The sequence below is a fragment of the Acartia tonsa genome, chromosome 7 (assembly GCF_053477335.1).
Source record: "Acartia tonsa isolate MP-2025a chromosome 7, ASM5347733v1, whole genome shotgun sequence".
NCBI classification, from domain to species: Eukaryota; Metazoa; Arthropoda; class Copepoda; order Calanoida; family Acartiidae; genus Acartia; species Acartia tonsa.
The window spans coordinates 35281567-35425745 of NC_137266.1; the positions used below are offsets into that span (position 1 = coordinate 35281567).

The window sequence follows — 144179 nt, forward strand, 5'->3', positions numbered from 1 at the left end:
GAACCTTACCTGAAATAAGCTTTAAGTTTGTTTTGGGTAACATATAATAATTTCACTTCTGGTATGAAGAAATATATTAAACCTTATCTTTCTATTATGAATTATTGATAATTCATTTTACGTATTAAAAAAAAAGATAGTAGACTTATTGTATTAGAAGAACCATTTGTATTTTTTGTTAAAGATAATCTAAAATTTATGAATGGCGAAAATTCATCTACAAAGCTAATTTGGTATTTTTAGTCGCTCAAATATAGCAAACTAGCGGCTATGCCTCAGGCATCTAGGGGCTCCATCAAAGATATATGGAAGGGTAGAAAAATAGTCTAAAACCAAACCCATTCTTATTTATAAAAATGAAATAGACTAATTATCTCAGGATCTAAAGGAAGCTTCACTGTAATAGAGAACTTCATTGGTTCAGCAGCGAGATCCTTCGGTACAGACAAAAAACTTACTACCTTATAATAAGATAAACTATGTAGTTGACTGATGAAAATAAAGAAACCAAAGTAAAATAGCTTAATATCAATTGAAAAATTATAGTTTTTGTGATTATATTTTGATTTTTCATCGTATAATACTTTAACTTTTGGACCTAATTGTCCGATCACTCCAAATTTTCTCTATCAGTCAAATTAAGTATTAAAACGCATGTAGCTACTTGTACTAACTAGTATAAGAATTAAAATACTCAAGCGAACAACATGATGAAAATTACTTTGGCTTTAGCTGTACTCTGCTGCCTGGTTGTACTCTCACAGGTAGTATATGTACTTTTACAAAGAAAACTTTTAATACTGCTTATACAAAAAGACCTACAATAAAAATAATCAATAATAGGCCAATCAATACACAGACTAAATTACCAATGGTAGGCCAGTATGACGTAATTTTTATAGACACTATAAAAATTACGTCAAAAAAAGTTTTATTTGAAATATGACTTTAAAATTTTATTTTTAAATAAGCATTGTGTGCAAAAGTGCAATTTTCATGAATAATTGTTGTTTGGCCGTTTTTCCCTTCGTTGCTGCGCTCCTTATAAACATATTATATAATTGTCCTTGTTAAAACAAAGTACTTTGACAATGAAAACTTAATTGAATGGATGGGAAATAAACATTTGTTCAATTCATTTGAAACATTTCAAATATTTGGATTTCGGATTTTAACATTTGTTATTGTTTCAATATTTTCTTAGCTTTTATTTTAGTAGCAAAGCTACTCTAAAATTACATACCCATATTGGACGATGCTTCTGGTTTGCTAAGTTTGTGATTAGCTAGGTTGTTTGTTTGTCTGTAAATAATACTACAGAGGTATAATATGATTACATAATACTAACAACATATATCTTACTATCCATTCGTTTAGAAGCTTAAAATGTATACTGGCCTGCCATTAGTAATTTGTAATCTGTCAATGTAGTGGCATATCATTGGTCATTTTTATAGGGACTATAATCAGCTTCATCTATCTATATCCCTTTAAAACCAAAAAAAATATTGCTATCTATTTATTGCTAGGCGACAGTGCTGCCCTCAGTAAGAGGTGATCAAGATATCTGTCTAACCTGTGTAGATGTAAGTATTTCTATATTATTACAATATTACCTACTTACTGTATGTTACTGTTTTTTTTTTCATTTAAACTGGTGTTAACTGATCATATCTTTATTGCTTTTAGACACAAATGTTCCTTACTAAACAGTAAACACGCATAACCGGTTCTATTAGGCTTATATCATCTAGTGTTTAAGAAATTGAAATGATATTTTTGATTAATAACCATTCATTGAATCTTTTAATGTATTATATCAAGCTTTAAGTGCACAACGGGTGAATACTGTATTTAGAATTAGCTGTTTCGTCCCTAGCATCTAGGGGTTCTATCTTAAATCTATGAAGTAAAATAGACTAAAACCGTAATAGGACCATGTTAATTTTACCTAAAGTAGGGAACCCAATCTGCCCAGGAGTTATTGAGATGCAGACAAAAAAAAACTCTACTACTTTATATAATAGGAAGAAGACTAAAAGATTTACATTTGTACGGTGTTTTTGTTAAGGATATCGTTAAAGCGGCAGAGGATTGTAAAAATACTGAAATAGATTTCCTGCAGTGTGTTTCTGAAGCTCTAGGTAACATTTTTATAACCATTGGTGATGTACATAAATTTATTGGCGATTGTTTTAAATTTAGTTCCCTGAAAAAAAAGAAAATATATTATATTTGAAAGCCCTGTCTGTAAGGATGCAGGGATCCAAAAGGATAAGACAATGGCCGATAAATGGATGTACATCCCCAATGATAATTCACAAATTTACCCCTTTTGTAGATTATAATTAGAGGTTAAATCGTTTGGACACTCAACTAAATCAACCAACTAATTAAAATTCAATAAAAGCTCCAATGTTGTTAAGCTAACGAATAAGAAAACGTTATAATATATAAGACTTTGGGGACTAATGTAATAAACAGCCCAATGTCCCCTCCCTCCCTGGCAAGGAGGTGTAAGTTTTTACACTATGCACTCTTGTAAAGTAAAGTATACAAGATGCGCAAAATAAAGAATCAAATAAAACATAACATAAAACCTTTCAACATGATTAAATAACAAACATACATCTTATATTTTCAAAGGCTTCATTTTATTTTTAAAAATATTCTTCGAAACTTGATGTAATTTAATGGAGTTCTTTTTGTCTGTACAGCTTTGTTGTATATGTTTTTATAATAATCTTTACTTCATGTTCTTATTTCTTTTATGATTGCTTGCAGCTCTAGGGGGTGTTGGGGGGTTGAATTCGAACCCCCCTTTTTTATTTTAGTTTTAAAAAGAAAAAGTTTTTTTGTAATTGGTGAGAAGAACTTTTTGGGGGAGCTTCAGTGATATGCTCTCTTATAATAGCTATAAAACTTACATGGATCTATTATTAAAACTACACTGTATAGGAGAACCGTATCGGTTTACTGGTTAAGGAGATTCTTCAGTACACACACACACAGATCCTGTTACTTTATATGAGCATGATTATAGATAATAATTATTATTTTTTATATTGAATGTTTTTCTTTAGTCAAACTGTTATAAGATTTAAATATACAACCTGTAGTTTTAATGGAGTAAAATACTAAAAATTAAGGCCTAGAATTTATTTTTCTATCCTTACTGGGTTAATAGGCAATTTGACAGATTGACAATGCATTTTATACTTAAGTTTCACTTTCATGGATGATGTCATCCTGTACGTTATTGCATTGATTAAAGCCCAAATTGAGATTCTTTGGCCTAAATATTTGTCCTACATAGTTTATGTGATATATAGTTCTTGGAGCAAAAGTACTATTTAATTAACCCTACCTTTCGTAATCTTATTTTCATGAATCTAGTAATAAAACTTTCTTTTAGAGGGATTATCGAGCACAGAAAACCAATACTTCTTATTTTGAAATAAATTGCAAATAGGAGAGTGGTTATCTAACCCTGCGGGGCTAAACAAATACCACCCTCTCTAAAAATTTTCAAAATAAGGGGGCTAGGAGTTCTTTTCTCAAAATGTCAGGATACGCCAAAAAATAAATGTTTTACTTGTACAAAATAGTTCATTTATTTATTAAGTTTAGTTTACAGTTTTCTTATTATCCTTATTATAGCATAATAACATCTAATCTGCAATTTATTTTCACTTTTTAGCTCAGCTATTAAACACATTTTTATTCTTGTGTAAGTTATATATGTGATAAGATGTGTTGGAATGGCATACAAAGGCCATAACAAAAGTTGCAACACCTTTCTCTTCCACTTAACTTATTTTACTTTTCCAAATACAGTGGAAAAATAGTAGAAGTATAAGTATATTTGTAAAAGCAAAAGGTTACTTAATTACTGTAAAGTCTGTATTGTGTATTCTGTATACAAATTATTGAATACGCGTATCGGGTTCCAGGACAAACGCAGGGTTGACAAACGTCGGAGTGGCCAAATGCAGGAGTGTCTAAAATATTAAGTATTTAAATAAGCCCCCCGCAGGGTTTAGGCATTTAGGAAACCCATAAGATGATTTAAAATAGGTTAGGTTAGTGTCCACTCCGAAATTTGTCCTAAGACCAATATGTAATTACAGTGGATTCCTGGATTTTTTATGACATTTCCCTGGGAACAACAAGTCATGGTTTGATGTACTAACAAACCTTTTTTTTATAAAGTAGCCACTTTTTCAAAGATATGCTCTATTACTGTTAGATGATATGTTATTAGTACGTGGTTGCCGTGTACTTATTACTAATTCTATCCATACCAAATATTGCACCAAAATGTTTTTACTTTAATGAAATCTTGTTTTTAGTAGCGAAGCTATTCTATAGAATTTTTGTTTTTCATTCATTACATTTCTATTTTTCTTGTATTTAAAAAAGATAACTCATTTTTGTAAACATTCCTCCAGACTGAAGGTCATCTAGTATATCAATCTTGATCCACTTACAATGGACTTTTTGTCTATGATCTATGGATCTACAGATGATATGATATTCATTAAAATTTGTATTGGGGAAGTTTGATTTACTCAGCTTCTGTTTGAGATAGAAACTTAAAATTTCTTGTGAATAAACCTCCCACAACTGAGAATTTGCTATGTAACACAATGTCTACTCCATCTTAGTTAAGTTTGGCTGTTAATAGTTTTTCAATTATATTTGTTTTTAATTTGTTCTTTGCAACTTATGATTCTTGTTTCATATGTTTGCGTCAAACCTTTTACACAAACAAAGCTGGTTGCTAACATGAGGTAAATACAGATACCAAATGCATTTCTATCTTGCTATCCTATATGAAATCTTTCCATCTATGTATTGAACAAGGACGCTATCGTCCATTTCTAGTGAAGCAAACAAGTGCTACTATTATTTTTAATAGGAATAGATTATTAAAGTTTTTTCATGAAATGACAATAAAAAATAATGGTGAAGCTGAGAGTGCCAATAAGAGAAATTACGGCATACAATACAATGACCTCTGATAGGCCAGTATACATTTGAATTGACTAATGGTAAAATAATAGTAAAACTGGTCTATCATTGGTCATTTGTATTGTAATTGACGCAATTTTGTTATAGGCACTATAAGTTGCTTCTTAATGGTGTACCGACAAAATGATAAAAAGGGATACAAGAGCTAAAAACTACTGAATCTTTGCTTCACATGTGTAAATGACTTGATGTTAAGACAGACAGATGGACATATCAAACAACAGAGTAGTTTCGCTACTAAAAGCAGTGCACATATGTAGATAGAATGGTGTCATTTCATTGTCTTTTCTTTATTTCTAGCAATCAAGGATAAAGCTTTTGCCTATATGCTCACATTCTCTTTTACGATATTTCCATCTGACGTTTTATTGGATCCTGTAAAACTTGGTGACTATTAGTATGTCGATATCATTAGTGTCATTTTCATTAAATGTCGACAAGCTTGCAGCATTAGAGTAAATGGAGCGTGACTTCGTCTTGCCGGGGAGGTGTTGGGTTCGAAGCTGGACCACACCACGCCGAAATATAGACATTAAAAACAGAATCTACTGCTGCTATGTCTTGCACGCGACACATAAAGTGAGGGGGAATGCATTGGCGCAACTTATCATCATGCGCAGTTAGAAATTGACAAAGGTTCTGCAATCAAAGGGTTGGTTGTCTGTTGGATGTTACTCAACCTAGTATCTTGAGGGTGTTAGCTTATGTTTTGGGTTCTCTAGACATTGTTTTTAATCATAAATTAATTTATTTATGTATGTTTAGGAGCTATTAGTGACTGCGCCCATTGCATCTGTGAAGTTTTGATCATCATTGGTGGATTTGATGACGTATGCCCTGTGAAAGCTTAAGTGAAATGAAGTTCAACATGCAATTTATATTAAAGTATTGAGCCTTAACATTTCCATTAATAAAACTTTCAAATTTACCATATAATTGTTTTTAGTAGCGAATCTACTCTAAAAATAGCCTTTTTTGTCAGTTCGATAGGCAGCCAAATCTTCCGTGATATTTGATCTTTCTTTTTTATGACAACCAAACATCTATAACTTACTTTAGCCGTTTGTCCGTCCATGATTTCTTATATATTGTACGTCGCATATCAGATAACAATAGATTTTAAGTTACTCTTTAAAGATTACGTTATTGGTCAGTTGGATCCACAAAGTTTCTATAATACGATATTATAAATGATTTTCTAGTGTGGCAATAAACCGGTTCTAATCCTGCAGATAATAATCGGTTTCGTAGCCACACTGAAAATTATTTTTTTTACATATGTAAATAAAAACATATTGAAAACGAAATTACAGAAACGCAAAAATGCCAAACATTTATCATTAAAGTTTTACCATGTCTTCAAACAAACGCAAATGAAAAAAGTTCGACCTACATATGTTGGAGAGTAGCATAAAAAATGCAGTAAAAGTTTTGGTGTAAAAACAATTGGATAGAAATGTATCATAGAATAACAAAGACAATTGTGTTCAGTTGCAACTGAACTCTTTTAAATGTTTACCTAAACAATTTAGCCCTAAGTAAAAAACAGAGAGAATAAAAATAGATTCTTTATGTAGTATACATGTATATACCTTAGTAGGAGGTTGGTGCGCCTCAATAAAAAAACCTACATGGATATTACAGTAGGTCTATTAAATCATGGATAGTTGATTTACTCCCTCAAACCTGTTCTGGATAACGTAAAGCCATCCCAACAATTTTGCCACTTTGGAAATCTCAATTAAAACAAAAATTCAACAAATAATACCCCAATCCCCTCCCCAGCCCGTATTTTCTAAAAAAACAAAACATTTTTCACTTTGAAAAATTAATAATCCAACTTTCATTTCCCTATCCCTTACCTAGGGAAGAAAGTTGTAATTAATGTATGAAATGTGTTACAATGAGAAACTTACTTCTTTTAACAAGGACATAGGTGAGTATGTCGAAACGGAAGGTAGATTCATAAATTCATTGCTCCTACCCCCATCCCCCCTCTCTAACTCACCATTTTTAAAATGTATTTGAGTCTACTCCTCCAAATCTTTTAAGCTTAAAGTCCTTCTACTGTTGTGTAGGGCATAAAAAGGCACTTTGAAATTTTTTTATGATAAGTTTTCAGAAGGCTTCACTACTAATGAACATACTCGTTTTTGTTTATTGTTGTTTTGTTTAGAGATTTTTGAAGTTGTTCCACTTAAGTTTAATGTTAATCAAACCTGGGTTTAGGGTTTAAATAAGACCGGATTAAGAAAACAAACTATTTTATTTATAGGTCAATTTGTTTCTTAAAAGATTTTATTTGTCTTTGTAAAATTTGGTTATGGACACCATTTTAAAGCTCTTTATAGTGCCTATAAAAAATGACGTCATACAACACAAATGACCAACGATAGGAAAATACAGAGACTAAATAACTAATGGCAGTTCAGTATACATTTTATTTGACCAATGGGTGGCCAGTATGATGTCATTTTTATAGGCAATATAAAAACCTTCCAATATTTTGGCACAGAACACTTAACCTTACTTAGGAATAGGCTGCTTAGAGAGATTCCCATACAATAGTTTGCTTTGATAATTAGGATTTGTTGTATGCTAGATGTTATTCTATCGAATACCCAGGATGATACTGGCTCAAATTTCTAGGGGAAAAAAAGAACTAAAATTCGTCCTAACACTGCTGAGTAACTTGAAGATCATTTAAGTTTGTAAACAAAACATTCACAACAAAACTTGAACAAAATAAATTTATTTAGAGCAGGCACAGACACACACATACACACACGCACACTACCAAATACACACACACACACACACACAAACAAGGAACTTTTGTATGAACTTGAACTACATATTAACAGACTTTCACACAATGCATGGTAGACCTAAATTAATTTCAACACTTTTACACAACTTTAACAAAGGGGGGGCATTTTAAGTCAAACTGTTCTTATTGTGACCATTTCATATAAATACATTTGGTCATAATTCAGAACAGTTTGACTTAATAAGATCATTTAACTAAAGGGTTGCATCCAACTTTACAGAAAATTCTTGAATAAATAACTCCCTTTTTCAAATATAAAAAAATCTTTCTAGTTATTACTTTTTAAAAACAATAAATAATAAAATATATTGATATAAAAATCAATTTGATTTTTTTATTTAAACTTTTTAGAACATTATAAAGGTTTTTCTAGTATATTTTCGAAACAGATTAATACCTAGTGGATTAGAACCAGTTCTCAGCCATACTGATAAATTATGTCTAGCATCGTATTATAAACAGGTTTCCGCAGATATAAAATGTACAATTATAAGATTAAAACCGGTTTTTAGCCCCGAGATGACGAATCTAGAGAAAAAGTGATATTTAGAAAAGCTCAGAGTCTTAAACATCCTGTACACAGTTTAATTCTTTTTTTGCTTGATTTGCCCCAGAGTGCAGTGGATTTAAGATTTAAAGTATCTAAGTAAAAAACGATCTCAAAAGGCATTAAAAGATTGCTGGAGACCTGAAGAAACAGGACCTGGTGGATCATACCTCTAGCCTAAAGTTGTATGGGACATTTACATTTATGTTTTTTACCTTTATTGGATATTTAAGATTGAATGTTTTGTTATTGCCATAAAAAAGCAATACACATATTTTTATTTTGTACATGCACTATACAGTAAGGTTAGATGGTATTCTATGCCCGTCAGGATGATGATATGATATTCAAAAAATATTTTATTCTACTTGTGTAAAGTCAATTGAATATGGTTTTTATCCTTTACAAACAGAAACTAAGAGGAGAATTGAGTAGCTTGGCTACAAAATAACACTAAATTTAGACGACTAGGTACTTATAATGTAAGATAATCTGTATGAAAGTGTATAATGCATTTACTTAAGTCTAAGAAGCGTAATTTTACTAAATCCTCTTTATCTTTTATGTTCTTTTGTTTACTTTTATTAACAAAGCTACTCTGTAACTATTCTGTGAGACATGATTTTTTGGGGGGAGGTGGCACTTTTTCTCTTGGGCGCTTTGTGGTACCTTCCCCAAAATAAAACTTTGAGAAGCTACCTTATAAAGAGAACCATATCGCTTCAGCGGTTAACGAGATCCTTTAGTTTAAAGATAGACAGACACACATTAGGAGACTCAAAAACATTCTGTTTCTTTTTTATAATGATTAGCAATTTATATCAACTGACAGTTTTAATTTAATAGTTAAGGATAGGTTAGGTTTACAAGGGTCTTCACATGTACAAGACTTCATTTCAGCAGGCTTGTTTTAAAACCTTAGTTTGTATTGGACGTTATAGTTCTTGTTTTTATGTAACCTAAATTTAAGCCCCAATATAAAATAATGGCTTCTGTTTATAATGCGGATTTTAAAAATGCTATTATGTCCTAACTCTGGTAATTTTGAGACAGAAAAAGTTTTTCATTTTTTGTTTATTACTTTAGATAATGTCAGGTCATATTGGGTACCACAGTGTTTAGGCCCCGCTAGGCTAAGACACTCTGCAGGGTTTCGGGATGTGTAAAAAAACTCCCTCTTCCCTCATTTTTAATTTGTATGAAAAATATTTGGGTGTTTTGTGAGTTTGCGGCTTGATTTCAATTAAGATATTGAAAACGGCGCATCCGAAATTTTGAACTCTTAAAGGCTAAAAATATGTTTAGCATATGTCATTTAGCATATGGTAGAATTATTACAGAACGTCATAACGACAGTATAGATTAAAATAGAGAAGGTTCGCATTCATTGAAATTAAATAAAAATATTACAAAATTGTATTTTAATCAACAGAGTAAATATGCATAAAATTTTAAAATAATGACATAAGATATAAATTCTTTATAAATACACATCAAACACACTCATTTTCAAATTCTAGAAATTTTACAAATATCATTATAAATTTATACACATCAAAAGAACTAAAAATGCAAAAGAAGGTGTATCAACTTTTTTTTTATAGCTAGCCGGTTCTTTTAGTAAGTAGTAGATGTAAAATTTTTCATAGAATTCAGATATGCAATCGGTTTTTTTGTAGACCTCTTATTTTTTAAGTAATTTAAGTTTTTTTAAAAAATAATTAAGTCGGTTTTAAGGTACTAAAACGCAACAAAATAAAAGAAGAAAATGGCCAGTAAGAACAAAAATAGTAAGATCTTTAATTTGACACCTTACTTTTAAAATTCTGTTGAGTAATTATTGAAAAAATCTATTTTTTTAACCTCGGTTTAATAAAAACTTTAGACCTAAATATTTTCTCAAACAGACATAAAAAACATGGGTTCATATATACCTTTAGAATCAGAAAAATATTACGAATCCATTGTAAGCAAAATTGAAAAAAAGTAAAAAAAATAAAAATTAAACAAATGGCCAATTGTATTTTTTGTTCAGGCAACACTATCGTCTTCCCTTTTTTACCCCCTCTTTACCCCCTCTTTACCCCCTTCCCATTTTTATACTCAATTCAAAAATTAAGACGTTGCCTGTACAATATAATATGATATTTTCATATAATTCCTTTTATTGTAGTTTATATACTATATTGTAAACTTTTTTTTTCAATTTTGCTTACAATGAATTCGTAATATTTTTCTGATTCTAAAGATATATATATTATATGAACCCATATTTTTTTACCTGTGAAATAATAAAATTAATGTCAAAGTTTTTATTCTCGTGGGTTTAAAAAAATCGATTTTTTCAATAATTACCTGACAGAATTGAAAAAGTAAGGTGTCAAATTAAAGATCTTACTATTTTTGTTCATAATGGCCATTTTTTTCTTTTTTTTGTTGCATTTTAGTACCTTAAAATCGACTTAATTTTTTTTTTTTTTTAAACTTAAATTACTTAAAAAATAAGAGGTCTACAAAAAAACCGATTGCATATCTGAATTCTATGAGAAATTTTACATCTACTACTTACTAAAAGAACCGGCTAGCTATAAAAAAAAAGTTGATACACCTTCTTTAGAGAAAATTTAATTTTAAATCCACCTGACTTCATATGCATTAATGACTACAAATGAATAATTTTGCATATCTAAAATTTTTACAGAAGTTATGTGCTTCAGATCAGAGAAAAAGTAAAAAGAAATGCCTTGACAGACAAAAAGATGTAAAAAAAACCGCCATAAACGATCAAAGTTCCCAGACACAGTTTGTGCAGTTAAAAAGTTGGTTGTTCTTGGGGAATTGGATGGTAAGATTGAACAAGAAAAAATATGAACCTTTTTATTACTCCTGCGTTGAGTCCTTAATCCTGCTAAGCTATCCCGTAACCAATGTAACTAAACCTAATCTGACTAAAACACAAACACAGGATGAACCAAACAGTTATACCCTAATTAGTTATATTTTAAATGTAAGAGGAAGGGAGGCTACGAGCTGGACATGCACTTTCAGGGTAACAGCCACTAAATTATATGATAAGAATATACAGATATTGATATTTGTAAATGCCTGATCATGTGATGTGAACATTTTAAGTTGTTGTGTATTTTTCATCCTTGAACACCAGATCCTTTTTCCAAGTCACCAACGCATGTCTTGCAGTCAGAATGGGTTGCTGAAATTTTATTGGAATTTTATTGGAAATGCATAGTTTCTTTAAAGATCTTGATTTATTAGATGTTAAATTTCCCCTTACTCCCCCCTCTTCTAAAGGTGATATCTTAAAAAGGAATAAATCACTTTTAATAAATATTGATTATTGTAAAAGGGGGGAGAGGACTCAATAATATAATAGATCTAAACTCTAAAGAGATAAGGCAATGGCCGATAAATTTATATTTATCCCTAATAATAATACACAAAATTAACCAACTCTGTAGATTAAAATTAGTGGTTGAAACGTTCGAACACTCAACTTAATTAACCGAACAATCAAAAGTCCCCAAGGTTGTTAAGCATAAGAAAACATTATTATAAAACTTTGGGGAAAGGTGTATTATCAGCCCATTGTCCTCTCTCTCTCTCTCTCTCTCTCTCTCTCTCTCTCTCCCTCTCTCTCTCTCTCTCTCTCTCTCTCTCTCTCTCTCTCTCTCTCTCCTCTCTCTCTCTCTCTCTCTATATCTCTCTCTCTCTCCCTCTCTCTCTCTCCCTCCCTCTCTCTCTCTCTCTCTCTCTCTCTCTCGCTCTCTCTCTCTCTTTTTTTGCTTACCCATTTTCTCTCCGAGACAGTTGAAGTAATCATCTTTGACAGTTTCACATTTGTTCATAGAATCGCCAAGATGCTAAAAAAATTTGTCATCTAGTTTAATATTTTTTTGTCGCAATTTACTGTAAAAATATTAATATAAGGGGAACATATCAAACAAAAAGTACACTTTGTATACAGGTGGAGTTCTAAATGTTTGCTAATAAACTTTTTATTATTAATTTTCAATAATGATTTACAGAGTATATAAAAAAAGTTAAGGAGAAATATTTTCTTTGAAAAAACTTACCCCAAGACATTTGAGACACTCTATAGACAGTCATGATAAATCAACAAATTTACAGTGTGAGTTTTTTAATTGAAAGAATTTGAATGCATCTTTATATAAACTATGTAGTTTAACTGACTTACAGCCTTAACGATTTTACAAGGAAAATTTTCCAAACTTGTCAATGAGTTACAGATTCCTTAAAGATTAAAAAGATTAAGGCTAAGTAAACCCAAACTCTTTGACTTGCCTAATTAATATCATGTAATTTAGACCTTTATTATTAATATATATTCTTACTAGAGGCTACGCCCCTAGATTCTATAATCTTGAAACCTTAAAACCTTTTTTAGTAGCGAAGCTACTCTATAATTCACTATGTCCGTCCGTCAGTCCGTCAGTCCGTCCGTAACGCTATGGGGGAAATGGGATTTACTCAGCTCCTATAAAAGATAGAATTCTGAAATTTTTTGACAACATTCCCATCATTAAGGAGCACAATTGACTATAAAACATTATTGGCGGTCGGACCGCTTTTTAGCAGGTTTTAGGCTATTTTTATATTTTTCCCATTTTTCTCCATATCTTAAGTGTTTATGGTCCGATTTTCAAAATTTTTTCAGTTATTGATATCAAAATTAAATTTCCTGTCGTTTAAAGAAAACAACCATGAAGGCCAGAGTGTCTTTTTAGCAGGTTTTAGGCTATTTTTATGTTTTTCACATTTTTCTCCATATTTTCAGTGTTTATGGTCCGATTTTCAAATTTTTTTCAATTATTGATATCAAAATTAAATTTCCCGTCTTTTAAAGAAAACAACCATGACGGCCAGACTGCCTTTTTAACAGGTTTTAGGCTATTTTTATATTTTTCACATTTTTCTCCATATCTTCAGTGTATATGGTCCGATTTTCCACATTTTTTAAGTTAAGGATATAAAAATTTAATTTTCTGTCGTTTTAAGAAAACAACCATAGCGGCCAGACTGCCTTTTATCAGGTTTTTGGCTATTTTTATATGTTTTACATATTTCCTCATATTTTTGTTTTTTTTATCCAACTTATTTGGGATATCAGTATCAAAATAATTTTCCCCATTGTTATGTGCATCTTTAATGTAATTTACTTTGACCATCGTCATCATACAAAATAAAACAAGGTTTCGTGTTTATTTTATCCAATAAATCTATTCTTGATTTTAATAAATACCCTTTAAATCTACTTGTACATATTCCCATCTACGATATTTTGTGCTTCGCTACTTATGGATGTTGTCATCCTTGTTTTTACATATATAATAATGTTCATATTTTAGAAAATCATAATTCACCTTATCAAAATTAAACTTTTTGATTTGTACTTTTTGTTTTTCAAAAATTATATTGAAAATCACACAAGATGGAGTTAAATAGATTTGCCATTTCATGGTCTAAAACTTTAAGTTAGTTTGATAGAATTTATAATGTGACAAATTTGCCAACTTTAAATGTTAACTTTTAAATGTTAATATACTAATAAATAATTTAGAAGTTGAGATACAAAAAACTTAAAGCTTATTGGTATTACGTAAACTTTTCGTCTCCAAATAAATGATCTAAAATGTATAGACTTATCATGACGTCACCCTGGTAATTTGAAAAAGTTGAGGAAATAAATTCTAAAATTTGATCACTTGTTGAATTTATCATGGCCCTACCCTGAAAATCTGAAAATATAAGATGATCATAGTCCAGTAGATGAAAATAAATGGTTTATTTAAAAAGTAATTTGATTTTTAACAAGGATGACAACATCCATAAAAGCGAAGCACTGAAACGGTAGGACAAACGGACATTAACACTTGTATAGTGTCTAAACTGAATTATCAGAATATAAAAGTATAAGAGTCGAAGCAAAATTGTAAGTAAATTTGTTGAAAAACTTCTTGATACAGGATAATGTTTATTGAGTTTATGGACATACTTACATTTTTAGGATTTGATTATAGAGTTGCTTCGCTTAAAATATTGTTCTTTGTTGTCCCAGGAATCAATATATCAAAAATCAGATCAAACGGATAATTAGATCACATAAAAATTAGCTGTTAAAAAATTAGAAAAATCAACATGTTTAAAATGGACGTACGGACATTCTGGTAATGATTATAGAGTTGCTACGCTTTCTAACTCGTACTTAACTACTACAGGAATGATCATGCAAAGTTTGAAATCGATAGAACAATTCTAACATGCCTAAATTAACGAATAAAAGCTATCTATCTCGGACGGACGTACGGACGGACGAACGTATGGACGGACGGACGTACGGAAAAGCTTCGCTTTTAAAAAGGAAAAAGAGAAAAATCTAGTGTAAAATCTTTTAATATATTGTGCATAATCTATGAAATTTGCTTACTTTTTATAGATGGAAGACCTTCAAGCATTCCCTGAAAATACGTTTGATAAATAAGTCATATCTGTAAGAAATTAAACAAATTGTTATGCTTTTTAAAAGCGAAGCTTTTCTATAATTAGGGTCGGTCCGTCCGTCCGTCCGTACGTCCGTCCGTCCGTCCGTACGTTAGTCCGAGATAGATAGCTTTTATTCGTTAATTTAGGCATGTTAGAATTGTCCTATCGATTTCAAACTTTGCATGATGATTCCTGTAGTAGTTGGGTACGATTTAGAAAGCGTAGCAACTCTATAATCATTACCAGAATGTCCGTACGTCCATTTTAAACATGTTGATTTTTCTACTTTTTTAACAACAAATTTTCAAGTGTTTTGATTATCCGTTTGATCTGATTTTTGGTATATTGATTCCTGGGACAACAAAGAACAATATTTTAAGCGAAGCAACTCTATAATCAAGTCCAAAAATGTAAGTATGTCCATAAACATTATCCTGTTTTTAAACAGTTTTTCAACAAATTTACCTACAATTTTGATTCTACATTTATGTTCTGATTTTTCAGTTCAGATACTATACAAGTGTTAATGTCCGTTTGTCCTACAGTTTCAGTGCTTCGCTTTTATGGATGTTTGTATCCTTGTTTATAGTGATATTACCTCTGTAGAGGGAATGGATGATATAAAAAGGCAAAAGATAGCTGATAGAACCAAAACTCTCATTTTTATCTTCAATAAATAAGCGTTTGATTGAAACTTATTTTTATTTTGGCATTATAGCAAAAAAACACATTTAAATCTATTAATCTAAACATGCAACTTTTTAACGGTAAAGTTTCTTAACATTAATGAATTTACAGCAAAACTGACTAAAATATGACAGTTTCTAACACTCATATAACTTTTTATTCTGTAACATTTGATTTTTTTATAAAACGGAGATGATTCACCAAGAATAGAAAAAATGTACACTGAATCATATGTTTTCATTTTTTATAAACTGATGGCATATTATTAGATAATTAGTTTCATATTTCACAACAAATGTAAAAGAGTAAGTGATAAATCTTTGTAATAAAGACATAATTGTACATTAATAATATTGTATTGTGAAGTAAGAGTACAAAAAATACACAACGTTGCAAATTAATTGCGTACTCTATAACATTTAAAACTTAATTGCTATGGTAATCCAAATTTTAAAATTTCAAATAGATGAAATAATTTGCTAAATGATTTTGTAAAAACCAATAAAAGATTAAATATATTTTTTAAAAATATTTCAGAAAATAATGTTATTGAATTTATCCTAGAATTGAAGAAATGGCATTATCAAATAAAGTCATTACAATATGTGACAGTTTTAAAATTGATTTAATTTCAAAGATAAAATTAATTTAATATAATATCTTATCTGACTTTGATTTTTTTTCAAATGGGATTTTTTGTGTAACACCCTGTAGTATATCTACAAACTTATTACTTTTCTTTCTCAAAAATTAAGAGAAGTTTAAATAGTAGAAATCAATGACGAATAAGAAAAAATATTAAGTATTAGGTTCTAAATGTATATTTTCCGAATATAAAATGTTTTAGCAATACCCTGTACTATCTCCAAGCCTGTGTCTTCGCTATTGAACCTTTTACCAAAATGTTGTGTAAAAAGTTATCTTTTTCTGTCCAATATTTTTCTTTTGCGCAAAATTGTTAAGATGTGGCACTGACCCTGTTAAACCATAAAAAATCGATTACATCGACATAAGAATATTTAAGTTTTAAAAGTTTTTTTTATGATAATTTTGTAAAAAGAAATGTTTGTTTAAATTGAAAAAAAAAACAGTATAAAAATCTTTTTTGGTAATGGCAAATGTTGCAAACACTTTTGAAGTAAATATCAGGCACATCTGTTTATTATGATAATTCCTCCAAATGCTCTTTATTTGATATGAAAAGTTGAAATAAATGTCAACAAGAAACCTTCACAATCAACAGGGTGTGGCACAGTTGTAGAAGATGTCAAGTTTAATATGTAGTTAGTGTCAGAGGTGCGTGTGTATCTGCCCCATAAATGTCCTGTATTTCATTTCATTTTCTCAAATATCAGCTATTGTATTCACCTGTTCATATCATACAAAGAAATTTGGGGGGGGGGGGGGAGAGAAAGGGGGTTAAGGCAGTGGACAGTAATGTAATCTTTTCCCTTAGCTGAACAAAATCGGATGAAAGATTTGATTAGGAAATCCTTATATAAAAGTAACAGGTTGTCTATATGTGTGTATTAAGCGAAGGATCTTGCTACCGCATAACCGATGTGGTTCTCCTTTACAGTTAGGCGCGCTTCATAGGTTCAGGGAAAGTTTATAACTATTTAGGAGGGTAAACAATCTATTAAGTGCCCCTAGAGGCCTCTTATAGACCGCTTATAGAACTGAAAGAGACATTTTCAAATCTTTTCTTCAAACAATTTTTATTTTCCAAATAGGAATTATTTTGTTTATTATAACTGGGGTAAAGATAATTTATTATCTGTATAAAATTTACTATTGGTCAAATACAATGTAAATTGGCCTATCATTGGTCATTAATTTAATCATCACAGGTGTCTTCATTGTAGTGTACATTATTAATGAAACAGCGTAAAGTGTCCTATAAAAGTGACGTCATACAATACAAATGACCAATGATAGGCAGTATAAAATTTTGGTCAAATACAATGTAAACTGGCCTATAATTGGTCATTTGTATTGTATGACGTCATTTTTCATAGGGCACTTTACGCTGTTTCATTGATAATTACACTACAATTACACTTAAAGAGGATTTTTTTTTATCTCTCGAGATTTTTTTATAACTTTTTAAATTTGAATGTATTCATATAAAAATCTAAATTCTACAGAATAAAATTTTCTAAATATAGCTTTAGTGTATAAAAATTTCTACATATACGACGCATAATGTTATAAACTTTGTTAGGATGTTAAAAGCGAAGCTTTTCTATAATTAGGGTCGGTCCGTCCGTAACGGATAGCTTTTTCGTTAATTTAGGCATGTTAGAATTGTCCTATCGATTTCAAATTCTGCATGGTGATTCCTTTAATAGTTAGGTACGATTTAGAAAGCGTAGCAACTCTATAATCATTATCAAAACGTTCGTACGTCCGTTTTAAACTTGTTGATTTTTTTACTTTTTTAACAACAAATTTTTATATGATCTAATCATCCGATTGATATGATTTTTGGTATATAGATTCCTGGGAGAACAAAGTATAATGTTATAAGTGAAGTAACTCTATAATCAAGTCCTTAAAATGTAAGTACGTCCATATACATTATCCTGTATAAAGGAGTTTTTCAACAATACAATTTTGCTTCGACTCCAATACATTTATATTCTGATTATTCAGTTCTAACGCTACTTAAGTGTTAATGTCCGTTTGTCCTACTGTTTCAGTGCTTCGCTTTTATGGAAGTTGTCATCCTTGTTTGTCTACGTCTATTAAGACCATACTAGATTCTGCAAAGATTTGAAAATAATTTTAGGTCATTGTCTAGCGTGACAATCCCGAGCGGTGAAACACGACGGACGGACGGACGGTACTCAGTTTAATTGTAGAGAAGCTTCATTTTAATCCCAATTAAAACATAATTCTATATATTTACAAGATTACTTAATTCAATATCTACAAAATTAAGATGGGTTTAATAGAATAATAATAGATTCGTTCCCTTGGTATATTTTACATTCACAAATACAAGATAATAAAAGGTAATTTTTATGATTCACCTAAAAAGATTTAATACAAGGACATTATTATTATAGGGCGCACAGGAAAAAATAAAGGAAAAATAAGACTTGCTAAAACTAAACTTTAAATCTTATCCTAAAATATATTTTGAAATAAAATGTGAATAATGTTTATTTTTCGTTGTTTTCTTTTATATATGAGCAGTCTTTTTGTCCAGAGTTATGTTTTTATTTTAGAGATTTATGTTCACGTTGTCTCTGAATTTAATTAAGACCTTTTAACATGTTATTTAGTATTATAGTAAAACAAGTGGGAAGGGATTTAATAACTTTATGTCCCCACCACTAGGACCCTGTATTGACTTCTAATTGGGTCTAAATCAAACATTAACATTGAGAAAATTAACTCTGCCAAGTCGCTACAAAAAAGATAAAAATTAAGTAATTTGCTAGCAGTTGAAAAGGGTCCCCAAAAGAGGGACCCAGATAGTTGTCTGGTTATATATATTTATAGGTTATATAGTAAGCTATATAAGTTGAAGAATTTTAATCTATATAATAGATTTGAAATCTGCATAAAATTTTAAGGATTTTTTTATAAATTATTTTCTTGATTAATTCTTTATCTTAAAGCGCAAATACAATTTAAGTTAATTAATTTTGACATCTGTGATTGGTGGGTTTAAAACAATCTGCGCTCTGATCGGAGAAGCTTAAGTTTGGGCAAAATTAATTAACTTAAATTGTATTTGCGCTTTTAAATAAAGTATTATATAAAAAACGAATTTTATAAAAAAAAATCCTTAAAATTTTATGCAGATTTCAAATTTATTATATACATTAAAATTTTTTCAAATTATATAGCTTATTATATAGGTTATATTGTATTTATAGATTTTTAAAGTCAAAATGCGCGAATGAAGAATAGAATAAGATAAGTCTTATTCCTTTTTGTTTTTGTTTTTTGACATGTTGAAATATCTTGGTTAGTTTAAGGAACTGCGTGGTATGTAAAAGGTTTTGCTAAGTGGACAAAAGAAGTTATAAATCATAAATAATGTACATATGTTTGTACAGCAAATTTACTCTATATTGTGTCTGTCTGTAAGTCTGTATGGTTCTGGAATACCTCATACGGACTTCTATAGGTAGATTTTGATATTGTCTTGTAAAATTTCTGTATTGTATTAATAACCATAGCAGTCAATAATGGCAATACTTGATTTTCTCATCTTCTAAAAGTGCCTTTATTTTACAATTCATTGAAATAAAAAAAGCTTTTACTTTGCAGTAACCAATTAATAACGGGCTCTCACAACTGCTCGTGGACTATACTAATCTATTGTTATCTAAATTCTTAAATAAATCGCTATATGGTAGTTAAAACATCCTTGTTTTTTTTATCAGAATAGAAAAAAAATACATTTCACTGCCATAAACCAAAATTTATTTGTGTATTGTAGAAAGAGTTATATTTCAAATTCCATTTTATTGTTGGAAATCTTATAATTTTCATACCAGATAAGTTTGATAGTCTCTTCTTTACAATGTTAAGTTTAAAAAGTGCCATTACTCTTTAAGATATTATGTACCACCTTCAGACTAAACAACAAAAAATTATACTATAGAATAGCTTTGCTAAGTATAGGAAATAGGAAAGAATTTAATAATCAAATATATATTGTACCTTTTTGTTCCTTTGATGTTTAGAATATAGGCAATATCTTTCCAAGCACCCCACGTAGAGAATACAACCCCGCCCCTTAACCCTTACAGATCGTGGGGGGGGGGTCATATTGACCCCCCCCCCTCTATTTTTTCAATGTCATTTTTTTGGTAGGTAAGATAGAGACTTGTGACTTCATGACTTTTTAAGTTAAGTAATTATACGTCAGCAAGAGTTGATTTTATTAGGATATCTGGTCTGTGTCGGTCGTGGTGTCCGGTCAAAGTCGGTTGGGTAGCACCAAAATTTAAAAAAATTCTAAATAAATCTTAATTTCTACAGTATGACTTTGTATATAAGGTAGGAACCTAAAATTTTTTTGGTGAATACTGAGATATCAATGACCTTATGAGAAAAGTGGTGTTATGACCGTTTGATCGCACCCTGACCGACTTTATGACCGATTTTTGTCCGGCTTTTACTACAGACATATATCATGAATATCGTGGCTTCTATTACAGCTTGAGACCTATAAATTTTTTTGGTAAATCCTTGAGCAATAATAAACAGATAAAAGTATTAATTGGCGCCGCCAACCGCCGTTTTACCGCCGTAACCGCCAAAAATGGCGGTTTCCGTTATTTGCCGTTTTTTTGCGATGATCAGAAAAAGTAATTTTTTTGTTCTGAAAAATAAAAGTTCGTCCTAAAATTTGGTGATCCTAGCTGCAAAATTGGCCGCTCTACAGCTGTTTTAAAATTTAGCGGATGGCCGCTAAAAAGCGGCTAAGGAGCGGCCTGACTGCTATGACTAGAAAAAGTAATTTTCTCTAAAAATACACATGAACCACCAGAAAAATTTTTTACGGCTTTATCTGTAACAGAAGCCGAGATAGAGGGGGGGGTCAATATGACCCCCCCCCCCCCGATCTATTAAGGTGGGATTAGGGGCCCGATCTGTGAGGGTTAACAAGGCTTAAGCATTAAGAAAAGCCAAATTTAATTGTAAGATATTTTTAGAATAACGTTTTCTCCATAGATGGCTTTAAGGCTTTAAAGGCTTCGTGATTTTACGCTATTTTCTCCCTTTTTATTACCGCTAAATATCTGTAACTTTATTTTTCCATTTGTACAACAATGATTTCTTTGTGCTTCGCTACTTATGGATGTTGTCATCCTTGTTTTCATGTGGGAGGGTGCTTGTGTTCCGATGTTGATTGGAAAGAAAGCACCAAAATGTAGAATGGTAGGAAATATCGGAAATCTGTTGGGGACAGAAACACGGACTTCAAACAGTTTGAATTCAATAATTATTTGTCAAAGAGTTTCTCAACAACAAAGAAAAAATAATATAACAAGGACGATAACTTCTGTTGTAGTAAAGTCATTTTTAATGCTAACATTTTGTTCTTTGTTCAAATATATAATTCATAAATATTTATTTGTTACTATTTCATTGGGTAAGGGACGATAAAGATTCCCTCTAGAGGTTTTTTGCCTTTTATTTTAATCGTTTCAAAGATACTTTTTTTTAAAAGACATTTCAAATGGCACACATATGCAATCTTTTGGGAATTGTTTTTTTATCTATCAATCCTGGCGATAACAAGAACCATCCAAAATTCATATGTTTAAAAATACTAAAATCATATTCCGCATCCCTGGCACCAGAAGAACCTGGTACCTCAAGTATCCTACTTACTTTAAATGTCCTTAAATTTTTTTTTATAAATCATAAATAATTTATAAATATTTACCACTTATCTTTTTTTAGTTACTTTTGGAAAATTTTGTAAAGCGGAAGTGGGTCAAAATGGCAAATAAGTTTCAAGAAAATACGATGAATTAATACCAGAACGAACATATAAAATATTTCAAAGAAAACTCTTATAGATTTATTTAGAAAAGTTTATTGAAAATTGCAGTTCTTAAATATCCATACATTGTTGCTCAAAATGTCCAATAAGATTAAGGACAATACAGATGCATTCCAAACAATCAGACCCAGCACCTAAAATTTAAAAAAGAAAGTTTGTCAATTTGATGTTCCAAAATTAAAGAAAAGACAGAAATGATAACACCTCCAAACTTTAGGTATGTCACAGGACATGGCGTCGTATAAACGACATCGAAAAAAAGTTTTCAATAATAACGCCACAGATAATCATTTGGAAGAAATTAGCATATCGTATTATAGACAGCTTTCCGCCGATGGTAAAATGAAAAATCATAAGATTATTCTTAGTTTTGTTAGCCTTGAGGGTCCGCGGGCCAGGTTTAACAAAACTGGTATTAATTTCATGTTTTATTTTTATTTTATTTGTGTAGAAAATTATGGATAATACGATATGATACATGATTAACAGTATGGCCTTAAACGGTTTGTAATAAAGCGGATATTAATCAGTTTTGAAGCTTTGCTTGAAAGAAATATATATAAAATGGCAATCTTTAAATCAGTATCCAAGTTTTTTTATGGACTAAAGTACATGTAGATTAATAATAATGAATTATAGAGTAACTTCTCAACTGAAAATGTTTTTTTTTTTTTTAATATCTCATAAATCATGTACTTAAAAGATAAAAGCATGTTTACAATTTGCGTCATACCAATGCATAAATAATAAGTTATCAAAACATAATAAGAAAAATACACTCAAAAACTAAACAAAAAGATAAAAAAAATCATTGATATCTAGCTACCGTACCCAAATAGACATTAAGAGAGGAATACATTTCATCAAAAGAAAATAGTAAAAAAGTTACAAATAAAAAATCTTCCAAGGATGAAAAGACTGTATGGGATTAAAATTGTTGGTTGAAATGTTTAAACATTTCATCAAAGTACCCACACTTTTCAGCTAACAAATATGTAAAGTGGTTATTAGACTTTTAATACCAGTGTAATATACAGTCAAATGTCTTTTTTTCTGTAATGAAATTAATAATTTAATTTCAGATATTTATGTCTTTTAACTGTTGAAAAGCTACGCTACTAATGGAAGTTATCATCCCCGCTTCTATTCTACAATTTACCCAGAATGTCAGTGATACACTTGAGAACGTCGACGTTGTCACCAGAACAATCAGCCAAAGCAGTTGAAATGTCCTAAATAGTTATAAACACATTATGCTTGGTTAAACATCTTTTCATTATTTGAGGCAATTACAGGAGTATGCTACTCTATAAATATATTATTTTTTTGTCTAATAAAAAATATTTGTCTTTATAACTTTTAACTTGGCCTTCTTTTCTTAGCTCGCATGATAACTTAAATGCATTTCCAGATTTTTTTTCTCAGTAGTTTTAAATGATAAATTGAAATATGGTTTTCTTTTCCAATATATCCACGTATTCTACATACATTTTAATTAAACAGTCTAGCATCGGAGCAACTCTAAAAAAATTACTTAAACAGGTATAAATAAACTTTTTATTTGCTGTTTTTTCTTATCAATAATTTGTTGTTTTGTAAACATGTCCTTGTCATTAAGTTCTAAGTTTAACAAGGAACTTACATGTATAACAAGGATGACATCATTAATAAGAGGCGAGGCTAGAATAATGGATGAAAATAATGGTTACGAGACTTTTTTAATTGTTTATCCAACTTTAACATTTTATTAAATCATAGTCTGTCCTTTATACCCGACCCAACTTCTTCTCAAAACTTTTTCTTTTATTTCTACTTATGTTCCCTAGAATTGTTAGGAATCTAAAGGGATAAGATAATGACCGATAAATTAATGTACATCCACAATGATGATTCACAAAATTAACCCTTCTGTAGATTAAAATTAGTGATTGAAACGTTTAGACCCTTTACTAAAAGAACCAACCAATCAAAGTCAAATAAAAGTCCCCAAAGTTGTTAAGCCAACAAAAAGGAAGACATTATGATACAACTTTGGGGACTATGGTAACAAAAAAAAAATATCCCCTCCCTCCCTGGAAATACTAATCTGTAAAGTGATGACAGAGGAAAAATTTTGATTACCTATTCGTCAGGACACAGATTTATTTTTTAAAGATTAGAGGTGCCTCACAAGCATCTAGAGACTCGAAATTCAAAGAGTTGGTTTGAGCATAAATAGCCAAAAACCAATAAAAAACTTGCAATTAATCAAAGTATAGCCTTAAACACAAAAGCTAAGCGGTATTTTCTTTCTCAGTAATATCAAAATTTTATGAGTCTAACTAAATATTGGGAGCTAACAAGAAAAGAATAGCTAAAATAAATGATTAAATGTTTTGTTAAAGTCAAAAATACTCTTATTACAAATAGAAAACAGACTCAGTTGCAACTTCGTTCTTTTACATAAATCAAAAAAATACGGTGTTGCAAGTAATTCAATAATCCAGAGTCATAGAACTTTGTAAGACCACAGCCGCAGTTAATAGAAGGTCAACAATCCATAGGCTTGATTTTAACGCGTTTTTTTCAACATTTACAAATTGTCAAATTTTGTCAGGCCCCTTTATATTCATTTTTCATTATATTAAAGTAAAACATTATATAAGAGGATGAAGGGTTTAGATAATTGCATGTCCCCATCCCGTGGACCCTGTGCCAACTTTCAATTGGGTCTTTGAATATCAGCCAATAGCATCAAAAATATTGACACAGCAAGGTCGCTTAAAAAGAGCAGAAAGCAATTTGCTAGCAGACGAAAAAGGTTCCCAACACTGGTTCTAGGTAGTTGTCTGGGTTAAACACTCTACTTATTACATTTATTTTCATAATACGCATCCTTCTCTACGAATTCTAAAAACTAGAGTAAGAAACTTTGTCGACTCAAACTATTTTTGCTAACTTGTAGTTTTATAATGTTATCCATTATTTTCATTTTATTTTAGGTTATTGATAAATGTCTTTAAGATTCTGTTTAAAATGTTTTGTCATCTTCTTTTATGATTTTGCTTTTAATAATGGCAAATAGCCTTGAACTAACCCAAGACACATATGAAGGTTTTTGTAAAGAACAATAACCTCAGACAGGCCATTTAACCCTTAACGGTCGGGGGGGGGGGGGCGTTGAACGCCCCCCCATGCGGTTTTTTCTATCTCATTTTCTGTGTGTGAAAGATAAAGAGCCCAAACTGCTTGACTTTTTAAGTATGGGTATGACACATAACTGAGAGTTGGAATTTTTTGAATATCTCCATCCTGGCAGGCACAGGATGCCAGCAAACCTGGCAGGGTCGTCCAGGTAAAGAGCAAAAATATTTTTTTGACTATAACAAAGCATTTTATCATACCAAAATACTAAAAAATCCTCTAGTAGTACATCTTTATATGAAATACAGGTGTTCAAGTCACTTTCAGGTTCCAGGTATGATCCTGCAGGTCCTGATCCTCCAGGTCTCCAGAAATCTTTAAAAGTCTCCTGTGGCCGCTTAAGCTTTTCTGACATGTCTACATAACGTATTAAAATTTCATGAAGATCCGCCGCCGTTTTCCCGCCGACCGCCGACTGCGGCGGCTGGCAGCTGCCAAGTACAGCTGCGGCCGCTGAAATTTATATTTTGATATTTCAAATGTAAAATTTACATAAAGTTAAACATTTTCTGGAAAAAAAATTTTCTTCTAGCTTCAAAAATAAAAAATTACAGCCGTTTGAAATTTATAAGTAAAAAAAGACCTAAAAACAAAGGTTGTTAAATAAAAGGGTGAAGGAAGCGAAAATTGACTTAGACTTATAAAAGGTCGGAAATTTATTATCCAACAAGGGACTTGCACAAAAAAATTTAGCCCTCTAGCTATAATAGGAACTGAGATAATAAGGGAGGGCGTTGAACGCCCCCCCCCCCCCGACCGATTAAGGTGCGGCTAGGGGCCCGACTGTAAAGGGTTAAGAGGTAAACAAGGATGACAACTTCTATAATTAGCGTAGCATAAAAAATAATGAAATAAACAAACGAACAAATTAAGTTATTGAGTAGATAAGAATATTCATAATCTCAAAGTAAATCACATAGCCCTTTAGAAGCAATTTTTATGTCTTTTGAAGTAGACAGACATATAAATTGGTTCCATAGTTTTGCCTATTTTATCATAACCTAAGTTATGGTTATTTCATATCTTCATTTATTTTCATTTTGCAAAAATAAATCCTTAAAACCTTTAAATTAGCATTCTGTATGGAAGCAATAATTCGGTTTCTGTATTGTTTTAATAGATAGCTCCCATTAACTAGAAACATTAGAGGAATTTTTATTAGCAAAAGAGATAAAGTATTGTTTTGGAGAATCCTGTTTTCCCCCATTGACTCCATGATTTCCTCCTTCCTTTTAGACAAACTGAAGCTTTTGGAGAGAGTGTCATCTCTTTACTAGGTGCCTTATTCTTTTCAAATCATTCTAGATTATTAGCGTGATGTAAAAGGGGTTTCAAACCCCCTCTCTGTTGTATTGCTGTGCTTGCTACTGTCCCAGAACAATACTTAACCTAACCTAATCACCATTGGGTCAGTAATTGGTATATTAAATTGAATTCGATCACATATTTATCTTTCGATCACCAAGGACCCTAATTAGAGGAAATCTTAACTTTTAATAATGTATGGGAGTTATATATTAACCAATATTGAATTATAGGCCATTGCCAAATATATTTTTCTATTAATGGCAAAGAACATCTTCTTTAGAATTTATTTTATCTTATTTATCCGACCATTTACACAGAAATACAATTACACTCTTACAACAATAAAATATCTTTAGCTCTAAAATTAGCTATCATTTCACTTTTTGTTGTACATTCCATGAAAGCAAGGATGATAATATGAGTTGTAGATTAAAGCGAAGCATAACAAATCTAATATAGTAATAATAGTGTAGCAAGGATTATTTCAATTAAATGTTTAAAATAAATAAAAAATATAAGCTTCGTGTTAAAGATTATACTTTTTATAAGAGCAATAATCATAAAACGGACATACAGACGTTTTTACACACACTCTATTTTTCAAAAGCTTAACTCTAAAATTTGAAGAAGAAAAAATAAAGAAAACTTACCCCAACACAGTTCAGGCATCCTTTAACATTACCATCATCTGTAGGCTGCCCCTAAAACAGAAATTAAACTTAGTATCTTTTTTGTTAGTTTTAGTGACCAATCAACTCTTTTTTATCGGTTCATCTTTATATCTGTATTGCTAATATAATCTCTCTTCCGCCGTTCCTGGTGGCATCACATTTTTTTTTATCCACATTGAAATTATTTCTCCCTCAACCATACCGTGAAGAGCTGGAAAGTGTCATGTGTGTCGTCATTAAAATTACGCTTAAATCCATTCTTATTTAGGGTTTTCCTTTCACACTTTTTAGACATATTTTTATGACTTCGTGCATGACACTTTCCAGCGCTTCTCACACCATAGTTCTATGAACAGAAGCTGAGGAAAGCACAATCGCACAAAAAGAACTTACTTTGGAGTATCTTCGCTACTTAATATTAATTTTAAAATACTGAGTTATTGAACTATACAGACCATACTAATACTTTAAAACTTTGGAGGGATAGTAAATTAATTTACTCAAATAATCAATTTATGTTCAGTGAACTTTTTCCAAGGATAAACATATTGGTACAATAATACATATAAATAATGTGCAATTTCAGGTAGACAACAATATTTTGTTTAAAAACTAATACCTTAAATAAATATGTAGTTGCAATGGCATAAGAAAAGTCGTTAATGTGTCACCTATAGTCTTTTTCATTTAATTCTAAGAAAGGATGTCTGCTGTCTTTCTATATTTATTAGTTTTTTTAAGCTGTTTACATTAAATTATGTTAATATAATAACAAGAAAGTATTTGAAGCTTTTATAGTGCCTATATAAAAATGAGATCATTCTGGCATACCATTGTTCAATTAAAATTTTTACCTGCTATTGGTAATTTAGTCTGTGTATTGGCCTATCATTGGTCATTTGTATTGTATGACGTCTTTCTTTTATAGGCACTGTAAAGAGCTTCAAAGTATTTCCTATAATTCCTGACTTTAGCGGAACTTTTAATTTAATTTTAATACTGTTTAAGTTAACTAGAAAAAAGGAAAAACTAATTTAATTCTTCTCATCTTATACTAGGATTGGCAGATGGATTAAAAGCTAAATTTTACACATTTTATAACGAAGGTAATTTAAGTGTCTTAGAGAGTGGATTAGATAGCAGTGTTCCTATTTAGCAGCTGTTTGTCAGATCTTAAGTTTTCTTTTGGAGGGGTTAGAAAAGAAACAGTTTAGGAGAACCAAAAAGCGTTTTCCAAATCATTAATGTTATATATTGTTAAGTCAATATTATGTTAACTTTTATGTAATGCAGGAAAGCATAAAGCTTGCATATTGACAAAAGACAATGGTTTGTAGCTTTAAAAAAAAAGATCCAAATGGAAAAAGAAAAATCTGGAAATTAATGAAATAAAATGTAAAATGCCATTCCCTTCTACTTCCTACCTCATGTCGTTTCCAACCTTCCTGGAGCAACGAATTAAAGGGACATCAAATTAGTTGAAAATTTTTATTTTAAAAAGTAGAAAAATATTGAAAATATCTTATCGTCCGTATAAAACTTTTTGTAAAGAATCTAAAGAAGAGTTTTCCTCTCTAAATAGCAATTTTGCACTGGCCTATGAGTTTAGATAAATAATGTCCAAGTACATTTTGAAACAATATAATTTTTAGAAAATAATATTGGAATAATTTGTTAGATTTTGTTTATATTTTGTACATTTAAAGGTATCCTACATTTAAGCTAAGGTATTATGAAGTAGATTCCAATACTTAACTTTAACGAAAAACTTATGGATCTGAAAATCGAATTAGCAAAGTATTTGTAATTAAAAAGTAAACCTTTGCCTACTGAAAAGAAAGAAGTTTCTTTTTAATCTGGAATGAAATTCAAATTTAAAGTTAATGAGATTAGTTTTGGTCGAAATATATTCATTTCCTTTTAGAATATTTATATCCTGAAACAGTTTTAGTGGCTTTTCAGTAGATAATACACAGACAGAGGTAAACTTATGTTAAACATATTAAATTATGTAACTACTAGAGACTATGCTCCTAGAGGCTTTAAATGTCATTTTTTTAAGCCGGTGATGTCAACTGCGGCACTTTTAATTATTTTTGTTAAAATGTTTTCTACGCCAATGGCAGCCTTTAACAGAACTGTAAAATATTTTTATAGGGGCAACTTCTCTTAGGAGGTTGGTGATACCCCCCCCCCCAAAAAAAAAAAAAAGTTATAATCCTTCCCAGAACCTATGAGAAGCTACATTGTAAAGAAGAACCATATCGGCCTTGTAGTTAGGGATATCATTTGGTACAGTACACATATTTAAATAAGAATGATTATTCCCAAAAATGCCTTTAAAGGATAGATTGTTGATTTAAATTTTTAGATCAGCTTTTCTAAACTAATATTACAAACCTGTGCAAAAACAAGAGCAACAGACAAACACAGAAAGATACCAAGAAGAAGCTTCATTTTGACTAGCCACAAACAAAATTATGTTTGTTTACAAAAAATGTTATCTTTCTATTGTTTTTGTTTATTTAATATTTCCTACGCAGATTATATGTACTTATTGAATTTGTATGCAACAAAAAATTATTATTTCCTGTTTTAACTGGATAATATACAGAAAAAAAATAAAAAGATCATATTTTTTAATAATCAAATATCTCTTGTAAAAGTAATGATTTAAGTTATTATGTTTAAATTCTGTCAAAATGAAAGAAAATATTTTTTTTATTTTTCAAACTCCATTTATTATTTCATGGCCATTATTAAGCTATTGAACATTAGAGGTTGTATTTAATAAGGGACAATGAAAATATCTTAAAATATACTTTTGACAACAAACTAGAATCTGCACCTCAAGCAAACAATCGTAGGATCTATATTAAGCTTCTTTAAAAATCAGTTCAGTAGTTATTGAAATCTTAAGATTCTTAAAATATTATTAATTCTTAGTCATCTATTAGCATATAACCTCTATTATTGTATATGTAATCCTAAGATAAAAAATATCTTATCTTTAGGTATAAAGAGTGAATAATAATTAAACTGACCAGTTGAGTGTACAAGTCACACTAAGCACCATGAAGGTTGTCCTTGTTCTTGCCTGCCTGCTTGCAGTTGCCGTCGCTGAGGTAAATTGAATTGTCCTACTATTATCAATTTTATAAATACCAAAAACTGGATATAGTATTACTTGGATCTTAAGTCAGATTTTCATGTTCTCAAAAAGTGAAACATGCAGCGGGCTAAAATGACAATTTCTCCTTCCACCCCCTTTACGCAATTCCCTCCCCACCTACTGGACAAAATAACTGACTAATGAACGAGTTCCATATTAGCAAGCTAAATTGACGATATTTTTTTCCACTGTCATAATATCCACGTATATTTCATAGCCATTATCAAAAATATTATTTTTTAACTGTCCTTATATGTTTTTTTTTATCATTTTTTCCTTGAGAAAAAAATTAATGCATTTTATGAAAAATGATGTAAAATTCGATTTCTCATAAAAGAAATTAGCATTTGCAATTTTTCCAATTTGTCAAACTTATATCAGTTGCAAACTTTAGATTGGATAAAAATTTTATTGTAAATATTTGATTTTATTAACTTTTGGATAAAATTTAGTTTTTGAATAGAAACTTGTTTAATTTAGTTGATTTAATTCTTATCTTTGATTTTCGATGAAAAAAGTGTAATAAAATAAGTTTAACTAAGAAATTATCTTTATGAAAATGATTTTGAAAATATGCTAACTTTTGTTGCAGGTCTCCAAGGCCCAGGTCTCCAAGGCTCTGATCCAGAATGGACAAGATGGCTGTCTGACCTGTGTTGATGTAAGTATAGAGTAGTGTTGCTTCACTCGACAAATTTGCATTGTTTTAATAAAAAAAAACAATATAAGTTTGTAAAAATTTAATTGTAATAAAAAGGACATGATTAAAGATATCTATTATTGATATTGAATTTAATTAGTTTTAACATGTAAAGTTCTTTTCTTTATTAAATCAGAAGCTGATATTTAGGATATGTTTGTTGATTTTTGATATTTTAAATTTTCTTTATAATTATTGCATATCAATCTTAAATCCACTTAAATCAACTGCAATTCAAAGTTTAAAGTTAATTCTGTCACTGAATGACTGACTGACTGACTGTTTCAGGATATTATGCTTGCTGTTGCTGACTGTGGTGGGGCTGCTGATCTTCTACAGTGTGTTACTGAGATCATTGGTCAGTTACATGAGAATAATCTATCCTATTATATAAAGTAGTAGGTTTTTTTGTCTGAAGCTTGAGATCTCAATAACTACTGAACTAAATGACTTTAGAATTGTTTTAGGCTGTTTAGGTTTTAGATTTCATTATTTGGATGTTTTAGAATACAGATCCCCTTGGTACTAGGGGAGCAGTCTCTAGTCTTTATACAATCTCTGAGTTCAATCTTTTAATTTTGTTTAGCTATTAATATATTACTCGAATTTATATAACCAACAATATATTATCTATTTTCCAAATCATTCAATTTATCCATTCAGAAATTTCTCCAATAAATTCCCAATTCAAACTATCAATCATTTAGTTTATCAATTACAACCTATTGACCAACCAATTCATTAATATTTCATTATTTATCAGAGGTATTTTTTTAAAATTATCTGACAATTGATTTATTGAACAATCTTTTCATCAACCAAATTATTAATCCTTCTGATTACTGTAGGAGCTGCTAGTGACTGTATCCACTGCATCTGTGAAATCTTGGCCATCATTGGAGGCTTTGATGATGTCTGCCCTTAATTCTTCAAATATGCACAAACTTTTAAACAATAAATATTTTAGAAAATTTTAATGTGTATTGATTTTTAAATTTGATTTAAAATTAATAGAGTATGTAACTTGGTAACAAAAAATATCTGACAACTTTATGAAACATAAAAAAAAAATTAAATTTCAGATATATTTACTTAAATATTTTGTCCTGCTTTCTGTATATACTAGTGACTACGCCCATAGCAACTAGGGGCTCTGTATAATTAGAGGAACAGAGTGCCTAGAAAAATAGTCTAAAACCATCTCAAGCTTTAAATCAGAATACATAATAGCCTAAAACCATCCTAAGATTTTTGTGAAGCTTACCTATAATAAATAATCCTATCAGATCAGTCTTTGAGATCTTAAGCTTCAGACAAAAAACTCTTACTACTGTATATAAAAGAATATAGTTTAACTATAAATATCTACTATATTTATATTTTTATTTGAAGAAACCAATTTGAAGACAATCAATACTAAACTATTTTCCCTGAAAAGATTGAAACTATTCTTCATATCTTCTGAGTTTCATTTTTCATGAGAAATAATAATTTGTGTGAAGGATCTGCTCCCAGGAATCTAAAGGAATAAGATAATGGCTAATCAATTGATATATCCCTAATGATGATACACAAAATTACCCCTTCTGTAGATTTTTACTAGTGGTTTAAACGATTGGGCACTCAACTCGATCAACCAACCAATCAAAATTCAATAAAAGTTCCCATATTTGTTAAATCTACAAATAAAAATCATTATAATGTAAAATTATGAGGACTAGTATAATAAACACTCCAATGTCCTCACCCTCCCTGATCTGCTCCACTGTTTATTGGAAGTGTACCCTCACTTCTGAGAATATATCACAACAGCAACTCATCAGAACTGCAGAAATTTGGGATCATGGAAAGAAAACGAAGTAGTGGGTTTTGTAGTATATTCACAGTAGCTTTTGATAGGTTAGTTTAGATAAATGTAAATGTCAATGATTGCCCCGAAGGGGCAGAGCCCACAGCAGGGGCTGTGAAAATATGGCTTAACCCACAACTTGTTTTTTTTATTTCAATGATCCAAAATTTCATTTTGTATGTGTCGTCATTACCATTCCCATTTAAATTTTTCTAATGTCATCATCAAATTTGTTTTCTATTTTGTCTTATTAGCAAAACATTAAGCAGTTGTGATAATACGCAGAAGTGTACGCTTACTTTTATAGGAAAGAATTTCTACAGGTTGTCTAACAATTAAACGTTCAGCTATGATTTTTTTATTTCTTGAGTGACTACCTAGCATAATATGTTGGCATTGTTCAGATCAAACTGCAAATTTTGATAAAAAAAAATAAAAGATAGGTGAGTAGAGCTTTCCTGACTTATTAAAGCCATTTAATAATACAAAAGTTAAATTCATCTTGTATAAAAGGTGCTTCAGTCAATACGACAGTAAATAATAATGCTTTTCGACCATTAATTATCCCTTATCTATGAAAATTATGTTAAAGATGGTTAGATTTATACTTTAAACAACATTAAATGAACACCATATTGGTTTATTGAGAAAGAAATTCTTCTTTTCACAACTAATATAGGAGTCGTGAGGTGCAGTGATTTTTTTAAAATTTGCTTTTAGGGTTTAGATTTACAATGCTTATTTGAGATTATCTTCCAGTTATTGCTGAGATAGGTTGAATATTTTCAAATTCCTTTGTAGTTCAAGATACATTTCAATATACAGAATAAACGTATTTCAAACTTATAATATCCCCGAAAATTACAATATTTCAGATTATGGGTCTTGAGTAACCAACAGACAGACAAACTACTAATAAAATATATTACTATAGCTTGTAACCTGTAGCGTCTTTGCCCAAAGTGTAGTTGATTTAACCCCCCATAAAATTGATATATTTTTTAAATTTGCATGCTCTATCTATAATGTAACCAACCATCCAAAGAAACACAGTCCCACGACCAACTAAAAAGAAAGATATTAAGCTAAATCTAAAAGGACGGATAAATTGATATTTTGTACTTTGTGTTTTGAATGGTATCATCTTTTTGATTGTATTTGATTATAAAATTAAATGAAATTTGTTAGAACTATGCACTTTTTTTATTTTATATGCCATTGCAATTTTAAATGACCCGATTTCTGTTGCTCGAATTAATGTTCTTTATAGTTTTAAATTGAGACTTCAATTTGGATAAATCTATTCTCCTGCAAACTAATGGAAAGCGTCCCTACAAAACTACTGAAAAAATAACAGATAAAACAGAAATTTTGATTTAAAAATTAAGAAATATATGGCATAATTTACTGTGAATAATTTTATTCAGTCGGTCTAAGTGATTGATGGAAATAATTACGATAATTTTAATATTTTTGGGAAAGGTACCTACATCCTCAAAAAGAAATCGCCACTAAGTTTTGTTTTACTTTCCTTTGACCCTAAAATTGTGAAAGTTACCTCTAACTCCCTGTATTAAAGGACCACTAGATGTCTCTAAGGGCGCAGCCGCAAGTTCAATTAAGAAGTAGTCCTTAGTTTTTAAAGCTTGTACAAATTAGCTTACCTTTCCATTGAGAAACAACTTTCATAAAATATGATATCAACCGACTCTAAAATTAATTCCGAAAAACAAAGCTATGTTTCACTTTTTCTCATGAAAATTGAGTTAAGACTAGGAAGTTACTGGGAAACAAAAAAAATCGTGTACTTTTTCAATTAAAAAAATATTTGCTGTTTTGAAATAAGCCATACTAATTCTATTTCCTTTAAATTGGATTTCGAGGAAATGCAACGAAAAGAAGATTTTTCCCTTTCTAGTTTTATCAGCCATTTAGATCATGGACATAGAATAATATTGTAAATAAATCATAGAATAAGGTGGACATAACTCCATTTATCAAAATAAATAATGTGAAGTTGTTAATTTGCCCTATATTTACGTTAATTATTCTCATGCCAAACCTCTGCAGAGTTCCCTTAACCCACAGGGCCTTTACCAAATATGACCTAATGTAAAAAACAAGCACCCTAAAATAAACCCCTTGATTTTAATTGGATTCCAGGTAAGGGGTTGTTTTTGAGGTTTAGTAGGCTCGACTAGACACTTTGAGGGTAGAATCCTAATATTGATTTTAAGAAAAAGAAACAATTTAAAAGATAAGAGGTATCTCTGGGTAAAGGTAACAGGACAAATTGGCTTCCCCAATGATAAAAGAAGATTTAAATGGAATATGGTTATTATATAATAACGCATGCGTAACTTTAAATGACGGGCGCACGGACAATCCATAATCTTAGAATGTCTGTCAAACAAAGAGTTGATCATTTAAATATTATTTTAGGAAACCATTATTTGAGCTTTGTTGTGCTAAGGTATCCTTTGGCCTAGATTTAAAGATTATAAATACACAAACATATTTATATAACAGACTACCATATAAAAGTCAGGTATCGTAAAAGTATGGCCAATGGGCATAGCTATCTTGTAGATGGCCTTAGTAATTTTCAATATCAATCAAACCAGGAACCTAAATAAACTTAGTTTGTTTTAAATTGTATAGTAACAATGCGCAGTTTTAACCTTCAACTTTTTAATTCTAAAAATCAAAAAGTAATTTATTTAGCCTTTTATCATAAAAAGTTATCATACATTGTTTAGACTATTATCTAAATATGCAAGGTCTACCCTGTATTTTGGTCATCAGTGGGAAATATGGAAAGTGTTATGTGTGACGTCATAAAAATACGTCTAAATCCATCACTTTTTTGGGGGGTTTCCTTTCCCACTTCTACTCGTGTCCTTCCCTTTTAGACGTATTTTTATGACGTCACGCATGACACTTTCCGTTACTCCCAACAAATCATTACTTTCTGGTGAAAATAATTATAGAAATTTTGTCCTGTACATAAAAGGATTATAAAAATATCATTAACTAGATTATATGAAAACCTTATCATAGTTAGAATCATAGATGCTCTATAACAAGGGTATGTCTGCATGGTTGTACGTCTGTCCAAGAAGGTAAGCTGTATGAAAGATTGTAAACATTGTATTAGAAGTTCTTCATAGAGCCTATATTAAATTGACGTCATACAATAAAAATGACCAATGATAGGCCACTACACAAACTAAATTACGAATGGCAGACTAGTACACATTAATTGACCAATGGTATGTGGCCAGTATAACGTCATTCTTATTAAGCACTGTAAAAAGCTTCATTGTTTTACTGTTTTCTACATTTTTTCAAATTGTGTAATTTTAAACATTCTGTTTACTTTATTTATGCTTTACTTTTTTTCTATATTACTACTTAAAAAATCGTTATGATTGCAATTTATTTATAATATCTGTCCAAGATTAGAAATAAATTTTACAATAACCGCTATTATACATGATCAATGTACATATATGTTTTAAATTTTTATTTTAAACTTTAAATATCTATAAAAAATGGATATAGAATATACGTGGATATTATGACAGGTGAAAAATGATCGTAAATTATTGATAACATGGACATCCCAAGTTGGTCAGTTCGTTCATATATTATGAGAGAAGTGAATGAGGTAAAGGGAAGATGGTTATTTTAGCCAGCTTCAAGTTTTACTTTATTAGAGTACTTGATAATCTGGTGAAAGTAAAAATAAATCCATTATTATAAAAGTCCAAATTATCTAGTATACTAGAACTCAGTGTAACTTTTATTAATAAGTTTTTGTTATAGTATTAACTATACATAGTTATACATTGTTGCTAAAATGCAGGAAAGTTTTTAAAAGTAATATTCTTTTGTCAGAATTGAAATAGTCATTGAAAATTCAAATAGTATATGGCTATTTTAAAAATGTCTAAGTTTTTGACAAAAGCTGTTAGTTACAGCTGGACTGACTCAAATTTTTGCTGCTTTTCCTCATCGTCCCTAGTGATAATATAACAACTCCCCCTCCCTCCCCATTATTTTAAAATGAACCTAAAATAAGGGTAGGAGAGTATTATTTTTTTCTTTTTGCCTGCAGGTTGCCAAATCTCTGCGGGGTCTCTACCTAATGCGCTACTGTGCTACCCTGTACCCAGATTAACCTAACCAGACCTAATGAAAAAATCACAGACACACAAGAAACCCTCCTCTACCCCTTAGTTTCTGAGCTTAACAAAGCAATCTGAGGGAAACCGCCCCATGTTTGTTTAGATGAAAATAAACTTATTAAAAACTGTTGCTGTTGAAAGTTTGTATGCATTCATGCCCAAACTTTTTCTGTAAATCATTGTCAAATTTTTTATATATTTTGTTACTATGTATTATAATTTGTTAAAGCAAATCTTTTCTTTATTTTGGTTGCATCGTATACTTAACTGTTAGCTCTTTTTAAGAATCATAGGCATGTAAGGATTGACTTTTGCTGTCTAATATATTTTTTATATTATTGCCTAAAAAATGCTATTTTTTCTATTGTCTATAAACGTGTGATTTTGAGCGTAGTTCTTATGGGTACGTCTAAATTGACAATTGTTCATAGGCACTATAATTTCTTTTTTGTTTATATTTGCTTTAATGGGTGTTGTCATTCTTGTTTTGCTATACAAATGTAATGTATATAAAGCTTTAGCTTTTAAAAATATGAAAGTTTTGTAGAAAAATCATTAATTCAAAAGAACATTTATCTTTTTGATGAAATGGTAGCAGATATTTTTTCTTAATTTGTATATTCTTTAAATTTAAGGTTCTTTATTTCTAATTCTTTGATAACATAAATATTTTTCAAAGATCCTATCATTGAGCAATTATTGAGAATTACTAATATTAATCTATTTATAAATAATACACTAACAAAATCTAATGTATTTTAGCCCATTTGGGAGAAAAATTATTCTAACAAATATTTAAAATTTTGATCTGTTCCTGGATGACCCTGCCTTCTTTTCTGGCATCCTGTTCCCTACCAGGATGGAGATATAAAGAAATTTTATGTAAATTCACCAGATTTAAAACGTTTGTCTTATATAAAAGGTGTTTTTAAAAAAATAATCGCTTCACATTTATCAATATAAGCCCTACAGTTTTGTTCATATATGTAGTTTTCTTATTGTCATTCTGAATTGGGTTATTTTTTTACCAAACCTTTAGGGGTTATCTATAATACAAAGTAGAACGATGTTTGTCTGTTTGTATGTTTGTACCAATCGATCTTGCTAACCGCTAAACTTATTAAGTTCTCCTTAACAGGGTAGCTTCTCATAGGTCCCGGGAAGGTTTATAACTATTTTGGGGGAGGATACCACCACCCTCCCAAGAGAGATCGCCCCTAGAAAAAAAAATTACCTCCTCCCAAAAAAATGGGTTTTGGGATTTAAATTCACCTTCCTCAAGTGCCCCTAGAGGCCTAGAGCCGCTAGTATTCAAAAAGTGAAGCTATTGGTTTTTGAAAACCTGTTAGCTATCTATATTTTACATAGATAAAATAAGTCCCTCCTCCACATTTTTATAGGTATTCATAATCTCTCCTATCCCCGGCACTATCTAAATATGGTTAATTGCAGCAGCATCTCTATTATATAATTCCCTTGAGACGCATTGCAATAACAATCATAATAATAATAAGTCAGTTCTGTAGTCATATTTATTAAACAAATATTACAGTAGAGAATCCTTGTTACTGTTAAATATAATGTACTGTTATTTGAAAGGTAGGATAAACTTATTGAAACCTTATATCATAACAATAATGATATGAGCTAGGATGTAAACATCTATAAGGTTCGAGCGAAGCGTTAAATCAAACATGAATGAACAGACAATTAGAAAATTGATGAATAAACCCTTCAGAGACGTACAGAAGGAGAGTAGAAACGACCCTCTGAAAAAATTAATGGAGGTTGATGCACCCTTCTACAATCCTCTTGATAAAGTTGTACACTCCAATGATACATTGACCAAATACAACAAAGGAAACCCTATGCACGCCACTATTGCTGTTGTAAGATTAACTCCTTAGCTTGATGGATAAGGTAAGTTTTGGAGTAAATTTATTTTTCACATTTAACAAAAAATAATAGCAGTCTATTTAAAAATGAGACAAGTTAACCAAGCTCTACGGACTGACGGGCAGAACGACAGATTACCATAATGGGTTATATAGTAGCTTTGCTAATAACAATAAACATTTATGTATTTATTCTTATCTTAATGCAACACTCAGTTCATAGCATTTTATTTCAAATTCCTACACGTGTACATGTTTTGCATTATTGGGAAGCGCGAAGCGCACTAAAAAAGGTTGGCTTGTTTCCTAAAATATGATATGATATTGACATTCAACACCATACTTGCACAGTACCTCTCATTTAAAAAAAAAAACTGTACTCAATAATAGAAACTCAAGGTTTTAAATAATTTATTAAATAAATAAATAGATAAATAACTTTAATTAAATATGCCCACACTTTTAATAATTGACTACCATTAAAGAATATATAAAATTGATTAATTAGGAACTATTTAAATCAAATGCCACAATGATAAAAAAAAAGTATCAATATTAGATAACACCTAGCAAAATTTAATTCTTAAAATTGAGAAAGTATCTTTTTTTGTTAAAATTATGGTAACTAAGGTTATTGAACTAAAATACATCTATAAAGATAAAGATAAAGTCCATAAATAGAACAGGAATAACAATCTAATAAAAATTAATAGTATTTTACAATTTTAAAATGTTTAAGAGTTTTCAAGTATGTTACATTTTTTAATTGTTCATGAAAGTAATACGATTATACCAAATTATATACAGGGTGGGGCACATAAAACCGGACATTTTTCAAAAGGCCATAGCATCAACACTACTTGACCAATCAGGACGTTTGACCCCAATATAAAAAGCTTAGTTAATGACCTTTTTGCCGAAAAAAATCTTTGGACGATGGAGGATATGTATACCGAGCTGGCCGCGCATATGTTCAACAAGGCGAATTCAGAGTGCGCTCGTACTATACCCTGGATTCTCGACTATGGCCTACTAAATCTGACCTCAGTCCATCTGTAGATAAGATAGACTTATAAAACTTGCTGGAGTTACTGTTAGATACATCAGTAAGACACTAGAAAAGACCAGAGCTCTCTATCTCAGCTGGCTTGGCCGTAGTACTCCGACAAAGTGAAACGTGGCATATTTTTAGATGTTAAAAACGTATAAAATCTTGAATATTTCTCGGTTCTGGACAACAGGGGCCCATCTGAAACCCTGAAACTCATATTAGACTATATGTTGCGCTAATGATAATCTTTATGCCATTTCTAAAAAGGTATAGAACGTCGTTTAAGCTCAACTGTGGCCCAAATGAGAGCCGCCGTGGCGAAGGTTAGCTTGAAAAATGGGTGAATTTGGATCCTGCGAAGGAGATGGGGCCTCCCAGCAGCCCCTATCTTAATCCAATTGACTATTGGGCCTGGAGCTACTTTGAAGGATGCACCAATAGACATGCCCATGCCACACAGACCACCCTCATTGCCATTATTAAGAAGAATTTCGCCAGCTTGGACAGGGACATGGTGATCAGGGCCTGCGGGCGGTTCAGGGGGCGGATAGATGCGGTGTTTGGGGCTGGTGGCGATTTTATTGAATAATATAATAGTCTTATACCCAATTTGCTTTCCAGTTTTTGAAATTTTATAAAATCTTCAAAATTGACGATTTTATGTTCATTTGTTTAAAAAATAGAATTTGTTCGGTTTTATTTGCCCCACCCTGTATATAGCTCTTGCATTTTGAACAAAATGTATTTTTTAAATTAAAACATTTAGGTATTTGTGAAATTTTTTTTTAAAAGTATAATTTAAAACATTTTCATTTGCTAATTACAATATGCATTTTAAATGTTGCAGTAATGACACAAATTAATTTACATTTTCACAGTAATATATTATCTAAACAGATTTTTTCTAATATACCTAGTTTAGTTAAAAGGTTGAAACCATTTTTTTTATAAATAAAATGGAATCCTACATTACCTTTCTTTAGAGGGCCATGACTGTAATAGTTTCAATCACCTAACTGTAATTAAGTTGATTTTGAGGATTTTTTTTAATATTAACATAATACGACTGACAAAATTAATTTTTTGATGACTAAAACATAAAAAACTTATAAAATGGTAATATTACATTGATCAGTATACCTAATCTAAAATATTTTGTAATAGTTATTTATTTCATCGTATTATAAACTACTTTCCGCGGATATAGAATGTACAATTATTAGATTAAAACCAGTTTTTTTTTGCCCCTATGTGCCGAAGACAAGGGCTAAAAAACTGGTTTTAATCTTATGATTGTACATTTCTATATTCGTAGAAAGCGGTTTATGATACGATGCTAGACATAGTTTTTTTTTCGTATGGATGAGAACCGGTTCCTATCCACCAGATTCGAATGAATACGAGAATAATAGTTAAATAATTTTAGTTAAAATTTGCTGTGCTATTTGTACTTATCTGAAAACCAAACAAGTTTTTTAAGGATAATATCAAAAAGGAAGATAAGTTATTTTCTCGTATTCATTCGAATCCGGTGGATAGGAACCGGTTCTCATCCATACGAAAAAACTATGTCTAGCATCGTATTATATCCAGTTTTCTACGAATATATAAATGTACAATTATAAAATTAAAACCAGTTTTTTTAGCCGGTGCCTCCGGCACCTCGGGGCTAAAAAAACTAGTTTTAATCTTATAATTGTACATCCTATATCCGCGGAAAGCCGTTTATAATACGATACGAGAAATAACTATTCTCGTATTCATTTGAATCCGGTGGATAGGAACCAGTTCTGATCCATACAAAAAAAAACTATGTCTAGCATCGTATTATATCCAGCTTTCTACGAATATAAAAATGTAGGATCTACTGCAGTTCACGGTAATATATTGCTGGTAAGCAATATTTCCAAAAATCTATGAATTTAAAAGGCTGCTAGCTGCCAAACGGCTGAACATACAGATCATGCCCGCACACTGTTTTAAGCGGCATAAGAAGGCCTACAAATAATCTGGAATAGCCATAAATCAATAATGCATAATTATCTCGCAGTGCAGAGAAATGCGCGAAAAAAAGACCTATTTTACGCGTTTTTTTCTTCAGTGAAGCTCTCCCTGTGCATAATTGGATCTTGGCTATTCCAGATTATTTGTAGGCCTTCTTATGCCGCTTAAAATGGTGTGCAGGTATAATCTGTACGTTCAGCCGTTTGGCAGCTAGCAGCCTTTAAAATTCATAGATTTTTAGAAATATTGCTTACCAGCAATATTTTACCGTGAACTGCAGTAGATCCAAAATGTACAATCATAAGATTAAAACTAGTTTTTTTAGCCCCGAGGTGCCGATTGTACATTCTATATCCGCGGAAAGCCGTTTATAATACGATGCTAGAAATAACTAATCCTGTACTGTAAGGCTTTCATGTGATATAAAATTTAAGAAAAAAATCTTTTTGAAATAGACATTTGTTTTTATTTTTTGCCAGTAACATAAGGTGTAGGTGTGTGATGGGGTATGTAAGGTACAGGTGTTGGGAGTGTTGGCTTTCCATTGTGGGGCTCTAACTCCTGAAATATTATTAAACAAGGATGACAACATCCATAAAAGCCAAGCACTGAAACGGTAGGACAAACGGACAGTAACCCTTGTATAGTGTCAGAACTGAATAATCATAATATAAAGAGTCAAAACAAAATTGTAAGTAAATTTGTTGAAAAACTGCTTGATTTAGGATAATGTTTATGGACAAACTTACATTTTTAGGACTTGATTATAGAGTTGCTTCGCTTATTACATTATACTTTGTTGTCCCAGGAATCAATATACCAAAAATCAGATCAATCGGATGATTAGATCACATAAAAATTTTTTGTTAAAAAAGTAAAAAAATAAACATGTTTAAAATGGACGTGCGGGCATTTTGGTGATAATTATATAGTTGCTATGCTTTCTAAATCGTGCCTAACTATTAAAGGAATCACCATGCAAAATTTGAAATAGATAGGACAATTCTAACATGCCTAAATTAACGAAAAAAGCTATCCGTTACGGACGGACGGACGTACGGACGGACCGACCCTAATTATAGAAAATCTTCGCTTTTAAAAATCATTATATTCATAAAGTAACAGTATGTCCGTCTGTCTCTTTGAATCTAAGAATCTTGCTAACCGCTAAACCGATATGGTTCTCCTTGGGCCCTGATAAGGTTGATAACCATTTGGGTGAAATTACCACCAACCTTCAAAGAGATCTGTAAATTTACTTATTGAAGTTAAACAAAAAAACCTTGTCAAAATCGTTCATTTTATTCAGGATTTTCTTAAGTATTAGTGAGCATAACAATTACTATTAACTATTGCCAAAAATAAGTAATAATTTAAAAACATTAAAATGTATGCTGTAAGATTGAATATTCAAAGTTTACACATTTTGAAGGATAGCTATTCTAATTGTAAACACTAAAATGGTCCTATGGAGATTATTTTTTTTTGGATGTTGTCATTTTTTATTAAATTTATTTATACCATACCTGTTTATACAGATGGTGTTGACCATAACCATAAAGGGGCGGCTTAACATGGCAGCTGCAAGCCACGGGCAGCTTAAAGCTGTCAATATGAAGGCCTTCCTCGTAGCTGTAACTTAGCAGTCTAAAAAAATATTTTTTAGAAATAGATTCACCTATATTAAGTGAAAGAATATTTTATATCAATTTTACATCTACGATAAAGGGAAATGGTATTATATACGTGTTAAACTATTTCCTGTTATTAAGTCAACATAACAAATGGTTAACATTGATAATGCCATTAGAATATAATCATGGCGATAATATATCAGTAATGACAGGGGCATCCAAGCTTTTTTATTTGGGGGGGGGGGTAAAATTTTGAAAATAAAAATTTTGGTGGTGCCTACGGCAACCAAAAGCTCATTTGGGGGGGGGGGGGTAATCTTTATTTTATAGAGGCATTGTTTTTTATTTGGGGGGGGGGGGAGGTAATCACCCCTTTACCCGCCCCCCCTTGGACGTCTATGAGTCATGACCACCATTATCTACATAATAATTTATTTTCGACATAAATCACTGAAATCCTCTGTTGACAGAGCATAAGGCAGGGGAGTTGTAATGGAAATATTTTAATTTAGATCTCTACATAAGTGAAACTTTTAGCTGGCTAAAATAACGATACCCCCCCCCACCCCCATCAACCCCCTTTACCCCATTCCCTCATCTCCTACTGGATGAACGTACTGACCAATAAGTGATGTCCAACCTAAGTTACCTATGTTAACAACATAAATTAATGAAGGCGGTTTATGCAAGAAATAAACTGTTTACAATTTGCTGAATTTAATACATTTAAAAAATTGTGTATCATCAGTAACTTAAGTAGATTAAAAACAATTAAAATAATTTTAGTTACAAAAGTGCAAAAAAAGTAGATATGATGCAGTTTATAGGGCTTATAAAAATGGCATCTAAGGGACCAATGATAGGCCAGTATACATTTTACCGTTGGTCAATATACATGTCTACTGGCTTATCATTGGTCATTTGTATTGCATGACGTCATTTTAAAGGCACTATAAGCTGCTTCTGTTTTGTCTTGTAAGTGGGCAGAAACAAAACTTTGACTTTAATATTTAAGCAATGAGGAAGGATATAATTTTTTGAGATGCTACCCATCTAAAAACAAAAAAATCCTAGCATCCAATTATTTATAATTGGCCAAGTATTCATATTTTGATGTTTGCTATTTTTAACTCATTTTTAATGAGACTCTAATGTTAAAATTTGTCTTCTACTTAGTATCTTATCTTTAACTAGGGGCTAAGCCCCCCCCCCCCCCCAAGAGGTCACTAGGGGCTTTTGAGGGGGAAGGAGGGGATTCAACCAACCCCCAAGTTTTAATATTAGTATTGAAAAGAAAAACTAAAAAAAAGTTTGTAAGGTGATTTTTTTCTAGGGGCAATTTATCCTGGGAAGTTGGTGGTACTCCTTACCAAAATATTTATTAACCTTTCCTGGGCTTTGAGAAGCTACTCTATAGAGGAGAGCCATATCAGTTCAGCGATTTGCGAGATCCTTCACAGACATGCACATGTTACTTTCACATAAAGATTATGTGACGTATGGTTAGTTCGTCTGACATTTGGACAAACAAACTTATACTAATCAAAGAATAGCTGCGCTACAAAAAAGATCTACTATACCTGACAAAATTGAACTTCTGTCTACAGGAAGAATGAATGGTTGACTGGATGAAGCTACACGGGGCATCAGGATACATACACTGTTCTAGTCTAGAGGTCTGGGTATAGTGTTCATACCCCGTACCTTCACCTATATAGATAGATAGATACAGATATGTCTAGATACATACACTGTTCCAGCAGGGAGTAAGGAAGGGGACAATGGATCGAAAATTCAATTTTTAGTGGTCTCAGACTTTGGGTACTGGCTTAAAGGGAATGTGCAAGAATTTAGCAGTTTCTGACTGAGTTTGGGTACTAGCGCATAAAATGCCGCTACTCGTTGTGTTAGTTTTGAATCTAGCAGACAGAGTTGAGAATACACGGCCCCCCTCCCATACTCTATTTCACTCCCCTCTCCTCTCATCTCCCTTTTTTTAAGCTCATGTTAGGAAAAGGGAGAGGGGAGATGGGGGCATAGGGCAAGGGAAATAAACTGGATAAAAAGGGGCAGGCTGGCGTATTGGTTCATATTTTTGCCCAGCCAGCCAGCAGTTGGCTGGGTCCATTAATCTTGTAATATAAAAATCGCACCATAAAACCTCAATATATTTCATCAAAAACAAGATGTGATTTCGCTTTGCATGACTTTTCTCTTAGTTTATAATATTCTAAATTTAATGAACAAACCCTTTACAATTTCCTCCAAATTTTATGGATTAGTGTGAATTTCATGGCCTTTCTTTGAAAACTCTTAAATTGAATTAATTGCCCATTGTCCCCTCCCTTACTCCCTGCTCTTCCAGTCTGGAGGTCTGGGTATAGTGTTTATACCCTGTACCTTCACCTATATAGCTAGATGGATAGATAGATAAGTAGATTAATATATGTATATATACATATTCTTATGATAGTTGGATAAGAAGTAAAAATATAAATAGATAGACAGGCTACAGGATAGATAAATTAATAAATAGAACCTTAGATAGATAGAAAGAATAACCAACCAACTGTCGGAAATTAATCATACAATACTATTGGATAAATAATTACGTATTTGGGATGATAGAGCTTTAGAGAACACGAGTTGCGTGGTGAAATCCATTAAACTAAATTGTAAACGTGATTATTTTATGCAAAAATATAATTCAATGTTTGCTAATACTGTATATTTGATTTCACCCAATAAATTTAGTTATAAAATTGTATAATTTTACATCGAATATTTGTTTGAAGCGAAACTACTCTGTTATTCCATAAGGTAGTCAATCGGCAGATAAGCAACTGCAAAGAGAAGAACGGCTGCATTTAAATGAATATGTGGAAAAGTTTAGTGCTTTTTTAAAAGTGCCTCTCGAACATTTTGAAACCCCTTCACCTGTTTTTGAGGAAAATGTGGGTTTATTTATTTCTATGCCTAAACTACTGATCCCCAAGGCGTGCGGGGCTATCCAGTTTACAAAGAAACCTAACCAAACTACAGTAAAAAAAAACTACCTTTTTGCCTCATCAAAAAAAAGGGTGGAGGGTTCTGTGCTAAACTAGGCACTTTATGGAAATACGACAGGCATCTTAAGTACATAAACTCTTAAACAAATTTTGTTTTTCGATCCGTACTTTTATTGTCCGGTTTTCTTAGGCTCAAATAGTCTGATTATGAGCTTAGCCACTGTTATATGTTTTTATCCTTGTTTATTTTGTTTGCGCAGTTGAAATTTATGTAAAAGTATTTGAATTTTGTTAATTCTAATCAGTAAAAAAACTATTTTTAAATTAAAAATTCATAATTTTAAGAATTCTGCCATTTTTTAATTACCTATGCACATGTTTTGTAAAAAATAATTACTCAAAACATTATGAATTACCGATAACCTGATATGTACCAGGAAATATGTATTGTAAATAATTTGTTATTTTCTGATATAATAACTGAATCATCATGGAGGAAGGGTACAAATTGTCACTTTCGTTGACTTAAAAGTTTGGGGACTTTTATCAAAGCCTTGTTGGTTGGTAAATACTTTTTATCTGTAGATTGGGTAACTTTATTGATAATTATCATCCTTTTATCCCTGATTATTATTCTATTTTATTTGTGCAAACATGCGGACAGCAAAAATGTAGACTAGCTTTTCTATTAATTTTTTATTGCTATGTGACAGGTTAATTGACGCACTTTTTTGATAATTAATAATTTTGTGGATAATAATTACAGCTCTCAAAACGTAAGCTTAATTTTAAAAATGATTTTCTGTCAGTTAATAAGGACGGAAGAAGATGAGTTTTATTACTTGTTTCCAGGGATCTAAAGGGATAAGACAATGGCCGATAAATAAATGCATGACCCAAATGATTATACACAAAATCGCCTCTTTTGTAGAATATAATTAGTGGTTGAAACTTTTAGACACTCAACTTAATAAACTATCCATCTAAAATTCGATTTATGTCCAAAAGTTGTTGAGCCATCAAATAAGAAAACTTTATTATAAAACTTTGGGGACTAGTGAAACAGCCCATTGTCCACTCTCTCTATTTAATATAATTTCATAGATATAAATATTGGGAAGAAGAGAAGTTTAATATGAACTACTTTCTTTACCTGAAGCGTAGAACTCATCTGGTAGGTTGACAATCACTTTCCATTTTCCATAGGTGTTTAATCCTCTTTTCAATCTACAAATAGCGGTTTTACTTCGTGGATTTTTTTATGTAAAGAGGTTTCGTGAATTTTACAATTTTGATAATTTATTTTTATTTTAGAAAACCATAATTAAGATAGTATAGAGTAGGCATTTTTAACGAGAAATCGAACATTTAAATATAGTAATTTTTGGTACACCGACAAACCTCCTAAAGGGACAAACGTCCTAATGCTACAAACCTACTAAAGCGACAAACCTTCTAAACGACAAACGTCCTAAAGGACAAACCTCCTAATGAGACATCTCTTAAGTAAAACCTCCTAAAAAATCTTCCAAAATTTGGTTAAAAATATTTAAAAATTACTGAAAAATATTGTCAATAATTCTTTTAAACATTAAAGGTCGATTTCAGTAATGCAAGGATAAATCAGGTTCGAAACCATGCCAAATTTTTGTGAAAGAAAAATAATATCATAATTTTATTGAAACTTTACTGTTATTTAGCTGTTGATGCATTATTTATCAACAACCGTTGCCTTGTTAGGACATTATTACAAAAAATGTAAAAAAAAAAAGAAACATCTCTTATACCTATCTATGTATTCATGACAATATTTATACATCATTACTAGAGCAAATATTCTTCAAATATACTTTTACACTCTATACCAATATTTACCTTGATTTTTCATTTTTATTTTCTAAGCTAATGGTCCAAATTTGGTTATGTTTTCATTTTTAAAATGTTTTCTTTTTATATTTCTCAATATTTGGCCAAATTTTTGACTTATTTAATCTAAATAAGCATCTGTACTATTATTAGACGTTATCGGGTTTATTTTGCTTATTTCTTAATTGGGTTTGGCAGCCGCGCATCTGCCGCGACTAATTCTCAAATTTAAACCCATTTGGATGCATTGAATGGAGGAATTGTCATATTTGTGTCAGGTGAAGACTCCTAGCTGGTCTTTGAAATTGTAGAAGGTTGATTTCTCTGAGGCTTACAGGCGATTGACGTGTGGTTGCCGAGCCCTAGTTCTTATCCTATCTATTTATGAATACCTTTATATCATATTCTTAAAAGTTATTTCAGTGTTGCTCAGAATGTTTTACACCATCTCTTTCAAACATATGTATTTACATTTTCTTTCTCAAGAAAAATATAATCAATTATCTTACTAAAACTATCTTTTTTGTAACTACTTTTCTTATATTTCTTTCTGTTTTTTCGGATCAAGTATGAAAGTTAAAAAAAATTATAGAACTTTGCGCGATTTTTATAGACACGAAAAAATTAATCCGTTCATAGATAAACAGTTATTTATAAGAGATTGAACTGCAAACCATACTGGTCCCCAAAGTTTTAACTAATTTTCTATAATTCGTTGCTTTTAAAGACTGAAATTTAAATATTTTCTAGCCTACTCCATGCGGGTGGCCCCAACCATGCAGAACCTATACCCAGGGGCGTCCAAGCTTTTTATTTTGGGGGGGGTAAAATTTTTTTAAGGGGGGGGTAATTCGGTTTTGGGGGGGGTAAAATTGCGCGCGAAGCGTGCCGCAAATTTTTTTTTACCCCCCCCCAAAATTTTTACCCCGGGGGTAAAATTTGCTTGGGGGGGGTAATTACCCCCCCTGAAATCTGTTGGCAGGGGTAAAATTTGTTTATCCCCCCCAAAATTAACCCCTGGGGTAAAATTTTTGGGGGGGGTAATTAAATTTTATCAAAAATTTAGTATTAAAAATGCGCGCGAAGCGCGCAAAATTTTTTTTTGTTAGAGATTTTCTATTTTGAGGGGGGTATTTACCCCCCCAAAATTGTTTGGGGGGGGGTAAATACCCCTTCCTAAATAGTTGGGAGTGCCTACGGCACCCCCAGGGTAGGGGTAAATTTTAAATGGGGGGGGGTAATCGCCCCATTACCCCCCCCCCCCCTTGGACGTCTATGCCTATACCTGTAGTGCCATAAACCAGTGAGGCTACTCCCAGGACCCAACACAAGCTAACCTAACCTGGCTTAAAATAATAAACAAACTAACCCAACCTCCCCTATTTTTTTTTTTTTTAAATAAACGAGGACGTGGGGGGTTCTATGCTCGACTAGGTATTTTAAGGGAAACCGCCAGGCCTTCTGCTGTAGCTCTGTCTTGATTTCTATTTTCTTTTCTTTTTTCAAGTTTGCTTGCTCTCTCTCTATCAGAGGCAATTATTTCTGCAGGCCCATTACATGGTTAAGGGATAATTATAAAAAGAAGTAAATGTTGACTAATATAAATTTAAACATTTTGAGAATCCTTATACTAAAGTAACAGGATGTTTGTCTGTTTGTGTATTTGTGTGTCTGTGTGTCTGTACCGAAGGATCTCGCTAACCGCTGAACCGATCGGGTTTTCCTTAACAGGGTAGCTTCTCATAAGTCCCGGGAAGGTTAATAACTATTTTCTTGAGGGTGGGACACCCCCAACCCAACCAAAAATGAAAAACAATTTTTTTAACTAAAATGAAAATGATAAGGGAAGGGCAACCCCCCCCCCCCAAAAAAAAATAAAAATTCCATCCCCCAAAATATTTTTTTTTTACTTTTTCTTTTAAAATCTAAAATAAGAAATTCGACTCCCCCCTCCTCAAGTGCCCCTAGAGGCCTATAGGGGCGTAGCCGCTAGTACTTAATATTGCGCCCCTTCACTGTTAGATAAAGGGAGGGAGGGGGGTAGAAAATAGCCAAAACCTATCAAGGGATACATGTGAAGCTGTACTAAAATGGAGAACTCAATCGGTTTAGTGGTTAACAAGAACTTAATTGACATACATAAAAACCTTACTATTTTATATTATCTCTAAAGGAATAAAAATCTAAAATTTTACTATTTAATGAGTAAAAAGTTTTATGGCATATCAATGGGTATCCCTTATCTGTTTGACCATTATAAGAGCTGGTAAGTATAATGTAACGTATAGAACATTAGTTTCTCTAAATTGGTACAAAATGGCCAAATATCAGAGATAAATCAGGCGTAATGTCTATATTTATTTTCTCAATTATTATCAACTAGCGGATACGCCCCCTAGAGGTCTCTAGGAGCACTTGAAGTGGTGGAGGATTGAATTCAACCACTCTTATTTTTTTTTAGGTAATACAAATTTTGGGGATGGAAATATTTTTTTGTGGGGGGGGGGGGTAATCGACAATTTTTATATTTTAGTTTTGAAAAAGAATTTCAGGGTGCGATTTCTCGCGGGTGTTGGTCGTACCCTCCCCCAAAATATAGAAAGCTACATTGTTAAGGAGAACCATATCAGTTTAGCGGTTAGAGAGATCCTTCGATTCAAACAGACAGATCCTGTTACTTTTATACAAAAGTTATATTTCTATAAAAAATAATTGCACACGGGCAGCAGATCATTGTTGTTTTGGTCTTACATATTTCATTGTTTCTATAATTGTTGCCCAGTTTTCCCATGAAATTGCCTTAACCCCTACCTGGACCTATACAAAGCTTTTATAAAAAAAATAAGTTCATTTGTTAGAAATGCTATTGATCACAGATTTATATGCAGGGGATTGATAAGTACTCTAAAAAAATATATATTCCCAAAGCTTTATTATAATCTGGTTAATTCGTTTAATGTTTTTTTGCCGTGTTTGACATCTCCCCCCCCCCCCCCTAGCCACTCTCCATAAAAAGATAATGGATGTAAAACGGTAATCTTTTGGTTATGTCATCTGTATCAAAGTAATTATTGTTTATTCATAATCTAGGCTTTTGTAATAAGTGTTGTCATAACAATAGACGTATGAGTTTTGACTGCCATTAAATTGAACAATATCCTTCATATATTGCCCAAATTAACATGTTGTAAAATCAATCCTTTGAAAAAACTTAGCGATAAAAAAGTATCTACAAGAAAGAGTATTATTTTAATTTTTTACTCTTTTATAAAACAATCACAATCTTTCAATTTATCTTTTTATTTTGGTTGATTTTTTCTTGCTCATGTCGAATTTTTTTTTTATTTTGCGTTTAATTGAAAAAATTAAACGTCCTCGTATGTGCAGATGCTAAGTGCTGATAAAAAATTACAGGGGATTGGATGTTTTACGCTTGAAACAAGAGGGGAGTATGGCTTCATAATAGATTATTCTTCTGATCTAAGAGGTGTGTATTCACTCCCACACAAGTATTACATTAGTAGAACCGCATATTATTACAGCAGAAACATGAGAAAAAAAATATTTTTATGTTTTTATTTTTTATTTTTATGTGAGACATATTAGCAGTAATGTAAAAGTACTCTTATTATTAAACATCCTCATTTTATCATTTTATAAATCAGAATATATCTTTGATAATATGCAGAAGTGAATGCAAACTGATCAAAGCACATAATAGAGATAACCGAGAGACATACTGTCTAAATCAACCAATAGGAGAATACTACATGTACATTCAAGACATCTCATTGGTTGAAACATTTTACAGATAATAGGACATAATTTTTTCATTTTCTTCACATTATGAGTCAGCTATAAATTATAGCATATCTTAGGATATAGCTTTCTTGGGTAAATTAATTTGTGTAAAAATGTCATCCATTGTATAATATGAAGCATATGACAAAGCATATAATGAGGTGAATATGAATACTTAAATTTCTTAGAACAAAAATAGCTTTCTTAAAATTGTATCGTCAAAAAATTCGTCACAAATAGTATTGTGTATAACAAAATGTAAACAACGTTTTTTTTCTGCAAAAAAATCCATTTTTAAGTTTGACGAAAAATGAGGTCATATAAACCATCTAGATATTTTATGTCTATTAAACACATCCATCATAAAAATGATAAAGCTCAAGAGAGGGGGGAGAACATTATTTATTAATATTCATTCATGCCTAGTTTTTTTTTGCAGGGTGATTAACCTATATCTTTCATAAAAAAAATATTAACAAGGAGGGAGGTGACATTGGATTCTTCAACACACTCTTATACACTCATTATCTTATTCATTGGCTTAGACACTTTTGGGTAGTTTACCTGAATTTTGATTGGTTAGTACAAACCTACTAGTGTCAAAACTTTTCTATTGATAATTTGAAGCTACAGTGGTAAGAGTAATGATGATTGTTGATCAATTTACCGTCCATTGTCTAATCCTTTAGTATCCCAAAATAATAAAAGTGATAAATATGCTTAAAACTTTTTGTAAATAGCGTAAATTATTTACTCATAACATTAATTGTTAAACTTAAAATTTTAAATTTTGCTCTCTTATTACTGTCCTTTGCTTTATTGTTTTTTTCTCTCATTATAATGTATTTTGTTATTGCGACTTTTACGCTCAAAATACAATATTGAAAAGCAAAGAAGATTTATGAGTAGCCTAAACTTGATTTTAAGATTTAACAAGGATGACAACATTCATAAGTAGCGAAGAAATAAAAAAATATCTAGGAAAAAATACAGACAGAGTGATTTGGAGAGCAGATGTTATGGGGTCATAAGTCAAGAATAAATGCATTGCAAAGAATCACGAAAACTTTCATGTGTTTTTTTTATATTTCAATATTTATATTTTTGAGCATGACTGACAGACAGACGGACCTTAAGTAAATGTATGCTCATAAATATAGAAAATCATAACACAAAAATGCAGTACTGCTTTGCATAGTATCCGCATAAATCACATTTTATTCATAGCGTTATGGACTGTCGTACAGACAGCTATACAAAATAAATTATAGATAAGCTTTCCTAATAAAAACAACTAATCTTGATAAAGCATGTTCCTTATAGCATAATCAGGGTTATAGGGGTAGCTAAACGGGTTTTAACTAATTTAACGTATGCAGTCAAGAAGAGTGAGTTTGAGTGACATAGGACATATCTTGTTTATTATTTTATAAAACTGTAAAGCCTGATCTAAACCAAGGCTAAGGTACAGTAAATTATTAATTAAAAACGATTCTTTTCCAAAAGGTTTCTATCAAGAAGAGAACCCCTTGCCCTTTTTTAAATTTCTTTTTAAATATTGGAGTTATTTTTTCCTGTGACTAAACCTAACGGGTACCCTAACCCTGCGGCCTACCCAACACCCAATGTTACATAACCTCACACGAGTGACAAACAAAGCTAAAATACACTTTTCTCCCCTTATTTTATTTTTTTTTCAAAAATAAGAGGGGGGCAGGTCATTGCTCGATATGGCACTTTATGGAAATTCCAAAAAAAAATTATTACCAATTCTTTTATCCCTGTGATTAAAGAAATAAAGCTAGGCCTATCATAATTGCCTTAGGGCATCATAATTTATCTTAAGTTCCTTAACTGTCCATCTTACAGTCAGGATATTAAATTGACTAAGGTAAACTAATCTACAATACTTATTCCACTAAAATATTTACAAAGCACCAAAAGATTAAAAATTTCAAGGAAAATAAAATAACTCCCCCCTAAACTGAGAGAGATGATATTGAACTTTTAAAAGTGATGGTACCCAAACTACGTGACCTGATTCGACGGCTCAAAAACTTTGGGTACTGTTATTTAATTTTAAATGGTTGCTTCCAAAATAGTAGTATCAAAAGTTTTAACCGATAACTTTGTTTATAATCATTGGGATATACATCAATATATCTTCCATTGGCTTATCTGAGATACATAATTAGAAATAATTCAATTTCCTCACTGCTACAAAATAAATAATGAATTTAGTTTAGTTTAATGGTATGCAAATTAATATTCTACTTTAGGAGCAAATCATTACCATTCGATCACAATCAGGCTATACAAGATGACCCTTAGCTAGGTTTTTGGGAGGTAAAACCTACTAGAATCTCTTGGACCACAAATTAGACAATGGAATTAATTAATTAATATTTTGAATTATGATAAATCAAATTACCCCTTCTAAAGATTAAAAGTATTTACTGAAAAGTTCTGATATTGCGAGTTTTAATTAAAATTCATGATTTGATAAAAGTGCGCAAAGTTTTTCTGCCAACGAATGAGGTAATGTATTCTAGACCTTTGGGTATCAGTATAATTAAGAGTCCAGTGTCCCCTTCATCCCTGGACGCCACCTTTGTAATTTATTGAAAAGTTATTGTCGTTAAATGTAACCTTACCTTCCATAGAAGATATCTGATGGGCAGATGTATCCACCTCCCTGGTCGTAGTACTCATGAGAATAATGATATCCACTGAAAAAATAATGATTTAAGAATATAATATATTTTCTCGTATTCATTCGAATCCGGTGGATAGGAACCGGTTCTCATCCATACGAAAAAACTATGTCTAGCACCGTATTGTATCCAGCTTTCTGCGAATATAAAAATGTACAATCAAAAGATTAAAACCAGTTTTTTTAGCCAGTGCCTTCGGCACCTCGGGGCTAAAAAAATAGTGTTAATCTTTTCATTGTACATTCTATATCCGCGGAAAGCCGTTTATAATACGATCCGAGAAATAACTATTTCAGTGTGGCTCCAAAACTGATTAATATCAACTGGATTTTAACCGATTATAAACCATTCTGAAACAACAAGTATCGTATCGTAGTATTGCCAGTTTTCTACTAATATTAAAATAAAAATCATAATATTAAAACAAGTTTTGTTTGCCAACAGAACTTGTTTTAATCTTTAAATTTTAATGTCCACGGAAAGCTGTCTATAATACGATGCTATAAATAACTATACCAGAGCTGAATCTTTAAATCATTCAGTGGTGCGCCAGATCGGCGCACCTTATATCAATCTTTAAATCAAAATGGCATAGGCGAACCAGCGCACCCAGTGGCGCGCCTCTGGCACGGTAGTTACACTAGCTTAGTGTAACCACCTCTAGCGCACCCCGATCCGGTTCACCACTAAAATGATTTAAAGATCCAGCTTAGTATAAAATAGTAAAAATAAAAGAATATCATTTTACGTACAGGGATCATTTTGATCTATCTTAAAAGTAAAAAAAAATTTCATGATTTCATAAAATTACTATGACATACTGATACGTCTCTAAAAAAAATTAGTAGTCAAAACCTAAAAATAATACCATTGTATCATAAAAAGACTTTAAGGCCCTAAAAGAAGTAACTTTAAACTGACCGAAAATTTCAAGACAAATAGATTATCTTTTATACAATTAAAAAGAAATTATTAAAAGAGTATTAACTTTATTTTGTTTATGTAATCATCCTTTAAATCTAAAATATTTCAATTGATTTTGTTCAGCAAATAAAATATCAAATAAATTTGTTTTAGTATTTGTAAATGTTAGATAAACTAAAGAGCAAATAAAACATACAATAAAATGTATAAAAGTTAAATAATCAAGAATGACATTACACATTCATTTATCTTAGACTAGCCTAGATGTTAGGGTGTCCTAAGTCTTATATATGTATAAAGGACTAGGTAAGGCTTAGGAAACTTAACTCCTAGTTTAAAATTTTTTTATATGAGTTGGTCCAATATCTTAAATTCCAATTATGTACAAATGACAATATAAATTTCAAATTGTAGAAAAGTTTCGCGTTTTAAAATGGCATTTGTACTTACTGGAAATCTTTGCCAAATTTCTGGTGTTTATGGTCTCCATAGTAATGTTGGTACGTGTAACTTTCTTCTTCATACTAGATAGATAGATAGAATGATAAATAGATAGATAGGTAGATAGGTAGACAGTCCTTCCTTACCTTACTAATACCTTTTACAAGATTTTTAGCAGATTGATGAACAATATGAGACAGATAGATAGACAGACAGACAGACAAACAGTCCTTACCTTACTAACACCATATACAAGATTGTCAGCGGACTGATGGACAATATCAGACAACCAAATGGACAGAAAGACAGATAGACAGCTAGATAGACAGCCAGATAGACAGCCAGATAGACAGCTAGATAGACAGACAGGCAGACATATAAGCAGACCTTACCTTACTAACACCTTCTACAAGATTATCAGCAGACCGATGGACAAAATGACAGATAGATAGATAGATAGATAGACAGACAGACAGATAAACAGTCCTTACCTTGCTAACACCTTCTACAAGATTGTCTGCAGACTGATGGACAATATCAGACATAAGTCTGTCCACTAGAGGTCTGTTTCTAGCCAATTCGTGTTTGATTGTTTCCCTAAATATTTTTGAATATTTATTTATTTCATCGTGTTATCCGATTGATTAGAACCGATTCCCAACCATACTGAAAAATTATGTAAATCATCAGCATGGTATTATATCCAGTTTTTTGCAGATTTAAAAATGTTCAGCATTTTAGGGCTTAAAAAACTGGTTTTAATCTTTTGATGGTACATTTCATTTTCGTAGAAAAACTGGATGTAATACGATTCTATAATACTTTTTCAGTGTGGCTGGAAATCGGTTCTAATCAATCGGATAATAATCGGCTTCAAAGCGATACTAGAATTTATTATACTTGACAATTCAAAAGCAACACATTAGAAATAAGAAAAGTTTTTTAGGACAAATGATTTAAAAAAGTTTTTTTTGTGTTATTTAATTACATTGTAATGAAAATTATTAGAGAGATAAGTTAATATAAAGTATCTTGATTTATGAAGCTTAATATTAAGTTTTTAAAGAGAGAAAACACGTCACTTGTAAGGTAACTTTGCTATAAAAAATGCAAAATATTTAACGAAACAAAGAGCTAGGTAACACCTAAAGAAAAACTACTAATACATAAATTGTTTTACTAAAATATCATTTTAGGCTAAAAACAAAATAATTTCTAATTTCTGATATAACTTACACTGGGTAGTAATCATCTTGAAGGCAGAATGTGATGTTGTAGTAATTGGTCTTTGAATAGGCACATTCTGGCAGCTTCATCGGGTCATACTGGTATGGTATGTACTTCTAAAAATATAGTACTATTTTTAATAATATTTAGGAAGCTTCAAAGGGGTCATACTGGTATGGTATGTACTTCTAAATATAACTAGTTTGAACTATAGTACTATGCATAATTTTATTCAGGAAGCGTTGGTAGTGCGAATGGGGCGCTTGTCCAAAATCTGTTATATGGAGATCGCTCTTCTATGAGTACTACTTAAATCCTACTTTTACTGCAATACACATAGACATTCTCAAAGTCGGCTTGTCAGTGAAGAATGCTTTTCCTTTTACTCCCACAATACGAATTTGGTTGAACCCGTGGCAGTCCAACAAATACCCATGCACGGTATTATATTGCTTTAAACTAAGAATAAATGGCTGGTTATGATGTTCGATCTATATAATATAAGTATATCAGGTATAAATTAAGGAAGATGGCTTAATAAAGTGTATTTATATATACAAGTGAATCAGCTAAGTATGAAAGTTACAGGATAGGAGTTAATAAACATAAGTAGTGTAGGACAAGAGATTGCCAAAGTCCAAAGCATCTAATTGTGCATAGTGTTAGGCCTCTAACATAAGACCTATGCACAATTCATGCCAAGTACAAAGGAACCTAAATTTAATACTATACAATGCATGCTAAATTAACTAAGTCATTACCTTTAAGCCAGGAGAGAAGAGGTGAACTTTTCAGTTCAAGAGTTAGTGAATAACTGCCTTAATTTCATGATTACAAGCCATAAAGACAACTTATTACCCGGATTTAATGTTCTGTCTGTTCATTACAGTGTCTGTGTGTGAAGCTTATGACGTAAATAGATCAGTGACTTTAGGTATGCTTAGTTTACATAATAGTTACATGGTTATTTTATCAATAGATACAAAGTTCAATATAGACATATAGCATTAGTTAATCACATATAGATTACCATAGATAGGCCAGTATTACTCATATATGGAGATATATTGATAATAATAGGCCTAAAAGTGCATTAAAATTGCCTAAGGGTTTACTATTTTAGCAGTATCTTATGCCCTGAGATATATGCGTTAATTACACTGAGCTGTCAATCAAAGCCAGGTGAATATATCTGTGGTATAAATTTATGATGAAATTTATAATAAAGTAAAGAAAGATTAATCTAGAAGCGAAGCTTTTCTTTAAAAGTATTTGTCTGTACGTTTAAATCATTTGAAATTTAGATCTTGCATCTACAGCGTCCTAGGGTAATACTGGTATGGTATGTACTTTTAAAATTAGCTAGTTAAATTGGCTTTGAAATATAGTACTATGCTTAATCATATTCAGGAAGCTGCATACGGTCATACTGGTATGGTATGTACTTCTAAAAGTAACAATGTTGAATTGGTTAATTTGGTATGCCTTTTTTAAAAATCTAAATTAATGAAATTTTATTAGGCATTCATGACATTGTTTCATATAAAGCGGGTGGGGAGGAGTTGGCTTTTGGAAGCCAATCCATTTCTTAATAGGATTAAGGAAGCTTCTTTGTCTAAACTAATTTAAGAAGATTCTTCTAGTACCACTGCCAAAGCAAGTACTTCGAATAATAACATGGGAAAGTGGGCTAGTTGCCATTTCAAGGTGAATATATGATCCACTGGTTCCCGAGATCTTATGGTAAAGACTGAAGACAGAATAGCATACAAAACATCAAACTCTTTTTTTTTTAAATGATATGTTTGAATTTCTTTTAGATTAAACTATTTCATATAAAATCTAAAATTATATTATTTTGAATATCCGTTACTTAAATAACTTAAGAACAAAACAAAATAGATTTCAAAATTATTTTCTAAAAATAAATTCTTTTAAAAAAATATTTAATAAGAATAGAAGAAATTTAGTTCATTTTAACATTATTTTGACTTTCTTGAAAAACTTAATAAATAAAATAGAAATTATTTTTATCATTGTTAAAAATAATGTACAACTTACATTAATTTATTAAAACGTTATTTAAAGATGTGTATTAGTGTAAAATAGGTAAAAGAAATTTAAAAAATTTTGCTAATGCTATTAGGAGAGCCCTACTAAGGTTGAAATAGCTGCCAAGAATAGTTATTTATCACATCGTATTATAGACAGCTCTATGCGGATAGTAAATATACCCGAGGAGCCGATGGACCGGGCTAACAAAACTAGAACTAATATTATGTTTTTTCACTGTACTATTGTCTATAATACGATACAAAACATGATTTTTCAAAAGGGCTGAATCAAGCGGATATAAATCGGTATCAAATGTAAACTGGAAAATGTTATTGCGTAAGAATTTAAAGAGATTTTGATATTAGTTTTATGTAATAAAATATACAGTATATTCAATTGGTAAAAGTTCTTAAATATTATGAAATGTTGAAAGCAATATCTTGTGCTTTTAAAAAGTTTTCAGTATTTTGTTTCCAAGTTTATGTTTTGGCCAAACGGTAAGGTTCTTTATTATTATTTGGTCTGATCCTAAAAAAATTCTTAGAAAATTTCTATACTAACTTAATTAATACACTTTATAGTGTTCGGCCCTTGGACATGTATTTTGCCCTACTAATAGGTTCTTTGAAGTAAATCATTATTCTACTTCCTCTAATATTCGTTGTATGGTCGGGAATCGAACCCATCCCTGAAAATTCAACAATTGGATGCACTTTTCTAGCTTTTTTACAAAAACATATCTAAAGTTTACTAATACTTTACGTAATATCTGTGTGTATGGAAATATGATAATTTTATATCTTGGTTGCAGATATATGCCATCCTATATACATTCAAACAAGGATGAAAACATCTGAAAAGCGATGAAAACGGTAAGACAAGCTAACATTAGCACTTGTTGAGTGTCATGATAAGTTTAAACATAACTGTAAGTAGATTTGTTGAAAATCTGCCTAAACACAGTATACAGCTGTTTAAAGCAAACTTATATTTTTCAAATCAGTTTTCCAAAAGACAGATGAATAGGATAAATATTTCATAAAAAAAATTGTTATCAAAAAGTAGGAAATCATTATGCAAAGTTTGAAATCGATAAGACAATTATAACATTTTTAAACGAAAAGAGCTTACAGTTTCGGAAATTACAGAAAAGCTGTGCTTTGGAAAAAAAAATATAAAAACTATACAGCATTCTAGAATGTTAATAAAACGCGAATGCTCCAAAGTTTTTGAGGCTTAATAAATTATCTGTATTCTGTAAAAGGGGAATCTACCAACAAAAAAGACTTATACATACAAGTCCTTACAAGCATTGAAAAATTATAGTTTTGGTGGCAATACAGTATTATTACATTACAAGCGGATGTTATGAATTAAAGAATAGCTCTAATATTTTACACATATATGATATAGATATTGCGGAAAAAGTTGAAATTTATTCACATAAACATTTCAATATTTAAAAAGAACTTTCGAAGGAATAAAATGCATTGATATAAAGTGAAAAGACAATGGCCTATAAATTGTTGTACTTCCCCAATAATTACACCTTCTGTAGATTAGAGGTTGAAACTTTTGCACAAACTAAATGAACCAACCAATCAAAATTCAATATAAGCCCCCAAAGATGTTTACTCAACAAATAAAGAAACCTTGGTTTAAAACTTTGAGGACTAGGGTAATAAACAGCCAAATGCCCCCCCTCCCTGAATAAAATAATTAAATATTATTTATATCGCAGAAAGTTTATAAAACCTTATGGAAAGCAATTATAAATTACTAAAAAATTAAATTAATGATGGTCATAGATTTTATAGTGATACTTATTACAATACCTATTAAGTTATGTTTATATTTTTAAACCTTCTATTACTGGATGCAATCGTTCTAACTATATCATATAAAAAGTGTAAATAAAATCTGGTTTATAAACATTTGAGGTGGAGAGTAATAACTCATGTAAGAGTTAGCAATTTAGCCTTTATTGTCATTTGATAGTGCAAATATTTCATTTCTTTATAAACATAAAAGGGTAATTTTCCCTCTTTTATAACAACAGACATGTTCTCTATTTACCTCTCTCTCTGTTTATCTATCTAACACTCTATTAAGTAGCAAAGTAAACCTATACATTTCTTACAAAAGGATCAAAATTCAGATATAAAAAATTATTAAGATAAAAAAACTAATATATGGTTATTAATACCAATTCATAACCTGTTACCACGAAAATTAAGGTGTTGTAAAGGGTTGTTCACTAACATTTACTCTAACTAGCGGCTACGCCCCCTAAAAGCCTCTAGGGACACTTAAGGAAGGGGGAGGGGAGGGGATCCACACCTACTTTAAATTTAAGTTTTAAAAAGTAAAGTTTAATCTTGGAAGGGTGGAGATGCCCTCCACCAATATAGTTATAAACCTTCCCTGGACCTAAAAGAAGCTTTACTAAAAGGAACCAAATCAGTTCAACGGTTAGAATTTTTAGAATTGGATAGAATATATTCCAATAGATTTGATCCTTATAGCACGCTAATAGCATTTACCCCAATAATGGTAAACACCATTACTAAAGGATTAAGTGAGTGAGCCAGTATGTAGATGCTACACATCTAAAATTTAATATAATCTTACCTTAAGATGGTCATAAGTATAATGGGCTTTTGGCTCATGTGTCAAACCTGAAAAATATAATTATTATAATTCAATTCCTTGTATGTACTAATAACTACTACTAAATTGGTACCTACTACTGATATGTTGCTTATTTGCCTCTAAAAAGTCTTCAAAGTTTAATTTTCTTTATTTTAATTTTGTTATGGCTACAATTTCAGAATGTTTTGATATTAATTTGTTGTTTGAAAGTTCATTACCCCTAGAAAATAGCTTAAAACCAGAACAGAAATATTTCTTTACAGAATTGCTAATAGGCTTAGCAGTTAGTATGAGCTTAATGAACAGGACGTAAGGACATACGGACAGTTACAGAATAAATTTATATTTTTTAGACATAATTTAATTCTAATGTTTTGAAAATTGAAGGCACAAAGCTGAAATGAACATTAACATTTAAATTTAATTTAGCTGCCCATATTCCAGACTTAATTCTACATGGATATAATGGATTTTACAGTGGTATTTAAAAAAAAAAATTATTTCATCTTATGCATTGCATTTCTTACAGGAAGAAAAGTTACAGACAAAAAAAAACGTTTGAAACAATTGTAAAATTGAATAAGCAAGTGACTGAATCCTATTTTGATCTAACTGTTGCTATTAAACTTTTATTACTAGCATAGCAAGTCTTTTTTATTTTTTCCCAGGTATGTTAGTTTTAAACCATACATCCCTTAACCGTAAAAAAAACCGACACATTAGTTGCAAGACTTTTATCAAAATATCCAAAATATATATGTAATAAGTTCTCCTTTTACCTCAATGAAACTCTTGCTCTAAGGTGTTGAAATTTGACGGACAAATAGACAGATGGACGAAAAGACAGACATACTTTATTTTTCTTTGAATGATATAAATACCCTTAATCCCTGAATTACTATTATGGTTGCGACAATTATTCTGTCTACAATAGGCAGTTGGAATAAAATATCACTATGACTTCCTTTCACATTCTAATTCTTAATTCTTCATGATAAATTATAATATTAGTTTTGAAAAGATTTTTGAATTAAAATACGAGATATAAAGAACGTCTGAAAATTAAACAAAAAATGAATATAATAAGTAGTTGAGACACGCTGATATTGTATATTCAATTGAATCCATTTAGAATTTCTTGGATGTTGCACCATATTTTCTCTTACTCAAATAAAATGTTTTTTTAAATTTGCTAATATAACGATACCCTGCCCCATCTAATCCTTTTACCTCATCCCCTCCCTACCCACTAGAGGAAAAGACTAACCAATAAATGGGGACTAAAGTAGCAACATAAATTGACGACAAAATTTCCCCTGTCATAACATCCACGTATATTATATCCATTTTTAGATGATATTTAATGGGTTGATTCATGAAATGAACTAATGGCTTTTGGTTGAGAGTGTCTGGCTCTTTAATCAACATCAATGCAAATTTATCCGTCTAAATTTCTAATTATCTTTTAGCTGTCTATCATTCTGTCTATCTATCTCTGAAACTGCTTCTATCTGCCAATTTATCTGTCAATTTATCTGTCTATTTATTTAAAAATTATATCTATCTGTCTATCTGCCTGTCTATTTATATGTCTCTATCTGTCTTTCTACTATCTATCTTTATATCTGTCTATCCACCAACCTATCCACCAATCTATCCACCCATCTATCAATTCATCCATCCCTCAATCTATCCATCTTACTTATCATATTTCAATTGATTTATTTATCTATGAATCTTTCAAATATTCCTTACCTTTCTTTAGCAAATGTGGATCTACATTAAAAACTGGCTGAGGAGTAATAGGATGGTGAACAGGGGGATGTACAACATCATGGTGGTGTACAGGATGATGGACCACAGCATCGTGTACAGATTTGTGTAGACTATGGTGTACAACCTCGTCGTGTACTTCATTGCTGAATGGTGCTGCTAGTCCGTGGACTTCAGGGTGTTCTGGCTCAAAATGCAAAGCGGGTTTCTTGAATTTCTAAACATATATTTGTCTTTAAATATTGTAAAATTGTAAGACTAATTGTTAATACTAAATAGAGTTGCTATGCATTCATAATTAACGCTAACTATGCACAGTCTGAAGACTATGTTTAAAACATGCCTAAATTAACTATTAGATCTATATAATACGGACGGACACACTAACCCTTACTATAGAAATCCGTTGTTTGCTATTTTTCTGAATATACTAGGGAGAAATGGGACATTGGGCTCTTTATTACACTAGTCCCCAAAGTTTTCAAATGACGTTTCTTATTCGTTGGCTTAACAACTCTGGCGACTTTTAGTGAATTTTGATTGGTTGGTTCATTATGTTGAGTGTTCAAACCTTTCAACCACAAATTGTAATTTACTGAAGGGATGTACATCAATTTATCGGCCATTCTTTATCCCTTTAGATCCCTGAATATATTATGCTGTGCAGTTTACCAAAGATCAATCATTATTACTATATTACAATTTTGATTGATTCATAAGTTTTGAGCAAAAAGCATTTATACGAAATTGAAATTGCAGCAAGTTGATTATACCCCACTTCCCCCTCCCCCTCGTTTTCCATTTTTTGTGTATTAAAACTTAAAACAAACTATAACAACAATGTTATTTTTAAGATCTTGATTGGTAGGTTCAAACTAGTTGTGTCCAAACTTTTAAATCCTTAATTTTAATCTACAGTAGTGGTGTATAATATATATATAATATCATACATTGTCTTACCAGTTAAGATCCCCGAAAAGAAAGGTGTTGTTATTTTTTTTTAATTTACACAAATTTAAAGATACCACAATATTTTTGTAATATTTAACATGATTTTTTTTTAAAGAAAATAATTTTTACTTCATCTTTAGCTGTAAATGTAATCAACAAATAAAATTTTCAGTGGAAATGTAAAAACAACATTTGATTGAGTAATTCAACGCATGTTTTTGGGGTTGATTGATTTATACATTGTGAGTTTAAATAGAACAAGGATATTAATATTATAAAAGCAAAAATTTTGTTGTTGTTGAAGTAATATAAATTTGAATTAAATTGCTGTAGCCTAAAACAGGTTTACTTGATAGTAAGTGGCCGTCGGAAGTGATGGGGACATTGAACTCTGAATTATTTGTACCAAAAGTTGTTTAAACACACTCTCTAAGTTCTTTCCTTTAAAACTGTGGGAACTTTTACTTGACGGTTTGAAACTAACCATGTCCAAACTTTTCAACCAATAATTTTAATCTATTTAACAGTCTTCCAGACAAAAATTGGTTGTCTGTGAAAGTCATAATGACTAGGGCCAGAGAGTTACATAATATGACTTGCTTCTTAGACATAATTCCTGACCTACCCAAGATTTACATTCATATTTGTAAAGTAGCTTCGCTTCTAAAATGGAAGCACAAAAAATAACCATTAGACATTAGAAAAAAATTTAAATTGTTTTATTATATTACCAATACTACATGCATTTAAATTGTCTGAAATTATTTCAAGGATTTTAAAAACGTAGCTTCTCTAAAGATAGGACATACAGAAATCTTCATACATTAATCCATCCTATGTAAGTACTAAATATTTCTTTTTTTTTTGCATATTTCTAAATATAAGATATTGATTGCTAAAAATTCAATTCCCTTATATACGAATGAAAATGGAAGTTTAGTCATTATCATTTATCTTTCCCAATCATTAGAAAATGGCATAAAACCTTGAGATGAACAGTAAATAAGCTCTTTGAAAAACGAAGCCCAATTGATCCAGCGGTTACTGAAGTCCATACGAACGAACACACAGACATCGTTCTACATAATACGTTTAATATGACATTGCTACATAATATTGCACACAATTGTTCTTGTTAAAGACAAAAGAACATGAAAGTAAGTGCATGTAAGAACTAGAGAGAGAGGGGCAATGGGCTGTTTATTACACTAGTTCCTAATGTTTTATAATAACGTTTTCTTATTCGTTGACTTAACAATTTTAGGGGCTTTACTGTATTTTGATTGGTTGGTTTATTCAGTCGAGTGTTTAAACGTTTCAACAATTAACTTTAGATTCAAGAATGTGTAATTATGTGTGTCAACAATGGGGATGTACATCAATTTATCGGCCATTGTCTTATCCCTTTAGATCCCTGTGTAATAACGTATACAAAAAGCATAAATCTTGTAATAATCTGTAAGAAAATTGAGTAATAATTCTTTGCTTAGTATTATAAGTAAATCATATAATCGAATAACAATAAAATAAACAGAAAAACAATAAATATATTACATATCGTCAAGGCTCGGCAGCAGCAGTTTTTTCAACAAGCTGTTGTCTTAACCACAGTAAAAAAATCGGATCATGGAAAGAAAACGAAGTAGCGGATTTCGTCGTATTTTCACAGTAGCTTTTCTCCTATTTCTAGCCCCTGCGGGGCTTATTTTCTACAAATCAAAAGCTAATGTAAAAATACGACAAATCCCGCTACTTCGATTTCTTTCCATGATCCAAAAAATCTAAAGCTGAAAACATTAACAGCGGCTTTAAGCTTGGTCACCAGAAAGTAGCCGCCATCTATTTAGCTGTCTATTTAAATATTTTTCTATTAATTTGTATATTTAGTTTCTCGAAAAACTAAGGACGGCTGCCGAACCTCACTGCATATTGTGAATTTAGTATATACATAATGTTTTAGTTACAAAAATAGAACAAAACAAAGAAAGTATATATTACTATAATTTAAGTTGTATCTTTTTTTTAAATTTCTTTCTATTCCTTATTAGAAAATTGGTCTGTCTGTCCGTCCTCACAGCTTTATTGGAAATCAAATAGATCTATAGTAATGTATATACAGATACCTACCTCACTCCCTTTTCCAATAACCTTTTTCGTCTGCTAGCAATTTATTTTCTGCTACTTGGCTGTGTTTACCACACCATTAGTTGATTTTCAAAGACAGAATTGAGATTCGACACAAGGACAGTGCGATGGGGAGATACAGTTATTTAACCATTTCCCCTTCTAGTGTTTTCTCTAATGGAAAACATTTTTTTCGTCTTCTGTTAAGACAGATAAAATTTCAAAGATTTATTTTCAAATGTGAATTCACTCTGTAAATTATTCATGTTTCCGTCATTCTGTCCATAATACTTTAGAGGATAATTGACACTTTATTTAATTGCTAATGGCTGCGCACTTGGCATCTTACGACTTTGTATTCAATGATTGAAAAAAAAAGTCGATAACAATTCCAAGAATTAAACCTTTAAATAGTCTAAAACCACACTAGAACCATTGTAAGTTTCCCTAAAATGAAAACTTAAGACGAGTTAAATTAACATATATTTTGATAAATTCTACTACTATTGAATTTGAATTTAAGAATTTTGAACCATTCTATCTTTATACATACCAATATCTTAGACCAGTCTAAAGATAAATAAAGCCAAATATTGACAGGCCCATGAATTCATATTTGAACCATCTGGTGTGTAAACTTATATGATTATAATATCTGACATTAGATACAATACTTTAGTAACCTGTCTACGGACAAGTTTTTAAATAAATTTTTTAGTACCGTAGCTACTCTAAAGCTATGTTTGACGTTTGTACATCACTATGATTTGTATGATGTCAAAATGGTATTGAAGGTGTATTTTAGAACCGTATCTACTCTAAACCTAAAGCATGATTGTCCGTCTCAAGAAAGATGTAAAAAAATAGGATTGAATCTGTTCCTATATAAGATTTGCGTTTGTATAGTTTCTCAGTTAAAGCTTATTGGATTAGACCTTATTGTTTCAGTAACCCTCATATGAAGTTTAAAATCAATAAGGCAATTCTAACACACCTAATTTAAGGATCAAACTCCAAACAAAGAAATGTTTTATCTTTAAAACCAAGCTCTAGTGTCTGTATAATTTTAGAAGAAAATGTGCGAACATTTCAACAAAAACTATCCACTTAAAAATGAATATTCTTAAATAAAAATAGAAAATAAGTGTGTGTGTGTCTGTACCAAAGGATATCTGTAATTGCTGGACCGATATGGTTCTCCTTTACAATTCAGCTTCGCATAGGTTCTGTGAAGTTTTATAAATTTCTCGAGGGGAGGGTATCACCTCCATCCACAGAAAAATCGCACCTAGTAGACGATTAAAAAGGTAACATTTTGTATCTTAATTTAGTTGAAAACTGGAACCAATACATTGTTATACAAAGTTATATGTCAATCATATGATATGTTATTAACACCTTATTATGATGAAACATTCAGAAGTACTACTAGAAAACGATTTATACAATAAAATTATGTCTAAGTTTAATATAGGTTTAACTTTAAGATATTAGTGTACCTACATATTTTTACATGTTTCTTTAAAAATTTAAAAATAAAATTTTGTAATTATATTGAACATTTTCTGCTAAATTGTAAAGACACGTTGTAAGAAATTAAATACATATTATGTGTATACCTTGATTGAACAAATTTAATTAAATGAAGTTTGATGCAAACATGTCTCTTAGTCAAACCTTCACATAAATTTTCTTAGATAATCAATAATAAAACAAGGATGAAAATAACCATGTTTAAATCAATCAACAACATAATTTAATTCTAAAGATTCTTGTTGAACCAAATAATCTAATTAGTCATACAATTGAAATTTAAGTCGACAATATTTTTATTTTTTTACTTTGAAAGTATTTAGCTACTAATGAAACCACTCATTTTATCCCCCTTAAAAAAATAGATAAAAAACATTAGATTACCCCCCCCCCTTTCAGACTTTAGAAAACTCTCATTTTATTCCCCACACTCCCACCAAAAAAATATATAAAACTTGGGCGTCCCTAGTATTGTAATCATCCTTGTTTCTTATTCGAAACATCAATGTTTATTCGATGTATAATTTGTCTAATCTTTATACTTTTTGATTCCTCAAACTAATTGACGTAGAGAAAAAAAAACCTTTTCATTTCTTCAACAACCTTAAAACCCATAATAAGCGGGAAATAATATCTGAGCATGCTTTGTGGCGCTATAATTGTATTTATTGAACAAAAGTCTTATTTCCAACAGCGTCTTTAAAATGTCTTTTGTCATTGTTGCGTTTGCGCCACTTTTTGAGGCCACCTGGTGTAAAAAAGTGATTTAAAGTCAACCCATATTTTCTAACAAAAGCTAGAATTTGGGGAGAAAGGGAAACATAAATCATCAACTTAGTGAAGAGAGAGATTAAAACCGGTTCTAAGTCATACTGAAAAACCTTGTACTGTATCGCGCGTATTATATCATGTTTTCTACAAATTTTAAAATGAAAAATCATAATATTAAAAATAGTTTTTAGGCCTTTCCTTCGGCATCTCGGGGCTAACAAAACTGGTATTAATCTTAGAATTGTATACATTTTAAATCCGAGAAAGCTGTCTATAATACGATGCGATAAATAACTATTTCTTTGTCCCTTTTCCCCGCTCACTTACCCAATCTCTTAACAACAACAAAACACACGGAAATAAAAACTGTTGTGGTATATTTAAGGTTTTTTTAAATAGCACAACTACTCTTTTATAGGTATAAGTCCGTATGTTTTAAAGACCATATATTTGGTAGCGCTACTACTACAATGGGATGTTTTTAAGGTGACCAGGGGAGCTACAGTGTTAAGGTGTCTATAGAAAGCTTTGGAATAACAAAAAGAAACCCTATAGGACTTAGTGTCTATCTTCACCCAGCTTACACCAGAAGTGCGAAAGTGACATCGACACGAGAAAAATCGTCATCTCAAAAGCAAAATGTATTGTTAAGCCAACAACCATTAATGATTTAAACAATATTATAAGTTTAAAAGGAATAATTTCTTAAATGGGGTATTCCTGTCCAGTTTTTTGTTTAGGAATGAATATTTCTTACCCTCGTGAATAAATGATGACCTATCGGTCCATCATTTATTCCCTCGGGTAAGAAATATTCATTCCTAAACAAAAAACTGGACAGGAATATCATTCTTATTTAAACAAAAAACTCATTTTTTTATGCTAAAATGTGGTTTAATTTTGTTTTTTAATTTTCATTTATTTCCCGGCTATGATCATTTATATCCCTGATATCAAGTTTCTTTTATTAATTAATAAAAATTCAAAAATCTTCCAAAAAAATTTTAAAATCTTCTAAAAATGACTACCTCCGGGAAATAAATGAATATTTACATCCACTATTTAAGGGGTTGTTTATATGGGAATGGGGTATTCCTGTCCAGTTTTTTGTTTAGGAATGAATATTTCTTACCCGAGGGAATAAATGATGGACCGATAGGTCATCATTTATTCACGAGGGTAAGAAATATTCATTCCTAAACAAAAAACTGGACAGGAATATCATTCTCATTTAAACAAAAACTCATTTTTATGCTAGTAAAATGTGGTTTAATTTTGGTTTTTAAATTTCATTTATTTCCCTGGTATACTTTTTCTTTCTTTTAGTAATTAATAAAAATTCTAAAATCTTCCAAAAAAAATATAAAATCTTCTAAAATCATACCAGGGATATAAATGAGATACCAGGGAAATAAATGAATATTTACATCTACTATTTAAGGGGTTGTTTATATGGGAATGAATATTTACATCCACTATTTAAGGGGTTGTTTATATGGGAAAGCTTTTTTATGTATTTACTATTATTTGTAACTTAATTATCCTTGTTTTAAAAATAATTTTGTTAGCTTGTTATTGCTGTGCTACTATTGAACAGATTGTCCTTGTTATTTTAAGAAAAGCTCCTGTTACGTTATCAATTTTCGTGGTTACAATTATCGTAATGATTTTAATGTCCATAAAAATCATTATTAAAACATTTCTGTCACTTTTTGGTGATGTCAAAAAGATTTATTTAAATAGATTTTATGTAATTAATTATGTATACATCTGAAATTATTTCAAAAATAGGGTTCCAGGACAAATGTCCCAAACGTCGGAGTGGACACATGCAGGAGTGTTAAAATATTGATTTAATTATGTATTTCTATACAGGTTAGGTTAGGTTAAGATATAAATATACAAATAAGTCCCCCGTAGGGGTTAGGCATTTAAAACCCCATAAGATTAAAGATTTAAGTTTCCGCTCCGACGTTTATCCTAGGACCCAAAATAGGTATATAGAAAACAACATAAATTTTAACCTAAATAATTTAGAAATTAATGAAATTTTTTTCAATCTTAATTTTGGTCAGTGACTTGGTCAGGCGGAAGGAAAGACCCTAGTTATAAAATAGCTGTGTTACTTAAGAAATGAAAATCATAAGATTAATAGCTGTTTCCTTAGAAGAGCTGTCTATAATTCGATACGATAATAATTATCTAAACGATCATTTGGTTATAATAGATAAACATAGTAGGGAGTCGTTTACTAATTATCAAAATATGACAATAATATAAAAGCAAATCATTTATATTAATTTGTAAAAAAAGGGCTTAGAAAAAGTTATTAATTGATATGAAAAGAACCCAACTGTTATTTACAGTTAGGTTGCAAAAGGAAGTAATGGTTAGCATTTTAGCAGCGCATCTGCTCTACAGTGCATAATATGTGTCATTATATAAATGTGGTTGTGGCTGCATTTTATTTCGACTTAAATGTACTATATATTGTACTAGTGGCTACGCCCCTAGAGGCCTCTAGTGGCCATAGAGGTCTTAAGAAGGTTGGAAGTGAACCCCCTCCCCTTTCTTAAAAAGAAAAAGAAAAAAAATTGTGAGGGTAATTTTTTCTAGGGGCGATTTCTCATCGGAGGGTGGTGGTACCCTCCCCAAAAATAGTTATAAACAATAACAGGACATATGTAAGGCTAACCTGTAAAGGAGAACAATATTGGTTCTGTGTTTAGCAAGATCCTTCGCTAAAGACATAAAAAGCCTATTACTTTATATAATAGGATGGATATATTATTGCTTGGATCTTACACCAGATTTTTTTGTTCTCTAGTAAAGTGAAGCTCGCAGCGAGCTAAAATAACTATCCACCCCCTTTACCCAATCCCTTACTCTTTCCTACAGGATTTACAAACAGACCAATAAATGAGATCTATGTTAGCAATCTAAATAGACATAATACTATCCATGATTATTCTACTATTGTTGTATTCAATAAAAGTGTTCAAAGTAAATACTAAATTAATGATAGGTCATATAGATACCAAAAAAATCAATTGATATGAAGAAAAAATTCTCGCTTTTATTCAACGTAATTGTCCTTGTTAAATGTAACAAAAATGGAATTTGGGGTAAAAAAATGTGTTACAGAAATGATTACTTCACACATTAGAACTTTTTGTTCTGTCAGCATGATTTTTTTTCAATACCACCTCTTCAAAGTTGGATTCTTAAATCTTATATTTTTAAGCCATGATTAATTTAAGAATTTGGAAGATTTTTAAGAAGATTTTTAAAACAATTTAGAAGGACGCTATTTTTAAAGATTAACTTCTAACTAAGTAAAACAGCGTTGTCTCTCCGTCGAAAGCATTCCGCTAGACCGATTGGGCTCTGCTTTTCAGATTAAATACCTATTAATCGAAGAGTCATTTCTAGCACTTTTAAGGATTGACCCTATTGCTATACTAAACAAGGATATATTTAAGGATTGACTTCTCCAAGCTGAAAAAGATAAATACTTGTCTCATCTAATTGGGAGCGTAAACCATCTATAACCATACACAAAAAAAAAACTTTCTACAAAACAACATTTTTATTGTTCAAAAATGAGTTATGTTATAAGCGTGTTATATAAATATAAGCTTTCCCTACTGATCATTAAGATCTTCGGAAATGCTGTTAACTGTTTGAATATTGTCAAAATTATCATAGATAGTTATAATTTACAGTTTTACAATAACACCGGGCAATCTATACCAGATGAATCATCATAAAGAGAAGTATTTTGTTACTTCTTTGGTGATATATTTTATAACTTTCGAGAGCGCCCCAAGCATCTAGGGGCTTGGTATTCGAAGTATTGGGGGAAGGAAGGTATCAGATAAATAGCCTAAACCCAATCCAAGAAGAAGAAGAAAGAATCTGCAAGGGAAAAGGCTAAAAAGTATCCAGGGACCAATGTGAAGCTTGCCAAATATGTATAGGTAACTCATCGGATTATTGGTTAGTGAAATATTTTATTTTTAAGTCTAATTTTACAATTAATTATGACAAAAAAAATTGGGGGTAAAATTGGGTACACCCCCTGCATGATACAAAAGGGAAAGTTGATCAAAAAAAAACAATTAGAGGCCAGCATAAATTTTACCATTGGTCAATTACAGTGTATACTGGCCTCTCATTGGCTATTCTATCGTATGACGTCATAATCTGTTGAGGGACTTTAATCATCTTCACATAAGGGGTGTCAGCTTTAAGATCTACTGAAGTTGGTAATTTTAAACTTGTTTTTACTCTCTTTCGAAGTATTACATTACCATTATTTTGTTATATGGTTTTACTTTATTTTGTTTGGTACATAATTTTCTTTTAAATTCCTTCAAATGTTTAAAAAGCATAGAAAAAGTAGGCGTTTATATCTTTATGTATTTTACAAATTTGGAAATAACATTTTTTATCGTTTTTGCACAGTAAACTTACCCAAATATGTAAACTAGAAAATGTGTAGAAAATCATAACGGTACCAAAACTAGCAAATAAAATACACTCGTAAACAAGGATAAACAGATGTGACAATTGATAATAAATTAACCCCCCCCCCCCCTCTAAATCATTATCTATATTTTTTCAATGGTAAGGGATAGGTCAATGTAACAATTTTTTGTTCCCGATTTTTATATGTAAATCTTTACCATTGTCTGTTTTTTAAAAATAGCAACCTAGTTGCAGCGATCTTAAGGGATATGACAATGGCGTATGAATTGATTTACATCCTCAATGATGATATACCAAAATACTACATATTACAATTAGTGTTTGAAACATTTAGACACTCTACTAGTTGATCATAATTTAATAAAGCCAACAAATAAGAAAACTTTACTGTGAAACTTTGGGGATTAGTGTAATAATAAACCACCCAATGTCTCATCCCTCCCTTGCTTATTAAAAGCGAAGCTTTTCTATAATTAGGGTCGGTCCGTCCGTCCGTCCGTAACGGATAGCTTTTTCGTTAATTTAGTCTTGTTAGAATTGTCCTATCGATTTCAAACTTTGCATGGTGATTCCTATAGAAGTTAGGTACGAGTTAGAAAGCGAAGCAACTCTATAATCATTACCAGAATGTCCGTACGTCCATTTAAAATACGTTAATTTTTAACAATTTTAACAACACATTTGTATGTGACCTAATTATCCGATTGGTCTGATTTTTGGTATACTGATTCCTGGACAACAAAGTACAATATTATAAGCGAAGCAACTCTACAATCAAGTCCTAAAAATGTAAGTATGTCCATAAACATTATCCTGTATCAAGCAGTTTTTCAACAAATTTGCTTACAATTTTGCTTTGACGCTTATACATTTACATTCTGATTATTCAGTTCTGACATTATACAAGTGTAAATGTCCGGTTGTCCTACCGTTGCATAGCTTCGCTTTTATGGATGTTGTCATCCTTGTTTGTATAAATATCTCATAACAACATAATAACGATCTCAAACCAAGCCCAATTTTTCCATTTTAGATTTGATATACAGATTTTCTCCCAATTATATACATGAAATTATTACATGAAAATGAAAGAAACGGACTATTTTTCTACAATTAAAGTAGATTTTTTGGATATTAGAAAAAAAAACGAAGTAGCAGGTATTGTCGTATTTTCACAGTAGCTTTTCTCCTATATTTAGCTCCTTCATAGGTCTCTCACCCTGCGGGGCTAATTTCCTAACTCTGTGGGGCAATCACTAACATTTACCTGTAACCTAACGTAACCTAAAACAACCTATCAAACGCTTTTATGAAAATACGACGAAACCCGCTACTTTGTTTTCTTTCCATGATCCGTTTTTTAAAACTCTACAATAGGATGAAGCCCTGATTCTATATAAATTATTTTTGAGAGGAGTTTTAAAATTTTTTGGTAAAATCTAGCTAAATTATTAAAATCGTTTTGATGTATTTATCTCATGTTGATCACTTTATGTTTATTCGCTGATTATGTCATAAGAATCCAATTTTATACAAAGCAATCTTTTATACTCTAAAAAAGATGTCCATTTGTAATTTTTGTAATAAAGTTAATCAACTTTATAAAGTATTTACTGTAGCCTATAAAGAAATTTCACATTTAGAGGGACTATTTATCTTAAGAAGCTTCCTGGTAAAGATTAAACAAACAATCATTAACAAACATACATATATAAGAATAAACAAAGAATCTAAATTTATAGAGCTTTTAGAAAAAATGTAAATTGGATGATTTTTGATTTTTTACAGTGCCTGTTTATAAATTTCTCATAGCAAATTATATAGTTAAGCTATGATGTGAACAAAGCCCCATATTTTGACAAAATAGTGGTTGACAAAATGGGTGTGTGCTTAGTAGGTTATTGCCACTAATATTAAGGGATAAGACAATGGACGATAAATTGATATTGACATTACCAACTATAATACACAAAATTACCTGTATATTAGAATTATTGGTTTAAAAGATTGAACATGATAGCTTGGAGCTAACTATTAAATAATTAATAAAAGTACTCAATGATAACGTGGTTACAAAACTTTGGTAACCATTATGATTTACAATCCAATATCCCCTCCATCCCTAGCTGATTCAACAAAGATTCATCATCAAACAAGGACAATTATGACCAAAAGTAGCAAAACCATTTTTGATGATTTTTAATAGCATATAAGTTGGAACAAATGTTTCAATATATGTTTTAAATTTCTGCAATTCCCTTGAAATATATTTCATTTATTATATACATTTGTCCACGGATACTAAAATGAATATAATAAGATTAAAATCAGTTTTGTTCTCCGAGTGCCCGAAGGCTCTGGCTATCAAAACTTATTAAGTTTATCATTTTCATTTTAATATTTGTGTAAAATTTTTTGTAATACGTTGCTATACATTATTTTTAAGTATGGCTGAGAACGGGTTCTAAGCCAGAGGATAATAATCGGTTCGAAGCCATACTGGAAATTTCTTTAATTATCCTTTTCCCTCATATTAATGTTTTAGGTTTGATATATAAAATTGCTTTTTTTTATTAGGCCAGAAATAATTAAACGACAACCAGTTGAACTATATGTAAGAGGTAGATACGCTACCAAAAATAACAAGTTAACAATTTATGTCATATGATAATCATTCAAAGTGTTCCTATTGTCAAGCAAAAAAAAAAGAAACATGAGAAATAGAGATATGTTTCTGTATATCTGTACTTATGGCATATAATATCTCGTGATTAGGTTAAAATGAATTGCATTTTATGCTGTACAAATTTAAGATTTTCAAAATATTAGCTTTGTAACTTGTTTTAAAAGTCATATTTCACTTTTTTATCAGTTTTGTATTGCCATCTTTTTAGATAATCATCTTTGAGTTTCTTGAGGTAATCATCTATTATTCCCTTATTTTGAAAGTAGATCACCTATACCCCTCCCTGCTTATTCTATTTTTAAGACATTTTTCTGGCGCAGCTATTTTATATAAAATTATTCCTAAGGCTTAACCGAACAACAAAAATTTAAAGTCTAATTTTGATGCACTTGAACTAGATCTGGTCTAGGAACGGATATTATATTAAGACAACCAACCAACTTTGTTTTGAAGTCCTAACGATGCATGGTGATGCCATGCGTCGGACATAGCAGCACGTACAGCACCATAGAGGTACGAACTCTTTAGGACAAATGACAGATGTAATAATAAACCGTTTGATGCCATATATTAAAGCTTTATGTAATAAACAATTTCAAACAAATTTTGGTTTGGTGAATGGAGGAGTTTAATGGATGGTCCACTCGCAAAATGCGGGAAACTCCAATTCAATCTGTTTGTTGTGCTTCACATGTTGATCTTTTAGTTTCATTAGTTTCCGTTCTATACATTAGTTGTTTTTAAAATACTGAAAATCCAAAAAATAGAATTTGTTCATATTGTGCTTTAAAGGACTTTATCATTAGCAAACTGTTTAATTATGCATTATTGCCTTAATAAATATTAATCAATTTAAAGCAGTACCCTTATCTATATTCGTAATGACTTGAATTCTAGCTTATAAAATATTGACTAAAACCACATCGGAGCCCGTAAAAGTTTCTCTTCAAACCAAAACTAATTGGTTCGTCCAGATCAAATTGTCTCATAAAAAAAATAATACTTTTAACCTCTAATGCTGTTTTTTCTATGCTGCTTCATTGAGAAAAAAAAATATCTTTTTAAATGACTGCTTTTATTATAGCCTGTAAATTTATCTCAAATTATTTTTTAATGCTCAGTCTTTTTTATGTGTCATATTTTATATAAAAAAAGAGTTTAAATCCTTCCCATGCTATAAATAGCTCTGTTGTAATGGAAAATCCTACCAGTTCATCGGTCTGCAAAATCATTTGCTATAGACAAACACACACACACACACACACACACACACACACACAAAATATGGAAAATTATTTATTAATATGAATGTATTAAGAAATTCCAACAGATTGGCTTTTGTTTTATTAGCGTAGCTACTCTATAAGTAGGTATTGTATATTTGCGACATAAAAGAAATATTGTCAAGTTGCTAAATGTTACTTGACGTTGTTATTTTCAGGGATCGGAAGCCTCACGTAAGCCGCGTGTAAGCCTCAGTGAAATCGTGATTTTATCACTATAAAATTCAGCTGGATGTATAAAACTGCTCTTTAGCAGACAATCCTTCTTTCTTAAATTTTTTTTCTGCTCACAAGCAGGTTTAAAAATGAGGCTTATGCGCGGCTTACGTGAGGCTTCCGATCCCTGGTTATTTTTATTATTGTATGGTGTATCATTGTTTTTAGCTTGTCATTATTGCCAGGGAGTAAGGGAGGGGACAATGGATCGAATATTCAATTTTTAGGAGTCTCAGACTTTGGGGACTGGCTTAAAGGGAATGTGCAAGAATTTAGCAGTTTCTGACTGAGTTTGGGGACTTGCGCATAGAATGCCGCTACTCGTTATGTATGTTTTGAATATTGCAGACGGGGAAACGGGATAAGGGAAGTGGGGGGAAGGGAAATAAACACTCGTTGTGTTAGTTTGGAATGTAGCAGACGGGGAGAAGGGAGGTGGGGGAAAGGGGCAAGGGAAATAAACAGAATGAAAAGGGGCAGTCATATTCTTGCTAGGAGCTGGCCGGGTCCAATAATCTTTTAATATAAAAATCACACCAAAAAACCTCAATATATTTCATCAAAAACAAGTTGTGATTTCACTTTACATGACGCTATGGAAATCTATTATTCAATTAACAATCCCTTTATAATTTCCTACAAATTTATTGGATTAAACTGGATTTCATGCCCTTTCTTTGATAACTCTTATATTGAATTAATTGCCCATTGTCCCCTCCCTTACTCCCTGCATTATTGCGCTACTTATATCAAGTATTGTTCTTGTACTATTGTGATGCTCTGGTGTGCGCTTGCTTCCACATATCTTCAAATCGGCATAGTGATTTTTAATTTTTTAAAGGGGGTATCATGGGGTTTAATGAGTAATATATTTCCAAATTCGTTCGGACGTCATAAAAATACCATATAAGTAAAAAAAAAGGATAAAGCAAAGGTTGAGGAATAGTTTTTTTGTGCTGTTGTAATAGGTTGATATTCTGATTAAATATTAAAGTGATACATGCGCGTAAGTGAGAGCACACCGCGATGCTGTTAATTACTGTTCTTCTTACAGCAATGGATTTATTTTTACTTGGATCTTACACCAGATTATCATATACTCTAATAAAGTGAAAATTGTAGCTGGCTACAATGACGACCGCCCATATCCACTCCTTTTACCCCATTTCCTTCCTTCCTACTGGATGAACAAACTGACCAACAAATGATGTCCATGTTAGCAACCTAAATTGACGACAATTTATTCCGTGTCATAATATCCACGTATATTGCATATCCATAGTTACAGCTGAACTGTACTCGACATGCTGTGACATCTGATGTCATTTTTCATTAACTAATCACACATTTTCCCTGCAGATTCATTCTATCTCTCTTTCAAACTAAAGTTTTTAGTACTTTGACTAAAATTACAGTGGTACCCAAAGTATTATGTTTTCTTATTCCTTGGTTTAAAAATTTTGAATACTTTTAACTATTAATTGATTAATTTGTTTTTACAAACTTTTCAACGAATAATTTTAATATAAGAAAGGTTATAATTTAGTTTATCGTTGTTTTGGGATATACCTCAATTAATCATTCATTGTCTTATCCCTTAGGATTCTTGAATTTATTTGTACATGGAAAGTTCGACCCTATAATGACATATATATTTTTAATGTCTCCGGTCAACAAAATTTTTAACTTTCAACTATTTTTTTAAAAATCAAAATTAAACAGTTTAAGATTAAGCAGTTTTCTATAAATTAAAAATTTATAAAGGATCCAACAAATAAAAATATTTATTATGTAACTTTGATTTTTTGGGGGAAATTACAATTCGAATTGAAGTTACTTGAAACCAAAGATTAAAGATACTTGAGTCTATACGAGATAAGTCCCCTTGAAATACTTACTACTTGTAGTGTTGTTAGTTATGAAACAATTATGTCATTATGAGTGAGTGTGTTTTATAATAAGTGTGTCAAGGAGGGAGGGGACATTGGACTGTATACAATATTGATCCCAGAAGTTTTAGAAACACAATCCTCAATTCTTTGGGTACTTAGTTAAAACTTTATATGGTTGTACAATAGGATATATAAGTTGGAAGGAATTTTAATGTTAAGGGGATATTTGAAAACTGCATCAAATTTTAAGGATTTTTTTTATAAAATTCGTTTTTTTTGTGCAATTCTTTATCTAAAAGCGGAAATACAATTTAAGTTAATTAATTTTGACACCTGTGATTGGTGGGTTGAAAACTATCTGCGCTCTGATCTGAGAAGCTTAAGTGTCGTACATCATTCGCCCAATTAGAGCGCAGGTAGTTTTTAATCCACCTATCCTATTGGTCAAAATTAATTAACCTTAATTGTATTTCCGCTTTTAGATAAAGAATTATACAAAAAACGAATTTTATAAAAAATCCCTAAAATTTTATCTAGATTTCAAATCTCCCCCTAACATTAAAATTCCTTCCAACTTATATATCCTATTGTACAATCACTGAAGTGTCCAAACTCTTCCACCAAAAATTTATCCTACTAAAGGGTACATTTTTAAAAACTCCATTGTTTTATCGGCGTTATCACAAAAAATACCCTAGTGAGGCAATAATAAACACCCCCCGTGTTTTGAAAAAAAAATAAAAATAAGGGGGAAGGTGATTGTTTTTGAAAAGGGAAATAAATTGCAGGGATTTACAAAGGTAATGAATTATTTTTCTTTTCTAAAATATGTTCTGTTTTAATGATAAATCTTCAGTTCTATATAAACACCATTTAATAAAACAATAAATGTAACATCAATGGGGAAACAGTAATTATTACTGTCTTCTCATCAAGAAGCTAATTACAGGAATAGTTTATACACGAACAAGGATGACAACATCCATAAAAGCGAAGCACTGAAACGGTAGGACAAACGGACATTAACATTTATATAGTATCTGAACTGAATAATCAGAATTTAAAAGTATAAGAGTCGAAGAAAAATTGTAAGTAAATTTGTTGAAAAACTGCTTGAAGCAGGATAATGTTTATGGACATACTTACATTTTTGGACTTGATTATAGAGTTGCTTCGCTTATAATATTGTTCTTTGTTGTCCCAGGAATCAATATACCAAAAATCAGATCAAACGGATAATTAGAACACTTGAAAATTTGTTGTTAAAAAAGTAGAAAAATCAACATGTTTAAAATGGACGTATGGACATTCTGGTAATGATTATAGAGTTGCTACGCTTTCTAAATCGTACCCAACTACTACAGGAATCATCATACAAAGTTTGAAATCGATAGGACAATTCTAACATGCCTAAATTAAAGAAAAAAAGCTATCTATCTCGGACGGACGGACGTACGGACGGACGTACGGACCGACCCTATTTATAGAAAAGCTTCGCTTTTAAAAATTATAGAAAACAATTTGAAAGGGTTGTAATATCATGTAAAATAAATATATCTATGTATGTGTATTGTGTATGTCTATCTACACCAAAAGATCTCTGAAATTGGGTATCGAAGATGTTATGATTAGAATGAGGGAGGTAGAGAAGTGATCCCTCCCTTAAAATTGACCCAGTCCTCCTATCCCACTTAATTTGAGTATTTTGCATCAATAAATATTTCAAGTATGGCTTAGAAACCGATTAATGTCCGCTGGATTAGAACCAGTTCTAAGCCATACTGAAAAACCATGTATACCATCGTATTACAGACAATTTTTCACGAATACTAGAATAAAAATCTGAAATGTTTTGAAAAAGGCAGAAAGCTGTTTATACTACGATGCAATACACGCTTTTCCTCAACAGTTTAGCGGATTTAAAACCGACACGCAACTAGCGGCCAATGGATCCTATAAATAGACACATTTGCTGAATCAAAACTGGTTTTACCTAAATTGTATCTGTTCCTTTTTCGCGATTATAGAATTTCAAAGATTTTAACAAAAAATGTGTGATGATTTGACTTTAAAATGGCCTTTGATGTAAAATATTTATGCTGTATATTACCCTTAACACATGAAAGCAGTAGTTGTTTTAAAAACCTTTTTTTGTAGATTAATTATAACTTATAAAATTGTCGACGGGGTAACTTCTGACTTTAATTAATGCTTGTTTTTCTTCAAATTACCTTGAAATTTTAAACTTAGAAAGTAAAAACAGTAATAAAAAATAAACATGTCATTTAACTAAAAATACTGGAACATTTGATTTACAACATATACTTTTTTTAAAATTGAAGCTTTTCTACAATTGGGGTCGGTTAGTCTGTCCGTCCGTCAGCTTTTTAGGTGGAAAAATTACCTTTTTCATTAACTTGGACATGTTAGAATTTTCCTATCGATTTCAAACTTTGCAAGGTTATTCCTGTACTAATTAGATACGGTTTAGAAAGCGTATCAATTCTATAATCATTACCAGAATGTCCATAAGCCCATTTTTAATATGTTGATTTTTGGAATACTGATTCCTAGGACAACAAAGTTCAATGTTTAAAGCAAAGCATCTTTATAATCAAGTCCTAAAATGTAATTATGTCCTTTAACATTATCCTGTATTTAAACATTTTTTTTAATTACAAACAATTAAACAAATTTACTTACACATTTGTTCCGACTTTTATAACTTTATATTCTGATCATTCACTTCTAAAACTGTACAATGATAATGTCAGTTTGTCCTACGGTTTCATAGCTTCGCTTTTATGGATGTTGTCATTGAAACTCGAATTTTGTATGTAAAAAAGACACGATAGAATTAAGTTATCAACCACATAAACAATACATTGTTGAAAACATTATTAATTGATTATGTATTAATAATGTATACCTAGTCAAATTAGTTAACAACTTAATAGTTGATTAAGGATACTGTTTAAGGACATTCCTACATTTTTGATATGCTTTGTTTATAACATTCTACCTTTTTGTAGTAGGAATATAAAAAATGTTTCAAATCAACTTTTTGTAAATAGACAACGATTGTAGAATTGCTATGCTTTCTAAATCGTGCCTTACTATTACTACAAAAATAACCAACCATGCCAAGTATAAAATCAATAGGACAATTATAAAATGCCTAAATTAACGATAAGATCTATCCTTTATAGACAGACAGACGAACAATAAATATAGAAAACCTTTACATCTCATTTCTGCTGCTTGATTTTAAAAGAAATTAAAATCAAGCAGCATAAATGAGATGTAAAGGTTTTCTAATCTAACCTAAAGACTAACCTTTATTAGTTTGTTAACGTAAAATCCTGCATTATTAAAGATACTTGTTGTATGTATATGCTTCTATCCTTTATTCTTTATCTTGAAAGAGTCTTGTTTTAAATTTTAATTATAGATCAACAAGGACCAAAATCTTTGACCTATTTAGATTATGATCACATTTTGAAAAAGGTTTTGCCATGTCTTAAATAAGATACAAAATTAAATAATAATTGTTTTCAATTGCTAAATAATCTTAAATACACAAGACAATAATTTGGTGTTTAATTCAGATATACTAGCTCAATATAAAAATAGCGATTGTGCCTATCGATTTCAAACTTTGCATGGTCATTCCTGTAGTAGTTTGGTACGATTATAAAGCGTAGCAACTCTATAATCATTACCAGAATGTCCGTACGTTCATTTAAAACATGTTGATTGTTGATAACTTAACAACTTTTTTAACAATTTTTGGTATATAGATTCCTGGGACAACAAAGTACAATATTATAAGCGATGCAACTCTATAATCAAGTCCTAAAAATGTAAGTATGTCCATAAACATTATCCTGTATCAAGCAGATTTTTTAAAACAAATTTACTTACAATATTCTGATTATTGAGTTCTGACACTATACAAGTGTTTATGTCCGTTTGTCCTACCGTTTCATTGCTTCGCTTTTATGGATGTTGTCATCCTTGTTCATTATATCAATTATTTTATCCATATAAAATTCAAAATGGTTTAGAACAAAAATATTTACTTCTGTGTAATAAACGGCAAAGGATCTAAACAATTAGAATTAATAATTAAAAAGTACTTTTGATATGACTTTTTATATCACTCATAATGCATAAAATAACCATTGTTATAAATCCTAAATATGCAGTGTTGAATTGTCTATAGAAATATTGTTTAAAAACCTCAACAAATATGACAAACTTATATTAATAAGCCATGAACATTAAGATTAAATGCTATTTTAAAGTCAAACAATCACACATTTTTGGTTAAAATCTTTGAAATTCTATAATCCTGAAGAAGGAACAGATACAATTTAGGTAAAACCAGTTTTGATTCAGCAAATATGTCTACTTATAGGATCCATTGACCGCTTGTTGCGTGTTGGTTTTAAATCCGCTAAACTGTTGAGGAAAAGTGTGAATAAATAACTGAGTCGTACTATTGACTTTCCAAAAGATCAAATATAACTATAGACACTCTTTTACGATGAATTAGGATTGTATGTTCTGTAAGATCTTAAAAACTATTGGACAATATTGCTCATAATTTGTAAGTTAGGTAATTATTTTTTTTAAACCATAGCCCCTAGGGTAAGTTTAGCAGCCGCTTTTAAAAAATAAAATCTGTTATTACATAAATGATCTCTTTTCTAAAAGTTCATTTCCGTTTAAGATGTAAATTACTGTTTCATGCATTTATAAGGTTAGATCACAAATTTTATACTTTAAAAAACCTTCAAACGTAATTCTTCTAAAATAAAACTATAAAAATATACTATTAATGATTTGTTATCTTGCATTTTAAAATATCGGCTGCGTTTTCCGAGGCCTTTAGGGACACTTGAGGAAGAGGGGTAAACTTACCCTGGCCCTCAATGTACAGAAGATTAGAATAAAATAATAGATGGGAAAAGGGTTAAATAACAGTAACTCCCTTCCTGAGGGCCCTGTGCCGACTTCCAATTGAGTCCTTGAAAAGAACACAGTAAAAGTGTCTGACTGATTATGACGTAACAAAAAAATTAGCCAATGACAGGCCGTTATTGACAAATGGTAAAATTTATAGTGGCCTCTCATTGGCTAATTTTTTTGTTACGTCATAATCAGTCAGACACTTTTACTGTGTTCCCTTGAAAATCAACCATTAACGTCGGAATGTTAATAAAGCCAAGTTTCTAAAAAGCAGAAATCAATTTGCTAGCAGAAGAAACAGGGATCCAGGTAGTTGCCGTTATACATCTATATCTATAGATTTATTCAAAAGAGAACCTTATTTTTATATGTACATACAATAACAAATAAATTAGTAGTAGAAACCTGTCCCGTGCTAGGTTTCCAAGGATAGGTTTATTATTTTGTTTGTAACTGGTACTGTAGACTTTAAGAAGTCATCATGCAAAATTATTATTGAAAATATTAAGAATTGTCTTTATAAATCATCAGATAACGTTATTGGTGTTCCAACGAAAAAACATATATTATTACATTGACTTATAAATATAAAGATTTTTTATATAATAATTAATCAATTTAAAGTTTTCCTAGCCTATTGTACTTTAAATTCATTATCATTTTAATTTTCAATTATTTATTAAAATATCTATAAATAATTTTCCAGTATGGCTTCGAAACTGATTAATATTCGCTGAATTAGAACCGTTTCTCAACCATATTTAGAAATCATATATAGCAAAGGATTACAGTCTATTTTATACGAAAAATAAAATAGAAATTATGCATTAATACCAGTTTAGTTAGACCGTCCTTCGGCCCCTCGGGTCTAACAAAACTGGTTTTAATCTTATAATTTTTCATTTAATATCCGCGGAAAGCTGTTTATAATACGATGCAATAAATGACTATTTTATTTTTAATTATTATGTTTTTTAGTCCAAAGAAAGCCGTGTTGGAGTGTCACCATTGTCCTCTCCCTCCTTTCTTATGATGATGTCAATAAATAGAACAATGCCTATTATTTAAGAGTTAGTTTTTTGTGGCATAGCTCCTTTATAACCAGGGTACGTATGTCCAATCGACAATCATATGTAACTTCTTCTATTCTTTCTAAAAGATTTTAAAAACATGAATTTATTAATTGTGTCATCTTTAGTAGTTGATGGCTAAAAGTATGATTTTACCCTTTAGGACCTCCCACCCCTTTTTTTCCAAAAATAGATTTTAAACAAATATGTTATACCCTATAAATAGGCTGTGAGGTTTGTGAAATCTATTGGTACAGATAAAAACCTGAAACCCTTATTTAAGACTATGGTTTAGATCAAAAAAAAATTTGGACTCTTTTTTTCTGCATAATTCACATATATAGTTCTTGGATGTCGGGTAAGGAGGGGAGAGGAGTCTGAGTTGTATAAAAATCCCATTAAAAAACTAGAAAGTCCTGTCTTACCTTTAATTCACATTTACAAGTTTTAAAACCCAGAGCACATCTCTGATAATAGTTTAAAAGTTATTTGTTACTTTGCGTCGCTACACATGGATAATGATATTCTTGTAATTGTTTCATCTTTAATTAAATGACAAGAGTAACTGTTTTTAATACATTATTTAAAGTAATAATTAATTGATTTAAAATTAAGATACAAACATAAATTACAATTTGTATTTCTTATAAATGAAAAACAAAAAGGATTAAGTTAATAAGAGTAAATATGTGAGAGAAAAAAATTTAGTTGGCTGCATATCAAAATAAGTATGTAGTAATAATGTCATTGAATTATCGTATGTTGCTAATATGTCAACACTTACTTCGTTATATGTATTTGATATAAATAATCTTCATTTAAAAGTTGCAGGATGTCCTTCTATCTATCTATGTGTCTAAGTTTGGGCCTAACCACTTCTTGATATGGTTCTCCTTTTCAGTAAAGATTCTTATAGATCTAGGGAAGGTTTAAGGGATGGTACCCCACAACCACTCGAGAGAAATAGCCCATTGAAAAAATTTCCGACTCCCAACCCAAACTAAATTTTGGGTTGCTTTTCGTTGTTGTATAACCCGATTTAATTTCTTCGTATATTTGATTTAATCCCAAACAAATTGTTCTTTAATCTAAATTAATTTAATTTATATTAACCCTTAACGGTCAGGGGGGGAGGGGGTCGTTGAACGCCCCCCCCCCCCACTTTTTTTTTGTCACAATTTCTGTGCGTAAAAGATATCCCGGCGGGCACAGGATGCCAACAAACCTGGCAGGGTCATCCAGGTAAAGAGCAAAAATATTTTTTTGACTTAAACAAAGCATTTTATCTTACCAAAATACTAAAATATCCTCTAGTAGTACATATCAAATACAGGTGTTCAAGTCAATTTCATGTTTTAGGTATGATCCTGCAGGTCCTAATCCTCCAGGTCTCCAGAAATCTTTAAAAGTCTACTGTGGCCGCAATTTTCGACTTAGAGATTTTAAAATTAAGTTTTTCTTCCATGTCTACATAACGTATTAAAATTTCAGAAAGTTCAGCCGCCGTTTTCCCGCCGATGCCGTCTGCGGCGGCTGGCAGCGGCCAAGTACAGCTGCGGCCGCTGAAATTTATATTTTGATATTTCTAATATAAAATTTATATAAAGATAAACATTTTCTGCAAAAAAAAATTCTTCTAGCTTCAAAAATAAATAAGAAAATTACAGCCGTTTGAAATTTTAAAGTAAAAAAGGACCTAAAAACAAAGGTTGTTAAATAAAAGGGTGAAGGAAGCGAAAATTGACTTTGACTTATTTTAGATCGGAAATTCATGATGCTGTCTAAAATGGTGCAAAAAATGGGGACAAATTTCAAATTGATTTGACGGGGCTGTTTATTTACGTCACAAGTGAGGGGAAAGAAAAGGGAAGGAGGAAAGAAACCCCCTAGAAAAGAGATGGGGGTATGACGTCACACGCCAAAACAATTTGAAATTTGTCCCCATTTTTTGCACCATTTTAGACAGCATCGAAATTCATTATCATACAGGGGACTTGCACAAAAATCTTTAGCCTACTAGTACTCAAAGGGGTATTTTGTGCTATAACTAAATATCAAAAATAAAAGACATAGCAACCCTAGCGGTCTCAACGCTCTGATTAAATCTACTTTTAAAAAACTGAACTTACCATGTGATGTTGAAAAAGCGGGCTTTTATATTCTGCTGCTGCTATATTCAATTCTTCCAATTCATACGGACTTTTGTACACTAAAATTAAAAGATATCTATTCACAAGTTTTGTATTAAATCTAAATATATTTTTCAGTGCTCGGCAGCCGTAATTAAGCCTTAGATTTAAACCCGCTCGAATGCTTCGAACATATTTTTGAACAAAGGGAATACCATGGCCTGATTTTTTGTAAAAGGTCGATTTCCCTGAAGTATACAGGCGACTGACGAGCAGCTGCCAAACCCTGATATTTTTTATTTAAACAGATAAACAGAAAGATAAATTTCTTAAAGAAACCAAATGTTAACCAAGAGGAAAGCAAGCTTTACATACACTAACTTTTAGACAAATAGATAGAAAGATAAATATGGTTTACATCTTAATAGCAAAATGTAAATAGAATAAAATAGATATCCTACCTGGATTATAAAGAAAATGAGTGGTTGAATAAGGACCTGGAGCCAGGTTTACATATGGCACTGGGGTTGGTAACATTGAAGGCACTGAAAAATATAATTAAAATCATAGATGCTAGCAGCTCATAGTGCCTTTTAAAAATTGACGTCATACATTACGAAAGACAATTTATTTGCCAGTATACATTTTACCATTGGTAAATTTTAATGAATACTGGCCTACAATTGGTCATTTGTGTTGTATGAGGTCATTTTTTATTATGCACTCAACGCTGATCCACAAATTCCTTTCCTTCAAATTAACTCTTAACCACTTGAAGAAGTTCAACATACATAGCTAATTTATCCTCTAATAAAAACATAATTCTTTTAAAAATAAGGGGGAGGGGATGGGGCTGGTTCACCCAGCCAGCTTTTATGGGAAAAAAATAGCTTTAATGTTGAAAATCACTAGATCAAGAAAAAAAAAAATATAATACTATTCTAACGTCCAAAGTGACTTGTAGAGCAGCTATTCTACTATACCTACTGTGATAGTACAACAGTACAGTGGTTGATGGTAAATATTGCTGTACTATAATACTTACTATGATGGTATGGCTGTACACTGGTTGAAGGTACATACTTATGTACTATAATACTTACTATGATGGTATGGCTGTACAGTGGTTGATGGTACATACTGCTGTACTATAATACTTACTATGATGGTATGGCTGTACAGTGGTTGAGGGTTCATACTGCTGTACTATAATACTTACTATGATGGTATGGCTGTACAGTGGTTGATGGTACATACTGCTGTACTATAATACTTACTATGATGGTATGGCTGTACAGTGGTTGATGGTACATACTGCTGTACTATAATACTTACTATGATGGTATGGCTGTACAGTGGTTGATGGTACATACTGCTGTACTATAATACTTACTATGATGGTATGGCTGTACAGTGGTTGATGGTACATACTCTGTACTATAATACTTACTATGATGGTATGGCTGTACAGTGGTTGAGGGTACATACTGCTGAACATGTTGGGGATAGGAATATGGTTGACTGTTGCATCATAAATCATTTGAAATTGCTATTTTAATAATAAAAAAAAATAAAAATAGTATTAAGCTTTCTAATAGTTTTATAAAAATAAAATAAAAACGCCAAGAATTACGAAGTCATGAAAGTTACCTAACAAAAAAGATTTAATATTTTTTTTAATAAGAAATTAACTACTCAGAATCTTAAATTATCTTCTATGCCCTTGATATTGAGAGATTTTATGGTTTACATTCCTATAGGGTGGTGGGATAGCATGTAGACTATGGACTATAGTTCCTTCCTCCAGTTGGTCCACCTCCTCTTTAGACATGGTCTCCACTAGATAGATAGTTAGATAGATAGATAGATAGATAGATAGATAGATAGATAGATAGATAGATAGATAGATAGATAGATAGATAGATAGATAGATAGATAGATAGATAGATAGATAGATAGATAGATATGTATGTAGATAGATAGAAACATATACATAGATACATAAACAATTAGCGCATCTGCGCGTTGTCGAGGATATGATATGTTCGAATCTCGGTATAACACCCCGACCCAAATAAAGACGTTAAAAATTGTTCCTACTGCTGCTACAACAGGTGCACGACTTTAAAAGTTAGAACAAGAGGAATGCCTTTTCCTTGGTTGTTGGACTTTACGTTGGGTGTCATGGACAATAGCCTCGTTTCTACGAGGTAATTAATAAGTAATTTATAAGAAGACAAGCGGAAGTGCCCCTAGCCTCTAGTGGATCTATATTGGAGGAGCAGAAAAATGGCCTAAAACCATCTCAGAAACTACTGAAGCTTCACCGTAAAGGAGAACCCTATCAGTTAACGAGATCCTACGCTACAGACAAAAAAGCTTACTACTGTATATAATAGGATAGATAGATAGATTTACCTGAGCCTGAATTTTGTTCGTTTGCATTAACATTGTGGAATGATAAACTTGATATTATTACCTGAAAAAAAAATCATGAAACATGATAAATATTACCTTTTTTAACTTTAGGAGGGACGGAATATTGGGCTATAAATTAATAAGCTGATCCTCAAAGTTCCAAAGTTTGTTTGCATTATATGGCTTTAAAAATTTGGCTTTGGTTACTTTTGTTAAATCTTGATTGGTTGGTTCAAACTTTAATTGCTTTAACTTTGAAACTATTCATTAAAATCTTTATAATATCTTATTCCTTAAGATCCCTGTAGTTTTTTTAACATAAATTTTATTTATGAAATAAAACAAGGATGACAACATCCATAAAAGCGAAGCACTGAAACGGTAGGACAAACGGACATTAACACTTGTATAGTGTCAGAACTTAATGATCAGAATATAAATGTATAAATGTCGAAGCAAAATTGTAAGTAAATTTGTTAAAAAACTGCTTGATACAGGATAATGTTTATGGACATACTTACATTTTTAGGACTTGATTATAGAGTTGCTTCGCTAATAACAATATACTTTGTTGTGCCAGGAGTCAATATGCAAAAAATCAGATAAATCGGATAATTAGATCCCATTAAAATTTGTTGTTAAAAATTTTTTTAAATCAACATGTTTATAAAATGGACGTACGGACATTCTGGTAATGATTATAGAGTTGCTACGCTTTCTAAATCATAACAAATCACCATACAAAGTTTGAAATGGATAGGACAATTCTAACATGCCTAAATTAACGAAAAAAGCTATCCGTTACGGACGTACGGACGGACCGACCCTAATTATAGAAAAGCTTCGCTTTTAAAAAGTATTTACGTCAACCGATTTTTGCACAAAAGGTTTTTGATGAAAAAGAAGACTTATGTGTAGAAAAAAACCGAGAATAATTTTCCCAAGTAAAAGAAGTCTTACAGTTATATTGATTATTAGCAAAGGTAATCCATAGATCTTAGTGTTTGCCCTTCCATCTATTTATTTAAAGGCTCTTTATAGTGCCTATAAAAAATGTGATAAATTTAAAACTTTTTGCCTAAAAATTCCGAATGACTTCATAATGGACAATTCGAAAATGACTTCATTCGGGATACTTCTGCCAATTTTTTTTTATAATTTATCCCCTTTTTTATATGCACTACTAAGACCTTCAACTATCAACTTGTCTGTACGTCTGTTTAAATGTTGTTTTTCTAAATTGTTTCTGATTATTATCTTCCCTTCTTATAGATGTTTTTATCCTTGTTCATTTTCTATTTACTTGGAATACCACTTAATAGGCGTATTAGTAATTAAATGTACATTAAAATGATTAAATAAGAAACACACACTATCATTTAAATGATTTAACTGTTTTTTTCTTGGTTTCTGTTAGGCAAATTGTTACTTTAAAAAGTCCTAGTTATGCTTGGGAGGAAATTTTAACTCCATACAAATATTTCCATTGCATTGGGTGAAATTTACATCTAAGGGGTCATTGCTCCTTCCCTCCAAGGTTTTTTTTATTTATAAAAAGTAAGGGCTTTGAACCATTATTTGTTATTTGTATTTGTTGGAATTACCAGTATCACTTCGAAGCCGATTTCCGCTGGATTAGAACTAGGGTTGGGCCGGATATTCGGTGTGGACGGTTATCGGGCCGGATATCCGGCAATATAATCTTTTATATTTTACAAAAAAAATCTCTGTTTTTTTAATCTTAAATGGCTTTAATTTTCTTCTTATTGAAGCTAGAAGAACATTTTTTTCTGAATATGTTTATCTTTATGAAAGATTATATTAGAAATCTCAAAAAAATATATTTTTGCGGTGGCAGTTGTACTTGGCAGCTGCCAGCCGCAAACCGACGGTTGGAAGGTAAACGGCAACGGATTTTATGAAATTGTAATATGTCATGAAGATATATAAAAAGCCTAAGTTTAAAGTTTGAAATCTTCAAGTAAAAATTTGCGGTCACAGGAACCGTTTAAAGATTTCTGGAGACCTGGAGGTTCAGGACTTGCAGGATTATACCTGGAACCTGAAATCGACTTGAACACCTATATTTAATATGAGGATGTACAACTATATGATATTTTAGTATTAGATAACATGAAATGCTTTGTTTAAGTAAAAAAAAATATTTTTACTTTTTACCTGTATGACCTTACCAGGTTTGTTGGCATCCTGTGCCTGCCAGGAAGGAGGTATTAAAAAAATTTCAACTCTCAGTTATGTGTCATACCCATAATTCGAAAGTCATTTAAAGTTACTTAATTTTTAAGTTTTAACCTTAATTTTATCAAATAAAACACCAGTTTATGAAGTATATTTTGGCGGGTATAGTCCCTTAAGGAGCGATTATTCGAATTTTCACTGTAGCTTTCCTCATATTTCTAGCCCCTTCGGGGGGCTCTAACCTCGCGGGAAAATCACCTAAGCAAATATAACCTAACCTAACCTAAAATAACCTATTTAAAGCAATTTTAAAAATACGACAAATCGCCCCTTAAGGTGCGTTGCCACAAAAGGGACTATATCCTTTTTTGATACTTTAATATGCAGTAATTTGGCCGGTTATCCGGCCGGATATCCGGTAATTTGGCCGGATACCGGACATCTGGCATTTGAAATCAGCCGTATATTCGGTATCCGGTAACCGGCCAAAAAATATCTGGCCCAACCCTAATTAGAACCGGTTCTCTGTAATACTGAAAAATCATGTATAGCATCGTATTACAGACCAGTCGCCTGGGCCTTCGGTCACGCGGGGCTAAGAACTGGTTTTAATCTTTTAATTTTAAAATCTGTGGAAAGCTGACTATACTACGATAATAATTATTTCTCACATCGTATTATAAACGGCTTTCCGCGGATATAGAATGTACAATTAAAAGATTAAAACTAGTTTTTAGCCCCGAGGTGACGAAGGCACCGGCTAAAAAAATTGGTTTTAATCTTTTGGTTGTACATTTTTATATTCGTAGAAAGCTAGATATAATACGAAGCTAGGCATAGGTTTTTCGTATGGATGAGAACCGGTTCCTATCCACCGGATTCGAATGAATACGAGAAATAGTTATTATAGTATTTACTTAGAAGGTATTTCTTTAAAATTTAACTAGCGGTTTCGCCCCTAGTGGTAATTTTTAAAATTAAAATTAAGTACCCCAACTAAGGTTATCCCACTACTCCCCCCCCCCTCAGAAAATAGCCTAAAACCACCACATGACCAGTATTTATATTCCCTGAATAGTAGAATCCGATCGGTTCAGTGGTTACCGAGGTCTTAAGGGACGGACGGACGGACAGACAGTCGGACATACATCATTCTACTTTGTATTATAGATAATAAAAGTAAAAAGTTATGAATTACAAACAAGTAAAAACAATAGCGAATATAGAAACCTAAATTGTAGATAATTAAACATAAAAACTAAAACAATACATACAATAAATATATGTTGCTATTTTTACAAGGAAAAATATAGTTTTTTGCTTATAAACAAATTAATTGACATTCTTTTAAATAAAGTAGAAGGATTTTTAGTCTGTAGCTTTAGATTTTGATAACAGCTGAACCGGTTTAGTTCTCAATTCTATGAGCTTCCAGATGCTAGGGACGCTTTCATGAGTAAATTAAAATAACAAACCTTCCAATTAATTAACAAGAACAATTTATTCCATGAGTAAAGTCAAATTGTAATACAGTATTTATTGGGAAAAGTCCCTTTCGTAACATCGCCCCATATGGGGCGATTCATCATATTTTAAAAATGGCTTTTAATAGGTTATTTATGTTAGGTTAGGTTATATTGTGTTAGGTGATTGCCCCATAGGGTTAGGTTATTGGCCCCGCAGGGTTACAGCCTCCCGCAGGGGCTAGAAATAGGAGAAAAGCTACTGTGAAAAATACGAAGAATCGCCCCATAAGGCGCGATGTTACGAAAGGGACTATACCCAACTTTTTCATTATATATAGTTATGCTAATGTTTGACTTTGAAAAAGCGGCTGTCTTCGATCATAGCCGCTCCCCGCGGGTATGGCTTAAGGCGAAGCTTTCGAGACCTGCTTTATGCCGTTTGCCAAAGTTTCTTCAAAGTTAGAAAATATATGAATACATAAATCCTTATATAAAAGTAACAGGATGTTTGTCTGTTGCGAAGGATCTAGCTTATTTCTGAACTGATAAGCTTTATATAGGTCAAGGAAAAAATTAAAAATTATTTTGGAGAAGGGTTCCTCAATCTTTCAAAGACAAATCATCTCTGGGAAAGGAAACTCAAAGATATGATAGGGGCGAAGCCGCTAGCGTCTTAGAAAGCATAAAATATTTATAATTTTCTAACAAAGAAAAGTTATGTAAATATTATTATATATAAATATTTAGAGACATATGTAGATAAATGTGTTTTTAATGGCTTAGATTATCAAATTTGTTGTGCGTTATGAATCAAATTTTGTATATATGACCTCTATATTATTATTAGTCAGAATCGTTCCTCTACATCAAAACACGAATAATTTTATGTTTATTTTTGGTCAAACTTTCTGCGATTAGGTAGATCTTTCCAATAATTTTGTGTCATTTCAAACTATATTCATTGTTATTATAAAAAATACAATTTTACCGTTTTTAAAAGCGAAGCTTTTCTATAATTAGGGTCGGTCCGTCCGTACGTCCGTCCGAGATAGTTAGCTTTTATTCGTTAATTTAAGCATGTTAGAATTGTCCTATCGATTTCAAACTTTGCATGGTGATTTCTTTAGTAGTTAGGTACGATTTAGAAAGCGTAGCAACTCTATAATCATTACCAAAATGTCCGTACGTCCATTTTAAACATGTTGATTTTTCTACTTTTTTAACAACAAATTTTTATATGATCTAATTATCCGTTTGATCTGATATTTGGTATATTGATTCCTGGGACAACAAAGAACAATATTTTAAGCGAAGCAAATCTATAATCAAGCCCTAAAGATGTAAGTATGTCCATAAACATTATCCTGTATCAAGCAGTTTTTCAACAAATTTACTTACAATTTTGCTTTGAATCTTATACTTTTATATTCTGATTATTCAGTTCAGACACTATACAAGTATTAATGTCCGTTTGTCCTACCGTTTCAGTGCTTCGCTTTTATGGATGTTGTCATCCTTGTTTAATAATGTTTTATTCAAAAGTTCCTATATCTTATTTCGCTATTAGCATTTTGTATCTGGAAGAGCTTAAGATACAATATTAGCTTGGGCGTTTTGAATAATATATTGAAATGGTGCAACTCGCATATAAATATTGAATTACTCCTCCCATATTCACACCACTCCTAAGTCTAGTAATATCTTCATTGTTTAAACAAATCAAACAAGAATGACAACATTCAAAAGATACTAATCTCAAAAACGAAACAAAAGTAACAAAGTAAGTAGATTCCTATGGTTAAGGAAAATTGGATCATGGAAAGAAAACGAAGAAGCGGGTTTTATCGTATTTTGGCTTTTCTCCTATTTCTAGCCCCTGCGGGAATCTCTAACCCTGCGGGGCCTATTTCATAAAAATACGATGAAAACCTCGACTTCGTTTTCTTTCCATGATCCGGAAAACTTTAATAGTTTCCAAACTTTTCTACCAATAATTTAAATTACAAAATGGGTAATTATGTTTATTTTTTAGAGTAATATTGATTTATCTTCCATTATCATATCCCTGTATTAGTGATGGTATTGTAGAATGCATAATTATATTTACCCTAGTAGTAATAAAGAGACCACATCATACAGTTTAAACAGTGTACTAAAGGTAGTGAAATTATCAGGATTATTGAAAAAATTTATGGATTTTTTCAGTTACAAAAAAAAAACATAACACAAAAAATTAAATTTCAGACCTTTCTTTTTTTTTGTTAACGTCGAACCGTAAAAAATGTTATGCTTAGTTTAGGTTAGGTTTCGCTTAAGTAAAGGTTTCCGCTTGGATTATTCCCCTCTATAGATACAGCGCCCTGCAGGGGTTATAAATATTTTTCCTTCAAACTTAAAATATGGAAGTTGGGTTGTTTGTCTTGAAAATATTTTTGAATAAAATCCAGGGAGGGATGGGACATTAGTCTGTTTATTACACTAGTCCCCAAATTTTTATAATAACGTTTCATTATTCGTTGGGTTAACAACTCTGGGGACTTAAATTGAATTATAATTGGTGTGTTGTTAAGTTAAGTGTCCAAACGTTTCAACCGCTAATTATAATAAAAATATATATGGAGTTACTTGTTCTAAAGTGTTAATATACAATCTTTCGTATATATTTCTTGAAAAGCTTTAGATAATTAAAACATACACATTCTATTTATAATTTATTTTAACAAAAACATATTTTGATAATTTTATTATAATATCATTGGCTTTTCAATTACTTTAAGATTTTTGCCACAATAATCAATAAAAGAAATTTAGGGGGGAAATTCTTTTCCCAAAACTAAAATGTTAAAGCTCTGCCTTTAGTAGCTGAAAATATAACTATTTTGGTATTTATTTGTCTATAAATAATCTATAAAAAAAAAACCTGTTGCCGCATTTTATTCTACAATGTATATTTTTGACATATTTAGTTTACTTGTTTGCTCTTTGTTGATAAATTAAAGTAAAACCATAGAGGGGGAGGGGTTAAATAACTGCATGTCCCAATCCCGTGGACCCCGTGCCGACTTTTAATTGGGTCTTTGAAAATCAACAAAGTCGATACAAAAAAGCAGAATTCAATAACAGATTTGAAAGTTTAGTGCATTTCTAATTTAATCTACAACCAAAAAAAAACAGTTTAAAATAAGATTTCACTAGACGAAAGATATATAACTAATCACAATAAGATGTAAGACACCGCAATTAATAAATGTAATTAAATAAACAAATAATAATTATTAATATTGTTAGCATGTTTCATGGAGGAAGGGAACACACAAAAATTAAAAGATATACTAAATTTAAACCTTTCCTCAGAGAGGAAGGGAGCGTTAGAGACTCTAGGCCCCAAAGTTCCTTAAGAACGTTTTTTATTCGTTAGTCTAACATCGTTTGGGACTTGATTGGTTGGTTCATTACGTTGAGTGCCCAAACTTTTTAACCACTAACTGTAATCTACAGAAGGGTTTATTACCAATGTCTTATCTCATTCTTTCTAACTATTAAAGATATTAAAGCAGTAAAAATAAGGAGGAAATATAATTTTAATTTTGCTTGTCATATCTCTTTATCCCTGATAAATAAATATAATAAGTGCACAAGAAATCTAAAACCATATGTTATTTACAGAGTTTCAACTAAATTCATAATTCTCCTAAAATAGCACTCGCGTATTAAACATAGTTATGAGATGTAGTATGCATAAGACAGTATCGTAAGTTATTTTTTCCCACTGCGGCTTTGAATCCGTCCCATTTTTGCTGGAAACAAACCGCTGGATTTTAAAAAAATATATGTAAAAAAAACTAAATTTTGAGATTGTTTTTTTTTTGTATATTTTGCTATTTAAAAAAACATTTTCTTATGCATATTTGAAGGAACACTTCATGTTAACCAAATTATCGATGAACTCCAATTTAGTTTCCGAAAGTGTACCTAGCGTCCGCGTCCTATCTCAAAATTTGCTATTAGCTAAAAAAGCTTCAAACTTCCAAAAAAAAATTAAAATTTTGAACATTAAAATTTTGAATGTATAATGTATAAATCTCTTTGTTTTCACAAATTTCCGGAGTAGCTGAAAAAAGGGTCTGCAATAATTGGGTTATCTGCTGTACACTTTAGGAAACTAGGGCTAAAATAGGAAATCCATTAGGAGCTGATCAAATTATCTCATCATAGCTAAATATAAAACTTATTCAGAATTACAACAAAATTATTTATTGGATTGGTCTAACAATTTGATATGATTTCAAGATTAAGATTTTGCATAAGAACCTGCAGTACTAGTAATAAAAGAGAAGCTACTCGTTAACTTAGAAATGTCCGTTTGTCTATCATTCTATCTGACGAACCCAGGGAGGGAGGGGACATTACCAGTAAATTACAATTGTTTGCTCAAAATTTTTGGATAATTTTATTGAATTTTTATTGGTTGGTTCTGAACTAATAGTGCCAATATTTTTCAACAAATATTTTTTAATCTTAAAACGTGCTATTTTTCATCATTAGGGATGTACATCAATTTATTGTCCAGTGTCTTATCCTTTAAGTTCCCAGTAATAACCAAATTAAATAATTTACTTTTATTTTATTTAGCAAAATAATATTATTTCAGTGATTATTTACAAGACCTGATAAAAAATTCTCCTTTTTATAATTTTCAAAATCTCACTCACCATCAAAACTAATTAGAAATATTTTGTTAAATGTGTTGATATTACTGAGAAATGAAGAACTGTAACATCCTTGTTAAATAATATAAATAGAATGAATGCGCTACTTTATAATAACAACTAATTCTATTCAAATCAGGGCTAAACGGATAACTGAAGTACCCAATATACCAAAATTTATTATCTTTATTTAATAGAAACAGTGAAGTATTATACAGCACATTAAACATTGATATTTGCAGGGAATAGTTGGACATTGTGCTGTTATTTAGACTATTCGCCAAAGTCTTATTATAACGTTTTGTTATACGTTATTTTTGAATTTTGATTGGTTGGTTCATTTAGTTAACCAGGGATGAAATGGATAATATAATGGCCGATAAATTTATGGACATCCCCAAGTATTATTCACAAAATTTCCCTTTATATAGATTATAATTAGTGGTTGAAACGAATCAACCAATCAAAATTCAAGTCCTCAGAGTTCTTAATTCAACGAACACGGAAACTTTATTATATAATTTTGGGGACTAGTGTAATAAACCATGTCCCCTACATCCCTATACTTTTATGCAACAAGAACATGCGCACTGACTTATCATAATTATATGTAATATAGCTTTATTAGCTTCATTCATATATCTGTATGACCATGAAATGCATGCCACTTTATTAATGCTAACTAATTCTGTTTATAAGATTTGGTTGAAAATTATGTATTTTTAAACATATTTCCTACTAGGAAATAATCATGATATTTTTGCATCTTCTTAAAAATAATTTTAACAAAATGTATGGCCGATAAGTAGCGTAGCAATAATTAGTATTAATACATTATAGGCAGGTTCATTGAATAGGAAATATTCTTTATTTATAATATATATACTATCTGCTACGCCCCTTAAAGTTTTTAATAATAATAGACAAGGAAAATATGGACAAAAACCTGACAAATTCCAGACATGGTGATGTTCAATCAGTCCTTGAGTAGCTACGCTAGTTATGGTAAACATTGTATCCTATTATGTAAAGTAGTAAGGTTTTCTTTGTCTGTAGCTTAATATTTTCATAACAGCTTAACCGTTTGAGTTCTCCATATTAGGGAAGGTTCTGGAATGGTTTCAGGCTATTTTTTAATATATTTTTAATATTGAGAGTTTTAGGTCATCTCTCCGTCCTTACCCCCTTTGATTACAGAGCCCCTTGGTTCTAGGGGCGCATTCGCTAGTAAGAAACAAAATAGTAATTGAAATAATTGAGGTTAATTTTCAAGTTATAATAATGATTACACATAAATAATGAAATAATAATAATTTATCTCATAATAATATATTATTAATATCATTTTTGTATCATTGTAGTTCCTCATAAGATTCTTATTATTAAATAGTACAGAAGCTAATCTAAAATTAACATTGTCGGTCGGTTATACAGTCATGTGGTCTGCAAAGGAGTAAGGTGACATTTAGATTAAAAATTATACTAGTTATCAATATTTTATAAAAGACAACTTATTCGTGTTTTTTTTGTTTTACTGATTTTCAGTTTAAGAACTTCTCCATCCATAATTTTAATCTACAGAAATGATAATTTTGTTTATTAAATTGGGGGCTGTACATCAATATCCGTTTAATCATCACCTAAGTTCATTTTTTATGGCTATACTGCCGCATTTAGCCGCAGAATCTTCAGTATCAGCAATTTTTCATTTCATGAAAATAACTCATTTGATTAGCCTTTTGTCTTTACATGTATTTTAAAAAAATCTAGGAAACCCTCTTTAGGTTTTAAAACAGTGTTGCTAATCGTTTAAATAGTAAAAAAAAATTACATCTTTATACACCATAACTCCAACAGGTTTAATGAAAGAAAAGTAAAAAATTGTATATCCACCACTAATTTATTTCAAGAATTTGCCTAAAATAAATTGAATGGGTCTTTATAAAAGCAAAGTATATTTATTTTTTGTTAAAGAAGGTGTATCAACTTTTTTTTTATAGCTAGCCGGTTCTTTTAGTAAGTAGTAGATGTAAAATTTTTCATAGAATTCAGATATGCAATCGGTTTTTTTGTAGACCTCTTATTTTTTAAGTAATTTAAGTTTTTTTTAAAAATAATTAAGTCGGTTTTAAGGTACTAAAACGCAACAAAATAAAAGAAGAAAATGGCCAGTAAGAACAAAAATAGTAAGATCTTTAATTTGACACCTTACTTTTAAAATTCTGTTGAGTAATTATTGAAAAAATCTATTTTTTTAACCTCGGTTTAATAAAAACTTTAGACCTAAATATTTTCTCAAACAGACATAAAAAACATGGGTTCATATTAGGGTGGGCCCATTTCCCCCTTTTTTTAGATTTTACTGTTATCATAAGTTGCGGAAGTCATATATATGTATGATAAGCCCCATTCAAGTTTCAAAAGTGACTTGGCTTTTATAGCTGCCGGCGCGCGGGGGGTATAAAAAGTGCCCATCCCCTTATAAAACCAAAAATTTAAATTCCTTCAAATACAGGCATGTTGCATATCAAAATGACCGCATTGAAATGCTGATTACAAATCTGAAAACCGATTTGAAAAATATTGCTCCTAGTTCGAATAAGATTTCATTAAGTACCTAAAAACAGCTGATTTGGTCAAAATTGTTCATTTTGGTAGGTTATTTGAAAATAATTTCAGACTGAATCAATATTTTTCAAAACGGTTTTCAGATCTGTAATCAGCATTTCAATGCGGTCATTTTGATATGTAATATGCCTGTGTTTGAAGGAATTTCAATTTTTGGTTTTATAGGGGGGGCGGGCACATTTTATACCCCCCCGCGCGCCTGTTGTTTTTGGATTAAAAAACCTCTTTCAAGTTTCACAGGTTTTTATACTGGCCCAGTAACCCTCGCCAATGTCTACTAATATAAAACTCCAAAATCGACCCACCCTAGTTCATATATACCTTTAGAATCAGAAAAATATTACGAATCCATTGTAAGCAAAATTTAAAAAAAGTAAAAAAATTAAAAATTAAACAAATGGCCAATTGTATTTTTTGTTCAGGCAACACTATCGTCTTCCCTTTTTTACCCCCTCTTTACCCCCTTCCCATTTTTATACTCAATTCAAGAATTAAGACGTTGCCTGTACAATATAATATGATATTTTCATATAATTCCTTTTATTGTAGTTTATATACTATATTGTAAACTTTTTTTTTCAATTTTGCTTACAATGAATTCGTAATATTTTTCTGATTCTAAAGGTATATATGAATCCATATTTTTTTATCTGTGAAATAATAAAATTAAGTTCAAAGTTTTTATTCTCGTGGGTTTAAAAAAATCGATTTTTTCAATAATTACCTGACAGAATTGAAAAAGTAAGGTGTCAAATTAAAGATCTTACTATTTTTGTTCATAATGGCCATTTTCTTTCTTTTTTTTGTTGCATTTTAGTACCTTAAAATCGACTTAATTTTTTTTTTTTAAACTTAAATTACTTAAAAAATAAGAGGTCTACAAAAAAAACCGATTGCATATCTGAATTCTATGAAAAATTTTACATCTACTACTTACTAAAAGAACCGGCTAGCTATAAAAAGAAAAGTTGATACACCTTCTTTAAAATAGAAATATAAATATATATTTGCAGAAAACTTTACAGCAAAATAATCTATGCATTTTCTTGTGCTAATCCACATTTTATCCGTTTTGTAAGTTGACCCCATCTGGAGATTTTAATCATAATAAATCATGAGTTAGCTAAAATTATTATAAAAGGAAGATATTGCAAGAAAACATTGATTAAACAATGATAAAATTATTTCAAATCTGTTTTAAAAGAAAAGTTACTCTATAATTATAGTTAGCCTTGTACTTGAGTTTTTTTATTTTATCTTTGAAAATGTTTCTTTTACTTTCATGTTTAAAGAAAACAATAATGGTCATATATAAGACAAAAGTTATTGCTTTGCTGCATTCATTCATTGAGTGAGCTCTAACCCTGCTTGGCCTTATCCTGTTCTTGAGCTTTTTTTGGAAGTTTAAGGCGGTAAAACAAAATTTCTTATCCCTAAAAATAATTACCCCAGAATTAAAATTAACATAAAGATTACTTACAACCCTTATTTCTAAAACAGGAATAAAATTTTTGTACAATAATTAGAAACTTTAATAGAACCATGATATTTTAAATTCAAATTTTTTATTAATATTTATGAAGTAATAAACTGTAATATGTGATGCTCTAAATCTAAAATCTAAACTTCAATGTAAAAGGAATTTGGCTGATATTTGAAAGAAGGGGATTATAAATAAGTAAAAAAAAACTTTGAGCTTCATTTGAAGATTTATGAAAAAGGATGACATTATCCAAAAAAGTAAAGCCTTAAAAAATACACCTCTGTCATAAAACTGCTTTGAATGCAATGTACTTAATAAAGACGTACGTACTTGACTCATTGTTGAGTTTCTCGTGATTTATGATTTGCTACAATTTAATCAGAGTTATACATATTATTAATTTGAATTCAAAAGTCTCGAAAATATTTTTTTTTCTCTGATAAATTGTCCCTCTATGCGAGGTAAATCTAGGTTAATATAATGTTCATATAACATTTACAATATTACCATGAAATTAGATCAAAATTATAAAGATAGGTAGATAGATAGATAGATAGAGAAATTAGACAAGCTATCCCTATTTTAAAAAAACAGGATGTTTTCTGTCTGTTTGTGTGTCTTTACCAAAGAATATCCTTAACCGCTGAACTAATCAGGTTCTCCTTTACAGTGAAGCTCATTATAAGTCCAGTGATGGTTTGTGGAGACCAAAACCCTTCAAAAAATATATCCACTAGAAAAAAATCCTCTCTCTTCTCCTACCAATAAAGCTTTCTCAAGTACCCCTAGAAACCTCTAGAATCGTAGCCACGAGTATATTAACAAAGTATGGGAATTAAATTTGAATTTTAGAGTAACAAAAAGTATTCCTACAAATAAACTAATGAAATTGCAATTTCCAAAAAGAGGATTTTCAGTGTAAAAGAAAATGTTAAATATATATTTTAAACTTTCTTTTATTCTAATTTTATATTTTTAACTTTGAAATTATTTTGAAAAGTCTATAAATATCAATATTTTATGATAGTATTCGATCAATGGTAATAGAAATCAGATTTTACTTTCATATTTGAATATTTTAACCATTGCCCTGCAGCTTTGGTTAAGCCTAAAATTTAAACCCGTTTGGGTGCTTTGAAGAGGGATGCCATTTTTAGGTGAGGTTTAGACTTTCATTCATCTCATTTTAAATTTTGAAAGGATGATTCTCCTGAGGCTTACAGGCGAAGCGAGGCTGTCGAGCCCTGATTTTAAATATTCTTATGAAACTGTAAATAAAAGATTTTTGTAAACTAATTTTGGTAATAAAATAAAGGTAAAACAGTTAATCTTCTTTTAAGAAATCATTCTAAATAGTAATCTACAAATCAAGGTATTTTCTCAAGTAAGCTAATTATAAATGTTTAAAAAAGCCAACAACAAAATCAAATTTTAGAAAAATTACAGGATTTTTACATAATATAAACACATTTTTGAAAAACAAACCCTTAATTCTCAAAAATAATACGTTTGCGTGTTAAGACGTGGTGTAAGTTTCCATTCAATTCAATAAATCTGGTTTTCATGGGCCCCTGACATACTTAATTATAGGGTAGCTGCGTTTGTCAGAGGGGAAAATATATGAAATTTACTTTTTAATTTGGTTTGTATGTACACTCATCTAAATGATGAGTTAATTTATAAAGAAACAATACTGCTCTTATGCAAATATAGCGAAGCTAATCAAATCTGATATTAGAACAAACATGTATAGACATACTTACATTTATAAGACTTTTTTATAAATATGATACGCTTTATACAAGTGTGCTTTACAGTCCTAGTAATATAATAATATAAAATCAATGGGGCTATTGGGCAAGAATAAGTTAAAAATCATCATGTCTTAAATGAACATAAGGACGTTTTGGTCATTTCAAATAATACTACCTATTTAGTTTTATTACAGGAATTCCCTCGCAAAAGGTTTGAAATAGATTAAATTATTATCAGACGTACGTACCCGACACATCAATATTTAGAAAAGTTTTGCTTACAAACAAAGTGTTCCCATGCAAATGTAGCGCAGCAATTAACAATGACAGACAGTTAATCACCAGTAGTATAGACAGAAATTCATTTAATGACAAGAATTAGTAATTAGAGAACCATTTAATACAGTTAGGGAGTTGAATCCATTTTTATAGAAGCAGAAATATAATCTATGATTATGGTTTGGACCCTCTAAAACTGTAATCTACCCTTCCACTTTCCCCTCTCTTAGTGAAGATATCTTCAACGCCGATACGATTTTTGAAATATAAGATTCCACTTTTGTCTCTCTTGTTGAAGATATCTTCACCAAGAGAGGCAAAAGTGGAATCTTAAATTTCAAAAATCGTATCGGCGTTGAAGATATCTTCACCAAGAGAGGGGAAAGTGGAATCTTACATTTCAAAAATCGTATCGGCGTTGAAGATATCTTCACCAAGAGAAGGGAAAGTAGAATCTTACATTTCAAAAATCGTATAGGCGTTGAAGATATCTTCACCAAGAGAGGGGAAAGTGAAAAGGTAGATTACAGTTTTAGAGGGTCCAAACCATAATCATAGATTATATTTCTGCTTCTATAAAAATGGATTCAACTCCCTAACTGTAATATGTCATAGGCCCAGAGATCTAAAGAGATAAAACAATTGCCGAAAAATTGATGCATATCTCCATTCCCAATGATGATACACAAAATTACCCTTCTGTAGAATAAAATTAGTGGTTGAAACGTTTAGACACTGAACTAAATGAACCAACCATTCAAATTTCAATAAAAGTCCCGAAAGTTGTTATGCCAACAAATGATAAAAAGTTATTATAAAACTTTGGGGACTAGTGTAATAAAGAGCCCAATGTCCCCATCCTCCCGGCATAGACCTCAGAGAGAAAGGGAGGGAGAGAACTAAAAATATTTGATATTTCATCTATTTTAAAGGAGCAAACTTTTCTTTTATCAAATTTTTACTATTTGAAGGCAGATTTTCACAATTATTTAAAGAGAAGATTTGATTATTGTCCAATGTCCTATCTATGCACGCCTGCAACCCAGGGAGGGAGGGAGCATTAGGCTGTTTATTGCACTAGTCCCCCAAAGTCTTATAACAAAATTTTCTTTTTTGTTGGCTTAATAATTTTGGGGACTTTTATTAAATTTTGATTGATTGGTTCTTTTAGTTGAGTGTACAAACGGTACAACAACTAATTATAATCTAAAGAAGGGAATATTTTGTGTATCATCATTGCGGATGTACCTTAATTTATCGGCCATTGTGCTATCCACACACCCCTGCATCCCTACTCTTGAAAAAAGATGTTTTTATTAATGATGTCGCTAAACAAAAGAGGGCTTGTTATACAAAATACATATTATTACAAGCAAACCTTTTCTACATTTAGTGTCGTTCCGTCCGTCTGGAACGGATAGCTATTATCAATTTAAGTATTTTAGGAATTGCATTAATTATTTTAAACTTTACATGATTACTCCTTTAACAAATAGGTACATATTTAGAAATATTACTCTATTATTATTATTACAACTGTGGATTTATTTCAACATTTTGATTATTAAGTAAGTAATTTTGAGATAATTTACACCAAATTTTTGTAACTTTGTAACTTCAAGATATTGTTAAATGTTGTTATATTAACTTTATTACTCCATTTTCATTATTCTCTATTTAAATTCCCTTTTATTTGTACCAGCGGCTGTGCTCTAGCATCTAGATACTATGAAATAAAAAGGGAAAAACAAAAAAATAGTTTAAAACCATCACTAAGACTTAAATCTTAAAATAAAGCAGTCTAAGGCAATATATTAAGATTGAAAAGGAGGACTAAATAGGTACAGTAGTTTTGGAAGTCTTAAGCTACAGACAAAAAAAGCTAAAAGTTCACACAATTTGGAGATAGAGATAAGTAATTATAAAGTAGCTGTGCTTCTAAAAACTAGAATTATCATTAGTGGGACAGATTTTGAAACTGATTTGAAAACCACACAAAAATGTGCAGCATCATACATTCATGAGGAAATAGATCTATATTATATTAAAGTTTCTTTGTTGATTAGGTGATGAGCTGAAACTGATTTTTTTAAAATCATACACCTTAATTTAAACAAGGACAACACGATCAGCAGCAAAACACAAAACTAAACTAATTAGGAAGCTACTCTATAATTTGAAATGTCAGTTCGTCTGTCACTCCGTCAGTCTGTAAGAAACTGTATGGTGTAAATGGGATTTTCTAAGCAAAGGGGTAATTCTGTTAACACCCTACCTAATATAGAAAGGGTCTATTTTTTATCACTTATATTTTTACAACCCGGCCATTTGTCAAAACCTTTTGCACGTCAAATATTTTGATAATCGTTTATCCTATATATTATTTGGACCTTGACAATTTCTTTAAGTCACTGAAATCATCTTTAGTTTATATATCATCCTCTTTTTAACTTCTTTATAGTTATAGAAAAAGTGGATATTTTGAGAGATTCTCGAATACCCTGATACGGCTGGTTAATTTAACGATACCACCCAACCCCTCCCTTGACCATAGATGAACGAATGGACCAATACATGAGGACTAATTTAGCAACCTATAATGACGATAAAATTATAAAGGCACAATATCCGCTTGTTTTGCATTCCTTTTTGTAGATCATAGAGGTCATAGATCTAAAAACTTATTTTAGTGAGGTTTATAGAAGTGTATTTTCCAGAAAACGAAGTGTTTTTTTGGTTAATTGTCGCTATTTTTTATGGTTCAAAATCCGATTTATTTCCACACTGGATCAAACCTTTCTGAACGAGAATGTAAGTGCATACTGAAATTCATAGTTTGTCGAATTTTGATTGGTTGGTTGACTAAGTGTCCAAACGTTTTAACCACTAATTTTAATCTAGAGAAGGGTAATTTTGAGTATCATTAATTTATCGGTAATTGTCTTATCCCTTTAGATCCCTGGATGCAAACCCTCTTGCAAATAGCTTGAAATTTCTTTATGAATTAACAAAGCTTTACTTTATTAGTTTCGTATTTGTACTTTGATGTCTTAAAAATGTATTTAAAAGCCATAAAACATATGTAGATTATTAAACGTTCAACTATTGTATGAAATATTCATAATTAACTTTTATTGTTTGTACATTATTTCCTGTATAGCTGCGCTCAACCATTTAGGGTTTTCACAAAAATGAGGGGGGAGGGGGCTCCCACCAAACACTTAAATTTCTAAGATTAATAATATCTGGGAAAAACTTTAGGTAGAAGCATACATATATAAAACATACTTTCATTTTATGTTAAACTTATCCATCATATTAATAAAATATTAATTTCAGGGTAAAAAATAAGAATGAATCTGTTGCAGGCTACTTTCTAATAACCAAAAAATATCCACACAAAATTACCATTTCTGTAGATTGCAATTAGTAATTAAAACGTTTGGACATTTAACTTAATGAACTAACTAATCAAAATTTCTTCAAAGTTGGTAAGCCAATGAATAAAACAACGTTATTATAAAACTTTATGGGCAAGTATTTGAATAGTTTATGTATATTTTACACATAAGTTAGACCATCTAAATCAAAGTACAATAACTTGAGGTTGTAATTTTTTTTATCCCTGTATGCATATTATAATCTTGTATTTATGTATAAACAAGTATCAAAACATGTTATTTTAATTTAAAGAAATCATTTTTATTGCTCATATAATTAAAGAGAGAGAAAAAGGACACAAAAAATCACATATTTTCAGAAGGGCGAATTAAATAAAATGTAGAAGAGATTCGATTTGGTCAGGAGAAACTTCTAAAAAAATTTGGCATCCTTATCCTTAATAGCAGTAGAGAAAATTATGCCTAGAAAAAAAACATCCAGTAAACTGACGGACTCACAGACGTTTTTAATAAACAGTCATAGAGGGGTTAGCTTCAAACAACAAGTAAAAAAAACCAACTGCATGTAACCACATAAAATTCAACATTAGATTCACCTTTTAACACATTATAATATTAAACAGGATAAGATTATTAGTAAAAGCGAAGCTTGACCAATCACCCATCAGGTAGAAGTGGTGTTCACAGGATTTTACAACGGAAAGGGGGGGGGGGTGCACCGAAAAAATGTACGTCTCTTATCAATTTATATTCTAGTTACACTAAGATTGAGAGCGGTGGATTATATTTCGAATAGATATATACTTAAAACATTAAGAATTAATTGTAAAGATGCTACGATTACGATTGTCTAAAGAATCACTATTTCAAAAATAAAATAGATATAATAACTCAAGAAAAAAATTAAGTTATTATTTAAATTAACGCTTTACCTCCTGACTTTCTTGTAAAGTTGCTATGCTTTCTAAATTTTACCTATTTACAAAAGAAAAGTTGGTAATCAATAGATCGAAAGATTCTAATACAACTAAAATACCAACCAGATCTATCCGTTTCATACATATGGACTTTCGGACTGACAGACGAACGTACAAAATCATTCTAATCATAGAAAAGCTGCGCTTTTTATAAAATTTATATTTATTTAGAAAATAAGAATTCTTACCGACAATAAAAATATAGACCTCATTTTAAACCAGCATCAAATGTTTTTTTTTCTGTGTGTTTTCTTTATTTATGATATCACTATTATAATTGTATGTAAAATTAACCAATTCACCGCTGTGTACCAAACATATGGCTGGCTTCAAGTCTAATAACTTACTATGATAAGTTTGTGGTTGTACTTCATAGGAGCTATCTTTAGAAGCATTACGCACACACACACACACACACACACACACACACACACACACACACACATACACACACGTGACGCACATGCACGTAAAATACGGGAGACGTTGACGCAAACATATGGTTTTGACTCAAGTTGTTGCGTTAAACTTATGCAATTTGTGTTTTTGGTATATTTTTAAAATTAATAGCAATGTTTGATAATATTGATTTTGACTTGGTGATTCCTAAATCGATTATGTATAATGCTAGAAGCGTAGCACCTCTTCAATTACAATTAAAGATATTTTGAAGTATATTGTTTGTTCGTTGTTTTAAATAATATAATGTCTATTTAGTATGAAAGGCAATATGATTCTATAATTGACAATACCTGTTTGTCTGACAGTCTGACTTAGTTTTAAGGATGTTGTCATCCTTGATATTAACATAAATTTAAAACTGATAAAAATTTGACATTCTAGTTTACTTTTATTTAATTACATTGCAAAATATAACATATATATATATATTTAGATCTAGCTTATAAGGATGGTTTGATGAAAAAAGGGATTTGAAATAATTTGTATTACCAAGAAAAATTTATGTGTGTCACATAATTTTCTATATTAAGACAATTTAGCACTGACAAGCCCTAACAAAAATTATATATGAAGCCGTCATTATTAAGCCCTGATAAACATAAACTGTGGAACAATGTAAGGTTTTAAAAGTATAAGACAATGGTCGATAAATTGATGTACATTCCAACTTGCATTCCCCAATGATGATACACAAAATTCCCTTTTCTGTAAATTACAATTATTGGTTGAAACGTTTGACCATTCAACTTAATGAATCAACCAATCAAAATTCATTAAAAGTTGTTAAGCCAACGATTTTGAAAACGCTATTAAAAACTTTGGGGACTAGTGTAATAAACAGTCTATATTGTCCCCGTCCTTCCTGGGAACAATGATCCTTAATATCCCTGCGACGGAATAGCTCAGAGGTTGTTAAGAATGAGCGCACATCATTATCGAAATGTGCTTATAAACTAACAAACAGCTTTTATGAAAAATAGTAAGAAAAAGTGTATAAGTAGCAAAGATACACTATAACTCATTTTTTCCTCCTGTAAAACTATATAATAGAAGTATAACTTAATTAGTTGTTATGTAAGTTAAATAATGTTAGATAAATTTGTCAATATTGCGTAGGTTGCGCTTTTTTTGTTGTCTTTATACTTGTTTTTAATTAATTAGATAAATTACTAAATTCAAGCCATGGAAAATTCAAAACTGCACGACGGTCTGTAATTTATAAATTTTCATATCTTAAATGTTTTTGACTATTTTACTTGGAGCGTTGGATCTGAAATTTTCTGAAGAATATTGAAAACAAAAAAAGAACCATAACAACTAATATGTTAATTATATTGTATAATCTTTAAAATATTGAAATTTTGTAAAAACACTGTCCATGTAAAAGATTATGATTATAAATTAGTACAGTTTTTGCTTCTTCTTCACTTTGAAGGGATCGTCAGCCGCAAAACAATCGCTTTTTTCAGCCGCATGACAGCTGTTGTGTTCCTAAACGTAGCTTTCACTATCAGCAGTTTTATGCAGGGAGGGAGGAGACATTGGGCTGTTAATTACACTAGTCACCAAAGTTTTATGATAGAGTTTTCTTATTCGTTGGTATAATACTTTGGGGACTTTTATTGAATTTTGATAGGTTGATTAATTAGGTTGAGCGTCCCACCGCACCGTTTCAACCACTAATTGTAATCATAGAATGGGTAATTTTGTGTATTATTATTTATCGGACTTTGTCTTATCTCTTTAGATCACAAAGTTTTATGACAACCAATCTCCATGAATTTGTCGACCTGAGCTGGATCTTTAAATCATTTTAATGGTAATTTAGATCGGGGTGCGCAGAATGTCAGCCAATCACAGCGCGGCATTTTTAAAATTCCTCGCTGTGATTGGCTGAAATTTGCCCCCCCCCCCCCCCCCGATCTGGTTCACCACTAAAATGATTTAAAGATCCAGCTCTGTTTGGCGGTTTAGTGACAGCTGCCGAGACCCGAGTCTTTAAGCATATATTTACTTAATGCTCTGAGCATGTGTATACAGCACTTCTATGGCTAAACTATCCACTTAAAAATAAATTCAGCATTTGATGGTAAAAAGGTTTAATTTAATTAGGTTAGCTCTTTTGGTTCATTTAGACCTGTCAGAATTAGTCTTTTGATTTCAAACTTTGCAAGGTGCTCCCTTAAACAGTTAAGTAAGATTTAAGAAGCGTTTCAACTGTAGAAAGTCCATACGTCCATTTTAGACATGCTGATCTTATACTTTTTTTTGACAAAAACATTTTTTTCAACTGATCAACGAAAACTGAACGGACAAACATATATGATTTGATGGATATACTCATTCTTGTTAGAGTTGTTTGAACGCGCCAATATAGATCAAAATCTTTCAGTCGTTCCGTTAACATCTTTTTGTTTAGATAAAAACATTAGCAATTAGTTAAAGACTGACAAGGAACACTATTACCATAAGGAACGCTTCTTCAATATATGTAAAAGCATTGTAGCGATAATTATTACTAGCGGCTGAGCCCCTAGAGACCTCTAAGAGCACTTGAGAGGAGAAGTGGGAGGTGAGTGTAGAGGAGAACCATATCGGTCAAGCACTTGGCGAGATATTTGGTTCAAACACAGAGACACTGTTATCCTATGTTATAAAATAATAAGAAGCTTAAGATCTTGGAAATGACCTTTCCGAATATTGGTTTATACTTTTTAGAGATTTTATATAGATATTTTGGGTTGGTTTTAGGCTAGTTTCCTAACACAGGTCACTTTACCCTAGAGGCTAGGAGCGAATCAACTAGTATAAGGATGAAACAATATGTTGATCATTTAGGTTTTATGTGTGTTGTTATCCTTGTTTTACATTGAATCCTTTGCTATGGACAGAGAGAGAGTGAACAATGGGCTGTTTATTACATTAGTCCCCAAAGTTTTATAATAACGTCTTCTTATTCGTTGGCTTAACAACATTTTACCCACTTATTTTAATCTACAGAAGTGACAATTTTGTATGTCATCATTGGGGATGTACATCAATTAATTGGCCATTATCCTATCCCTTAAGATCCCTGGTATGGCCAACTTTCTCATATTCATGTTTATTTTTATTGAAAAATATACAAAATCCATGAATAAACTTTTATCATACGCTTTTTAGTAGCGTAGTAACTCTACAATTGGGGTCTGTCTGTACCTCATATACCATCATCACATGAAAAAAAACTAGTTCGCACGTCAATTTAGGTTGCTAACATTGACATCACTTATTGGTCAGTTCGTTCATCCAGTAGGATGTGAGGAGATGGAGTAAAGGGGGTGGATGAGAAAGGATGTTATTCTAGCCAGCTACTAGATTAATCTTTATTAGAGTACATGATTATCTGGTTTAATATCCAAGTAATAATAAATCCATTACAAAGACAAATATATGTTTTTTTACATTTTCTATTTTTTATGCTTCGCTACATATGAACACAATGACACTTGTTTGATATTGGTCCTAAATTCTTTGATATGGTATCTATTTGAAATTTATTAGAGCACAATAGTTTGAATTTCAAGGCATAAAATCAAAGTTTTACTGTAGGAAAAGTCAATAAATTTGGGATGCATACATTTATTGAATGGTGCCACTTTATTCGATCTAATGTTTTCTTAAAAATTATATTTTCAAAGTTTTATATCCTTTAATACCTCAGAGTACATTTCTTTAAACATGTCCAATGTGTGGTAGTCGGACAGACAGATGGGCCCTTTCCTAGAGCATGCTATGCTCCGGGACTACCGATAACACCAAGACGTTAATCCCCTACTTATCACAATTCTAGCCAACCCATTCTGCCATTGTTTGATCATCAAAGAAAGCGGTCAACTTATCCACCGCTGATATGGGGAGGGAGTTGCCCCTCCCCTCTGCATGTTCCAGAAACCTACCCTTTTCCGGGGGGACGTCTACCTTACCCCCTACCGGAACCTACCCCCCTACTATTCACCTGGCTGAGGCTCCCCCATCTTCTCCACACCCATTCTCTACCTAACCCATTTGTAATCTGTTTTGTATATAAAGCTATTAACTTGTTGTATATGTATTCAGTTCAAATATAACTTTCAAACAGTAACTACTTGTAGTACTTTATTGATAGAATCCTTAAGGCTAGGGGCTCTTTTGAATTGAACTCGCTTTGTAGGGTTGAAACGCTTCACCCTAAACGCTATTTATTTTCAGATTTAAGTCTTAGGATGTTATTGATGTATTAATGTGATGTACTTCAACATTCCTGTATTATATGATTACAGCTATCCGTTACGACTGGCCGATAGGTTTATATTATTAGAAATGATTTACTTCTTTATGAGAATTTCACTATAAGTCACATCATAGTTTTTAATAATTTTCTTTAAATATATCGAAAAACTAAGAGATGAAATAATCTAGTACCATAGATATAAAGTTTTACTTCAACTTTTAGAAATTCATTTCCATAAAGATATCCAAGAGAAAGATAGCACAGTTTGGCCCTTTTTTACACACACTCATACATACATACAAACTCTTTTTACATAAAATATTCCTTTTTATAAATATTTTTCAAAAAATAATCATTTTTCCTTTTTAGTTCCCACGTAAGCTTCCAGGGATATAAAGGGATAAGACAAAGGCCGAATAATTGTTGTACGTTCCCAATGATGTTAGGGGTTGAACCATTTAAACACTCAACCTAATAAAAATTCAATGAAAGTCCCCAAAGTTGTTAAGTCAACGAATAAGAAAACGTTATTATCAAACTTTTTGGACTAGTTTATTAAACAGCCCAATGTCTCTTCCTTCCTGTAAGCTTTCCCTGAAAGATTAGAAATTGTACATTTATGAGGTAGTTTTGATTTTTAGAGGTTTAAATGGTTTTATGGCTTATAACAATTGCCATAAGGAAAGCTTTTCATTATTCCTTGAGTTTTTTGTGAATTTTCTATTTTGGTTGACCCAAACCTTACAGAAATGCTCTATAAGACCAGGGATCTAAAGGGATAAGACGATTACTGATAATTTCTTTGACAACCCCAATGATGATACACAAATTACCCTTCTGTGAAACGGTTGAAACGATAGGATACTTAGGATTAAACCAATCAATTGAAATCCAAAAAAAATTGTTGAGCTTAGGAATAGGAAAATGTTAATAAAAAAATTTGGAGACTAGTCTAATAAATGTTAAATTAAGTGTAAGTTAAGTGTAAAATGTTTTATTTCTTATGGTCTAGACTTTACTTAAACTCAGTAATAAGGTATAACCAACAAGCGAAATACATCTAAAAAAATATTTGGGTGGCAGATGTAGATGTCGTCAATTCTACTATGTGTTGAATCCCAACGACAGCTAAAATTACGAATAGGGTTCGTGATTTTTTTCTCAAATTAATTTCGTTTTTGGTATTAGCTGATTCAAACTATAGATTAATGACAGAGGGACATTATGTATTTACTTTTTTTAGAATTATTCTTATCCTTATAATAAAGTAACAGGATGTGTGTTTGTCTTAGTCTATGTGTCTGTTTGTCTGTCTGTTTGTTTTTACCGAAGGATCTCGCTAACTGCTGAACCGATCGGGTTCTCCTAAACAGGTTAGCTACTCATTGGTCCCAGGAAGGTTTATAATTATTTTGGGGGCGGGTACCACCACCCTTCCAAGAGAAATCACAAAAAAAAATATTTTTAACTCAGAGACATAGACATTGACGCTAGCCGCTAAAGTATATATATTTTGCATCCATATATTTGTTTACTTACTAGCAGCTAAGCCCCTAGAGGTCTGTTGATTGACCCCTGCAATCATTTAAGTTTTTAAAAAGGAAAAGTAATTGCAGATAGTAAAATTATTCGGTACAGACACATAAACGGACAGAAAGGCATTCTTTTACATTTACATAAGGTTGGATATAAGTATCTTTTTGTTTCAACCAACTCATAATTAATATCACCAAGGTTATTATAATCTTTTATCATTACAATTACAACAATCTTCCCAACAACCCCCCACAAAAAAAAATATTGAAAAAAATTAAAATACCCACCCACTTATTATTGAGGTAACCTATCTATTGCCACCCCCCCCCCCTCTCCCTCCACCATCCAAATAGAGAAATAATAAAGCTTGGATTTCCATGCCTGGATCGAACCATGAATAAAGTAAAGTATACAGAACTTAATCTAATTCCTTCCTTATTTCTTGATCCCTGATTTTGATTCTTCCCCACTATACTCACAACTTTTACACCACCATTACCCTGTGTAGTAAAATATAATATATCAACCTCTGTACTACCTTTCACGGACAAGGTATTGGTCACCGAAAAAAAGAGTTTTTAAAAAAATTATATTCTACTTTAGATTTTACTGAAGTTTCATTAAATAATGCTTAAATCTCAATAAAGTCATTGTTGTGTCTTAAATCAAATGATTCTTTCTCCTAAATTAGTATAAACTCGTTCTGCCCTTGGTTAGAATAAAATAGTTTTTTGGAAAGTTACAATCAGAATTGGCTGGAACAAAATAATAATTTTAAATAAAATAAATTTTATCATAGGGCTAATTTTGTATATTATAATTATGGATAAGTTCCATGTGCAAGTATCCCATATCCCACAACTCCTTTATTTACCTTAAACACACTTCATACTTTAGTAGTGCAGCTATTTTGGAATAAAAGTCTGTCTGTCCGTCTGTCTAAATAATCCTTATACCTTCATCATTTATATTCTCTAATTATAGCCTTAATCGGTGACTTTTTCTAAGAGTTCCAGAATTATACCATAATCTAAAGAAGCCGTTTACGAAATCAAAGATATATATAGATATACAGATAGAACCTACTTCTCTAGTAAATAGTACTGTAGTTTTTACTTCAAAATCGTTTACTAATAACACATTAATTCAGAGGTTGCGTGAATATAAACTATCAAAATATGGCTATTTTCTATTAGGTATTTAAAAATTAGGCTTTTTTCCTTTAAACTTTGAAACGCTAACCTTGGATCCAAGGTTGCCTTAGATTTAAAAAGATATAAAGAAATATGCAAAACACCAAAAAAAAATCAAGGCTATACAAAAATGGACATTTTCGTCCTCTTTTTACATGCCATTTATTTCTGGAGCATAAAGTTTGAAGAGGATATTTTGGTCTGAAGAAAGACAAATATGATATAGTATTATATGACACGGAGGGAGGGGACATTTGGGCTGTTTATTACACTAGTCCCAAAAGTATTATAGTAACGTTTTCTTTTTCTTTAGCTCAAAAATTTTTCCAACTTTTACTGAATTATGATAGATTGGTTTAATAAGTACAGCATCGAAACGTTTCAACCGCTAGTTGTAATTTACAGAAGGGATATTTTTGTTATACATTATCATTGGGAACGTGTAACAATTTATCTCCCTGCATTGTCTTATCCTTTTAGGTTCCTGATTATATGAGCTTTATGTGTCTGCCTGGTTTTAAACCATTGTAAAAACTTAAACATAATGGAATTATAAATTTTGGACAGAGTATTATACATTATAACTTTTTATCTGTTAACGGAGATATATTTAATTGTAAGGCTTTTAGTAAACATTCTCAATTGTTACAGCGCAGGGATATAAAGGGATAAGACAATGGTCGATAAATTGATGTACATCCCCAAAATTACTCCTTCTATTTTACAATTAGTGGTTGAAACGTTTAGACAATCAACTTAATAAACTAACGAATCAGAAGAGAATAAGAGTCTCTAAAGTTGTTAAGCCAATGAATAAGAAAACGTTATTATAAAACTTTGGGGACTAGTGTATTAAACAGCTCAATGTCCCCTCCCTCCCTTATCAATGATAAGAAAATTTAGAGATATCTTATCTAATTTGAAATAATTAAAAATCCACCAATAAATCAAGGAAAAATCTTTATGTATGTTTTAAGCAAATTTATATTTATTTTTCCATGTAATGTTTGAAAAGACCATGATAGTCTAAACATCTAATTTACATATGAATAAAATGAGAAAGAAAACATGTTTTATCTTCTCTTTATTCATTTGACATATCATTAACAAAATTAAAATACAACCAAATGACTTTATGTTAATAAATTCTTTTTTTTATAATTCTAAAGCAAGGATGGAAACATTAAAATACATTTTTTAACAAAAATTTTATAACTAATTTTAAATTTATTTGCTGTCTCTCTTTTACTTTCTATGAATCGGCTGTAGCAACCAATTTTAGCAAGCTGCAAAAAATCTTCATCCGCAGCAGTGTAAATTGAAGGCTGCTTGCGAATGAAAGCCGAAAAATCAGCTGAAACAGCCATGCAAGTAAGCAAAAATAAATCGCAGCCCTAAATCCACCATTCAACTTGCCGTTCTTGAAATGGATGGTTGTAATGGGCAGGATATGTATATGTACCAAGAAGTCGAATGCTTTATTAAAATCAAAACGACATAAATAAATTTTAAATACGATCCTGTAATGTAAAGTACTCAGGTTTTTGTCAAAATATAGAAAAATACTGAATCAATTGAGTTCTCCTTAGCAGGGAACCAAAAATAACTTATTGGCAGGTTTTTAGCTATTTTTAGAATAAAATGATTAATACATGTAAACTCTACAAAGGCGCAGCAGGTAGTGGAAAATAAAGTAATGAAAAGCTTTAACAAAATACAAAATTCCTATATTTGTTAAAATTAAAGTTTACCCAACAAAGTATTGTATTTTAAATTAAAACAAAGATAATTAAATGCATAAGGAGCATGGTAACAACAAATCAACAATTCAGGGATCTTAATAGTGGATGAATTTATGTAAATCACAAATGATGATAAACAAAATAAACATTCTTTTTATTATAATGATTGATGAATAAGTTTAGACACTGGTAGTTTGAACCAACCAATCAAGATTTAATAAAAGTACTCGAAGGTTTTAACTAATAAAACTATAAGAATCAGTATGATTTAAAGTTCAATGTCCCCCTATCCTAAAAAGTCATAAAGTAGCAAAGGTTCTAGAACAAATATCATTTCTTATTATGGCAATATTAAAGAATTCATTTGCACATGTCTGTATGTTTGTGGTATAGAATGATCAGTTGTAATAGAGTAGCAGCGCTATAAACAATATTGAAGCTGGAATTTGTTTAACTGGAAACAATAACCATTGCTGAAATTTAGCCTCAAATTGGGTGAAGACAAACAATACTTCTATAAACTTTTTACATTAATATAAAACAGCATAAATTTACAGTTTAACTTTTGCTTTGTTTTTAAAAGTGGCGCTTTTCTATATTTAGGGTTCCTCAATTCGTCCGTGACGGTTAGCTCTTATAATTAATTCAGACTCGTTAGAATTGTCATATCGATTTCAAACTTTGCAAATGATTTCTATAACAGTTTTGGAGTTTAGAAAGCATAGCAACTCTATAATCGTTACCAGAATGTCCGTACGTGTGGGGGTGGGGTTGAAGCCCACAATATTTTTATGAAACAAAACAACATGGGATTAAGATTGTTATTGGGGGGGGGGGGTTTAATTTTTTTTACTTTATTAGAAAATTAACTTAAAAGTCACCTATTCTTATACTTCTATCATAACTTACATTATTGATATATTTTTGGTTTTCTACAATATTAAATTTAATTGGTTGAAATGTTGGAACACTACAAACAAAAGTTTGTACACTGTAAAGATAAACAGAAGGTATAATTTGCAACACAAACTATCCATCCATACATTCTAGTTAACTTTTTATATCTAGGGTTTACTTTTAAAAGCGAAGATTTTCTACATTTGGTTACGCTCGGTTCGTCAGTGACGGATAGCTCTAATTGTTAAATCTATGTACTTTAGAATCATCCTATTGATTTACCTGACGATTCCTGGTACAGTTAGATATAATATGATTATTCTGAAACTTTAATTTTATGAAAGTTGATTCTTAATACGATTAGGCATATCGTTCGTCGATATTTTTATTTTCATGTATATTTCAGTTGTTTTAAGTATAATTTTTGCCATATTTAATGTTAATGTTCTTGTTTTGCCCATCTGATTTTTGAGCTTCGTATTTATGAATAAAATCATTCTTTCTTGAAATAAAAGTACAGTTCATGAGGTGAAATTTTATTAGGAAAAGCTTTAAATGTAGTAAGAAACATACCACTAACATTTTTAAAGTTGTTAAACCTTTTAGATGATTTTTAGATGATTCAGCCGTTTGGCAGCTACCAGCCTTTTAAATTCATAGATTTTTAGCAATATTCGTTGCCAGCAATATTTTACCGTGAACTGCAGTAGATCAGATTTTTTAATTAATCTACTAGGGAAAAAAGATAAGACAGTGGACGATAAATTAATATAGATGCCAAAATTAACCTTTCTGTAAATTTAAATTATTGTTGGTAAAATTTGGTGGTACCCAACAACAAAATATTAATTTTATTTTTTAATCTTTGTATACTGGTAAAGTTTTCAGTCTGATGCCATCTCACTTTCCGAACACACACATTCATCATTCAAGTATAAAAGTGCTACCTTAAATTCTAGGTTTATTTCCTTTGCATTACATGTATTAATTATCTAATTAAATCAATGTTATGTTGTCCCATAATATTAGAATACCTAATATGTTAGGCAAATGTTTAATAATTATAACTTTGATATATGTAATAATTTACAGAATGTAGGGAATTGTCAAAATAAGTCAAAAAGCAGTTATTGGTAGCATGTCGGCATGCTGTCGGAATAGATTTATTGCTGTCGGAAAGGTTTCGGTATCGAGTCTGTTCACACCACCTCATATAAAATATGTTAAAAATGGCCTCTACTGCTGCTACGTCAAATACGTGAAATAATAATAAGAGTAGGGGGAATGTCTTTGCCTTTCTACAAGTGCAACTCATTACTATGCACGTTAGAAAAAAAGTCATGCAGTCAAAGGGCTGCTTGTCTATTGGGTGTTAAAAAATTAAAAGTAACTTCACCATAAACATACATTTAGCCTTGAGAAAAATTTCGTACCCTCCTAGATACTCTAGGCCTTGATTATAAGATCTTTATAACAGTCAGAGTCCCCTTTATCCCTAATTTATCCATAAATTTGTAATATATGTAATAAATTATGACTTTGTCTGTCAGAAATGTAAACTTAAACAATGAATTAATTAATTCAAACTAAACATGGTGTCTATTCATTTCCGCACATAGTTTAGTTTACTATAATAGTATAAGTATAGTATGAAATAGCATAATTAGTTTGCTATTGTGTCTTTGCAAGGAACTACAGGGATAAGACAATATCAGATAAATTGATCCTTATCCCAAGTAATGCAATTTTAATTACCCTTCTATAGATTACAATTAGTTGTTATCAATTAAAATTCAATGACAATTCCTCAAGTTTTAAACCATTGCAACGAATAAGAAATCTTTATCCAAAAAAAAACTTTGGGGACTAGTGTAATAAATAGCCAAATGTGATATCATACGAGAATGAAAGCACATCACTAAATTGAATGTCAAACTTTACATAATGTCCATATAATAATGACAATTTTTATACAAGTTAAAAAGAACATTTTTAAAAAGTTATATTAGTTTAATTTATTTTGATTATGGGAGTATGGATTTGATACAATTACAATATTTTGAATCTTCTTTACATATCACTCCTTTCTATGAATCATTTTATTCGATTATTATAGATCTAAATATCAATTTAATAATGAAAATATTACAAACAAGTTAGAGACCAAAATATTGTATTGAAATTAAAACATTCTTATACTTACTTTTTATACCTAAAACGTGTGATTTGATTGAATAGTGTATTTTTTAAAAAAATTGTATATTGGTTTTGCTATAATGTACAAAAAAATGTATGTTTCGAAAGAGCACTGAAAGTTTAAGATTGTATCTAATAATTAAATTAATAATGAAATTATTTAATAGCAGTGAAACTCAAACTATGATATAAACTTAATTAAATAATTTTAATTAGGTCAATTATTTGAAACAATATATATAATTACTTGAAGATGACAATATAGTTACATTATGAGTGGCGTAACGAAGTATCTCTATATAAGTGTCCATTTCTGATTCAAGGACATACATACTTGCTTATTATTAAATTTTAAGTTAGCCTCACTCCTGACTTAGCCTAGCCATTTGAGTGAATATTTGATTTATACTATGACATACTTGTCCTTTGATTAATTGTTGAAGTATTTTTCCTACCATTGCACTAATTTCTAGGTAGCTGTGCTCCCAAACTAGCTTAGCCATTTAAATTATGATGACATACTTAATAATAAAATATTTTTGCTGCACCACTAAAAAGCATAAAAATTAGTTTAAACAATTATATTTTTTAATATACTACCTAATAGTTAATTCTAAAAAGAACTTAAATCTTAAGCTTTTATAGCCAATGGCCCAATAGTGATGTATACCTATTTAATTTTTAGGACATACATACCTGTTGATTAATTCAAAGGTAGCTGCACTACGTAGCTAGCCTAGCCAATAGTGTTGTACATACATATTTAGTTTTAGGAGATACTAACCTATAAATTAATTTGAATGTACCTATGCTAAACTTCTAACCTAGCCAAACGTGTACAATTGTTTCGGACATATTTACCTGTTATTTAATTAAGATGTAGCTGCGCTACATAGATAGCCTAGCCAATAGTGTTGTACATACATATTTAGTTTTAGGAGATACTAACCTATAAATTAATTTGAATTTACCTATGCTAAACTTCTAACCTAGCTAAATGTGTACAATTGTTTCGGACATACTTACCTGTTATTTAATTTAGATGTAGCTGCGCTACATAGCTAGCCTAGCCAATAGTGTATTCAATATCACGCTCTCTGGTAGCGGAGGAGACCCAACGATCCAGGAAATTAGAGTTCATTCCTGGAACAGAGACAGTTGTACCACAAACCAGGAATATCACTTTCTTGTTTTAACTTTACATTCTAGATTTAAATATTTTTTTTTATAAAGCAATAATTAATTTTTTTTTATAATATATGTAGTCAAATAAGGTGGAAAGACTAAGGACGTCCAAGCTTTTTATTTTGATTTTTTTTTCGGGGGGGGGGGGGTGTCATTAAATTCCGATATGGTTTAATTAAAGTTTATGGTAAAGTGGTATTTACGTTTTTATCCAGCCCTCCCCCCCCCCTCCCTCCTCAAAGTTTAGTTTATTTTATTATATAAAAAATATACTTAGAAATCATGACAACCATTTCTCATTAATTTACGTATTTTCTTTCTGCAATTTGTTTTTAAGAATAAGACTCCCTGTCAGAGTTGAGCCCATTTATGTCAGAAATAATGGCACACATTTCTCTTTTATCCCAAACCATAATAGAGTAAGTGGACACATTAACTTTTTAAAACTTAAATTTTTTTTACCAAAATGGATTTATTATTACTTGTTATGTTACACCAGATTTCCATGAAGTGGTGACACATCCTATATTTTTCGATCTACAGGTCAAATTTTGTAATGTAAAAATAAAGGAAAGAAAATGTTGTATCCTGCATGCTAATCATATCGCTGGACCAAGTTTGATTTTTTTCTTTTGTATTTGATTTTTTTTCAAATAAATTACTTGCTAAGTTTAAGTGTTTTTTTATCCCGGGAACAAGTTTATTTATTTTCGGGGAATGGATGCTCCAACAAACAAAAGAAATAGCCGTAAGAAAAATAGCTCCTCAACCCCCAAATTTTCTTTATCTTTGAAAAACTAGGCTCAATGACTGGTGGTGAATTTAAACCCCCTTTCGTAAAGAGGTCTTTATGGGCGCAACCGCTAGTATGCTAGTAACTGCTATTGGGGTCTTTGTGAAATTAGTCTTTGAGGTTTTAATGAGATTTTAGCTCTAAGTTAATTCTGATATCCCAACTAGAATCTGGGAAAGAATTTGATTAATTCAATCTCCCCTGCTCTCATCTCTGCTTTATTGAGATTTTTAACTAGTTTTCGCTTATAGTTCACATCAAAAATATTTATTTATATATAAAGCTTCGTTAAGGTTTTCAAATCTAAGACCAATTCTTTTCTTTGATTAATACTGTTTTTAAACCTCTTTTGAAACTGTCTTTTATCATAATATGAGAACACATTTCCCACTTATATTTTAACTAAATTAAAAAATGTCTATTTAATCAATTGAGGTAATGAATGTTTTGTTTAGTTTGAAAATGTGTAAATAAATGAAAGAACAAATATTTTACTAAACTTTTCTTTATGTTTTACAAGAGAGATAAATTTTCTGCATTTTTTAAAGCAAAACTTCTATACATTTTGGGATAGCTTTTAGTCATGAAAATTGTCCGCTTAATAAAGTTCGCAAAAGTGTTAATTTGTATGAAACTTTTGTAACTAATTTACATACTGATAGATTAATATCCAGTTTATGGACTTCTGACACTCTAACACTACCGGTCTCTGACACGTGTATCAGAAATTTATTATACAAAACAGATAAAATATGATAAACTAGCGGTTTCGCCCCTAGCCTTTAGGGGCTTTGCCCCAAGAGGTTTGATCAAACCGATTTTTCATATTTTAGATTTAAAAGAAAAATAAGAAAAAAAATTTGGGAGGGGGAATTGGTTTTTTTTGGGGGTGGGGGTAGTCGACCCCTCCAACAAAATAGTTATAAACCTTCCCGGGACCTATGAGAAACTACCCTGTAAAGGAGAACCTGATCAGTTCAGCGGTTAGCGAGATCCTTCTTTACAAACATACAGACATCGTTCTACTTTGCATTATAGATAAATTGAATAGCTACACTGCTAATAATGCTAGGAGCAGCATCAAGATAAAAGTTTCAAGACATTAAACTTCAATTTTATTTTATTGGCAAAGTTTTATTTTTCCCCCGGGGGCAAAATTGGGGACGTCGGGGAAAGTAAGGGGAAATGTAGACAGAGTAAAACACAATGGTATTTTTTAGGCTACTTTTGTATCTATGATACAAAGTAGAATGATGTCTGTCTGTCTGTCCGTCTGTCAGTCTGTCTGTCTGTCTGTTTTTTTGTCTGTCTGTTTGTTTGTAGCTAACCGCTGAACCGATCGGGTTCTCCTTTACAGGGTAGATCTCATATGTCCCGGGAAGGTATATAACTATTTTCTTGGGGGGTGGGACACCCCCCCCCAAAAAAAAAAATGAAAAATACCCTTCCCCCCAAAATTTTTTTTTTCTTTTTAAAACTAAAATTAAAATAGAGGGTAAGACTACCCCCCCCCAAAAAAAAAAATTCCTTACCCCCCATTTTTTTAAATTCTAAATCTAAATCTAAAATAAATTAGGTTATGGGGGGCAAAGTAGATTTGAAGGTATACCTGTAACGCCTTTTTGCCTTTGAGCATCCTACTGGATTAAATAGACAATACTTTTATTTGTACTTGCGGATACGCCCATAGATGCATCTAGTGGCACTTTAAATGTAATTTGAGAAATAATTGTCTATGTTGTGTTGAAGTCTCTTCGCAAATTTTTTTGTGATTTCTCTTTGAAGGGTGGTGGTACCCTCCCGCAAAATAGTAATAAACATTCCCGGAACCTAATAGAAGCTACCCTGTTAAGGAGAACCCGATTTTTTTCTTTTTAAATCTAAAATACGAAAAGTTAGGTTGATCAAACCTCTTCGGGAAAAAGCCCCTAGAGACTAGGGGGGAAGCAGCTAGTTATTGAATAAAGAACTTGCCTCATATTTTATCTTTGTGTATATGTAGATACATCCAATGATCTTTCTCTCCAACCTTCCCCAAACCACAATTTATGAAACCTTGCAAAGTACAATGTTATAATAAAAACAATTCCATAGTGAAAGTTTTCAGTTTAAAATTAGGAGTTTAGAATGGGGGGGGGGGGAGTGTTGAAACCAATTTCCTTTTTCCTAATTTTCTTTCAAACTCGTTCACAATTTTATGAGAGTGCACGCTTTGTTTGATGGCGTCTACTTTATTTATAGATAATAGTTTTACAACATTAAATATAAATTTTTGTGAACATTATATATATATATACCCTTCATTTGCCCCTAGCTTTTAAGGGCATAAAAAGGTAGTGCTTCAATTAATTGGTGGTTGACTAATCTTATTTCAAAAGAAAGGGGGAGGTAGGTTGTGCTAAAATTCCGTAGATGTGTGAGTTTTAAGAATTTAAAAAAGAAGTAGAACTCTAAAATTTGGCATGGCAGTTGCTTTAATTGGGTATAACGTGGATATCTATAATAATCTATATATATAAGTAGAACGAGGTTTGTTTGTCTGTCTGTTTGTTTGTAGCGAATGATCTCGCTAACCGCTGAACCGATCGGGTTCTCCTTTACAGGGTAGCTTCTCATAGGTCCCGGGAAGGTTTATAACTATTTGGGGGGTGGGACACCCTTAACCCCCCCCCCAAATTTTTTTTTAATTTCCTTTAAAATCTAAAACACGAAAAATTAGTTTGATCAAACCAATTTTTCGTATTTTAGATTTAAAAGAAAAATTTTTAAAAAAATTGCTTGGGGGGGGGAATTTTTTTTCAGAGGGGGGGGAAGTCGACCCCACTATTTTAGTTTTAAAAAGAAAAAAAAATTTTGTGGGGGATATTTATCTTTTTGGGGGGTGGGGGTGTCCCACCCCCCAAGAAAATAGTTATAAACCTTCCCGGGACTTATGAGAAGCTACCCTGTAAAGGAGAACCCGATTGGTTCAGCGGTTAGCGAAAACCTTCGCTACAAACAGACAAACAAACAAACAGACAGACATCGTTCTACTTTGTATTATAGATATTAGAGCAACTGCCATACAAAATTTAGAGTTCTACTTATATTTTAAATTCTTAAAACTCACACATTTACGGAATTTTAGCACAACCAACCTCCCCCATATATTATAAAATTAAGTTTTTGAATGTTAATTTTATTCTTTAGGTTAGGTTAGTTTGGATACAAGGTAGCCCCAACGTGATAGGGCACAATATGTACAGGTGTTGGAATATTTGTGTTACTTTGGCATTCTCTGGTTACGACAAGAAATAATCTATTTTATCATATTATTAGTAAGTTATATAAAGCTTGACTTTTTCAAAGTGTTTGATTGTTTTTTTTTCATTTTTTCATTTACTCATTTAATCAATTTTTAAAAATATTGCTTCACAAAATCATAAAATCAATACGGAATAAAAAAAGATTTTATTTTACATTTTAAAGAAATAATTGAGGAAAAAGCAGGTAAAAACAAAAAAATATCTTTGTTGAAATTTAATTTTTTGTTAAAGCGTACTTTGTTAAACTTGGTGTGTCTTTATTTCTACACTAGTATCACATTATTAACTTATCTGAAATGAATTTATTCATCACTTCGGCTATTAGAGGCCCCAAATATCCAGGTAAACTTTGAAACTAGGATAATTTCGGAAATGACGGAACACCGTTGAAATTTATTGACAGATGGCATTAGTGAATTCTCTTGTAAACTTTACAAAAGTGCATTCAGAACATTATTCTTCTTTACTATGTATGCAAATTTTTTAAGTTTCAGAAAATCTACCGTTATCTATCTCTGTATTATTAGCAATGTGTATTCATATGAGAAATATTAATTAAGCAGCTGCTATCAAAGAAATTTTTATTAACAAATTTTAAATTTCCTTTGACCATCCGTATGTATTACTTTAGTTTAGAATTTTTAATTTCTGAATAAACTTTGCTTAAAATGAATATGGTTATCCTTGATATTTTAGACAATCTGCAAATTATATAACCAATCTAGGCTAAAGAAGTTCTAGACTTGTAAAATAAATTAAATTAGAATTGGTAAATGTACAAAAGTTTTGTCTTAATGGACTGTAACGTGTCTCTCAATGGAGATTTGCAGATTAAACTACTCAAAAACTGCGACTTTAAATTTTGGCACAATATTTTTAACAATTAAAAAAATGGATCATGGAAAGAAAACAAAGTAGTAGGTTTCGTTGTAATTTCATAGCTTTTCTCCTATTTCTACCCACTGCAGTGGGCTCTATGCCATGTGATAACAAAATCAAAGAAGTTATAGATCTGCAATGACGGTCATCTTATTCATAACTCATATTCATTACAACAGTCTCAACTAAAATCCAGGAATATTGTAGCATCATTTTGAAATAAAGTATTGTAAGCATTTGAGTCTTACTGCCAGCAATCCAAACTTTAACAATTAGATATATTATTGTGAACTTCTCTTATCTAACCTGACAAAATCTGTCTACTATTATACAAAAAGTTACCTAAAATTCGAATTATTTCTTTAGACTAAAAAGTGGCAACATTCCTTTATTTGTTATTGCCTACTTTGAGGTTAAAAAAAGGGTGTGTATGATAACTATTGAAAGTCAACTTTAGCTCCTTTTTTTTGGTTTAATGTAATCACATTGTCAATCTTCAATCTGAAATTTTCTGTAATAGAGTACTTAATCAATTTGTAAGTGTCAGGAACTGAGAGATCAGCAAAGGAAGCATATGATAATACTCCAAAAAGTTTAAGTAGTCATGTAAACTGAAATCTCTAAAATTTGGTTTATCTCAATGTAAAGAAGTGGTCTCAAAAGTAAGAAAGTTAGAATGATATAGACAAAGAGTTTGCCTTGAAAATATATTAGATTTATTAACCTACTAAGTTTGTTAAGCTTGTTGAGTGATCAATGTTAATTGTTAACTTATTTCTCAAGATGTTAATTAATCTTGCATATTTAATATTATTATTCATATCCCTTACTTCCTGACCTGTTCCGTCTCTGAGCTTATTCCTTTCAGGACACAAATTTTATCAATTTACCAAGGTCGAGGAAACCACTATGTTCCAAAAAATTAAATAGGAATCCTTAAAATAGTTTCAAGTGTCTTTCTTAAGGTATGTAACTCAAGTTCCTAAAAAGCTTAATTGGAAGTTTATTATTTCCTGAAATCTGTTTACTGGTCTTGTTTGACTGATTACAAGTCATAAAGATATAATAGGTAATAAAACATTTATTTTTTTGTCTAAAAATTTTAGTAATTTATTTTTTTAAATCTTAAAATCAATGGTTTTCTCTTTTCCATAAATTCTTACTTGGTTTTATGAAAAATTAAATCATTTATATACATATTTAAGTTCTATATATTTTTTTGATTTGCACATTAGTGTCCATTGTTGTAAAATTGGTATAAAATGTAGATGGGTTTCAAAGTACTGGGCCTATATAGTCCTTGGTACTAGACACAATTTTCTTTGATGGATCCGAAGAAAATCAATCTCTTTTCATCCTGGTGAGCAAATATTTGTATGCATCAAGTGATATATTCAGTCTATCACAACACAAATTGTTTACTAACTCTCTCAAAGTGTTAAAAGAAAATTCTGAAATAGATTGCATATTTATCAAAATGATTTTGATATAAATTTATTTATTTTAATCTTGAAACTAAATTTTGATTTTAATAATTCATTTGTACAGTACAAAGTAGACAATTGTATGTCCTTGAAGATCTTACACACAAATGCAACAGTTTTCCACAAAGCAAATCATCCACCATTCTCCCAAGTCTTGATATCCTAAAAATAATAACCCTCAAATTTAGTGTAAGTGAAAATTATCCTTTGTTGTTAGAGATTTTCAGTTTGAATATAGGCCTAAACTATATGTATATATTAAAAATACAGAATACAGATAGAACAAAAAAAATTTAAATAACAAAGAAAATTCTATTTAATGTAGAAAAAAAATCTTTCATATTATGTACAATTCTTAATCTAGGCCAACAGTTATAATATTTTTTCTTGACAGATTTATTGCTGGCGGCTCTTGGCAATAAAGTAAGATAAATCTTTACACACTACACAGCTCAGTATTAAACACAAATTTGATTTAAAGAAGATATTTGCTTTTATATGACTAAGGTTAGATAAAAGTTGTACTTAATTATTCTTTATTTTCTTATGAATATGGCAAATCAAGAATGACAACATTAATGTAAAAGAATAGATTGGGCATGAGCTATATATAACTCTGTCCACAAGGCACAAGGTGGGGACTCTACCCTACAAAAGAACATAAAGCAATTTGTAAGCAGACAAAAAGGGTCTCCACCAATTGTGCCAGGTAGTTATCTAGATTATACATCTATAATTATTCATTTAAATAAGACAACATTCATGGAGGTGAAGTTCATAAAGACAAGATTGCAGTACAAGAATTTGAATTAAATAAAGTTTTATTCTAAATGTAGATTATAGTATGCATTATTTTTTAATCTTAACAATACATTTAACAAACCAACATAAATTCAATATAAAATAGCTTCACTTAAAAAAATTAAATTTAAAAATCCATCAGTTCATTTAATGTATATCAATCTCGAACTAATCCAGTGTGTAATTAAGTAAAGAGATGCAATCTCCATTTGCTTGCATTTGCCAAGATATATAGAAAATATTTGCAATAAAGGTAAAGAAGAAGAGAATGAGATTGAATTTGCCAAAAAATGTAAAACTGCCAAAGAATATGAAGGTATAGAAGTAAACAAATAAAAATGTTCCTTTGATCATTAGAAAAAGATTTTAGCATGTAGTTTGTGAATAGTGTACAAACTCAATAAAATAAAATCAAGCTAAAAACAAACATTTATAAGTTAAAAAGTCAATTAAATTCTTGTAATACATAATAAGGTTATGAATGAAATATAAAAAAAAAACTTGTGGCTGTGCCCCTAGCATCTAGAGAAACATAATTGTTTTAAAAAATAAAAAGCTCTTCCTCAAACCATAGAAATGAAAACTGAAACAATGGTGGATATTCAGTATTGAAGTCTATCAAGTATTGGTAGGGTTTCTGGCTATTTCCTGTGGATTAAATCCTCTTCAAATACAGAGCCTCTAATATAAGAGGTAGACCATAATTCTTTTAATTTTTCTTTAATGTTTAAGTGTTGCTAAATGAAAGCATTATTTTCTTAAGCTAAAATCTTCTACCTGTATTCTTATCTATACTTTATTATACTTGAAAACTACATGAGTGCCAAATTCCAATGAAAGATTGCAGGTGCTTCTTAAAAAGTGCACATGGACAAAACTTTTATAATATAACTTAAGAGGCAAAGTTAATAGTAAACAAGGACAGTTTTGTTCATAAATACAGTTACAGTTAGCTGGTAATAAAACAAGATTTTAGGGAAGAGTTATCCATTAACATTATTTTGAATATATTTAGTAGGAGTAAGAAGCAACACATTAATTGTAATTTTAGTAATATATTTAGTAATTATTGGCAATAGTACAGTATAACTAGAATGCGGAGAAAAATGTTGAAACTGTATATTCTGTAAATAGAACCTGTATGGTGGTAAATGCTTTAAAAATAGTGTCAATATTTTTGATCTCAGTCAGTCTAGTAAATTTTATCTTGATGAATTAACATACAGGCCCTAATTATAGACTAGATGTTCTATTAATAATCAAGCACATAAGGGTTCCAAATGAAAAGTTAGAAGAGGTTGCAGCTAAAAGAAACAAATTTATTTCAGGAGCATAACAATACAGGTAAACATTATTAGGATCAATGTTAAGTGATTTATTATGCAATGTAATTTTTACTTGAAACAGTTTTAGCACATAGTTTTATCAGTCTTTGACTTTAAAAAAAGACAGCAAAATCCTAAGAATACTCTGTTATATCATTTTTTGCACCAATAATTATTTTACACAATTGAAAAAGCTTCTTTTAAGTCAATTGTTGTTTAGAGTTGTATGATATTTTGATCAGCAATTAAGCTCTCTTTTCTAGTTGCGCTTTTTAAGAGTATATCCTACCAAATAAAAAAGATTTATGCTTTAGTTATAGATAAAATAAATTTCTGATAAAATATGGTATTATAGTTATTTCCTTTATCTCTTTAATCCAAATTGGCGTTAAAGGTAAAAAATGTAAAAATTTAAATTTTTAACAATTTTTAATGAAGATTTTATCAAAATTTTATTAATTTTCCAATGAAAGGTTTCGTGAATTTTTGTAAATGAAATATATTTAATTAGATTTCACAATTTTGTTAAAAAATGTTAAATATTCAGAATTTTATATATTACAATAATAAGAACATTAAAATGACTAAAACCTTCACAATACGAATGTTAAGCAACTGTAACATTTTATTGTACAACTTTTAAATAAAGTCATTTTATTAATTTTAATAAATAAAAAAAATAAAAATTTTACGTCAGCATTTCCTGTAATGTAGTTGTATTTGTATGAAATATGCCAAATAAATTATCAAAAACAGTTGACTAATCAGTCTACAGCTATTCATTTACTTTTGATTGAATATAGGTCAATCCACCTATGAAAAATGATCATAACACAAATAATAAATTAAAGAATAAAGGGGGGCACGAGCTATTTATAACTCTACTCATGGAATGGGGACTCTGTGCCGACTTTCAATTGGTTTTTTTGAATATCAACAAAAACGTCGGAAATATAAACATTGCCAAGCTGCTACAAAATAGCATAAAACAGTTTGCCAGCAGACATAGAAGATCCCAACCACTTGGGTTAGGTTAAAAATATATGCTTCATTCATTATTAAAAATATAACCTCAAACCCAAAATTTTAGTTGATGATAAAAAATGTTAAAGGCGAAGCCACATGTATTATGATGAGATTAATGTACTGTATTACATTAGTAAAGTAAATGTAAATGCACTCCTAATTACTAGGGGTCTAAAGGGATAAGACACTGGCCGACAAATTGATGTACATCCACTGATGATGCACAAATTTACCCCTTTTAGTGGTTGATTTGGACACTCAAGTTAATGAATCAACCAATTAATATTCAATAAAAGTCCCAAGGTTGTTGAGCCAACGAATAAGACTTTGGGGACTAGTGTAATAAACAGCCCAATGTCCCCTCACTCCCTGCCTAATTATCCTATTTGCAGGAAACAGTAAGAGATATATAGAAATACTTTTACTCAAAAATAACTAATTTATTGCAAAATTACATATAGTAGAAGAAGGAAATCTTAAATACAAACTAGTTTTCCTCTTTTAAGTTAAAGATCTATTAAAAAGCAGGATCGAAAGCAATTAGAAAGGGGAGATTTATAAAGTTAGTGCAGTGGTTTTAGGCTATTTTCAACGATTTTTATCAACCAATTATAATCTGCACCAATATTACAGTATGGCTCCAAAACCAATTATCATCCGCTTGATTAGAACAGATTCTGAGCCGTACTAAAAAATCATCAAGTATCGTATCGTAATACAGATAATTTTCCACAAAAGATAAAATAATTATCAAAAAATTAATACTAGTTTCATTGGCCTTGGCTTTTGGTCTCTCGGGGCCAACAAAACTGGAATTATTTTTAAAAATTTTCATTTTACTATCCGCGTAATGCTGTCTATAATAACCCTTCCAAATACAAACATGCATACAAAGTTGAAATATCTAAAAAAAACATATATGGAAATATTTCAAATTTTCAACATTCTGCCTACAAAAAAAAAGACTTTAAACTTTTTTGACAAAGCAAACACAAAGTTTTAAATTTCTTGTGTTGATTTTTTAAACAAATTCAACATTTCAAATTTTGACATTTTACATTTTATATTTGATTCTTGCTTGCTCGGAATATATTGGAATTTAAATTTGTTTTTCAAGTATAGTTATTTCTAGCATCGCATTATAAACAGCTTTCCGCAGATATAATTGTGGTAATACGACAACCAGACGGACAGGCAGTTTACAGAGTTGCTACGCTGTGACTTATCATAACAAACCCACTGCACTAATCTTATTATATCACCATCTATCTCATGACCGATGTTGACCCCGCTATCTAGCGGTCAAACTGGCCTGCCTAAATGTGGGGAGGGGCTCAAACATGCAACTATCACGCGCCCCTGCTGCCAGTGCTTCCAGAATCACACCTAGAGCTCCTAGTGATAACAACACATAAGTGTGTATAAATGTCAACCAAGTGATAAAAATAAATATAAAATTGTTGACCCAGTGATAATTAATAAGCTCTAGTGATTCGAAGCTACAGTCTAAGCCACCATGGTAAGCGATACCACCATAGCTGCGGTTCGGCCACCACCGAAGTTTCTGCCAACCCCAGCCGAACGGGAGGCCCCCTTGTCTCAAGGGCAGGACCTCCACTTCCCCTGCCATATCAGGGTGAGGTTTCCTACTCCTGACCCTGCCCAGCATGTACAGGTTGATGCCATGATCGATTCTGGCAACCGTGTACCAGGGTCTGCTGTAATTTCTGAACACCTCATGCACGCAATGGGCGTGCAACGCATGTTGATTCCGGACAACACCCAAATCCTGACTGCTAACGAGGAAGGCCAACCCCTCCAGGTAATAGGAAAATTGAAAGAATTATATATGGCAGTCTCACACACTCTTATACTCCATCTTTACCACGTGACTGTGGTCCGGAACCTCTCACACCCTCTGAACCTAGGAGGGTATTTTCTCAAGGAGTTCGGAACTAGGCTCTGTTTCGACATGCAACCACCTTGCTTGTGGGTGCGTGGGGAGTTTATCCCACTCCGAGGCGTCCCCATTGACCGGGAGACAGCCGAGAGAGAGTTGAGTTATGAGGGGCCTCTGCCAGGCCCGCTGCCAGAGCAGCCGCGTGTGGTCGAGAAAGGCACGCACTGGGTGGATGCTGCGCTCAACGCCCATAGGGGGACCAACCTGCTAGCCATGGGGTTGCCCCCAGTGCCCAAGGTGCCGCGGGAGAACCTGCCAACAACGTTCCCTGAGATTGCCAGCCCTCCAGAACCAATCTTCTCCGCCGACACCTTTATCAACGGCCAGCCGTGTCCACCTGGCCCCCTCTACCTGGGACCTCCAGCCAGTCCACCAGCCAAGTCCGAGTCCAGACCCGTCAAGTCGCGGTCTGATGTACCCGGAGCCACACTCAACTCCCAGGAATCAGCCTCTCCCGGCGCCGTGCCCGTCAAGTCGTGGCCGGCCGCCTCCGGAACCATGCATGGCTCCGCTGCCTCGGCCTCTCCTAGCACTGAGCCCGTCAAGTCGCGGCCGGACGCCCACGGAGCCCAGGCTGGACCCAGCACTTTGGCCTCTCCCAGCGCCGAGCCCGTCAAATCGTGGCCGGACACCCTCGGAGCCACACCTGGCTCCGACACGTCAGCCCCTCCCGAGGCCGAGCCCGTCAAGTCGCGGCCGGTGGGTCCCGGAGCCGAAGCTGGCCCCACTCCAGCCACGTACAGGCTAAGCGCTGTCACTCCAACTGACGGCCAGCCACCCCAACTGCGCACGGCCAAGCGAGTGGTCTTGCCTGGCCGCGGTGTCATGGCGGTCCCTGTTGAGCTAGTAGGCCACCGCACCAAGGATGCCATCCAACTAGCTGCCCCAGAACAGAGGTTTGGGGAGGATCTTGTCATCCCAGAAGGCCTGTATGCCCACAGGCCTGGATCCGCCACTGTGTTTCAAGTACTGGTGGTGAATGAAGGGGAGACGCCCCTTCTGCTGGACGCTGGCCTCCCAGTGGCAGGGGAGCTGGTCAAGCCTGACATTTTAGAGGTCTCTGATAAGCCTCCCCCGAGTCTCCACTCGTTCCAAGAGCCTGCTGAGCCCCCAGACATGCAAGAGTTGTGGGAGGCCCTTGAGATGGAAGACAACGAGTTCCTGCGCAAGGACCCCTTGCTCAAGAAGGAGGTCTGGACCATGCTATCAGAGTACAGGGACGTCTTCTCCAACTCTACCCCCGGCTGCACCGATATAGTCGAGCTGCAGCTGCGCCTCAAGCCAGGGACCCAGCCGATCCGCCAGAGATTTAGGGATCTGAACCCGCGGCAGGAGGCTGAACTGGAGAAACAATTGGACACCTGGCTACAGGAGGGAGTCATAGAGCCGTCAGACTCCGCCTGGAGCAGCCCCCTGGTGCCCATCAAGAAGAAGGACGGGAGCACCCGCTGGGCCGTCGACTACAGAGCCCTCAACAAGTGCCTGGAGCTGGACAGCTACCCTCTGCCCAGGATCCAGCAGCTGGTAGAACGAGCTGGAGGGCACCGCGTCTACAGTGCCCTGGACGCGGTGGCCGCATACTACACCATCCGTGTGTCTGAGGACAGCCGGCCCTGCACCGCCTTCACCACCCCCAGAGGCTTGTATCAATGGAAAAGGATGCCCTTTGGCCTGGCTACGGCACCATCCGTCTATTCTAGATTTATTGCAGGGGTCCTAAACCCATTAGGCACAGCCAACCTCCAGTCATACCTTGACGACGTCCTGACCTTCCACCAGGATACCTGGGCCCACCTGGCTAGGCTCCGAGAGGTCTTGGAAGCCCACCGCAGGGGAGGAATCCGCCTCAAGCCAGCCAAGACTAAGCTGTTCCGAGCCAAGGTGGATTATCTGGGCCACACCCTCAGTCGTGAGGGGATAGCCATGCAAGAGGATTATATTGACCGCATCCTGGACTGGCCGGCCCCCAGCACCCCCAAAGACTTGCTGGCGCTTCTGGGGTTCTTTGGATACTACCGCCTGTTCATCCCAGAGTATGCCGACCTCACCTACGAGATGAATCGGCAGAAGACGGCCAAGACCCTAACCTGGACACCTGAGATGGAAGCCCAGCTGCTGCAGCTCAAGGACAAGTTCCGTCAAGCCCCCATCTGAGCGCCGCCCAGGTTTGACTTGCCAGCGGTATTCCAGCTCACCACAGATTTCAGCAGCCGCGCCATCTCTGCCATTCTGAGTCAATGCCAGGACGGCAAGGAGAGGCTGATTGCCGCCGTGGGGCGCAAGACAACCGACCCCGAGACTCGCTACCCGTCCTGGAAGGGAGAGATGGCCGCCATTATGTATGGAATCCGGAAATTCCACGGCATCTTGTCCTACCGCAGCTTCCAGATCAACACTGATTCCTCAGCCTTGCTGCAGATGAAGTCACTGAACACATCCACAGGAATGGTGGCCCGCTGGCAAGAGGAGCTAGCGGCCCTAGACTTTACTGTCTGCCACCGTCCTGGCACCCAGAACACCAACGCTGACGCCCTCAGCCGCCGGGAGGACGCCAACATGCCAACGGCCAGCGCCGAAGAATTAGCAGAGCAGGCTGAGTATCTCCATAACCTTTGCCAGCTAGGGGAGTCCGCAGCCAGCCGGCCCCCTGCCGCCCGACTGGACCCAGCTAGAGTACTAGAAGCCCAGACACAAGACCCCCTCCTGCTCTGTGTCCGCCAGTGGGTGGCTGATGGCAGAGCCCCAACCAAGGCTGAGCTGCGCGGCAAGGACCAAGACGAGCAGCAGTACGCCAGCCGCTTCTCAGCCCTGGGACTTGACGAGCATGGTTGCCTCACCACCACTGACCAGACCCTGACAGGGGAGCGGACAAGATACCTGCTGCCTTCGGCCCTCCAGCAGGACGCGTTCTTTCTAGCCCATGGGACCCCCATGGCCGGACACTTTGGGATGGACGCGACCATCGCCCGTGCGGCCATGCACTTCTGGTGGCCCAACCTGGCCCGTGACGTCCGCCTGATGGTTCAAACTTGTCCTGAATGTGTCCAGAAGGTTACCAAGGAAAGGTTGAAGCAAGGGATACATGTACCCTCCCGCCAGGGGTATCCACAGCAAGTCCTGTTCATCGACCTGGTGGGGCCGCTGCCAGAGACCCCAGCTGGGAACCGCTACATCCTCACCTGCCAAGATGGGTTCAGCCGGTTTGTCAGCCTCTACGCCATCCCCAACAAGCGCACCCTCACGGTGGCTGAAGCCCTGCTGCACCGCCACCTGGCCACGTTTGGATGCCCCCTGAAGATCCACTCCGATAATGGGATGGAGTTCACCGGCCAGGTATTCCAGGAACTGGCCTCCAGGCTTGAGATTGGCCTGACACATCCACCACCCTACAACCCACAGTCCAACCGAGTGGAAAGGTTCCATCGGACGCTCAATACCGGCATGCGTCTGTTCTTAGACAGAGACGACAACAACTGGGTTGGAGCGGCGGCGCCCGCAGCTGGCGACCCCGGACAGTTCCCAGTGCACCAGCCGGCCGCAGCCGCCCCACAGCCCAGCGGCCAAGATCGTGACCCAGTAGAAGAGGACCTGCAGGAGCAACCCAACGAACCACCGCCGCCGCCGCCAGTTCCAGAGCCACCCAGAGATGCCATCTGGAATCCTGACACAGACATGGAGCACCTGCCAGCCAGCAGCGAGCCTGTAGGAGGAGAAGCAGCTGTTGCAATGGAAGAGGCCGCCCCAGAGGACGAAGCTGAAGCCATGTGCCCCCTGTTGATGACAGCCATCCCTATCCGTGTGGGGGCTAGGAGGCCAAGCAACCTGAACCAAGCAGGCGCCCCCATGGAATTTTATGCGCCCTCACCCATCGTCATTCCCCCCTTGGGAACCACCAGAGTTAGCCTAGGCCTCCGTGTCCAGCTACCCGCTGAGGCAGAGCTAGTCCTGCAGACGAGGCAAAATTTCCAGCGCCGGGCCTGGCCGTCGCCAACCCCCGTCTAGAAGCCAACCAGGAGCTGACAATGCTGATATCCAACCACAGCCAGACCGAGCAACGAGTGTCCCGTGGAGCCTGTGTAGCCAGAGCTGTCCTCCATCGAGCTGTGCCCCAGGAAGAGCCTGTCCTGCGCAGACATAGGTTGTCGTATCCCCAGGTTCAAGGCCTGGTGGCTCGAGAGCCACGCAACCCTTGAAGGGGAGGTTGTGGTAATACGACAACCAGACGGACAGGCAGTTTACAGAGTTGCTACGCTGTGACTTATCATAACAAACCCACTGCACTAATCTTATTATATCACCATCTATCTCATGACCGATGTTGACCCCGCTATCTAGCGGTCAAACTGGCCTGCCTAAATGTGGGGAGGGGCTCAAACATGCAACTATCACGCGCTTATATAACCGGGAGGCGCTGCCTCCCCTTTTACCACCGCTGCCCCCACAGCCTGTCTACCGCCGGGAGCTAAGCCCTAGCGTCCCACACCCCCTTCAAACCTAACCATTGTTATAATCTGTTGTATATATATAGTAATCATTGCTTGTAAATATTATTCAGTTAAATATATAATTTCTGTATGACTAAATCCTGCTAGTTTGTTTTGGTAGAATAATTCAAGGCTAGGGCTCGTTGAACTCGAACTCGTTACCCTGTGGGCCGAGAACGCTCGGCTTACCAGATAATAACGAATATTATAAGGTTAAAACCATTTTTTTAAGCCCATAAATGCCAGTTTTAATCTTATAATTGTACACTTTTATATTCTGTATGGCTGAGAACCGTTTCTAATCCACCGGATATTAATCGGTTTCGAAGTGAATCTGGAAATCAAATTATCTTGTTTTAATTTTTAAAACTTTGGTTTTTTATAAAATAGAATGATTTTCATATGCTCTTTCGGCGGCCGTCTATTGCAAATGACCTTGCTAAATTCTAATCAAATAACTAATATAGTTCAGCTTTTCAGGGAATTAACCTGCATTTCAAATAAGTCAAGTCGGGGAAGGGGAGAGACGGGACAATGTACTGTAAATTTTACTGCTCCCCAAAAGAGGTACATTTTTTTTATTTTAGGGGTCAATGGGTTATTGAACCCCCCAACCTCCGTTGTCACCGAGTTTTTTAAATTCTATTGCGTTTTGAAGTAATTTCTTTCATTTTAACCTGTCAATAACGTTTTGGCAAGAAACTTTGTAGGAAGTTTGGCAAGCAAATCTTTATGCAAATTAATATAACTTAACCTTGAAAGTAGAATTTTATATACTTTCAATATTTCCTCAAAACTGATATTTTTGTTTTTATCAATCCTAGATTTTATGTATACAAGGATGACAACATCCACAAAGCTCTGAAATGGAAGGACAAACGAGTACTGAATAAGCAGAATATTAATGCATAAGTCTAGACAAAATTGTAAGCAAATTCTTTGCTAAACTGCTAAAATACATGATACTGATAACTTTTTTCCTTGTTGTACAAGGAATCAGTAATACAAAATTCAGATGAATAGAATAATTTGAATATACGAAAATTTGTTCTCAAAAAAGTAAAAAATCAGCATATTTTAAATGGACGAACGATTTTTCTGGTAAGATTATATAATAAAATTGTACCTACTAATACAATGTCATACATAGCTATAGTAAGGGTGAATGCCTTTGCCAAAATGGTTTTGTGGTTAAACCTTAGATTTAAAGGATAAGACAATAAAGGTTAATTTTTTGTACACCCCAAATTGTGATAAATAAAAATTAACCCTTATTGTAGATTACAATTCTTGGTGGAACAGTTTAAACACAGCTATTTGTCAAACCAATAAAGATTTAATGTACCAATAATATTTAAGCAAACGAATGATGGCACGAGTTTATAAATCCGAATAAGCTGTTCTTAATAGAGACGCTCTACTTCAATCTTTAAAGGTTTAACGATTTTATTATTTTAAAATTTCTGTATAAATCTGACGATATAGCTGTGCAAGTGTAAATCACAAATAAAGTGATAAAGAAAGTATTAAAACTAAATTAATTCTAATACATTTTTATACAAAATAAAATGTTGACTTTTGTTAAAATTATCTTATTGGTTTAAATCATTTGGCATTAAAAAGAAGATGGGAGGTTGGGGGAGATTATGAAGGTTTCCTACACCATTCCAAGATATTTAGTAAGCTTCCTAAAAAGAATAACTAATTTGAACCAGTAATTTCCGAGATCTTCAGCTTGAGGCAAAAAAACGCAATACTTTATATTGTAGGATATCAATGCCCTTTGAGGACGATATCTTAGTTTAGTGTATCTCTAAACCAAACCTTGCTCAATGGTGTGCATGGTTATGATCAAAGGTCATTCAGACAACCGCGGGTTATAGGATCAATGCTCGGCATCCCCAGCCCCGTCCCCAACCTGTCCATTTATCCCTGTAAACAGAAGCGTGGCACTTTGAAAAATTTGAACAAGATTTTGCAGTTTTACCACCAAGTTTAATGAGCAAAGTTATGCGAAAAGGATTCTAAATTTTTGGAAAAGAATTGCAACGAAGTTTAATTTTATATGCTCATCCAAAACGACAAGAATATTTGAATTCGACTGCCACCTTCGGTGGTAGGTGGAATAACAGCGGCAGATTTCATAAAATTTGAATATGTCGACATGAAATAAAAGTTTATTAATTTAAAATTGAGATCAATATTTAAAAAAAAAAGTTTTTAGCTTATACAAAAAGAAAATGAGAATGAGATGGAAAATAACCATAGAGAAGTGGGTTTAAGTAAATGGATTAATTAAAATTTTACGTGAAAGATTTCGTGAATTTTTGAATATAAAAATATATTTTATAAGATTCCACAATTTATATAAAATATTTATGATTTTATACATTAATATATGCTAATCATAAATAAAAATAATTCCTATAATAAAATTTAAAATGTGTAAGTAAAAAAGAACATAGTTCAGCAAATGATGATTTTAACTGTTTCAAATTTAGAACCAGAGACATGAAAATGGGGGTTATATACATACACTCCCCTGGCAAAATAAAGGGGGTGGACATACCCATCTTGGAGTCCACTCGACTACGGAAAATTAAACTTTCCTTGGCCCGTTTATTTCTAAAGACGTTTACTGGGTTTGTATTGTAAAATTAATCAGATAGATATGTGTATATATCAATTTGTTAAAATTTGTCTTAAAAAAAATATTTTTTGTATGAACATTCAAATTTGTAGAAAGTTGTATTGAAAGGTAAAGAAAGGAACATTTAAATGGAAAAATTAAGTTGTCAAGATATATGAATGCACCAATTTTAGGTTAAGCTCAGGGTTCTTAAGTGATAAGACAATGGCCGATAAGTTGATGTACATCCCCAATGACAATACACAAAATTACCCCATCTGTATATTGCAATTAGTGGTAGTTTAGTTGGACACTTAACTAAATAAATCAACCAAACAAAATTCAATAAAAGTCCCCAAAGTTGTTTAGCCAACAAATAGGAAAACTTTATCATAAAACTTTGGGGACTAGTGTAATAAACAGCCCAATGTCCCCTCTGTCCCAGGGTTAAGCTATTCACAAATACAAAAAAAATAAGTTAATATAAAGATAGATATTGTAAAGTAGATCTAAAGTTTTAAAAGTGTTTTTTCAATCACGAAATTACTGACTGGAAAGTAAATCTAACAAGGATGACAACATCCATAAAAGCGAAGCACTGAAACTGTAAGACAAACGGACATTAACACTTGCATAGTGTTAGAATTTAATTATCATAATATAAATTTATAAGAGTCAAAGCAAAATTGTAAGTAAATTTGTTGAAAAACTGCGTGATACAGGTTTTTTTTTATGGACATACTTACATTTTTAGGACTTGATTATAGAGTTGCTTCGCTTGTTACATTATACTTTGTTGTCCCAGGAATCAATATACCAAAAATCAGATCAATCCGATGATTACATAAAAATTTGTTGTAAAAAAAGTAAAAAAATCAACATGTTTAAAATGGACGTACGGACATTTTGGTAATGATTATAGAGTTGCTACGCTTTCTAAATGGTACTTAACTACAAAATCGATAGGACAATCAATTACGAGCGAGGCTCTGTACAATGTACATAACACTTAACGTCTTAATCTCTCCTTTTCTGTTCAAACACTCTTTGATTGCACGACCTTTGCCTAACTGTGCACGGTAATGAGTTGCGCCTTTTTTGGCCAAGGCATTCCCCCTACTCTAACAATTAATGAAGCGCAGCTGACATATCAGCATTTGGAACCATTTTTAATGTATTTAGTTATGACGCGGTGTTAAGCCGATATTCGAACCTATCACCTCGACGCCGAGCGGATGCGCTACGTGTTGCGCCACAGTCGCAGGTTAAACCAACTCCTTATCTATAATACAAAGTAGAACGATGTCTGTGTGTCTGTTTGTTTGTTTGTAGTTAAGGATCTCGCTAACCGCTGAACCGATCGAGTTCTCCTTTACAGGGTAGCTTCTCATATGTCTTGGAAAGGTTTATAACTATTTTCTTAGGGGGGTGTGACACCCCTAACCCCCCCCCACAAAAATAAAAATATTCCCCCCAAAGATAAAAAAAAATTCTTTTTAAAACTAAAATTAAAATGGTGGGGTCGTTTACCCCCCCCCCCTCATAACCCCCCCCCCCCAAAAAAAAGAATTTCTTTTTTAAATCTAAATTACGAAAAATTAATTTGATCAAACCTCTTGGGGCAAAGCCCCTAGAGGCTAGGGGCGAAGCCGCTAGTTATTTAAATAATTTGATAACAGTACTCATGAATGCAAAATTTCTTTTAATGCAAAAAAAACATCTGTTTATGCAATGATTGATGGAAGAACATACAACATAGGATTACACCCATTCAATAATAACAACATTTGGATTTGATTAAGTCAGATAAAGTCAAATGAATTTGCTTTAATTTGTTTAGTTTACTTGCTAATGGTAATGCTCACCGGGGCTCGGCAGCCGTGCCTCAACCGCGCCTCAAATTTAATCCTGTGTGCAAACAAAACTTTGAAAATATTGATTGTCTGTTTAGGAACAGGTTTAAATAACTATGTAAATTTTAAAGTTATTATATTACAATTTCACTGAGGGTTACACGCGGCTAACGCGCAGCTGCCGAGCCCGGATGCTCACTGATGAACTTTGTCCGTCTATCATGCTGTAATAAGAGAATTGTCAGTTTCTCAGCTGCTAAACCCGATACATGTCTCAACTTTGCTTTGGAATTTGATATCCTGTCTAAAATAAAATGAATCGTGAAGATTCAATGTTTTTTCTATAATTTTATTTTATTGATTTTAAATCCATTAACACTTCGGCATGTTTTCATTCTTGTTTAATTAATTTGTCATTTCTAAAAGGTTTATCCAGTCCAATATAAGTTTTATTAAATTGGTGTAATTCT

The 144179-nt window shown here is 31.9% G+C and overlaps 2 protein-coding genes and 4 long non-coding RNA genes across 6 annotated transcripts; 2 read left to right on the forward strand and 4 right to left on the reverse strand.

Annotated features, from left to right (window-relative positions):
• Positions 1–575: 575 nt before the first annotated feature.
• Positions 576–5962, forward strand: LOC145323658 (uncharacterized). Its single transcript, XR_013881040.1, has 4 exons — positions 576–764; positions 1530–1586; positions 2072–2144; positions 5800–5962. It is a non-coding gene; the product is annotated as an uncharacterized LOC145323658 (long non-coding RNA).
• A 3849-nt stretch (positions 5963–9811) lies between these two features.
• On the reverse strand, positions 9812–15658 carry LOC145323659 (uncharacterized). The gene is made up of 7 exons (XM_080166079.1): positions 15529–15658; positions 14875–14905; positions 14105–14185; positions 12503–12522; positions 12217–12289; positions 11517–11622; positions 9812–9927 (listed from the first exon to the last, which is right to left on the reverse strand). Exons 1-6 carry the CDS (start codon positions 15589–15591, stop codon positions 11558–11560), a joined length of 333 nt encoding a protein of 110 aa, XP_080022205.1. The 5' UTR covers positions 15592–15658; the 3' UTR covers positions 9812–9927; positions 11517–11557.
• A 6514-nt stretch (positions 15659–22172) lies between these two features.
• On the reverse strand, positions 22173–29877 carry LOC145323660 (uncharacterized). The gene is made up of 4 exons (XR_013881041.1): positions 29718–29877; positions 27297–27347; positions 23315–23387; positions 22173–22289 (listed from the first exon to the last, which is right to left on the reverse strand). It is a non-coding gene; the product is annotated as an uncharacterized LOC145323660 (long non-coding RNA).
• A 409-nt stretch (positions 29878–30286) lies between these two features.
• LOC145323657 (uncharacterized) lies at positions 30287–32166 on the forward strand. Its single transcript, XR_013881039.1, has 4 exons — positions 30287–30442; positions 31082–31150; positions 31478–31547; positions 32038–32166. It is a non-coding gene; the product is annotated as an uncharacterized LOC145323657 (long non-coding RNA).
• A 9813-nt stretch (positions 32167–41979) lies between these two features.
• On the reverse strand, positions 41980–89536 carry LOC145323661 (uncharacterized). The gene is made up of 13 exons (XM_080166081.1): positions 89497–89536; positions 88855–88938; positions 88394–88473; positions 64256–64490; positions 62480–62526; positions 57803–57909; positions 57058–57163; positions 56576–56649; positions 55142–55216; positions 47974–48047; positions 45393–45522; positions 43705–43825; positions 41980–42739 (listed from the first exon to the last, which is right to left on the reverse strand). Coding segments are annotated over exons 1-13 (1230 nt in total). The 5' UTR covers positions 89498–89536; the 3' UTR covers positions 41980–42643.
• A 611-nt stretch (positions 89537–90147) lies between these two features.
• LOC145324290 (uncharacterized) lies at positions 90148–110031 on the reverse strand. The gene is made up of 3 exons (XR_013881229.1): positions 109896–110031; positions 90812–90872; positions 90148–90232 (listed from the first exon to the last, which is right to left on the reverse strand). It is a non-coding gene; the product is annotated as an uncharacterized LOC145324290 (long non-coding RNA).
• Positions 110032–144179: the final 34148 nt, after the last annotated feature.

What these genes read in the sequence shown, in the direction of transcription:
- LOC145323659 (XM_080166079.1), bottom strand. Translation starts at nt 15,591, where the DNA reads ATGAGAGTTTTGGTTCTATCAGCTATCTTTTGCCTTTTTATATCATCC. An exon ending in AACTTTTTCAAATTACCAGG is followed by an intron (nt 12,523 to 14,104) that starts GTGACGTCATGA and finishes GACTGTCTATAG; the next exon opens with AGTGTCTCAAATGTCTTGGG. An exon ending in CTGTCTCGGAGAGAAAATGG is followed by an intron (nt 11,623 to 12,216) that starts GTAAGCAAAAAA and finishes ATAAAATTTCAG; the next exon opens with CAACCCATTCTGACTGCAAG.
- LOC145323661 (XM_080166081.1), bottom strand. An exon ending in TCAGATATCTTCTATGGAAG is followed by an intron (nt 48,048 to 55,141) that starts GTAAGGTTACAT and finishes CGCTATTTGTAG; the next exon opens with ATTGAAAAGAGGATTAAACA. An exon ending in AACACCATCTGTATAAACAG is followed by an intron (nt 42,740 to 43,704) that starts GTATGGTATAAA and finishes ATAATATTTCAG; the next exon opens with GAGTTAGAGCCCCACAATGG.